General features: G+C 41.9%; 2 protein-coding genes across 2 annotated transcripts; both read left to right on the forward strand.

Annotated features, from left to right (window-relative positions):
• Positions 1 to 43,356: 43,356 nt before the first annotated feature.
• Positions 43,357 to 98,087, forward strand: LOC148015242 (Amino acid kinase family protein). Its single transcript, XM_087665559.1, has 13 exons — positions 43,357 to 43,487; positions 43,586 to 43,804; positions 49,082 to 49,179; positions 49,292 to 49,334; positions 49,460 to 49,521; positions 50,878 to 50,949; positions 81,264 to 81,320; positions 96,595 to 96,630; positions 96,718 to 96,795; positions 96,992 to 97,058; positions 97,232 to 97,291; positions 97,614 to 97,720; positions 97,850 to 98,087. The coding sequence occupies exons 1-13, from the start codon at positions 43,439 to 43,441 to the stop codon at positions 97,946 to 97,948; spliced, it is 1,047 nt and encodes a 348-aa protein (XP_087521685.1). The 5' UTR covers positions 43,357 to 43,438; the 3' UTR covers positions 97,949 to 98,087.
• Positions 93,360 to 95,910, forward strand: LOC148015243 (uncharacterized). Its single transcript, XM_087665560.1, has 2 exons — positions 93,360 to 95,572; positions 95,708 to 95,910. The coding sequence occupies exons 1-2, from the start codon at positions 95,457 to 95,459 to the stop codon at positions 95,907 to 95,909; spliced, it is 318 nt and encodes a 105-aa protein (XP_087521686.1). The 5' UTR covers positions 93,360 to 95,456; the 3' UTR covers position 95,910.
• Positions 98,088 to 144,179: the final 46,092 nt, after the last annotated feature.

Below are 144,179 nucleotides of genomic sequence, written 5' to 3' on the forward strand. Positions count from 1 at the left end.
TTTTTCCTTATTTTTAGTGGTTTTTCTCTATTTTCTTTGTATTTTTTGCAATATTAAATAATTGAAAATACAAAATGAGTTGTGGGTTGTGGCCCTTAGGTTCATTTGCAGCAAAAACACAAATTTAGTTGGTGTGTCTTATTATATTTTTCATTTATATATCAAAAACACAAATTTTTTCATATTTCGCGTGTTTTACGGGTTTTACACCATTAATTTTAGTCACAACACTTATGATTTTCTGATTTTCTGAGCATAAATTGATCGAACTCATAGCAAACAATATTATGATGCATAATCATCCCATGGGAACAAGTATTCATGAAGCAAATTATATAAAACATCAATTTCCTTTGTAAAAATGAGATTACCGTTCTTTGCGGGTTGCGTGTTTTTATTTGCCATGTCTCGGGACTGATTTCCAACAACCATTAATGCTCATGACAACCCACAATCAGCAATCTTCATTCCTCTTGAACCACGAAGCAATCCGGTCTTCATTGGACAAGCATCCGTCATCCATTCTTCTTCTTCTTCTTCACCACATGAATCTGCCCTTAGGGGAGAGAGAGGGAGGAGAGAGAAAGACTAGATTTCCATCTCTTCATTCCCACGGCCATTTCACGGGCGAAGATAGGCGATAAGACCAGCCAAGAGAGGGAAGATCTGCCCCGTGATCGGTTGTATGGGTTGCTTTCAGCCTGCATACTCCATCTCCATCATGAGAGGGCGCAAAAAACGGCCGCCATGCTGCTCCAAGTTTTTCCTTCATCCCTCATTCTCTCTCCATGTTTTTTTCTTCATAAGGTGCATAAAATTTTAGAGAGGGGGTCCAAACTCAAAAGGCATGCCCAATTTTGGCCTCCCAAGTGTCCACCTTTTCACATCTTGACCATTTTGTGGCCATTTTCCCATCTTGGCTCCGATTCGAGCTCTGAAAAATCCTAGGCGTCCGTCTTGATATCCCGCATTGACCGGTAACTCTTGATAACCTGCACGGTAGTCTGAAAATTTATCAAAAATCAACAAGTGTCACTCGGGCGCCTTTAAAGCATTTTGACGCTTAAAATCTCATCCTAGGTCGAGCTGCCGCCTTCGACGTTGAATATTTTTCCCTTGATATTCGTAATTTTTAGCTATTTTTAAGCATTTCTCAGCACCAAAATTCCTCTCTCAACACCGGATTTACCAGCATTAGGAGCACCGTTGCCCATTTTTCATGGGTTAGCAGAAGAAGACGGAGAACTTCACATTAAGGAGTTTCGAACGCTCATGTTCAACTATTGAATCCAAGACGAAGGATACCTAATGATGTTCTTCAACATGACATTAAAAGGAAGACCGACAGTGTGGTATCACGGTCTAGAACCCGGAACCATAACTAGTAGTGCCCAATTCTTTACGGCTTTCCATAGAGAGTTTGCCCCTGAGAAGGGTGGGCAATATTGGTTGCGTGTTCTGAATGTAACACGCCACAAGCCAAATGAGAATGTCCAGGCATATCCCAAGAAACTAAAGCAAGTTCTTCACAAACTTAATGCTTATATTCCCATTCGAGCGGCTGCACAGTTGCAATATTTCCTACATGGATTGGATTTTAATATCCAAGTGCATCTGAGTAGTGTTGCTTTGGCCGATATCGACACTGCCACTACCCAAGTAGAAGGAGTAGAGTCACGCTTGCAAGCGGCTTATGCAGCACAGATCAATTGGAATGGTAATAATTTTGCCTTGGCCAATGGGAGTCAAGGGGACCCCATGTTAAATACAAGTGGCAGAGGGAGTATCATGTCGAATTTGCCTATGTTACCAGCTCCTCCTAGCATGACTATGCCTATGGGCTAGTCAGGTGGCCTCACTAAATAGCAGTGGAAACCAAACAATGAATCCTAATGTTGTCCCAATTGGTCAGCGGCTAATTCCTAATCAAGTGGTTAGGCCCATGGGGCGATAGACTAACGATCACGGCTATGAGTCAAGTGCTTCTAATGTCCTTGGTGAAGTTAAGGACATGATGAAGCACTACACCGATATGATCTCTGAACAATATCAACAAATAGCTGTGGATGTCAATTTTCTTAAGAAGCAACAGAATTTGATAGGGATCCGACACCCTGAAGAGGGTGGCCCCTCAAGATTCAGTTGTAAGTGGTGTGGGGGCCAACATTTCCCTAGGAATTGCCCGAATGTCAAATGTGATATTTGCAGGAAGTCTGGCCACTTAGCTACTACCTATTGGAGTAAGATCAGTTCTCTCCAACAAGGGAGTAAACAACCAGGTCCAGTTAACCATCACGCACAAGGGAATAATCTCTAGCAAGACGATGGACCAAGGCAAATATTGCAAAGAGGAAAGGCTGTTGTAAAGGAGTTATCTCATGGCAGTGGAGTCAGCCTTATTGAGGTTGTACGCGTCAATGATGCTGAAACTTCTAATCTATGAGCCGTAACAAGAGGTCAAAAGATTAAAGAGAGTGACAAAGGAATTGTAAAACATGTTGAGGGAAGCCCTAAGCAAGATGCTAGGGAAAAGCGAGTCCTGAATCCCGATAAGGAAGGTGGACCGTTAAGACCTGTTGGCAGTAAAGTCGATCCCGAGGAGGATAAAGTATTGCCAAGAAAGAAGGTAAAGGCTAAAAAAGAGGCACCAAAGATGATGGAAAGACCAAAGGAGAGAATGGTTTGGCGTGAGAAGAGAACTTTGGCTAATTACCACAACTTTGATCTAGCAAGTTCCCTTTGCGAAGTCAAACCAGACGTAAATCTCCTGCAATTGATTAAACTTTCTCTAGGAGTACGCAAGGAATTCAAGAAAATCCTGCATATAGGGTATATAGTAGAACCTTTGGGCATAGCTAGAGTGGGGGAAGATTGGTTCGATCATGGTGAAAAGCATTGCCCTAGGATTCCAGCATATGTAGAGTGGGGGAAGATTGGTTCGATCATGCTGAAAAGCATTTCCCTAGGATTCCAGCATATGTGGATGGAATATTAGTGGAGCACGCTATCGTGGACACTGGATCCTCCGTCAATATCATAAGTTTGGACTTGATGGAGAGATTAGGTCTAGAGATCCAAAAAGATGGCTCCACACTTCTTAGGATGGCTAATGATAGTCTAAGACAACCAGAAGGTTGCATTACTAAGGTCCACGTTATAGTTGCGAGCATGGAATGCTATCTGGACGTTAGGGTGACAAGGTTTGCAAGACGTCCTAGCTATCGAGTTTTGCTAGTAGACATGCCATGGATTCTATGGACAGGCTATCAAGTCCATATACCCGCTGGTTGAGTGATTCTAGGTCGAGGTGCCCATCGTGTAATAGTGGATGCTTACCATGAGTCTCCTCAAAGTGAGAGCGCTCCACTATCCTCCACTAAACTAGAAACAGTAGATGATCCATCTGGTAGTGAGACGTCATCGAGTGATGGATCTAAGAAAAGGTCCACTACAGAGGATATTTATCAGATAACCTTGAATGAGCCAATAGAGCCTCATGATCAAATAAGAGACGCAGACGTTATTGAGCTAGATCTTGGTACGCTAAATGATTCGTGGCCAATTAAATTAGGGTCCATGCTCAGTTCAGAAGAACGAGAGGATTATGTGTCCTTAATTTGAGAGTTCGGCGATATCTTTTCTTGGAGCTATGACGAACTTCGGGGTAACTTCGGGGTATTTCTCCCAGTCTAGTTGTGCATATTATTCATGTAAAGAAAGGTACATGCCCTATACGTCAGAAAGTAAGGCGTATGCCTTTTGAATTAAGGGACAGGTTGTACGAGGAACTACAGAAGTTGCAGAAAGCGGGTTTGATCTTCCCTGTTCAGCATACTGAATGGTGCTCACCAGTTGTGATCAAGAAGAATAATAATAATCAAATCCATGTTTATGTAGATTTTAGAGAGCTGAATAAGCAGACTATTAAAGATTACTACCCATTGCTGTTTATTGACCAAATTTTGGATCAACTAGCGGGTAGGGAAATCTATTCATTTATGGACTGCTTGGTAAGGTATAACCAAATGGTGATTGTTGAGCAAGACAAGCTAAAAACGACGTTTATTACACTCTTCGATACCTTTTCGTACCATGTGATGGCATTTGGGTTGTGTAATGCACCTAGTTTGTGGTAAAGAACAGCTGACAAGACCTTTGGAGACATCTCCCTAGAGGAGCTGAAAGTATTCATTGATGATCTGGGGGCAACCGCCGTAAGGAATAGATAGTTGATCATTTTGCGCAAGTGTTTTGAGCGTTGTAGACAATTTTGCATAGCTCTTAACCCACGGAAGTGCATCTTTGGAGTCCCTTATGGGCTCTTGTTAGGCCATGTGGTCAGTTCCGTAGGGATTGCAACTGATCCTAAAAAGATCAAGGTCATAGTCGCCATGAGTCAGCCACATACTCCAAAGGAAGTGCATAGCTTTCTATCATCAATAGGGTATTATCAGAGGTTTATCAATGCCTTGGCAGAAAGAATGTTCCCTCTGACGAACCTATTGTCCTTTAACTGTTAGTTTACATGGAGCGGAGCTTGCCAAAGCACCTATTTTAAAAGCATCAAAAAGGGGTGAAAATGTTCTATATATTTTCAATAGCAACCATGTATAGTATCAACTGCTGTTTGGCCCAAATTTGGGAGGAAAAGTGGTACCATCCGATAGCTTGTGCTAGTCAAAAGTTGGGCATATCGGAAATTAACTACCTATATGGAGAAGTTGTGCTTTGCAATGGTATTTGCAACCAAAAAGTTCAGGCACTATATTCTTTATGAGAGGATGGTTTTTTATACGAAGGTGAAAAGGGCTTTGATTGTTGTTGAATAAGTTACAGCTGCCTGACCATTTAGCAAAGTGGTTAATCACTTTGCAGGAATTTGATTATGAGATTAAGAGCAAGCCGCCAAAGCTTCAGGGCATTGTAGAGTGTCTTGTGGATTCCAAAGAGCTAAAAGAGATCTTGGTTGAAGGAAGTGACATGGAAACTTTATTCAAGATTGATACGGCATCCATTCCCTCCTGGTATTCTGCTATAGCACACTATCGCCGATGTGTGATGCCTGACGAGGTTCCCTTTATTTTGGAAGAGTGCCATGACTCCACGTGTGGAGAGCACTTCGCTGGGCGGTTGACTACACAGAAAGCTTTAAGAGTTGGATATTGGTGGCCATCCATCTTCCAAGATTCCTTTGAGTACGTTAAGAGATGTGATACCTGTCAAAGGCATGATGGGGCATTGACTTTGTGGGTCCTATCACCCTGTCGTCTACTACTCAGAAGAGGTACATCATAGTAGCAAACTGATTATTTTACAAAATGGTCAGAAGCACGGGTGATGAGGCAGGACAATGCAAAAGAGACTGCTAGTTTCCTACTTGAACAAATCATTTGCCATTTTGGTCTGCCAAAAGAAATAGTATCAAACTGTGGAACTCAATTTTTAAATAATGTGAATAAAAGTCTCTGACTAAAGCTTGGAAAATCAAGCATAACAAGATGACACCCTATAATCCGCAAGCAAATGGACAAGTCAAAAGTACCAATAAGCAACTTGTGGGTATCCTATCCAAGATAGTCTCCGAAAAGAAGCGGGACTGGGATACAAAATTATATGTGGCAGTTTTGGCGTATAATACGATGTTTAAACGAGCCACTGGCCACACCCCATTCAAATCACTTTACGGAGAGGAGTGTGTCTTGCCCTTAGAAATTGAGTTGCCGACCATTAGATTCAAAATCAATCATTCTTTGGGTGATGAAGATGCCCTATTTGAGTGGTTTACAACTATAGCCCACTTGGACGAGCTCAAATTGCAGAGTTTGTTGCACCAGGAGGTAGCTAAACGTCAGATGAAATGGTTGCATGATCTAAAAGCGAAGAAATATACTTTTAAAAAGGGGCAGTTAGTTCTATATTACGATGCACGTAGGGAGCTATTTCCAGGAAAGTTGGAACCTCGATGGAATGGCCCTTACAAGATAGTTCGGATATGTAAAAATAAGTCCACAGTTCTATTAGCTGATCTACAAGGGGTGGAATTTAAGAATAAGTTTAATCTTAATAAGATTAAACCTTATTATTTCTAAATATGCTAACATGCTAAATGCATTGCAGGTTTATGCTGGGCATGATTTGAGACCTGTAGGAGAGCTTAAATTGATTGATGGGGCGGTTAATCCCTTATTTGGAGTGACGATATCTCGAGCAAAGATATCATTAGGGGAGGCTTATCTGGTGGAGCAAGGGATATTAAGTGATTGAGCAAGAAGACGGTACCTTTGTGTGGGAAATTAAAGTTTTTTGCCATCACTATTTACAAATCTTGACAAGAATACCTGTTGAGTTTAATGAAGAAGGTGCGATGGAGCCGTCAGTCCATCCTCTAATTATGTTGAACTTTGACTATCATAATTACAAATAGGGAAGTTCTTGATGACTGGCTGTGTAAACCCATTATGGACGTATACATTATACTTTGATGGAGCGTCCCAGGGGCCCTAGTAGAAAAGGGAGTGTTGGAGTAGTTATCCGAGATCCCCGACGTAGAGTTACAATGAAATTAGCTGCTTCTCTCGAGGTAGGATTTACTAACAACATGGCCGAGTATAAAGCTCTGATTATGGGATTGAATATTGCTAAGAAAGGTGGTATTAGGCGGTTGTTAATAAAAGGGGATTCCCAGCTGATCTTAAATCAACTCAATGGGACATATACAGTCCGGAATCCTCTCCTTCGTATGTATCATCGAACTGCTATAACCCTACTTGATGAATTTGAGAGCATATCTCTTTAGCTCATTCCACGTTATTGGAATCAATTTGTGGATTCCTTAGCTAATTTTGCTTATGAAGAGGACCTCTTTTTCAACTGTGGTCCTAGTCCGAATGTTGCTATTGATACTGAGACGACAGGACCTGGTCGCTTGTGGGGGATGTTATCAAACCACGCGTTATATGGCAAGCAATGGTTGATATGGGTGATGCAAAGAGTAACCGAGACCCATCTACCACTATTATCTTGGACCCATAGGTTGATCAGATGACATGTTATGTGTACGCCTCTTGTGTGAGAATGAGATGCATGATACACTTGTTGAAATGCATGGTGGAATTGCAAGAGGACACTTCAGCAGAGACACCACACTATGCAAGGTGTTGCAATCTCAATTGTGGTGGCCACCCTATTCCGCAATGTGGCTAAGTTTGTGAAACATTACAACCAGTGCCAAAGAACAAAAATCCCCATCCGAAAGGACAAAATGGAGTTGACCCCGATGATAGCACGACAACCCTTTGAATAGTAGGGAATTAGCTTCATTGGGTTGATTAGTCCTGCAATGTAGTACTCACAAGGCAAAGTACATAATTGTGGCCATGGATTATCTCACAAAATGGGCTGAAGCTCGAGCCACTAGAAAAAATGATGCTAGAACCGCAGCTAAGTTCCTTTGGGAGAAGGTGATCTCACGATTGGGTTGCCCCATCAAACTTGTTAGTGACCAAGGCACACACTTTATCAATGAAGTGATTGCCCATTTGCTATCCACCTTCTTGATCATCCATAGGAAATCCTCACCATATTACCCTCAAGCTAATGGTCAGGTAGAATCCATGAATAAGATCCTAGTAAATGTCTTGACTAAGGTAGTCTCTACCTCGTGCACTAACTAGGACAATAAACTCATGGTAGCTCTATGGGCCTATAGGACGGCTCACAAGATGAGACACCACTCAAGCTAACCTATGGGACCAAAGTAATCCTGCCAGTGGAGTTCTTCATTCCAAGCTTAAGAGTGGCAATGCAAGAGGGATGGGATGGAAAGGAAGCATGGATGGAATGTCTGCTAATGGAGTTAGAATGCCTCTGTGAAATCCAACTCCTAGCAACACACCAATATGTGAAAAGCTGACATAAGAGTTGGTTTGACAAGCATGTCAAACAACATAACTTCAAATAGGGCAACTTAGTTCTCCTATACTCAGTGAAGGTCCATAAGCAAAAGATGAAGTTCAGGGGTTTGGGACCAAGGTTCGCAATGTTAGTTGAACCGTAATCTAGAGCTTAAGACTCTACAGCAAGAGAGCATAGGCTTCTTTAATGGCAGTTGTCTCGAGAAGTACTACCCTTCCAGTGCACCCATTATACGAGCCTCCAATGCTAGACCCGTGTGTAAATGTAAGAGTAGAAACCATCATTAAGATAGAGGATAAGGATGCAGAAGCAGTGGCACCTGCATACTTGCGCATATTGCTCACTTGCCACAAGCCATGTGGTTTTGATGCATTCATCGACAAGCGAGCTGACTCTAATATCCTTAAACCTAGTCATTGGACCCTCATTAGTCAGTCTTAGTTATAACCTACTAATGCAAAACTCTGCTCATTTGGGAGATAGTCTTATTGACTACTAGGAAAGTGCAAGTTAGTGGTCTCTGTCGAGAGTAAAGTCCTATCAATGATATTCTACTAAGTGATTCCTAACACCAAGACCATTGGTAAGGAATCATTACTAGGACATGTATTCAAGAAACAAGTACAATGCAATGTCAACTATGATTCACGGTGTATTCACCTTACCATTGGAAATGTTCAGATAGTGACGGCTTTCAACAAGGGCAACGTAGCTCCATCTAAGACCACAGTGCCACCAATAGAGCAAGTTAGTGCTAAGCCTAAGTAGGGAGGTTGTGACCTACCCCAACCCACAACAACAAGCCAGTCACATAACCACTAGCAAACGCACCCAAATCCATTGAGCAACAGCTCAAACAGGTACCCAAATGACAATTGCAGTTGTCTACAAGCCAATCCACATGAACTCATAATCCCAGAACCTCGTGCCCTAGGCCTACGAGACATAGCTAGTGCTACATGAGCTGTTGAATAGTCAAGGCACAATGGATGCTCAAAGCCCTATTGTGCACTCATGGCTACTACAAAGGCAATACTTGGATTTTAGACAATGATCGGCATGCATATCCCTCAACTACCACCACCTTCCAACCCAACTCCATGAGGCTGTAAGCTAGCTAGGTATGAGAAACAAACTGATCCAAAAGGAACTAAACCTATTGAGCCTCAATAGGTCTATCAACCAAAACCGTGGCCCACTACATCCAAACCAACTCAACTTAGCACTTCTATGAGCAACATGTCAACTGAGCCACAAGACCAATCCATTGCATAAGTGGCTGATAGACACCCCACTGAATAACCCATGAGACAAGCCTTTGTAGCTAAGCTTTATAGTCCACCAACCAAGCCCCTGCCTCCCGCAGGCCTTAGACCCTCCTATAAAAGTGGAGATCTATCCTTATTTTGGCCTCAAACCTAATTGCAAATACGGGGGACAACCTGGTCACTTGCATCAAATGCTTGGATGCCACCTTTACCACCTTTGGTAAAAGCTACAAATTGTTGGAGTAGGCCTCCTCGACAAGCCATTAGCAATGGAAGTATGTTCCTTGCCATGCACTTGGGAGAATATATGATTTCATGTTTGTCAAGATTCCTGAGGTGGCTAAGGACTTGATTACCAATAGGAGTTCTCAAGAGCAAGCTCTCAAACAGTGGTTGCTCACCTCCTATAGCAAGAGCAAAGTCTCTACAACAACCTAAGAACTAAAAGAGTTGAAATAGTTAGTCGACTTTGACTCTTCCTTTCTACGAAAATTATATGCTCTACATTGCCGATGGGAACAAGAGTGTTGCCAAATTATGACCAACATCGAGTAGAGATGCACAATCAAAACCTTTGAGTACAATCCAACCTATGTGGCTCCTACCTCATTCAGAGTATCGGCCATCACCTGCAATCGACCTTTAAAAGAGCATGTTATGGCCTATCCCTCTTTGGATTGACTCCTAACTGAGGAAGTACTACACATCACTTTTAGGATAAACTTTGGTGACTTTCTAACTGATGTCTTGACCTACATTACACTCATAGGCACTAGGCCTCAAAACATGAATCATAAACCCATTTAGAGTATCCAATCCTAAGAAGGATCTTCACCAGGGGTAAGGTGGAAAAGAACTTGAACTTCAGAGCTTCAAACCAAACTTCAAAAGCAAAAAAGGACAAATAAAGGGAAATTGTACTTACATAGAGCTTTTTCATGGAATTCGTGCTTAGAATGTTTGGATTTCTTGAAGTTTTAAAAAATCCATTCCGTAGTGGAACATCGTACTATTCCATAGTGTTTGTCTTAGTATTTTTCCTTTTTTTTTAATAAGATACTCTCAAATGAGCTAATTGTAAGTTGTTCTGCCATTACAAGAACTCGAGATGGCATGACAACTTCTGTTTTCAAAGGAGGAGCACAATATGTATTGATTGGTTGCACTAAGACACAAGTCTACAACCAACTAAAGTACTGCAACATCAATAAATTGGGAGAGCTGATGAACAAGGAAGGCATGGTGAAGCAATTGGACGATCAGCGTAGTCTCCACAAATATGTAGAGAAGGTTGGCTAGAAAATCAACCGTGGAAGATGCAAAGAGCTCTTAAGAACTTTCGGTGCAAGAAAGAACAGTGGTATGGTGCCCGTCAAGTAAGGAGGCTCACACCCAAAGGGATAGAAGTTGTGCTTAGCCCTAAAATAGTGGAGAAGCCTTTAGGGTTCAAAAATACACAAGGAAAGAGACCAAAGAGGGATGTATATAGCATGTTGAAGATGTTGAAGACTAAGGTGCACACCAATTATGGGATCAATCTAACAGACATCCCTGACCCCGCAGTGTTCTTTAGTCATTGATACAATACCCTCATGGCCCGGATTCTAATGTCCATGCTTGAAAGCATCATATAGCAGGGGCCCTAAATGAAATAAATCTAAATGCCTACGTCTGCAAAACAATTAAATCATTAGCCAAAGCATTTTCATCAAGTCAAAGACCTGCAAGAGGTGAGACACCTACCACCACCACTAATTAGGACACAAAAACATCTACATCAAAAGCATCCATGATAAGACTTAGAGGGGTTATGATGGCCATCATCCAAGAAGCCATGGGAGAGATGGAACAGAAAGAGAAAGTAGGGGAAACTCCAAAGAGATCTCTTATTCAAGAGCAACACCTCTCCCTAGACAAATAGCATGCTAATGTCTCCAAACCTAAGAAATATGGAAGACGAAGAAGCTAGCAAGCCACAGAAAGAAAAGGCAGAGCAGGTTGCAAGAAAGAAAGGAGCTCAACTCCAAGGACAACAATGACAGAAGGGTTTAAGTGCAAGGAGCATTGGTGAGCAAGGCAGGGAGGGTTTGGTCCCATCAAGCTAGGGAGAGTAGGGGAAAATCATGCTAAAAATCTCAGCCAGGAAGAAGGAAACCACAACAGGCCACCCACATGCTAATATGTGAAAAGGCAAGACGCAAACGTTGGTTTGACGAGCATGTCAAGCAGCGTAACTTTGAACACAATGACTTAGTATTGTTGTACTCAGTCAAAGGACATAAGCAAAAGCTAAAGTTTGGGGGCTATGACCTTTTAAGGTTTGAACCATCAACAGAACTGGCAATGTAGAGCTCGAAAGCCTAGAAGGTGAGGGCATAGATTTCTTCAATGGAAGCCGCATAAAGAAGTACTTTTCCCCCTCACACCCCTTGCATAAGCCTCCAATGCTGGCACCCCTTGTCCACGTATGAGTAGCCACTATCACTGAGGTGGATGGTGAGGATGAGGAAGCAGTACTACCAGCTTACCTAAGCATGACAATCACTGCTAAGCACACATGCACCCTCAACGCATTGATCGATGAGGGAGCTGATTTTAATGTCCTAACCCATGACCATTGGACCCAAATCGGCAAACCGCAGTTGCAGCCCACTAATTCTAAGCTCACCCCTTATGGGGCCAACCCTACACACTTTTGGGAAAGTTCAAGGTTGCGGTTTCTATCAAGTCCGAAAACATGCTAATAATCTTCTATGTGTTGTCCAACACTAAAGATGCAGGCACAAAGTCAGTGTTAGGACAAACCTTTAAGAAGCAAGCTCATTGCAATGTCGACTACATGTCGTAGCACATCCACCTAACCATGGGTAATGTCCACATAGTCATAGCTTTCAACAAGGGCGGTGGGACTCCTCCCAAGTCCGTAAAGCCACCGGTAGAAAGACCCACCTTCAAGAGTAAGGAGGGGGGTCATGACTCATCACAACCTACCAAGCCTCAATGACAACAACCCATTAAACCCAACGCTAAAGCCCATGAAACCCAGTTCAAATGGGTACCTAAGTAGCAGGGACCGCCACCTAGGAACAGAAACCCACGGCCTTGCAAGGCTAATGACCCACACTCAAACCTAGAAAGCTAAGACATCACCATAAACATCGACGTACGGTCAAAGCCGCGATGGGTCCCTAAGAACTTATTGCAAGCGCAAGGCTACTATGCAGGTAACACCTGGATTTGGCTACCTAAAGCCCAAAAAACCAAAGTCCCTACTCAAATGCCACCCTCAAGCTTGAGCACATTAAACATCCCATCAGAGATACTCAAACCACAAGAGAATTGGGCCACTAAGTCTATGGAACCTCCAAAGCCTAGCTCAGCAAAGCATAAACCAATCTATCACCCAAAACCGCAGCCTACTACTAATGAGCCGACCACATCTAGTCCAGATGATGCCCCTCAGATCTTCGAAGTGCCTAGTGGCTTGTCAACCGCAACTACAATCAAGCTCATTGAACATAAGGCCAAGCTACAACCTCAAGAGCAAACCAAGCAACAAACATTAGTTGATGTTGACCTCTCTAACGCTGTCAAACCTCAACCACGTTCTAGGCTTAGACCCTCTTATGAGCGACGATCAATTCTAACCTTGGTAGTAGCAGACTTAGCTGAAAATACAAGAGATGACTTGGTTGCTTGCCTCCAATGCTTGGATACTACTTTCATGACATTGGCTACAAGCTATGATCGACTAGACTTAGGCCTCTTGGAAGAACCTACAGCAACAGAAGTATGAACACTCCCTTGCCCTCAAGAGGAGTTAGAATTTGTATTCGTAAAGGCTTTCAAAGCAGCTGATGCAGAGTTAATTGCAATTGAGATATCCAAGGAACGAGCAATCAAATAGTGTCTCATTACATCGTATAGCAAGAACATGATCATGGCCACAAACTAGGAAATCGAGAAGTTGAGACGGCTTGTTGACAACAACTCCTCCTTTTGTGAAACTGGTATACTCTACACATGCAATGGGAGCTAGAGGGATGCCAAATAATGACCCATGCTAAACAATGATGAGTAATCAAGGCATCAAAATATGACCCAACCCATGTAGCTCCAACTTCTTATAGGGTGTTGACTACCATTCGTAACCAACCCCTGGAAGAACACATTAAGAGACATCCTTATTTAGATCACATCCTCATTGAGGAGGAGTTGCATGTGGCTAGGCAAGTGGACTCCGGTGACTTTCTGATTGATGTTCTCACTTACATTACACATATAGGCATATGCCCTTTAGACATGGATAGCTATGCTACTTTGGAATACAACCCTAGCTTCTATGCTTGGCTCATGCGACAATATACATTAAGATTATGTGATGCATGCCCTTCATCCACTAAATATTCAATCCTAGGAAGAATTCTTCTCAATTTAAAAAGCGGGGGATAAGGTAAATCAAACCAAACACACAAGGAAAACAATAAAGGAATGGCACACATTAGTAGGACAGAACAACTTGTGAGTGCGGAAAAGGTCAATAAAATTTGAAATCAATAAACTAATTGGATGAAAAGTCAATTCTTGCACTCGAGCAATTCAATTCAGCAAATATGTAATTGCCCCTTTTGGATGTGATTATCCTAAATAACACTAATGGTGAATATGGTTTCATGATAGGCACCCATCATGGTAGGCCAAGAAAAGGCTGGCAAATTGCCCTTTTTAGAAGAAGAATAGGCAAAATATGGCCTTTAATTGAAGACATGCGCCTTCAACCAGTTCAAGTTCTGGCATATCTTCAACCTAGAAGACGAGGCCATTGAAGAACCATGCTATGAGGCAAATCATTGAGTAATCCAATCTATAGAAATACATGGAAACAGTAGGCCAGGGGTGGACTACTTCTACTGTGCAGAATTTTTGAGGACCTCCACAGGAACCGTAGCACAATAACTGTGCATGAGGGAGAGGAAATTCATCGAGTGCAAATTAAAGTGACCCTGGAGTTGGTGGAAAAGGCCTTGGGCTTGGTCAACAAAGTAGAGAGGATTCCAAAGAGAGATGTATGTGCATTGCTAGGAATGGACAAGGTAAAGGCCCACACCAATGACAACATCAGCTTGGCGGATATCCCTGACCCCGAAATCCAACTCCAAGCCAAGATGGTGCACGCATTGTTTCCTAGTCAAAGATACAACTCCATCATGAGCTGCATCAACGTCCCCCTATTAGAGAGCATCACAGCAAGGTTGCTAGATGAGGTGAACCTCAATGGTTTTGTGAAGAAGACCATTGAAACCTCGGCAAAAGCTCTGGCAACAGGAGGACAACTTTCTCGAGGAGAATCTTCTCCCGCCAAGGCTAAAAGGAAGGCTTCGTCTTCAAAGGCCGCAACCATTGGATTCGATGGGGTCCTCATTGCAATCATCAAGAAAGCCTTGGGACAAGGGTAGGAAGAAGCAGGAGAAGGAGTAGATGAAATGCCAAGTCGATCGCCACCTCACCAGGAGTAGGAGGCACAATCGAGTGAAAGGACGCTGAGTGAGGAAGAAGAAAGCAAGGGGCAGGAAGAATAAACTAGCGGGGAAACACTAAGAAGTCTAAGAAGAAAATTGCACAAGAACAGAGGAAGAGGAGAAGAGGAAACAAGAAAAGGTAGACTTACAGAAGGCTCGCAGGGAGTCCAAAAAAGCCGAGGAGGAAAGAAGGAGAAAGTACAAAGAGAAGGAGAAGGAGTTGAGAAAAAAGGAGAAGGAAGACATGGCCATTACTACGTGCAAGTCCATCAGGTAGTAGTCCAGGCATGACAAGCTGAAATCCATGAACCCAATCAAAGACAAAGGGCCAAGCTCAAGCACCCATGTGCCAGAGTTTGTGCCACCGGTAGTGCAAGAAAGCAAGGGCAAGGCCCCAATTACCCCCATTCCCACTCTCCTAACGCCCACCACCACAATTGCTCTCTCCACTCCTAGTTCTACGACCTAGGTGGACACTAGCAACTTAATGGCTTGGGTCCAATACTTCGTGAATAAAGAAGTGGGCCAAGGAGCAAGAGAAGGAACCCCCTGGTAGGAACCAAAAGGCTGATTGTGGCAGACGTCGAGTCGAGGCAAGACCCTAAGAGGCAAAAGGTGGTAGGCTCCACAACCTCCGTTCCCACAACAGAGAGGCTATCCAAAGCATATGACAAGTATGTTAAGGAGCTCCTCTCTCAATTAGAGAAAGCCAAGGAGGAGAAGAAAATTGGAGTAGCAAAACTTGAAGTAGAAAAAGATGCCATGGCTGCATCCCAGTTGGAGAGAACACGCCAAATAGCCATGGCCCAAAGGGAAGTTCACGAGCTCAAGGAACAGCTACAAGCTAAGAAAGATATAGAAGTGGAATGGGAGCGTGAGTGAATGAAGAAACCAAAGCCATACGACACTTGCAATAGCACAATGGAGAGATTGTGGCATGCTATGAATATCTACAAGCTGAAATGGGAAAAATCAGTAAAGCCATAGAAGAGCTGGAGGAGCTCAGGGAGGAAAGAGCTCACAGGTACGAAAGAGAGGTGGAGAAACTAACCCAAGAGGCTGCCTCATCACATGAAGAGCAGCAAAAGTTAAGGGCAAAAATGGAAGATCAAGAATGAAGGCTGACAATGCTAGCCCAGAGGCAGGGAAAAGCCTCAAAGATATGAACAAGAGAGCGGAAGAATGGGATAATCAAAATGAAAAAAGGGTCAAAGCCTTGGCACGCCGTCTCGCTCAAGTCAAAAAAGAAAGATAATTGTTGAAAGTAGAGCGGAAGCCGCCCAAGTGAGCTTCCATACCCAACAATGCGCATTCCTGGACACCCTATTAGATGTCACCCAGGCAGAGGAGGGAGAGTCCATAGAGGCAATTAAAAAGAAATTGGGAATGGCTCGTAGGGCACTAAAGGTAGGATTGCAGATGCCACCACAACCTAGTGGAGTCGTGGAAGAGCAACGCCATTATCTCCTATTGGCAAGCCTAACCTCACAAGAAGTGGATGCACTTGGATTCCTTGAAGAGGAGTAGCAAGAGCCAAGGCAAGAGAGGGAGGTGGATGTGAGCTTTGAAGTGGGATCACACGAAGAAGAGCTTGTCCCACCGCCTCCTTCCTTGCAGACTAAAGAGCAGCAACATGTAGACACCTTCGTAGAAAGAAAGGCAGCACTGAGGGAAAGAAGAAAACGAATGGTGGAGGACACAATGAGAAAATGTAATGCCAAGGGAGTGAGGGCACCCTAGGCACCTATCCCACCATGCGAGGATGATGTCCAAGTGAGCTTCCATGCTGACCTTGTAATTTGGGAAAGGCAAGAAATGTCCAAGAGCCCCTTCAATTTTAACTTCCAGTTCCCCATTACCTTGCGTAGGGTCTTGCCCATCAAGATGGTGGAGGAGGCAATTAACATTGGAAGTAGGCTTGGACAGAAATGGCTAGAGGAGAGAGAGCATAATCCCACCTTATGGGCCACTAAAGATTCCAAGTTCTGGTAGAATAAGGTTTTTGAAGTGCCCAGGTTAGTGGCCGACTAAGAATGTCAGCCTAAATGGAGAAGAAGGGTCTATGACTCCAAGAAGCCGAACACTTGGATTGCCTTTTGCAACGCTCAACCCATTGAGTGGAATGACCCAACCTTTATGCCTTACCCTCAAAGGGTGGGAGTGGATTTTGACTCCAGTGTCCATGGCCGCTATGACTTCCCTATAATCTATAATCCTCATTGTACTACATATGAAGAGGCCCTCGTCTTCACATCAGAGAACTTGTATGATACTCTGATCCGATTCACTAACAAATTCTCTTCATACCTTGACCTTGCCTTCATTACTACTTGTAATTACCTTAGACTGCTTAGGATACTCCTTTGGCAAAACCCCACCCCGTAGGAGCGTGGCCTTCTAGTGCTCCATTTTGATCCTGACGCTATAGATAGTTGCACGATTGCCTGACTAATGATGCAAGCTGCTCTATTACCTTCATTTTTCTTAGCCCTTCTAGAGGACATGAATGATAGCTACTTCACCTGCTGCAATCATCCATTCCTCTCCACTACCATACTTCAAATCCGCCTAAACCTCAAGGGGTATCTCCAAAGCCGCTAGTTTCTTCTCCACCTCACTCCGATGACAAAGATTAAACTTCTGTCACGACTTTGTAACTTTATTTTTATTTTTTTTAAGAGAGAAGAAGAAAAAAAGAAAGAAAGAAAGAACAAGGAAAAAAAAAAGGAAAATATATCACACGTAGACTCCGCAAGTTGCACATCGATCACAGTCACTGCACCTAGGGGTCCTCAAGTTAGGTATGTTCGACACCCTCGATCAGCCAGCTCCGTCCCTAACCCCCCAGTCTCATTTTGATTCCCCGCTTCATGCTTAGGGCACATCAAGGGCAAGACACACCTAGGGAGGTAACACTCGCCTATGGGTACATTTGTCACCCTAAGGCCCCTACACTACACCTCCCTTATGCACAAACTGGGTCCTCAAGTGTGGGACACCACCATAGGCTTGCCCAAGGTTAGTAGACCCATCTCTAAGATCCACAAGCATGGGCACCATGCACTCCACGGTAAGGAAGAAATTCCCCCGATGTAGTGCACCTTTCTTTTCTTTCCAGGTACAAACAAAGGCTCTAACCACCAGCTCTAGAGACCCCATCATCCATGCAATGCACTCCCCATCATATGCAACATGCCACCAGGAAAGCACAACAAAGCATTTGAAACAACGCAAGAGACGACAAGTGTAAAGGGCCAGCAAAGGGATCCATCCAACGTAAGGACCTTTCAGTTCCATAAATCCATCCAACACTATAGGGCTCATTGCAAACTCAAGGATCTTTTGGTTCCATAAATCCCTCCAACACCAAGGCTCATTCCAAACTCAAGGACCTTTCAGTTCCACGAATCCCTCCAGCATGTCCATAAATCTCTCCAACACCAGGGCTCATTCCAAAATCAAGGACCTTTCAATTCCATAAATCCCTCCAGCATGTTCATAAATCCCTCCAGCACTAGGGCTCATTCCAAACTCAAGGACGTTTCAGTTCCATAGATCCCTCCAACAAGTTCATAAATCCCTCTAACACCAGGGCTCATTCCAAACTCAAGGACCTTTCAGTTCCATAAATCCCTCAAAAAGGTCCATAAATCCCTCTAACACTAGGGCTCGTTCCCAACATAAGGACCTTTCAGTTCCATAAATCCCTCCAGCAAGTCCATAAATCCCTCTAACACCAAGGCTCATTCCAACTACAAAGGGCCTTTTAGTTCCATAAATCCCTCCAACACACTTCCAAACAGGGCTTGTATACACACTCAAAAAGCTGCCTAGCTACCCCAGCAACACCATCCAACTGTGCAATGGGACTAGCACTCAACTAGGAGGGGGTAATGTTTACTACAAAGTGAAGGAAGTGAAAAATGAGGCATCAAGAGGAAAAGCGCAAGGCGAAAAAAAAGGAAAAGGCACCCTACAAGAGAATAGGTCCAGAAGAAATCTAAAAGCATGGGAACAACCACTAGGAGTACAAGACGCAACCATGGAAGCCGCAAGAAGCCAAAAGCAAGAAGGGCACCTTTAAATATAAAGATGTAGCCAAAACCTATGTAAAAGAGCATCGACAGGCGACAGGGCTCTCACCCATGCAAATTGTAAAGGTAGATGGGCGGTAGGAAGGAAGCTAGGAAGATAGGAGAACAATGGAAAAAAGGGCCTAGGCCATGGCCGGCCATGTAAAAAGGGGATGACCGCCTAAGGGAAAGAGGGTTTTCTATATAAAGTTCAGAAATGAATGAGAGCTCATTCTTTGGTGTGTGGCAAAGTGGACTATTCTTCTTCTCTTATCTTCTCTTGCTTGCTTATGAGTGCTTGAGGGAGGGAGTGAGAGTGTGTGAGGGTGAGAGATCTTGGAGATGAAGCCCTCCACCATCTCTTCTTCTTCTCTTCTTCTCTTCTCTTCTCTCGTCTCGCACATGGCTATGGAGGATGGAGCTTGAAGGAAGAGGCTTCAGGATGCTTGAGTGTGCATCACGAATCGTGAAGCTATCAGAGTGCTTGAGAGAGGAAGTAACTCAATTGGGCACTAAGGTAAGCTCGCTACACTCGTAGAGAGGGATAGCGTGTCAGCTACATGAGAGGTAGCCATTAGTGCTTGCTTGAAACGCTTGACCAAAAAGCGGTCCGTGGGTCTTGGCAGTTGAACTCGCCTCCACAGCCTCCTCGTAGTGTAGCTCTTGAAGAGTATCAAGATGATGTCTAGAGTAATCCCTTCCAATGTACTAAATGTTTTTATAAAACAAGTGAAAAAGAGAAGAGAAAAAGAAAGAATGAATGAATGCAAAGAAAGGACAAAAGATGAAGCACAAGAAAAGGGCAAAACGGAATTCTCATATACCACCTGAGTGCCACAAACACTACACATAAGGACAATTACATCCTAGCCTCTCCCCCACTTCACACCTAGGATACATCAAGGGCAGAACATACCTAGGGAGTTTACACTCACCTAGGGTTAGACCTGTCCCCCTAAGTCACACCCATGGCACCTCCTCTCCTACACAAACTAGGTTCTCAAGTGCGAGACAACACCATAGGCTTACCTAGCTCCTAGTTCCACTCGCATGGACACCATGCACTATATGGTGAGGTAGACACCCCCCAGGTAGTGCACTTCCTTTTCCTTTATAGGTTCATTCAACAACTCGTGATCAACCCCCACTGACATCCGAGGCTCCATCGCCCACTCAATCTATCCTTGGATCTTGCAACCTCTTGTCCATTTTGTTATGCTTTTTCTCTAGGGATAATCTTTCCAAAGCCCTATCATTGACCCACATAGCAAACCTTCAACCACCCAAGCCCTCACCAACAAGTGCCATGGGAGTGGCACTTGGCTAGGCGGGGTGTAATGTTAACCCGGGTTCCAAGGAAGCACAGAAAATCAAAAAGACGTAGAACAAAGCAGAAAAAGGTGGGCCAACAAAAAAGCAAAAGGGAAAGGGCCAAAAGTGCAAGAAGCAAAATTAAAATTCCAAGGGAAGTGCAAAAGGAGAAAGGTGCTTTTTAAATATAAAAGTGCTTCCTAAATCCTTGTAAAAGAGCACCAATCTCCCTCCTATGCAATTTGTAAATGTAGATGGGCATGGGTGAAACAACAATGTAGATAGAAAGGAAAAAGGGAAAGAGAACCTAGGCTAAAATAGCCAGTCATGTAAAAAAGAGGCTGGGTGTCCAAGAGGAGTAGGGCATATATAAAAAGCAAAAAGTGAATGAAGAAGCTCATTCTTGTGTGTGGCCAAAACTAGCTCTCCTCCTCCTCCTCCTCCTCCTCCTCCTCCTCCTCCTCCTCCTCCTTCTTACTTGTACTTGTGCTTGAGAGAGGGAGTGTGAGGGAGTGAGGGAGTGACTGTGTAAGTGTGAGGGACCGTGGTGGAGAAGCCTTCCATCTTCTCTTCTCTTCTTTTCTCTTCTCTTCTCTTCTCTTCTCTTCTCTTCTCTTCTCTTCTCTTCTCCTCTTCTCTTCTCTTCTCTTCTCTTCTCTCTCTTCTCTTCTCTTGCTTTCGCCAATGGAGCTTGGAGATTGAAGCTTAAGTATTGAGCTTCCTTGAGCTTGTACCTTAGATTATGGAGATACACTACACTTATAGGTGTGAGAGTGCACTCGGCTATGTGAGAGGTAGCTATTGCACTTGGTTGGAAATGCTTGAAATAAGCGGTCTGTGGATCTTGGTGGTTGAGCAAGAGCTAGCATAGAGGGATTGTGAGAGAGGAATCACAAGCCAATTGAGGTGAAGCTCTTCTTCTCCTTCTCCTTCTCTATCTTCTTCTCTTGTTGATGAAGCTCCTTGATCTAGACGTGGAATTAAAGCAATGGCTTGAGGAGTGTACCACTCAAATTTTGAGACTACCTCTATGAGCCTTCAAGCTTTTTAAAAAGTAGGAAAGTCTACTACGATCTAAATCTATTTGAGAGTTATTTTAGTAGTGAGAGAGTGTTGCCCAATCTTCTATCATTGAGCTCTTGTTGAGGCCAACATTTTGGTTATGCTATTGGAATAAAGGACATAATCAGCTCACTCAAGGTGCTCATATTCTCATTGTGTGGCAAAATAGGAAGCTTATGAGAACAAAAAAGAGGGGAGAGAGTTGAAGAACCCAAGATCACACACACAAAAGCAATGGAGACTTGAAAATACAAAGAGATAGAGCTAAAATCTTCTTCTTCTTCTTCTTCTTCCATGCAAAAAGAACTAAGTTTATAAAATGATCAAAGACTAATATGAAAGTACCATAACATATGCACACGTAGTCACTAAGTGTAAATCCACTAAAGAAAAGAAGCAATGACACAATTAATGTGCCATAACCAAGAATGGACTACGTAGATATAGTCCAGTTGTAGAATCACTGGTGTATCCTCATGCCAATCACCTAACACACTAATGAATAATATCCTCCCACATCACCAAGGCACATAGTGGATGCCAACTCATGTGAGATTGACATCTCAACAACTTGTGCATTTGAATGCGATGGAATAGTGAGAAATTGTCATGGTTGCATACCTTGCTTACTTTGAAACGCACACAACTAGATTAAGATATCAAATCAATGAGGAATCGATTTGAGGTTTGACTAGGAGTTAATAGGATAGATTAGGAAAATTGAATAAGAGGAAACTTAGAAATAAAAAATGATTTCTTTTGCCTCATTAATCATATATTAAAAATGTTGTGTTTGAAAATTCATTTGATGCTTGCATTAGATTAGTTGTGCTTCATGAATCATCTACTTGAAGGGTTTGTTCTTGTTTGAGAAAAAGGATAAGATAACAAAATAATCAAACTAGTTTGCACGCAATTGGATATGTCTATCTACATTGGATTACTTGTGATAAATATAAATAAGCTTGGCCCATGGTTAAACTAGTTTGCTTGCATCACGTGGACTGGTCTACTTGTAGTTGGCTTGTCTACATGAAATCAAGCTTGCTTGTTTGCATTAGATAAACACACAAACTTTGGCTTGGATAGTTTGATTGATTATCATGCTTTCTTGCATAAGATAAGGTTGGGATAGCTTGATCGATTAACTACTTGGACACCATTGAACCCAAGATTGGTAATCCTAGTTTGATTGATCATGCCATAATCCATTATAGACGGAGGAGATGAAGACCTACAAAAGTAAAGGTAGGGATAAGCATTCTACACTAGTAGATAAAAGGGCCATTGGGGCTAACCATTGAGCATCATCATTGGGTTGGGTCAAACTAATTACACCCAATCTTGTATTCATTATTGCTACTTGGTTGACCCTAGTTAAGCTTGTTACGACCTTAGCTAGATTCATTTTAAGGTGCCCCAACCTACCACGTGACCAAACTAACATGCAAATGCTTTTCTCCCAATTAAGACATGTGATTAGATTTTTAAAAAGAAGAAGAAAAAGCAAGCATGATATGTAAAATTCCTTATGTCAATGAGGCTGCTAATTTCTAAAGGGTACCACACTTGCTGATTACTAAAGGTAGTCACGCTCGCTAATTATTAAAAGTAACTACACTCACTTGCTTCTCCTCTCACGAGCATACTGTGACTAGCCATACTACAAGCATAGGCCACCCTAGTAGGTTCACCACGCTAGCCTCTTGGCCCTTATAAGCCACCATCACCTAGTTGGCCATCTCCTAGCTCACTATCATTTACCTCATTTATTGGGGGGAAACCTAGTTGATTCAACTCCCCTATCCCCTCTCTAGTGAGTGGTCCTCATCTTACTTGCATCATGATGTATAGCCAACCCTAGCAAGCTACCTTCCCATAGCAAGTTATTGCTTCCTCTAGCGAGACCATCCTATGCGGCACACAATTGCCTCTCCCACCAATGGCTTGGTTTTCCCAACATTGGATTGATTTCTTTTTTCTCCTAACCTATGAATCCAAAAAAACAACATGCAATCTACATCTTAACAAAGCAAATCATTGCTATAAATAGTAGCATGTAGCATGTAGTATGTTAGCCTAATGTTGCAGGGTAAGCAACCAATTCACAATTGGATAAGCAATTCACAACTAGAAGTGCTAACTCAAGATGTAGTATGTTGTTGTTGTTGAGATATCGAGCTTCACTCATGATATGCCAGGGTGACCGTTGTGCATGTATGTCACCAACTTGTTAGCTGCAAATGCGGTTGGTACACCGCCCATGAATAATAGCTAGATGACAGCTATCCTTATCTACTCTAGTTCGTGGCTCAGTTAGTATGCCACCTTAGTTAGTTGAGTTTGGTTTGAGACCCATATATAGAGTTCTTCTATTTCTTTGTACTAGAGTTCTTTTGGCTTACACAACTAAGAAGAGGAAAACTGTTTTCAACCTCCACCTGTGTGTGTATTCCCCCATTGTGCAAGCAAGAAAGCTACAAGTGAGACTCCTTCCTTCTCTCCCACAATCTTGACATGGTATCAGAGCCTTGTTCGTGGTAAGGAGCTCAAGAAAGCAAACCAAGTTTGCGGTGTTCTGGTAAGGGGACCAGTGTTGCTTTCATTTTTCTATTTTGGGAGCAAGTCTCTGCACGTAGCACAGCCAGAAAGTGCAAGAGTGCATTGTCTCAGATTGAGACGCCCTTCGCGGTGTAGCAAGAGGGCAGTATATGCTGCGGGTGAGGGCTTTAGCGACGGTTGCTCTGTTTTTTTTATTTGAGGCCATTTTGGGGCCTATTTTGGAGGCAGAAGTTTTCTACACGCACTCATGAAAAGGTCCTGTTTTATGCTGTGCGACCACTGTTCTACAGGTCGGTGAAAAGTTACTGTAGAAATTGCATCGTATGACTGTGCGCAAAGACATTGGGAGTTACAGACTCATCCTTGTTGCCTGTTGATGCAAAATCGTCACTAGGAAGTGACTGTGTGGTCAAATACCACATTCGTCAGTTTTGCAGATTTGCCCTTGTGAGGCTGAAGCTGTTTTCTTTGCAGTGACAGAATTTTTTGTAGTATTCTATAATGGCGTCTGATTCTCTTTCACAGATTGTCACTGAAAAGCTTGACAAGAACAACTTCCAAGCATGGAAGTTTAGAATGACGAATTTCCTTATGGGAAAAGGATATTGGGAATTCGTTGCAGGAAATGAAGAAGAACCAGTTCTTCCTGATGTTCCCAATCAACAGCAAATGCAGGCATTTAAAGGATGGCATGAGAGAGCCAGAAAAGTTATGTACTGACTATCTATCAGTATTTCAGACTATGATTGTGCATATTCAGGATGCAAGTATGCCAAAGGAGGCATGGGATACTTTGTCAAAAATGTATAGCACAAATACGCAAGTCAGGAAAATGCAGCTCAAGCAAGAGTTGCACAATGTGCAAAGAGAAAGTATGAACATCAATGACTACCACATGAAGGTGAAGAAGATTGCAGATGTACTTGCTTCCATTGGGTCGCCAGTGGAAGATGATGATTTAGTTTCCGTGACCTTGAACGGTCTAGGAAAGGATTATGCACAGTTCCGAACATCCATTTCTGTCCATGAAAGATTTTCTGATTTTGAGGCATTGATTGCTCTTCTAATTTCTGAAGAGCAAAGAAATGGTGGTGCATCTTCTTCAGGAGGAACTTCAAAAGAAGTTGTCTTCTACTCAAATGCTGGAAGAGGTAGAGGCAGAGGTAGAGGAGGCCGATCTAGAGGCCGTGGTAGAAATCAAAATATGCAACAAACTCAAGAAAACCAGTCCTATGGAGGAGAACATGGTAATTCTAGAGGCAGGGGGAGCCAAAGAGGTCGTGGTGGATGGCAAAGAGACCAAAATGCAAACAGCAATGTTGAATGCTACTACTGTGGTAAAATGGGTCATATGGCTAAAGAGTGCTATAAAAAGCAGAATGACATCATGAATGGAAAATTGCAACAAGGGAATTATGCATCTTCTAATAGACAGGGTGATGACAGAAATGAGCATTTGTTTATGGTGCAGCACATGAACAATTCTGTGACAAGTGCAGAAGAAAGTAATGAAGTGTGGTATGTTGACTCAGGTGTGTCAAACCACATGACAGGTCATGCAGAATGGATACAGGATGCAAAGAAAATGGAAAAACTAGGATTTGTGGAGACTGGTGACGATACTGCACATCCTATTGTGCAAATTGGAAAAATTCATTTGTCTATGCAGGATGGGAAAAAGAAATACCTGTCAGATGTATTTCATGTCCCGAATATCACCAAGAATCTGGTTTCTGTTGGTCAAATGGTTGAGCAGGGCTTGCAGGTCAGATTTAATTTTCATGGATACTTTGTTGAGGATATGAAAAATAAAGGTCGCTTGATAGCAAAAGAAAAAAAGAAGGGCAGAATGTTTACGTTGGATGCAGACATGCCTAAATTGAGTGCAGCAATGTTTGCACATGGGACCGATGTAGTTGCAGATATTGATATTTGGCATAAACGCATTGGTCATGTTAATGTACAGCGACTTAAATCAATGCAAGCCCAAAATATTGTTGCAGGATTGCCTAAATTCAAGATTGCAGAAATGCATAAGGTATGTGAAGCCTGTCAGTTTGGAAAATAGGCACTGATTCGTGAGTTGCTGAGTATGAACTGCCTTTATGATAGTTGTTGAAGATGACTTGTAGAACTTTAGTAACTTAGAGAACTTGGAGTTTTAAGTCTTTATGACTTAGCTTGGATTTAAAGGACCTGAATATGTCCCCGCCCGATTCGGTGATGGCCAGTTCATGCTGCCGCCACGGATGGATAAAAACGGGGTATAAAGCTTTTAATAAGCTTCTTTTTGAAGCTTTATAACTTATCCTTAAAGCTTTGAAAGCTATGGAGGAGAATTTTTTATCTGAGAAGAAAGAACCAACGACTTCTTCAAGGATCTTTCCGCTTGGTCCTCCGCCTGTGCAGAGGCTGGTCCCTCGCGATCTGAATGTACAGCAAGGGGTTCTTGACTGCCAGGAACACGTTGGTATCGACCGTTTGCCACGAGACTAACTATGGAGCTCGATCGTTCCAGTAGCTCCACCTTCGTGCGAGATGGTAAGTGATTGGAAGCTCTCGATCTTAGCTTCGCTCTGATACCATTGGTGCACAGATCGGACGCTGTATGCGTGCGTAGTGAGCATTAGAAGGTCCCCAAGAACAAAAGAACTCTACTTTTTGCACAAAAAACAATGAAGAAAGCTTGCATGACATGAACAAGAGACCAATTGGGTGCAATCTCCCCCCATGCCTTGTGTGAGCACTCCACAAAGCGTGTATTTTATATATTATTCATCTTCAAGCTCAAAAAATAGCCCAATTTACAATTAGCACGCTTTAGCTTTTGTGTTTTCTTTTGTGCCACTAAAGAATTAAAGCTATTGGGCGCCCAAGGAGTCAGGCAATACCCAAATACAATGTCCAATACAAATATTTAAATCATGCGTCCATGCGCATACAAAAATAATAAATAAATATCAAACGCTTTAATAAATAACCATGTCAAAATATGGACGCCATGCCTAAGATACGTGCCCATTAAAAATTGATGATAATTTGAATACACACTATCCTCCAATGCTTCCCAATGCCACCGCTACTTGCTCTACACATCAACTGAAGCATTCACAATTGTTAGAAAAATAATACAATTAAACTCATAATTTATCACCTTAATTTATTACGAGTGCGCACTATAAACTCATAAACGTTTATTAATTTAAATATGTATTTTGCAGAATCACCCGCTATGGAATTACCCACTTACACATTAAATTAACAAAACCCCGAAAAGGATAGGCGTCCCCATCGACTTTTCGCACAAAGAATCCACCTTGTGTATGAGTCCCGGTAATAAAATTTTACGGAATCCACCGCAAAACCTCACGAAATCCACCGTGGAATATGCCTCCTGGCATCAAAGTACTACAAACCAGAAAGCATTTTCATTCCCTTCAAGGACATATGGCCCAAACAGGCATGCCAAAGAGATACATGTGGGATGGAGCTGGCTAACAAAACATGGTCAACAGAGGACCCATAAACTACAAGAGGATAGAGGCTGCTAGCCTTGGCACCTCTAGGAAGCACAAGTTTACCACGTGTAATCTTTCAGGCAGAATCTCCAAATGAAACATGAAATCCACCATCATCAAAAGCTGTATGTAGGCATAAGACTGTGTGTAAGCGCAGGTATATGACGTACATCCTGTAACAGAAAAGTACTACTAGTAGAGAACTACATCCATACATCCCCAATGCCAACAATAGCAAGTGACCTGTCATAACCCAAGTGAACTAAACTAGAGACAGTGCGATAGGAATGGAACCACTCATGGCATGATGTAACATGAAATGAAGCACCAGAATCCAAAAGCCAGCACTACACATACATAGAGTGAACCTCGGTCAATGGCACAGCATCACAAGAACTGGCTACAAGGATGTATTCCCCATCGGAGTAATCAATCAGCATGACATTTATCTCCTTAATTTTCACATTGGATTTCGCAAGTACCATGCTACGATCAGAGGACTTTTCATGTACTTTGTCTTTCCCCTTCTCTTTGCGCTTCTCATTGTGCAACTCATGACACTGTGGCGTATATAACCCTTCTTGCTGCAATGATGACATGTCACATTAGTATTTCTCCCATGAGACTTGCTACATAACTTACCACACAACTAAGACCTAGACTTCTGGGAGTCTCTGCCACGGCCATTCCCACGGTCATTCTTTCCATTACCATTTCTACCTCTAACAATCAAAGCATGAGACACACGAAAGGCATCCAAGTTCTTACAGTTCATCTCTTCCTACAAAAGAGCAGTCTCTACATCATGCAAGTTCAGAATAGTAGCAGGAGACATAAGGTAGTGTGGAATATATCCCATGACTCACTCAAAGTCCCAAGCAAAAACAAAGGAGTAACCTCATCATTGAAGGTAATGCCCTGCGAAGTCAAGTTCTTGAGAATAGCATGGAATTGACTCAAATGAGTAGACATTATCATATTCTCCTTCATGTGCATGCCCATAAGCTGCTTCAGCCAATACATCCGACTTGCTGGACTTTTCTTATCCTAGAGGTTCTTAATTTTATCCTAAATCTACCAAGCGCTCTGTGCTTCCTCAACCACATTGTGATGCACTTGTTCAGTGAGAGACAAGGTGAGGATGGACTTGTAAAGATAGTGGGAGAGAAGGAAGGAGTCTCACTTGTAGCTTTCTCACTTACACAATGGGGGAATACACCCAAAGGTGGAGGCTGACAACAGTTTTCCTCTTCTCTGTTGTGTAAGCCAAAAGAACTCTTACACAAAAGAAATAGAAGAACCCTATATATGGGTCTCAAACCAAACTCAACTAACTAAGGTGACATACTAACTGAGTCACAAACTAGAGTACTTAAGGATAGCTATCATCTAGCTATTATTCATGGGTGGTGTACCAACCTCATCTGCAGCTAACAAGTCGATGACATAAATGCACAACGCTCACCCTGGCATATCACGAGTGGAGCTCGATATCTCAATACTCCCCCTTGAGCTCAATCCCAATTCCTGCACACCAAGCAGGTCTCTGAACTTGCGCAGCTTCTCTACGCCCAATGCCTTCGTGAATATGTCAGCTACCTAATCCTCTGTGCTGACATAAACTAGATCAATAAGACCTAGTAAAACCCTCTCCCACACATAGTGATAATGTACCTCAATGTGCTTTGTTCTAGCATGATAGACTGGGTTATTTTCCAAGTGTATACTGCTCATGTTGTCACAATAAATAACAACTGGCCCATCTGTAGACTGATGCATATCATAAAGTAGCTTATGCAACCAAGCTACCTCACATGCAGCCATTGCTGCACCCCTGTACTCAGCCTCTGTGCTCGAAAGGCAACTGTAGGTTGTTTCTAATTGCTCCAATTGACTGCATCACTCCCAAAAGAGAACACATATCCATTGGTAGATCGTCTATCAGAAATACTACCAGCCCAATCAGCATCAGTGTATCCATGCAACTGTATCTGAATCCCAGTCTCATAAAATAGTCCATACTGCAATGTGGACTTCACATACCTGAGTATGCGTCTAGCCGCATCCAAATGCGGTTTCCTTGGAGCCTGCATAAATTGACTTACCAATCCAATAGCATAGCTCAAATCTAGCCTGGTAATAGTCGTATAAATCAAACTTCCTACTATGCATCTGTACATAGTAGGATCTTTGAGAAGCTCACCTGCATCTACGCTCAGCTTCACATTCTGCTCCAAAGGAACTGAAATAGGCTTATAGCCTGTCATCCCATATTTGGATAGCATGTCCAATCCATACTTCCTCTGCAAGAGCCATATCCCACTTGGTGATCTAATCACCTCAATGCCCAAGAAATAATGTAGCTCTCCCAAATCCTTCATCTCAAACTTCTGCTTCAATAGCATTTTCACATGAAGGATATCTTCATCACTATCACCTGTGATAATCAAATCATCAACATAAATGACAAGCAGCATAATACCTTTCTCTATTTTTCTCACATAAAGTGATAAATCTGCCTTGGAAATCTGAAAGCCAATAGTGACAAGATACTATCCTATCTTGTCAGACCATGCTCTAGGTGCTTGCTTCAAGCCATACAAGGCTTTCTTCAACCTACAAACAAACTTAGGATGAACAGCATGCACATAACTTGGTGGTTGCTCCATATAGACCTCTTCTTGCAAATCACCATGCAAGAAGGCATTCTTTACATCCATCTGATGTAAAGACCATCCCTTTGATGCAGCCATAGCAATGGCTGCTCTTACAATTGCCATCCTTGCAACCGAACTGAATGTTTCTTCATAATCAATGCCATATGTTTGTGCATACCCCTTGACTACTAATCTTGCCTTGTATCTGTTCACAGAACCATCTGCATTGTGCTTCACCTTATAAACCCACTTACAACCAATTGCATTCTTATCTTTAGGCAAAGGTACCGATTCCCATGTAGCATTTGCTTCCAAGGCGTCCATTTCTTCATCCATGGCTTTCTCCCATTTTTCTTTTCCCATGGCTTGCTCAAAAGAAGTGGGTTCTAGTTCCTGTATCACTTTGACTATATAGGCATAGTGAATGGTTGTAAATCCATCATATTTCAGCCCATCCATAGGATACCTAGCTCTGGTAGACCTGCGCAAAGTAGACTCACTTCCAGGTGCTCTCAAAACATCCCTGGTCTTCCTTACCCCAGGTGTAACAACAGAAGGAATACCCAACTCATCATCAATGCTTTGTTCTGAGCCACTGGATTCACCATCCACATAAGAGTGATCTGCATTCACATCAAACATGGGCTGATCTACCTTCTCTATTCCTTTTCGTGATACCTGCATACCACTATCTGCATTGCTTTGAGGAGATTCTCCTAATCTCAATCTTCCTGTCTATGGCGAAGAATGTGAACCACTGCTAGAGGACACTCCAGGTCCACTAATATCTTGTGACTGCTGCTATGAATTCTGTGCAGCATTACCATTTTGTGCATCTACATTGTCAATCACATTTACTGGTTTATACCAGCTACTCATCTCATCAAAAACAATATCTCTGCTCACTGTAAACTTATGAGTAGAAGGGTTATAACATCTATACACTTTCTGCTGCAGAGAGTAACCAATAAAGATGCACTTCTCAGCTTTTGGATCCAACTTGGATCTCAACTCATCTGGCACATGAACATAGGCAATGCAACAAAAAATTTTCAAATGAGAAATATCTGATTTCCTACCAGTATACCTCTCCTCTGGAGTCATGCCATGTATTGCTACAGTGGGAGTCCTGTTCATTATGTAGACTGCTGTAGCAACTACCTCAGCCCAGTAGGCAGGTCTTTTTCATTGAGCATGGCGAGAGATACCTCTCCAATATGCCTGGTTTTTTCTTTCTACAATTCCATTTTGTTGTGGGGTATGACTACATGAATATTGCTACTTTATGCCATGCTCCTGCAAAAACCTTGCAAACTCATTTGAGAGGTACTCTCCCCCCTCCATCTGACCTTAGGCATTTTATTTGCAGGCATGCTTCTTTTTCAACCATAGCTTTAAGAGTTTTGAAATGCCCAAAAACTTCACTTTTCTTTTTCATAAAATACACCCAAACTTTTCTGCTATAGTCATAAATAAAAGTGACAAAATAATGATAGCCTTTAATAGATGCAGCTTTAGTAGTCCACATATCAGAGTGGATTAATTCTAATGGCTTCTTACTCTCTTGAACATGTCTAGGAAACGGTTTCCTTGCCTATTTTCCAAATTGATAGGCTTCACATACCTTATGCATTTTTGCAACCTTGAATTTAGGCAATCCTGCAACAATATTTTGGGCTTGCATTGATTTAAGTCGCTGTACATTAACATGACCAATGTGTTTATGCCAGATATCAATATCTGCAACTACACTGGTCCCATGTGCAAACATTGCTGCACTCAATTCAGGCATGTCTGCATCCAACATAAACATTCTACCCTTCTTCTTTCCTTTTGCTATCAAGCGACCTTTATTTTTCATATCCTCAATAAAGCATCCATGAGAATTAAATCTGACTTGCAAGCCCTGCTCAACCATTTGACCAACAGAAACCAGGTTCTTGGTGATATTTGGGACATGAAATATATCCGGCATGTATTTCTTTTTCGCATCCTACATAGACAAAGGAATTTTTCCAATCTGCACAATAGGATGTGCAGTATCATCACCAGTCTCCACAAATCCTGGTTTTTCCATTTTCCTTGCATCTTGCATCCATTCTGCATGACCTGTCATGTGGTTTGATGCACCTGAGTCAACATACCACACATCATTGCTTTCTTTTGCGCTTGTCACAGAATTGTTCATGTGCTGCACCATAAACAAATGCTCATTTCTGTCATCACCCTATCTACTAGAAGATGCATAATTCCCTTGTTGCAATTTTCCATTCATGATGTCATTCTGCTTTTTATAGCAATCTTTAGCCATATGACCCATTTTACCACAGTAGTAGCATTCAACATTGTTGTTTGCAAATTGGCATCTTTGCCATCCACCATGACCTCTTTGGCTCCCCCTGCCTCTAGAGTTACCACGTCCTCCTCCATAGGACTGGTTTTCTTGAGTTTGCTGCATATTCTGATTTCTACCACGACCTCCAGATCGGCCTCCTCTACCTCTGCCTCTACCTCTTCCAACATTTGAGTAGAAGACAGCTTCTTTTGAAGTTCCTCCTGAAGAAGATGCACCACCATTTCTCTGCTCCTCAGAAATTAAAAGAGCAATCAACTCCTCAAAATCAGGAAATCTTTCACGGACGGAAATGGATGTTTGGAACTATGCATAATCCTTTCCTAGACCGCCGTTCAAGGTCATATAAACTAAATCATCATCTTCCACTAGCGACCCAATGGAAGCAAGTGCATCTGCAATCTTCTTCACCTTCATGTGGTAGTCATTGATGCTCATACTTTCTCTTTGCACATTGTGCAACTCTTGCTTGAGCTGCATTTTCTTGGCTTACGTATTTGTGCTATACATTTTTGACAAAGTATCCCATGCCTCCTTTGGCGTACTTGTATCCTAAATATGCACAATCATAGAGTCTAAAATACTGATAGACAGCCAATACATAACTTTTCTGGCTCTCTCATGCCATCATTTAAATGCCTGCATTTGCTGTTGATTGGGAACATTAGGAAGAACTAGTTCTTCTTCATTTCCCGCAACGAATTCCCAATATCCTTTTCCCATAAGGAAATTCGTCATTCTAAACTTCCATGCTTGGAAGTTGTTCTTGTCAAGCTTTTCAGTGACAATCTGTGAAAGAGAATAAGACGCCATTACAGAACACTGTAAAAAATTCTGTCACTACAAAAAACACAGCTTTAGCCTCACAAGGGCAAATCTGCAAAATTGACGAAAGTGGTATTTGACCACATCGTCACTTCCTAGTGACGATTTTGCATCAACAGGCAACAAGGATGATTCTGTAACTCCCAATGTCTCTGCGCACAAGCATATGACGCAATTTCTACGGTAACTTTTCACCGACCTGTAGAACAGTGGTCGCACAGCAAAAAACAGGGCCTTTTCCTGAGTGCGTGCGGAAAACTTCCGCCTCCAAAACGGGCCCTGAAATGGCCTCGAATCAAACCAGGCTCTGATACCATGTAAAGATAGTGGGAGAGAAGGAAGGAGCCTCACTTGTAGCTTTCTCACTTACACAATGGGGGAATACACCCAAAGGTGGAGGCTGAAAATAGTTTTCCTCTTCTCTGTTATGTAAGCCAAAAGAACTCTTGTACAAAAGAAATAGAAGAACCATGTACGTGGGTCTCAAACCAAACTCAACTAACTAAGGTGGCATACTAACTGAGCCACAAACTAGAGTACTTAAGGATAGCTGTCATCTATCTATTATTCATGGGCGACCTCATCTGCAGCTAACAAGTCGGTGACATAAATGCACAACGGTCACCCTGGCATATCACGAGTGGAGCTCGATATCTCAACAGGACTTGCATAACTCATCAAGCTCATCCCATTCATCATCAGTCATAGTTTCAGGCTACTCGTCATGCATCCTTAGTGGCTTTATCTGCGATTTCTACACCAATACCTACCAAACTTGGCTCTTCCAATAGGCATGATTCGTACCATCAAGCTTAGTGATGTTGAAGATAGCACTGTCAGTGGAAGAAGATGCCATACTGTAGTCCAAAATGGTACAGACAGTTCAAAACTGCTTGCTATTTTCTACTATAAATAGCCAAAATACCACCAAAACCAAGGCAAAATGACCACGAACTAATACCTAATGATGCTATCCACCAGGTACAATCAAAAGTACATAAAATCAGAATGATTTAGCATGAAAATTCCACATCAATCCATACATAACTACTTGTTGTAATAAATTACAACCAGGTACAATGAGAGCAAATTGTAGGCAAAATGAATGCACCAAGTCAGCCACTAAGCATAACCAGCATCAAGCGGGCATAAATCAACATGTGGCAGTCATACGGACATTGGGTAAACACCCAAGCATGTCAAATGAATCTGTTAGTAAGCCAGCACACCCCTTGTGTAATAGGGCAAAGTGTACACAATACTAGCAAGACCTAACATAAAGAGGTGTATGCTCATGGAGTGCAAAGCCCAATCAGCCCAAGTACATCTGTGAGGACCATGGCATATCAACCATGCAACATTCAAGTGAAGATCCAAGTCTCAAGTATTCAAATGCTCAAGTAGCATAAACTGCCTGCTCAATGTTGTCAAGCATATCAAGATGCTCCCACTGGCACAAAATCTGAAAATATCAAGCAAAGAAGCTCAACAAGGGCATATGATAGCACCAGTGCCAGAAGATTCCAGATCAAGCATCAATAAGACCTCATGAGCATATAGGTTGTATAGCATCTGTACATAGCATCCATAGACATCAAGTACATCTAAATTGTAACTCTGGCAAGCCGAGAAATAGCCAAAGTAAGCTTTGAGCAATCAAATGTCAAGCCAAAGCAAGGCTCAGTAGCATTCGACTCCAAACAATGTAACAGGCATGTAGTAGTGGCATAGGTCAAGCATGTCAAGACTAGTCAGACATAAGCAAAGTACATTCCATAAGTACATCAGAGATGAAGATCCAAATGCTATGTGAAGTGATCTCAAGCTCAACTAATGATTCAAGAGCAAATCCAAGCTCTATGTCAATCCTTGAGAGTCATTATATCAATGTATACATCCAAGACATAGCCCGAATGCAATAGGCATATCCAAACATAAGAAAATGAGCTTTAGCCTGAATATTCTAGCAGCAAATAAATGTCCAAAAATGAGTAAACAATGGCTCAATCCAAGCTCAAAACCATAAACAAACCATAGGCATACTTTCCCATATGTATAGGCACCAATTGGGCATAATCATGTATCAAATGACTATGTAGCATGAGCATAAGTGTAATGACAGAGGGCTGCCCTGTTTTGGGCTACCTGTGGACTATGCAAAATAGTCAATGATGAAGCAAATTCAGCCCCAAAATCATCTCACATCATAGGCATACATTCCCATAGCATTCGGGGTGCATTCGGGACCCACCGCGCAACCAATGTCAATGCCAAACTGGTCCAAACATAAAATACTAATGTAGCACTACTGTGGGCTCCCTGTAAACTATGTATAATAGTCCCAAACCTGAATTAAGTCACATCAATTCTCAATGCCAAGGCTCGGGATCAAATGCCAAGCATAAACCAAGTGTATAGTGCCCAAATGAGGCTACCAATGACTGGAATGAGCTGGAGGAGATCAAACAATTGATCATGTGCTGTAAATGCACGTGGAAAAATGGTTCAAATCTGCTTGGGTTTGCTGTTCGCATTTTTGAGCTGGGAGAGTGGTAGGAAGCTCAAGTGGGTGCCAAAGAAGGCACACAACAAGCCTAAGGTGCCCCAGTAAAGCCTCTGTCAAGATATGGAGCACCGGAGCTTCAATGGTGTTGCCCTCTTTCTCTTCTCAAACTTGGAGACCTGTAAGCAGTAAGAAATCCTGAAGCAAATAAATAAATACCTTTGTTGGAATGCCCTAACGATGCCCAAAGGGGCCGGGTAGGTGCTTGAGAAGCTACGGGAGCTCGGGAGAGTCGGCTATGGCTACTGAGAAGGAGACCCAATGAGTGTAGGTAATCAATAGGAAGCTGAAGATGCCACGAACCAAGCTCAAGTAATCATGAATCCATGCTCTGATACCAGTTGAAAGGTGAGAAGGATTGAAGCTTGCTTGAAAGAGCTATGATAGGAGAGCAAAAGCAAGAAAGAGAGAGAGAGAGAGCTCAAATGGGAACTCTGACAGTCACAATGTGTAATCGGGCCTTCCTTTATTCAAACCATCACTAAAAGAATAAAGAATAAAGTGATGGTGACGGGCACTCGTCACCTGCAATGTGCAGTGGCATGTATTGTCAGTGTAGTGATACACCAACGGCTAGGTACAGGCACCTTTACCCCCAACACCAAACTTCAACAAGATATCACAAATATCAACTATCTACAATGCCAAGTCATTCCCCAAATGGACAGATCCAGTCATACTGCGATAGGAGTGGAACCACTCTCTATGAGAGGTCACATGAAAGGAAGCCCCTAAATCCATCAACCAACACTGAGTAAAACCAGGCAAGGCATCAATCAACTGTGATTCATCCAAAGAAGCAGCAGCAAGTATGTAATCATCATTTGAGTTAGGTTGTTGCACTACATTGATCTCTTCGATCTTAACAGTGGACTTAGCAGCAGGGACAATGTTGTGATCATCAAACTTGTCCTGTGCTTTCCCTTTGCCCTTTTCCTTGTGCTTGTCATCACCTATTTTATGGCACTGCATCGTAATATGTCTTGCTTTTCCACAATAATGGAATGTCAAATCGGACTTATATTCACTGGACTTATTGCAAGACTATCCATGGGACTTAGAATGAGACTCGTGCAAGTCTCTACCATGGGGGTCATTCCCGCTCTTGCCATCATGGCAACCTCAAATAGTCAAAGCATGAGAAGTACGAGAAGAATCCACATTCTTCCTATTTATCTCCTCTGTCAAGAGTGTACCCTCTACATCAAACAATTTTAGCCCATTCTTGAGCATATTTGCACACATAGTAGTACCAAATGTGTCCCAAGACTTAGGCAGTGTAATCAATAAGAACAAAGGTGAAATATTGTCCTTAAAGTCAATACCATGCAATGAAAGTTGGCCATGAAACTCACTCAAATGTTGAGAAAGACTAGTACCTTCCTTCATATGAAGATCCATAAGTTGCTTTAGCCAATACATCTAGGAAGTGGGATTTTGCTTATCATAGAGATTACAGATTTTCTCCCAAAGATCCCATGCAGACTGCCCATCTATGACAACATTATAATTAAGCTGCCTATTGAGGAATAGGATAATTGTGGAATTGCAAAGCTCATCTAAGTCATCCCATATGTCCTAAGCTTGACTTTCAGGCTTAATGCTCTTGCATTTGATCGGCCTAATTTGATATTTCTGCAACAAAACCTACCAAATTTGGGTCTTCCAATAGCCATAATTGCTACTGTTCAATTTTTCAATGCTGAAGATGGCACTATCATTTGAATGACTAGCATACTGGAGGAAAAAGAAGCAAAGTATAAACCAAACAAGCTATTGTAACACATGCAAATAGCCCCAAAACCACTACCAAAATAAGCTAAAAACAAGAGATATAGACCGAATAATGAGTTGTCCACAAAATTAGACCAAAATAGCATAAAAAATAAATAATACAACAGTCTACAATTATAGCATGTTGAAAATGAAATACACTAGTAAGAAATCAATGCCAAATAAGGGCAATCACTAATACAAAACAACCTATAGCACACGAGCAAAAGTTGAAGTAGCTCAAGCTCAACTGCAAACAAAATCCAAAGCTTAATATAACATCCAAGTGTTAAGTAAGTAGCTCCCATTGGAATAAAATCAAATGCCAAACGAGCAAACAAAGCTCAAATCCTCATGTGAGTGGCATCCAAGCATCAAAGATAGATCAAGTACATAGCCAGGAGCACAAGACCCAATAAAAGCTTCAAGCCCACAAGGTCATAGACCTCTAAAACATCCAATGAAGTAATTGACAACCAATATCAAATGTCATAAGCTCAAATGCATTCAATAGGGTAACCAAGTACATCTTCAATGTCATGCACCAATACATACGATAGAATGCCCGGATAGCATGAAAGAGCATTAGGCATAGACTCCCTATTAAAATCTTACTATCCATTTTATGTATAACAGTAAAATGACAATCAAGACTAAGCAAAAGTGAGCTCAATAGCCCAAAAGCATTCCAGAAGCATGGCCAAGCATGTGGCATCAACCATAGACATCAATGTATCATCCCAAGTAGCTAGGAAGTATCAACAAGTAATAGGCATATACTTTCACTGGATAGAATAGCCTTCAGCCCTACTTATTATAGCAGTTAAAATGATAGTAAAATTGAGCCAAATATGGCTCAAATTAGTCCAAAATCATTCCAATACATTGGCCAAATATCAAAGCCTCAATGGAATCAAGGGTATATGTGCACTTAAACTATGTCAATATATGCCATATTGTGTTCCCTTTCCTATAATAGCATTTATCATATGCTGCCATGAAAACGATGGATAGTTTCCTTGTTGCAATTTACAACTGCAGACATCATTTTTCTTAGCATAACAATGGGCTACAATATGACCTATTTTGCCACAATAATGAGACAAAACAATACCAGAATTGCTATAACCTCTATTCTGACACCCACCTCTTCCTCTAGAGCTCTTCCTATCTCTAAAGTAGCCACAATCTCCTGAAACTTGCATATCACCAAACTGTTGATTGAACTTGTTTTGCTGGTTATCACCAACATGTTCCATGCCAAGACCTCTTGAAGAGGACTTGTCACATCCCTTTCTTGAATTTGAGTGGAATGCTTGGACCTATTCACCACCTTTTTTTATGATTCACCTTGCATATTAATCTTTTTACTAATCACGAGAGAGACCAACTCATCAAAATTTAAAAATGGTTTTCGTGCATGCACAAAAGTAACAAATGATTTCCAAGCCTTTTCATTATTAAGACTACCCAAAGTAGATGATACCAAATCATCATCATCACACATTGCATCAATCACTGTCAAAGCATTTGCAATACTCCTCACCTTCAAAATATATTCATTGACATATATTTTCCCTTCATTAAAAGTATTTAGCTTTTGCTTAAGCTGAATCTTTCGTGCCTTTATATTCACCAAAAAAATATTTTCAAAGGTTGTCCATGCTACATGTGAACTTTCTACATTTCCGATATGCCCTAGCATAGTGTTATTAATGACTGTAGATAGCCAATACATCACATTTTTGTCTTTTGCATTCCATTCTTTCCATGCCTTTAATTCATCTGCAACAATCATAGGGCCACTCAGCTCTCAAACTCATTTTCTTTACCTAAAACAAACTTAAAGAAGCCTTTTCCAATAAGGATGTTTGCCAAATGGAACTTCCATGATGACAAGTAGTTGTTCTTATCTAGCTTCTCAATGATGGAGTTTTCACCGCTCTCTATCATTATCACAAAATTGATACAAAATAGTATGCAAGTCTTTTGCAACCTTTCACAACAAGTGTACAACAACACACTAAGCAATCGTTTTCACCAAATGCTCAATAGTATATGTAATTTGCAACTTATTTGTTGATAAAACTTGTGTTTGCTTCTTGTTAAACACCTCAAAACTTATAGATTTGAAAGTTGTAATTTGTGCACCCACTTTCGGTTGACACAATTGAAATTGCAACATACCCTATAATTGTTGTCCGCAACCTTGCAATTCTAAAACAGGACTTGAAACGGCCTTAGATGGCCAAAAAGTAGCAAGAAGGACCAATAAGCTTATATATAGAACATACAATTCTCTACTCACAAACCAAAATCTCACAACAATTTGAGATTTTTACTCTATCTTACTTCCAATGTCTTCACAAGCACAATCCAAGAGAAAAGTGGGAGAATGGGAGAGTTTCTTGCCCATTGCTTGCTTGCTCGAATCCTTTCTTCTTCTCCTTCACTTCAGCCTCCAAAAACTAGCCTCTATCAATTGTGCAGCTCTGATACCATGTCACAAATCACATGGTGGGAAACTTGCTTGAGCTATAGTGCCAAGTATACACCATATATATAAGAGGAACGTCACTCAAGAACATAAGAAGAGCAATGGAGACCAAAACATTTTCTTACTGGTTTCTTCTTCTTCTTCTTCTTTCACACACTTTTCAATGCACACAAAGTATAGATAAGATACAACACAAAGAAAAAGTGGCCTATTAAGTCAAACAATTCATAACAGACTATGCTAATCGACTTGCACTATAACTATGCCAGATGTAGATAGGTGTAACAACCCAAATGTATTAAAAGTGACAAGTCAATGGTAGCCATGTAAGAGTCATAACCATCACTAATGTGCTAAGTATAGACGTGCAGACCCATCTAACCAAGTGGTCTACCATCAATGTTCTCACATGTTGAGCTTGCTATCTCAACACTCCACATACTTACTCATTTCAAAGGTCTACTTGATAGTTGATAAGGTACTTTCATCTCTAGACTTGTGATACTGTAGTAATAATATTTTGAACCCCTTTCAAATTATCTTACTATTCAAAATAACTATGAGCCATTCTATTCAAGCTAGCGACCAACCCCCATTATCATTTTTCAAAATCTTTGCAAAATATATGAATGCATCTCAAGTGCCACTCATGCATTTGCAAGAGTTACAAATCACATTTCAATCAAGGTGATGAACTTAGAATGAAAACAACATTCATACAAATACATTCAAAAAGACTAACATTAGCTTTGCTTGTGCCTACTACCCCTTTGTTTCTTACACCTTCTTAGGTATTGACTTCTTTAAAGAGAAACACATCATGAGAAAGGGCATTGAAAGTTGCCTAATATGCTTCAACATCCCATCTATTGTGGCCTCAAGATTGCAACATTGAGGGCCTTGCCTCCACATCCTCCTCCCCTTCATCAAGGTCCTTGGCTTCCATATCTCAATCAACCTCTCCTACCATAACACCTTTCTTCCCTACATAGATGACCTTTGTTTGTGTTTGGGGGCTATATAACTAATGTCCTTAATATCATTCTTACTCACAAGCATATTCTACCAAAATATACATAGTGATATAAAACTTGTTAAGGGTTTCATGGTTGTGATGGTCTCTTTATGGATGATGTGGCTATATAACTTTGCTAGAGGCCTTCCCCACACTAACTTTCCAATATGCATGGCTTGCACGAGTTGCACAAGAGAGAGAAAGAGTGAGAGGTGGATTAGGAAAATGGAGTTGTGGTGGGTAGTTTGAGGACATAGTTATCCTAAGGTTATAGGATGATTATGCTTTCCTTTGCCAAGAATGATTGGAGCATTTGACCCTTTCTCCCTTAGTCCTTGGCACAACTGAATGCTTAGATGACTACAATGAACAAGGAAGGCATGGCCTTGTGTGTTATGGTGTCCCCTCCAAAACCTATATCTTCTCTCTCTCTCTCTCTCTCTCTCTCTCTCTCTCTCTCTCTCTCTCTCTCTCTCTCTCTCTCTCTCTCTCTCTCTCTCGTTTCTCCTACTCTTGTTTTTTATTTTTCTTTTATTCTCTCTCTCTCTCTCTCTTGTTTCTCCTACTCTCGTTTTTTATTTTTCTTTTATTCTCTCTCTCTCTCTCTCTCTCTCTCTCTCACTACTCGAGTTTACACACACGCACACACGCATGCACGCACCACGCACCACGCACACACGCACGCACACACACACACACACACACACACACACACACACACACACACACACACACACACACACACACACACACACACACACACACACACACACACACACACACACACACACACACACACACACACACACACACACACACACACACAAAGAATGCATTTTTTGGCAGAGAGAGACAAAAGAATTAAAATGTTGTGAAAGAGGAAAAAATAAAAGTTTTTAAAATTCAAAACTTTAGAGGTTTAGAGAGAGGTTCTAGGTTTAGGAGGCCTTTTAGAGATCTAGGACCTTTTGAACCTATAATTAAAATAATATATAATAGATTTAATGATAATACCTCACACATACAATACTTGTTGTGACCATTATATTAGAATACTAAAAAAAGAAGAACAAGACAAATACCATGCTCTTTAAGTTAGTCTTTTTCTTTTTCCCTTTAAAACACAATAAATTTCCCCAAATGAGCCCAATACTAGAAAAAAAATTCAAATAATTTTTAATAAAAAGTTTAAATAGCTTATTTTAGTCCAACCAAAACTTGCCATACTATCACTTCAAAAGTTTAAATAGTATATTTTAGTCCAACTAAAACTTGGCATACTATCACTTGAAAAGAACTTGAAAAGAAACCAGAGGGAAGGGAGATGAAGCAACCACGAGCACACACATACAAAATGGAGACTCCAGCACATAGAGTAGTAGGGCTAAAATCTTCTTCCTCTCATGTCGACAACATGAATTTGCCTTACAAAAAGACATAGTCAATGACATGATAAAAGACTAATATGAAAATACTAAAACATATGCACATGTGGTCTCTAAGTGTGAATGTACTAAGTATAGATTATGTAACACAATGATGTGCCATAACCATGAGTAGATGAATGATGTGGGTGTAGCCTAACTATAGAATCACTAGTATGTGCTCCATGTTAGTAATGTAACATGCTTGTGAGTAAAATCCTACTGCATTGCCAAGGCATGTAGTGGATTCTAGCTCATGTGGACCTTGACCCCTCAACATTGCTTCACTCTTAGTCATATTTAATTCCTTTGTATCTTCAAAAACTAAATATTTTCTTCTAGATCAATCAAACTTGCCACATTATTATATAACTCTTAATCACACTTACTGACTTTGGCTCACTAAGGGTTGTTTTTTTGCTTGCCTCGCACCTTTTGGACTAAAATTTGAAAAATTAAACAACAAATGCCTAAGAGGAAGGCTTGAAAAGTCTTTGAAGTATTTGATATTTATCTCACAACTAACCTAATACTAACATGTAGGTATAGGTAACGAAAGACAATTAACCTTAGTGACTTTGGCTCAAAACATTTTCTCTTTACCTTACTATTGCCCTTAATACTAAGGCAAAATAATAAAAAGGATTTATGACACACCTGACCCAATTCTACTATATGTAGTCTAGGTAATAAGAAAATAGTTTCTATTGACCTTAATGACTTTGGCTAAATGGAAAACCTTTTTATTAATCTTCCTATTACCCTTAATCCTATCGCTAAAGTTTTATATTAACCTTCTTATTACCCTTAATACTATCACTAAATCTTTCAATTAACCTTATTACTACACAATACTATAGCTAAATCTTTCCAATAACCTTAATATTGCCTTCATACTATAGTCTATACCTAAACAATGAAAAACACTATAAATGTCAATGAGTAATTTTTTGTTCTTTATTTTTTATGTGAATAAATTTTTAAAAGGAAGACTTGAAGTTTGAAAGAGCCTGACACGAAAGGGTCACGATCTCATGCACTGTTATTGTGGATCTTAACATTATTAACTGTCATTTTTTCTTCGGTTTTTGCTGGTCGGTAGTGATGGATTCACCTCGTCAGGACAAACCCATCAGATGTATCGTCAAGCTGGGTACGCACGCAGGTTCCCATAGTCATCTGACATTGATGGGTCTAGAATCTTTGCTCAGTTTTCTTCCTCGGCTGCTGCTGTTGTTGGCGTTGTGATAGGAGGAGCTGCAATCACAAACAAAGATGAGCTGGAGACCATCGATGCCGACAAGCTTGCCTTGACCTGCAGGCAGCTGAGGCAGGCCATGATGCACCCTTCGTGTATCCCTATCAACATGGATTGGAGCCGGCGCGAGGCCGACTTGGAGTTGCCTGAGCCATCTGAGCTGCAGGGGAAGTCCATTGATATGGATCTGTTTATAGTGATCCATGGAGCAGGTTACTTAGCATCTGACTTAGCAGACTCTTTGTGTGAATTTTGAGCATCCATTCAGACGTGTGTGTGTTGGGGCCCCCCGGCGGGGTGGGGGGCGCTTTGTTTGTTGCTTAGCCACGCCAGCCTTTGCATTAATTTCTCTGTTTTTTCCTTATGAAGAAATAACATTGTATTCATTTTCGGAACAAGAACGGTGATTTGTTTGTCTTGTTTTTCCTTATGGAAGAGGAAGCTTTTGTTCATTTTGTAGCCGCTAAGAGTGGTGATATGTTTGTTAGTCTGCCATTCTTTGTGCTATATGCATAACTTGTACTAATGAACATGTTATGGCCCTTGTGATGGCATCACCCTGCTTGCGGTTCATTTCAGCTCCATTTAGCATGTTTTCTTCCTAGTTCTTATGTCATATGCTTAATCTATGTTATGAACACGCTATGGCCCTTATGATTATAGCGCCTTGTCTGGAGTTCACTTCCGCTCCAGTTAGCATGCTCTCTTCTTGGTTTTTGTGCCGTATGCTTAATGATAGTTCAGCATGAGATACTTCAGTTGCACAAGCCTCAAGGACACTTGCTAAGTCTTTGTGAGGCCATTTTGGTGCTAGTTGGGGCGTTCACACTCATGGAGGACATCTTGTTTGTGGATGACATTCCATACCTTCTCCTAGACTATCTTTTTCGGGTCTATTGTAGATTATGGACGATTGTTACTTCAACTTTTCAAATGATGTAACAGAACAGAGAAGAGACTCATGGGTTAGAGAGATTTAGGTCTTTGAGAGACCATGCATGACGCCTACCACACTTTTGAGAGGGGGTGCTTTCTCCTTCATACTCCAACCCTAGAGCAACTTCACAGTGTTCTTTAGAGACATCCTAAAAGTTCCCCTATGACCTGATCTTCATTGGATCATTGGGTAGGGGATACTTGTTTCCTTTGTTGAGCCACTAATTTTTGGGTTTATGCTTAATCTTAATTATCACGCATTAACCCCTAATTTAAGCTCCTTACAACAGCCCCAAAGAGCAATTAATGCCACATTATTATTATTTAATGGCTTATTTTTGGTACTAAGTCAAGCGCACTCCAAATCCTTTGTAAGTAGGAGTCTATGTGAGTACATCCCTTAATCCCACACATTCCAAGCAGCTATCTTCAGCTCTCACATCACCCATTGCTGCCCATGTTGAGAAACCAAGTCATTCAGTACATTTCTTCTCCTTCATTCCTATTTTGGTTTCCATTTACAGCCCCAAAAAGGCTTTATTTGGATCATTAGTTAGTGTGTGGGCGCCGCTCGAGAGAGCCGGGGCGCCACTTGTAAGGACGGTCATACCACCCAAGATTGTTGTCATCGATCTTTGCTTCCTACCCTGTTGGAGTATATGCATCTTCTCTCTGGCACTCTTTATACCACCTCACCCTTTTGGGCCACACAGATCATTTTGCATCAACTATCAGATTTTTATGCTCAAGGCAATAAGAAGCAGATGATGCGCACTAAGCCCTTGTGATCAAAAGGAGGCTCTAAGACCCCACGAGGTGATAAGCCCTCTTGGAGACTGCCACAATGCGCTATAGAGGTTTCCCCCACTCATTTTTGGGTGCAGTGGCTTTCCCAACCACTGGTTCTTTAGTCCACCCCACTGAGAGATAGTGGGGGTTGTTGGCTACATCTCCTCATCAGTCCACTCCATTGAGAGACAGAGGAGTTGAGAAACCAAGTCATTTAGTACATTTCTTTTCCTTCATCCCTATTTTGGTTTCCATTTATAGCCCCAAAAATGTTTTATTTGGATCATTAATTAGTGTTTGAGCGCTACCCAAGAGAGCTGAGGCGCCACATGAGAGACTCAATGGGTGCCACTCGAGACATTCTGTGCCTATCAATAAGGCATGGACTCTAGCCATTTGCTAACCACATTCATTTCTTCCGACACTGTCACTCTCTTCCATATTCTTCTCTCCTTTCTCCATCCTCTCCTCTATCATTCACACCCTGTGTGGAGGAAATTACGGTTCGTGGCTTCTACATCCATCTCCACATGGCGTTTCACAGCCTATATCATTTGGTGTCAGCCCTCCTTACCTGGTGTCATTATCGAGCTTGTGTTTGCAGCATTCTTCCATCTCCACCTGGTGTTTTTACAGCCTATATCATTTGGTGTCAGCGCTCCTTACCTGGTGTCATTATCGAGCTTGTGTTTGCAGCATTCTTCCATATGGGGTTAGTCTCCCAGCATTTGATGTCACCTACTGGGCTGTGTTTGCTTGGCTCCTTCATCAGGTGACCTTTCTTTCCATTAGGCATCAGCATCTGGGCTGTGTTTAGCAGTCTGGCATCCTTCTCAGCATCAGCTACAGTTCCGGCAGGCACCTATTAGTCTCTACAGGTTGCATTTTGCAGCATCTGGCCCCTCTGAGGCTGCGTTTGAGCATCTAGTAAGCTGTTGTGTGCTTCTTCAACCTCCAGAGGTCACATCGGTATAGCTGATGACATTCTTTCTCGACTCTGACGCCCTCAGAGGACTGTGGTTCACTCCCTCAACAGCTATCTCTTATCTTCAGCATTTAGTTTGATATCCTATTGCTGGAGGACTGCATTTTCCTTCTTTCACTGTGTAGGTTTCCTTCAGGGGCTGCCGCCTGATCAGAGAGGATAGTGCAGCCATCTTCAAGGCTTCAGCTCCAGTGCATTAGCTTGATTCATGTAGCATGATTTAGTTATTCATCATTCATCATCATCTTCTTCTGCCTTTTCTTTGAGTTTCTTCCTCTCTTAGTGTTTGTCGTACACTGTTTCTCCCCACAAACCCTACTCTCTCTGATATGGTATGAGTGCATACTGTTTTGTCACACTATTTTGACAGCCCACACCCCTTCTTGGAGGAAATCTTAGTTTGTGGAGCTCCTTTTGAGTGCTGCTCTTGCTCTCTATAGAGTCATCCAGCCAGGCAACCTGATTTGGAGAGCTTTTACAGCATTGCCTTCATCAAATACACCTTGGTCAGCTGCCTACAGTCTGTCCTCACCTTGACAACCTGATTCTTACCAGCTGAGATTCATCATCTATCAGGCCGCCCAGCTAATTGGCAACATCTATAGAAGGGCTGTCCTTGCATTTGCTGTCCACATGCCACCCAGCATCTGTTCAGCATCCAGCGGCTGTTGACACCATCTTCAACCCTTGCGTTTGCTGTTCAATGGATCTGATCAGCTGCCACCACCTGCATTTTGCTGCCAGGCAGGCTGCCCTGCTGGTCGCACAGATCCAACCTGTTCCAGACCGCTGATGTCATCCTACACCCAGACAGATCTGCATTTACAGCATTCTGGGCTGCCTACACTGCTGCCACCCTCACTTAGACATCATCAGACATATCCAGGCTTCTGCTGCTGCTGTGTTTCAAGGTCCATTCAGAGTATGAGGACATTCTTGGAGCTGATATCAGTGTCTCCGACTCCTCCTTCAGCTCACCTTATCCCCGGTCCCCCAAGACATAGAAGTTTCAGGCCCATTGTAACATATTCAGCATACAGCCTGATGCATACATACATTCATTCATCACTATCAGTCATCTTCATCTCGAGTTCTATTGTTCACTGTGTTTGTTGTACATTCTGGGTTCTCTAACTTTTTTCAAACATTTCTTTCTGTCTGTCCGCTATGCTGTTTCTTTTGAAATGGTTGGATTTTCTCTTTCTCTATTTTGTGTCCAAAATTAAGCTGAAGACATGGTGTTGAGAGTTCACTCTTTGAGTTCTTTCACACAATTAGAGAACTTCTATCATTTCATCTCCAAAATGAAATTTTAGAAATCGTATTGAGAATTCACACTCTGAGTTCTTTCATGGTATTAGTTATAACAGCTTCATTATAGAGTATGATTACAAGGGGCATTGGAGACATACATGTTCAGCTTTTCAATTGAAAATAATAGATGTTAATGCAATGAAATAAGGGCAACATAACTTTTGCTTATAGGTAACAGGTTATAGAAAAGGTGATGAGGTTGAACTTGCTGATCTTGTTCCTGCCTAGAGATTTCTATTCTTCTTTTTGCCTTTGGTATCTATTACTTGTTGTCTATGCAGAGCCTATAGATAAGCTGCAGCATTAGTTTCTATTCTTTACAACTTGTATTCTTTGGATTGATGAAGATTGCTACTTTGTGGTAGGACATCCTGTTATGTTTGTAAAATCAGGTTATTTGTGGTAGGACATCCTAGTGTGGTTTGTAAAATCAGGTCACAAATAGTCAGGCTACATTGGTCAGATGATTGAACCAAAAGAGATGATTACTGTGAGGGAGAGGTAGGTGACCACTTCATCATTCACTGTAGGCTGTTGCAAAACCTAAAACACTAGCAAAATAACCCGTAACATCATATACATAAAAAATCTGAGCCAATTAGTAAAGCCAATGCATGCATTAACAAAACTGTACATAAGTTACGTGCTTGGAAGTTGTGTCAGACTGTTTGCAGGCAAGAAGGGACATAATCCTACTATATTATGTACATTGGAAGTTAGGTGAGACTGCTTGTGCTAACAAAAAGGAGATTCAGCAAGGACAGGTGAAAAATCATTATGCCCTTTGCCATTATTTCCATACTTGTCATCTTCACATCCCTCACTGTGAGAGACTATTTGTTTCACAAATGGTAAATCTTAGCATCAAGTGGGAAAAGCATAATGCATAACTGCCTCACATGACACCATAGACTTCTCATCTTTTCCTTTTCAGCTCTCCAACATCTTGGATATTGCATACAGCACATGCACAATCCTTAGGTTAAATCCACATTGGATCATGGAGGGGCCTATGATCCCGAGAACAGGTTGTAACAATATGACTGGGCCATGAAGTGGATCTTCTCCAATGGGAGCCCTTCAAAAGGAAAGATCCAGAACACCAGCACGGGAAAGGTAGGTGTCTCTGAGGAACTTGAACCCACACTTAAATAGTTATGACTCCAAGCCCTAATCAGTAGGCTATTACTTCAAGGGCGGAGGTTGCTCGTGTCAAATCCCAAATCAAAGGGATTCTTGCAAAGAGTGATTGTTGTTAGTGTTTTGATTGTGTGAAATGCACTTTCATTCTGTCAACAGCAAGAAGTTCGACGTTGTGAAAAAAGTTGTGGTTCTGGCTTGATAGGAGAGTGACAATAGGGGACTGCCTTTTCTGAAAATTACCTTTGATTTGCTGCCATATTATTTCCTTTACATTTGCCAATCACGCACCTTTTTCTCAATCTGAAGGCTGAGTTTTTCATAGGATCTTTTGGGCACTTCCAAGCGAGTAGATCAGGTGTACACAAAGGAGGCTTAGATACAACACTTGGGAAGGCTGGCTTTGTAGCAACGAGGATATCTGTAAGATCTGATCTTGGCAGATGTGGACAAGATTTTTTGTTTGTTCATTTTACCTCCTTTCAGATTCAGAAGAAGCTTGTATGCCACTGATTGTTTCCAAGTTTTCTTCTAGGTCACAAAATTGAACTTGGAGATTGTTAGGGCATTGGCCTTTGGTGCGTATGCCTGATGATGCATCTGTCCACCAGCATATCAAACAGCCATTAAGCTGTTATTTGCTATTTGCCATAACTTCCTCATTCCAAATGTAATGTCATACTTATTGATATATTATGTGCAGAGGGAATTCCAGCCGTTGGCATATCTCCTTTTTCAGCCGGTTGGTCAACTTGTAGCCGCTCCGTAAGTACCTCAAGCTCCAGCAATTTCACATTTTACTGGGGTGGAGGTGAACTGGGGTGATGGAGCTAGAACATTGTTATCGTTCTCATGATGTAATATATCATAACTTTCATCTTGTTTACACGGTGTAAAAAGTTATTGCTAGACTTATTTTCTTACAAGTCTTCTAAGGTATTGGATGAGATTGTGGTCGAGGCTTACTTTGATTCTTCTCAATATTGCTATAGCCATGGAGTAGTGTGAATTTTGTGTATTTAGAACTCAGGTTTTCACTTTGCTACTCGATTTAAAGACAAAGGATTGTCAGTTTGAAACTAGTAGTAATAAGCCTTCTTTCAGTTTAAAGTGTTCTCTTCATTGGATACAAATCTATGAAACATAAAATTCTCAGAATAAAAAGGGTGAATAAGAGCATACGATTGAAGAAACAGCAAAATAGAAAGGGTGTAAGAGCACATGATTGAAGAAACTGCAACATGTTTCAGAGGTCATGTATTTCATAAGGAGGTGAATCAATAAACTTCTATGGCAGCATGCCCCCTATGTAATATTGGAATGTAATGCATTGACTAAGCAGACAAGATGTGTGTATCTCACACAAATGACTTTAGGCAGTGGAATTCTACCTAACAAGTGTGCATGAAAGATTAGAGTGTCTAACAAAACTTTGCTAGCTAGCAGTGGAGTTGTTGTATAAGTAGCAAGGGGATTGCCATCTTGCAAATCTCATAGTCCCAATAAAGGTATCATGAAAAATAACAAGCCACAAAACTGGTTCTTTCCCAAACAGATACCTTTCAAGGGCGGAAAAGCATATTTGGCGTCGGTTATAAGTGGTCCTCTTAGGTGGAAAACCACAGAGAGAATAGGTCAGTGCAGGAAGAAAACAGGGCAGCATAGGTGGAGCAGATAGTGGAGATAGAATGCCATAGGTGATGCAAGCAGAGCAGGTGTCAATCCAAGGAGGTTTGACTGGTGCCTTGAGTGGAGGGAGATCAAGCACCACGTCTTTGCTTCTAAGACTAAGCAAGCTATCATGGTTGAGATGACCAAACAGAGCATGCTAGAACGGAATGCCATCCATAGCATCAATGGCTAGTGCATCCTCTGATGCTCTCTCATAAGAATCTAGCCTATAGAGTTCATTGTACAATGTGCCCATGGCAACGAGGTCATCCCCATCACTTTAATCATGCACATTGCATTTGTCTATATGGTTTCTAATCATGAAACTAGCACATGCAATAGTTGAAACTAAAAGCAACTTTTTGTTAATGTTAGGTATATACAAAACATCTTTGAGCATGACACTTTACTACAACAATAGGAATCTCACCAATGCCTTTGATTGCACAGGAAGCATTGTTAGCACAAATGATAGATCCCTCCTTTGGTGCATCCTCAAAGAGAAACAAACCACAAAAAGAGGTAACATGCTTAAACCACCACTATCAAAATACTATATATCCTTGGCTTCTGTCCGAACATAACGTGTATCTCCACATCCTTCACATTTGCTGAATTCTCAGCCAAAGCCATGTTTGGTTGCCTCCTTTTCTCACTAGCAATATGTTTCTGCATTCTTCAATGACATGTCCATTTTTCCTATAATACTTGCATATTTTTACCCTCATCTTTAGTGACATGAGTGTCATAGGGACATGAAATTTTGAGATGCTTTAACCTTGTCGATAACATTTAATTAAGTTACTAATTAAATGTGCAAGGTTATTCAACACATGTGATTCACATGGCAGTTATATCATGGTAGTAGGCCAAGGACCCTGAGGATACAGTGGGTGTCAAAGGTAAAAGTTGTGATAAGTTATGCAACTGGGTTTTGGTAGTCATGATGTTAGTTTTGACCCTAGGATAGTTGTTTGGCCAATAAATGTTAGTGGTGACACTAGGGACTAGAATTAATTAATTAATTAATGCCAATCTAAGTATCAATAGAGGTTGGGGACCACTCCAGGTTGCAAATGGCCTAGCCAATTTAATTATGGATGGGCATAATTAATTTTGGGTAGGGTCAGAAGAGTTAAAATTAATTTCAAGATTATTTAATTTTGAAAATTAATTAAATGGCTGGATAATGTTGAAAAATGGATTTAGAGGGCTGCCACTTGGCAAAAATGCCCATGCAAACTTAGAAAACGTTTTTGGAAGCTGGGTCTGAGTCATTCAGCTAGTTTTACAACTTGGAGAGAGAGAGAGAGAGGCGGGGGGGAGTTGCTAGTCCATTTTCTGATCAAAGAACAACAATTTGCTGCAGAAGATCGTCATTTTGGGGCCTTAGTAGTAGGGAGACACACTCTAGGGGCTAGCAAGAGCATTGCTGATCAGGTGATAGCATTTTGGAGGTGCTTGGTAGTAGGTGATTGCATTAAATGTAGGTTGGAGCACGCAACAGGCAGATTTTAGGGTTTCTTGAGAAGAAAATTAGATTTCTCTCTCATCTTGGCTTCCTTTCACCTTCTTCAATCCATTCTCAGGAGATCTTAGCATTTCTCATCTATTTTGAGCAGATCTTAGCCAAATTTGGTGGATAGCAGAGGGATCTCGGATCTTTGCTCTAAGCCCTAAATTTTTGTAAAAATTAGGATTTGGCAGCCACCTTGGGACCCATGTCAATAGAATAAGGCATTGTATACTGAAATCAACCCTTGTAATTTGTTGTATTGACAAGGATTTCAGATGCCTAGCCATCTATTGTGAATTGGGGCAGCCATTTGGCTAGTTGGTGGTTCCATTTGTGTAATTTCTACGTGAAAATCAAGGGGCAATTGGCCCAAATTGCTTGCTGATTATTTGTACAGCAAGGGGCTTATGGATTAGCTAAGGAGATTAGAGAATCTCACCTTGTAATTGATCCATTGGCAATTTAAGTTAGAGAAATATTGAAAGGGGCATTAGTTTTAGGGCCAACATGGTGTCCAATGTCCAAGATTACAATGGTAAAGTGTGCATTTTAATTTATGTGAAATTTATACTTGCTGTAATTAGTTCTTCATTAGGTTATTTACCGCCCTATGCGGGGAGGATGCTGGTTTCGTGAGGGTCAAAAAGTGGGGCTGTCTTGCCTTTCGTTTTAGAATGAAATCTCAGCCATCTTTACCCTTATGTATGTCTATAAATGCATGCTCTCCCATAACCATACTCAAGCAAATTGAGTCAAGACTTCTCTTTTTGCAACATGGATACCAACTCATCAAATGAGTGTATATTTGCAATACCCTTTGCCAACAATCGAAGAGTAGTGTCAAAATTGAAGTAGGTTTTGACAAATCAACCAAGACAATAGACAAAAGAGATGCATTTGTGATGATCTCGGTGTTTGCATATTGGACAACACCTGATTTCTAGCCTATTGATTAAGCACCTATTTATGATCTAGTGGTTGATAAGAGGACTGCTATTTGGGAAGAAAAACTAGTCCTTGGATGGCTGTTAGGCACTTTATGGGACAGGCACAACAAAACAACCCACTTCAATTCTAGTAGAACCAGAGCAGCCACTTGCTAGGCACAATGTCACTTTGTTGCGGATACACTTGTAGCTATTGCTTGCAATGGAGAACCTCTCTCTTTCAAGGTTGCTTCATGGAGCGAGCATTGGATGGAAGCTATGTAGTCGGAGTTGTAGAATGGCACTTGCCGTTTGCCTAGCAAGTGTCATAGGGACATGAATTGTCGCCTAGCAAGTGCCATTTATGTGACTTGTCGCCTAGCAAGTGTCATAGGGACATGAATTTTTAATTAATTGTGGATGGCCAGTGGCCAACATGTGGACAAGATCAAGTAATTTTTCAATTTCCACATTTAATTGTCACTGAAAATTCATTTCTAGAGGCTGCTTTATGCATGGTTAAATGTGCCACTTGGTAGGAGAGAGAACATGCCATGCAAGGCTGGTACAACCTATGAGGAGTCATTTTGGGCTGGCTGAGGGTCAGAGAAGGTGTACTCAAGACGACCCAATTTGTGCTCAAATGCATGTGGTATCAAGGGGCAATTTAGGGATTTGTGATGTTCAAGACCTCTAGTGATGGAGAAGCCCGAAAAGATACTACGGGATCCCAAGAAGAAGATGTCTGAGACATAGTGAATTGGTTACATGTCATTCATGTGTCTCGCACAAACCAAGCCTCCATGATAGCGACATGATACTCTTTACAAGAGCACAGGCTCTAATATCATGTGAAGATATGCTAGGTTTTGGCTTACGGCTTTTATTATCAAGATAACAGAGCTCCAACCTCAATATTCAAATCATAGTCCATGCCTCTAGTGAAAACTAAGAACTCCTCCTATAAATATCCATGGATCGAGAAAAAAAGTCTGCTAGTCATGGGAGAAGATGTCACAAGTCTTTCCTACCAAAATACAAGAAAACTAGTTGTTAAAGCTATAAAAAACATTCTACTAAAAAGGACAAATTCGTAAGAAGAACCATTTGGTAGTGACAAGTGTATATCCCTAATGCCAACAATACTGCATGCATAGTTTTTTTGGAGACGGACGAATCCTGTCTTTCTAGCATCATAAGTAGAGAACCACTCCCTACATGGGGAAACATGAAATGATGCTCTTGAATCCAACAACCAATTTTGAGACATGCCACTATCCATGCAACCAAGAATGTATCGCCCAAAGAGGGTACATACAAAACATTACCATCATAATTGTTGCATGGATTTATCTGCTCTTTCTTTGCCTTGTTTTTCTCTTTCTTTTTGCCATCATCCTCATTTGTCTTTGTGTTGTTTTGCTTGTTCTTCCACTTGTAGTAGTCATTTTCAATGTGTCTCTTCTTGTTACAAAAGGAGCATTCCATATTCTTTTTGCTACATATCTACTTTGCCCGTGTACATATCTGCTTCCTTATATAGCATTCTTCATTGCAGATTTTTTGTGTTCCACTCTCTCTCTCTCTCTCTCTCTCTCTCTCTCTTTCTTCTCTCTCTTTTCACTCTCAGTTTTGGTCATATGCTTTTTCACCTCTTCACTTTGACAAAAATAGATGCCCTATAGCTTTCAGAACATAAAAAAAAGGTGGGAAAATCACATGAGCAGCCTGAATCACCAAAAGACATCAACAGAGGTTCTTTTCATCATAAAAAGCCTCTTCGTGCATTTGGATCAAGAGCACAGTCCATAGATATTGCGATCTTAATAAATCATCAAGTCTCCCTCTCTTTCCTTTTCTTTGTTACAGGCACATGTAGAGCCTTTGCTTAAGGCCCCATCTTGAGCCCTCTGCTTAAACCATCTACTTGCAAGCAAGCCCCTTGCTTCCAAGATACAAGCTGCCCTTCTTCTTAAGCAAACCCTGTGCTTGTATACATTAGAACTATATACCAATATCTTATCCCAAGTATCCAAAGCTAGGCTATTTTACTTCAATCCTAGCTACTAATGGGTGCCCAAATCAATGCCAAAATGGGCTATTGTTGCCACTAATTGAGCCTCAATGGCTCAAGCATGTGCTTGACTTCAATCTAGATTTTGGTGATGAGAATAGTACCTCCATCAACATGCAGGCATCAAAGCATCAATGTCAAAGAAGAAGCTCGAATCCTCAACCTTTGTGACAAAGCTTCACTTCACTCCTCGTTCCAAGCACGAGCTCTCATGAACACCCAATGCCACTTTGATACAAGTTGAGAGGGAAGCAATGGAGGTACTTGAGGGAGCAAAATGAAGTACCTAGGAGCTGTTAGGGATGAAGGATATGCTGAAGTCTCTCTAAGATGATTGTTTCTATGCTGTAGATAGGCGATTGCGTCTTCTTTATCTATCACAGCAAGGTATGTATCCAAGATTTTGTAGTGTTTCAATATGGAGGGGGGGAAAGCAATTAGCGTCCCATTGCCTCCATATGCGAAACTCAATGCAGAGGACAACCCTACATCTGATGATGAAAAGGCTGAAATGGCCAAGATTCCATATGCTTCAGCTATGGGTAGCTTGATGTATGCTATGGTTGCTACACTTCCTAACATAGCATTTGCGGTGGGAATGGTTAGCAGATACATGACATCTCCTGGTAGAAAGCATCAGGTATCATGAGATATCTTAAGGGCACAAAGGATTTGTGCATTTGCTTTGGAAAGTAGAAGGCATCTGTCGTTGGCTTTACGGATGCAGACTATGCTGGTAATCTTGACTACAAGAAGTCTACGTTAGGGTATATATTTACCTTCACAAGTGGAGCAGTTTCTTAGATTTCAAGGCTACAAAAGTGTATTGCATTGTCTACTACAGAAGTAGAGTATGTGGCTGCCACTGAGGCATGCAAGGAGGCTTTAAGACTTTCACATTTCGTGGGAGAGCTTGGAATTACTGAGACCCCTGTCTTCCATTGTGATAGTCAAAGTGCTATCATGCTAACATGGAACCTTGTCTTTCATGCAAAGACGAAGCATATATAGGTGAAATATCACTTTACTAGGGATGTACTTCACAGTAAAAGCATTGAGTTTGTCAAGGTATATACAGATGATAACCCTGCAGATTTTCTCATGAAGGGTCTTTTAGCAAAGAGGTTTGCTTATTGTCAACAGATGATGGGAGTTGGATAGTATATGCATTTTAGCTTTGTAAGGTATAATACGGTACGGTACGATAAAATACAGTACTAAATGGTATCTTATGATTTTATAAGGTATAGTATGATATTAGTATGAAAGAAAATTAAGATGATTTTTAAAACAACAAAAACCATAAATCATTAAATGATAGATCATAGAATACATGCTTAAAGTGAAAATAGCCATTTCATTATAGAATAAGATGAATACATAAGGGTGATCATCGTAGTTGCATGGGCTGCGCAAAATATGCGATACAAATACAGTCTAGCATATCTGATACAAAAAAGAGAGAGACCTATGAATCTATGATGAGGCATCACTATCATCATCATCATCATCACTATCATCAGAACCATCTGAGTGCTCATTAAGAGAGTTTGAAGATGACTTCTTGACATCGGATGATGAGACACACTCATATGCATCCTCACTGATGAGGTTACCATCATCATCAAATGATGGCTCCCTAGGTGGCGGCTGTGTAGGCAAGGGGGGGATGTCATCATGAGGCACAGGATATGAGCTACTAGAGCTCTGCCTTACATATGTTTGCAAGCCACTCAAACTATCCCTCCTCGATGATGGAGGGCGTCGAATGACCATGCCCCTGCTACCACCTACTCGAACTCCTCACCCACGAGCACGTAGACTACGAGTGCCACGAGTATCTGTTGCTATGACCTCTCCATCGACCTCCTGATGTATACTCGGAAGAGTGTCGCCCATCAACTTGAATGTATCAACATTCACCCACACAATGCAATGATGCACGTAAGATTGTAAATGCTAAAGTCTAAATTGTAAAGTATAAAGTTCAAAGTTCAAAGTTTAAAACAACAAAATTTAAATGTTATGATTAAGTGTTTAAACTTTACCTGCTTCGGATTACCCATGCTCATCATAGCCCTTATCATGTGTAAGTTAGTGCGGCAATAGACTAGCCGCTCTAACTGTTGTGTGCTAAGCCGATTGTGAATCTTTGTGTGAATGAGAGAATAGACACTCAAGTTTCTCTCACATGCACTCGAAGAGCAATCCTAGGTAAGGACCCTCATGGCTAAGGGCTGAAGGGTCTCTAATGCATATCCAAAGTTTTGCCACCAAAATAAAGCCTTCATAGGGAGAAGCAAAAACCACATGCTCTCTCTGATTTGCATAGCATCCTAGCTCCTCCAGCACTGCGTTGTGGTCATCCACAGGGACCACACGAGTCAAATAAGCAAGCTGTTCCGAACGGAACTCTCTATTATCCATGACCGCTGGTGGCTTGTAGGCCAGATGTACCAATGCGGCAAAACCATGGATGCGCTTATGCATCCATGCCCATCTCCTCTTTGCTATCTCTAAAACATGTGCATGCTGTGTCTTTGTGATCACTGTACAAGCACGTGTCTCCACCAATGCTACTCTAAAGAAGTGAATGAGAAGGCCCATGGTGGACCTCTCGTAATCACTCATACGTAACACCCTATAAAAGGGAGTCACGACAATGACAACAGCAGGGACTTTTTGCCAAAACTGCTCATTAAGGCACAAATGTTGCATGGCTTTGGCCTCATCTGTCTCATGCTCATCCCACTCATTCCATAGAGTGGACACCACTATCTGGTGCAAGACGGACCGCACCTCATAAAGGTGCTCCGGCAATAACCACATGTAAGCAAAGCAAGTTGAAGAAGGCTTATTCAACTCCACTATGCTATGCTCACGATACATCACAAGCACCTTTACCTTTACCGTGAAGAATATGACAATTGATGTAGCTTTGCAGATCACCCCTCTTCACCCACTTGAACTTCCCAATGTTCGCCATGAGCAAGTCCAAACAATGACTTGCACATGGAGTCCACACAATCGTGGGAAACTTAGCCTTAAGCAAACGGCCCATGCACCAACAATTCGATGCATTGTCTGTAACAACTTGCACTACATTTGAGGGGCCCACCTACAACTACAGTTTAGAAATTAAAGTAAGTATACTAACAATACTTGGAGGTTAGAGAGAGAAAGAGAGAGTTGAGCCTTTCAAGTACAGATGTTTCAAAAACTCTAGGATACCTATAGGTAGGAAATGGTGGACATGATGAACACAATGCATAAGTCTAGCTGTATGATTAGAGAGGCAAATTAAGGATTAATAACATTAATTCCAAAGTCTCCACTTAAGAATAAAATGGCAAAGTGGCGCCCATTAACAATGCTCAATTTCAGCCAAGACCTTGGTGCTTTGGATCAAATACCTAATGGGTAAGATAGTGCATAAGGCAATACATGCTTGTAAATGGAAGGTAGATCTAGGATACAATGCTGAATTTCAATTGATCTTACTCTAACTCACAAGTCAAAATATGGACTTAGACAAGGCATATGTGAAGAGAAATGGGGGTTGGGGGCCTTGGGGCCCGGGGGGAAAGAGAGGATTGAGATAGATATTAGAGAGAAATAAGAATAGGGAGATAGATAGTTATGCATAAATCAATTATCATAATGAAAGAAAGTGAAACAAATTTAAAAGGCAATGTATATCTCAATGATAGCTTGTCGAATGTGGCGGTAGATGAATGCGCCCGTCATTTTCCTTCCCCTCTTGCTGGTATCTATGGCCCGTAAAAAGTAAGTGCTAAGTGGACATGAGACGAGTATGTTGACGATGCCCCGTTTCTTACGATCACTCCATCCGTGGGTGAGAATGGAGCAACCATACTTTATCCATGCTGCTCGAATAGGATCAAGGGCTCTATCAATCCTCTCATTCTCTTCATTAATCTTTTTCGTCCTTATGCCGTTGTATATAACACCGGTCTATCCTTCACATGGATCCACATTGGCAATGGCTTTTACCATCTTCTTCCATTGCTCTTGCTTTAGGACATTGAATTTAAGATTGCACTCAATCACGGTACATGCAATTTCAATGTCCGCAAGTCGTTGCCTTTCTCTAAGAAAGGAAACCGATGCATGCGCATAATCGGGAGCTTGAGAGAGAGAGGATTGTCTCTACGGCACTGCATGAGCCTCCACTCTTTGTCTTTTATTGGGACCGGATGCGGATGTGGAGCCCCCTCCACCAATGGTAGAGGCCTCTCCTGCATCGGTTGAAGATACATCCACATTCGATACTTCCTCGTTAGTAGGCATAGGAGTTGGTGCCGATAAACCACTTCCTCCTCCTCTTGTGGATCCCTCTCTCATCTTGGTGACAATCTCCTCCGCGATGTTTTAAGGGATCTCCTTGCATGGAACAACTTGCCTCCCTGTCTTGGAAAGATGTTGGAGAAGTGGAGTTGCACCACTTGTATAGCGCTTCCCACAATACTTGCATGTCCAATGATGGGAGTTAGACTTCTTTGTGCTTCTCTCCATATGGATCGCATGCATTGAAGGTCTTGTGCTTCTTAGCAGTCATGGTACCGATGACGGATAAAGAGGCGAGAGAAAGAAAGAAAGAAAGAAAGTTATATTAACGTCTTCTAAAGACCAAAACTGGCCTATGAGACAAACTGTGATACAACTGATGAGGTCCAGCTATCCAAAATAAAAGTGCTGAATGAAAAGCTAAAAACTGGAAATTGAAAATACGGTGCTGTGAGTGTGATAAGTGTCGTGTATGTGTATGTGCGTATGTAGCTCTGATATAGATCTGCATATATCTCGGAATCTCTATGAATCCCTGCTCTGATATGCTCAAGAACTGTGTATAATAATGTGCCATCTTCGATGGCAGTGGCTGTGCAGGGCTGACCCATGTCCTCTGTATATAAATATGCCATATCTCCTGTCTGATGACTCTGTTCCTCTCAGAGAGAGAGAGGGTGTAAGTGGGAGCCTAAGTATCATATAGAAGAGGTGGGAGTCTATCAATGTCTAGCCCATGTCTGTCAAACCAAGCTCTAGTTTGTGCATACCATGATGCGGTATCCCCCGCTCGAGCCATCTCCTAAGATGCCATATATGCTCTGTATGCAATGCGATCTCTGCCCATATCCTGAAATCTGTGTGGGAAGCAGACTGTCTGAAATAATGCCTCGACTAGCATGGGCGGTGTGGCAAGCTCTGCTCGCACAATGTCATGTGGGACTGAGGCCTTGCTGCGAATCAATCTAGATATCATGATCACCTGAGGTCTCTCCATCAATGTCTATACATAATCGGCAAGGCCTGGCTCCCATATAGCTGCTCCATACATCAGTGCTGGAGTGACTAGAGTATCAAAGAGCCACCCTTTGGTGTAGGGCTCTTGGAAATGTGCCTGATGATAGTGTCGCTCCATAAGAGCCAATGCTGAGTATCCTCTAGTGAGGCGGTCACGAGCTGCCTGTGTCATCGAGAAAGTCCCTGAAGCTGCTGTAAAGGTGACTCCCAAATATACATATGATCCAGTGACCTCAATACTCCCTCCTGCTGCCATGAAAATACTCTGTCTGCGTATCTGAGCTGATGTATGGAATATAAGAACCTTGGTTTTACCAAGGTTCACTGTCATGCTTCTCTGTATGCAAAAATCATCCAATGCTAATAAATGCTGCTGTAATCCCTGAGCTGAATCTAAGACCAACACAATGTCATCTGCATATAGTAAGATATGAACTGTGGCTCCACTGAGATCTATACCTCCACCGGCTCGCTGTTGAATAAACTCTGCTATCTCATCAATGTATAGCCCAAATAGAGTTGGTGAGAGTGGGCATCCTTGTTTCACACCAATGGTGCTTACAAGGGGAGAGAGAGAGAGAGAGAGAGAGAGAGAGAGAGAGAGAGAGAGACATACACACACAGATGCTTGAGTCTCGACTCTTGAAACTTGAGTCTTGAAAGTTGAAAGGGAGGGAAACTTGAGAGGCTCAAGGGTTGGGGTAAAGTTAAAAGAGCAAGAGTGAGAAAGAGGGGATGGGAGATGAGAATTGCAAATGCTTTGATAGGGTGCGAGATAGAGGGGATGGTGTTAGAAGACATGGATCTAGAGCATGGCATGAGCTATGGAGGATGGAAGATGTAGACATGACTCATGTAGACATAGACACATACAAGATTAACTGTCATACAAGTGAATTAGGTTTTAAGATTGAGACTTTGACTTATAAACACAATCTTGTGTGTTTGACAATGACATAGACACTTGATTGAAGGACAAAAGTACTGTGACATTGCATTGAAAAGTGAAGCAAGTACATCATTATATAGTCTCTGACCTTTCTCCACTCTCCTCACTATGCATGTGGGATTTAGGACATCTCTTCTTGGAGCATACATCATTTGTCATTTCTCAACAACCCCCCTCAAATGATGAGTTCCTACTCTTGCTGGCTTTTGCCCCCCCCACAAGATGACATGGCCCGGGAGACTAGCTCATAGGCAGCCTAGTCAAGTTAAAGCTTGAAACTTTACATATTTGATAAGGGTTTTATTTTACAAAGCAAATCCACTAATGGGAACAAATTCCACTATGGGAAAACATAAGATCCACTATATGGGAAAGATAATTTCTTCAAAACAATCTGTTAGAGTTGTTGTTGATGGTAGAAGTATCTTCTTCTTCTTCTCTTTCATTCACGAACTGATTCTGATGGTTACCATTTTGCACTTGTTGTGCTCTTTTATGATGGAAACATTCACTGGCTATATGGCCATTCTTACCACAATAATGACATGTTATCCGATCTTTGTTGTCGGAGTTGAATCCTCGGTCTCCGCCTTTAGCTCCAGCAGCTCCTTTGTGCATAAGAGATTTTTCCTAGATTATGGGACATTATCTTTTGCATTCTTGTTCTTCTATTTATTCTCTTCATCAAGAAGAGAGTGCTCAATATCTTTCTGTGACAAATTAGATACATTGTTGAGAGTAGAGACAAGATTTTCATAAGGATCTTGGTTTACACTAGCAAGGAGTACAACAATGGCTTTATCTTCATCTATTTTTTTTTCCAGAGTGGCAAGTTGAGTTTTTAGACTTTTGAATTTGTTAATATACATAGTCATTGAAGTGTTGTTTTTTATTTCAAGCTTATAGAACTGCATTAACAACTTGACCTTAGAGTTTTTGACTTGAATTCCAAAGATCTTGTCAAGCTCATCCCAAGCCTTTTTAGCATCTCTGATGCTAGAGATATGATGCAATACATCATCAGATAGTCCCCAGGCAATGAGGCCTAGAGCCTTGTTGTTCATCTTTTTTCACTCCTTTAGGCTTTGTCCTGATGTGGTCTTCTTCAACGAACCCGTATTCATCATCTTCCTTCTTGCTATCTGCATCTCCTACATCATCCACAAACAGGTCCCGCAAGTCCTTCCACATAAGGTGGTACATGGTCTTCTCCTTCCAAGCATGAAAGCCTTCTCCATTGAACTTGGCTATTTGCTCAAGTTCTGCCATGTGGATCAGCTTCAAATAGCTGAGATAATATTAGAAAGTGTTGCCCAAGAACACACGTAGATTAGTGCCAAATAGCACTAGTTGAGTATCAATGAATACTATGCTTGAAGATTTAAAGATTTTTATATTGAGCTTGATGTTGTTGGTGATTTCTCTCCTTTTTTCTGATTGATGGGAAAGAACTTACTCAAAAATTGAGTGAATCACCAAATCACAGTTGCAGGAACTTCCTTGAGCTAAGAGAGGTGTGAAAATGAAGTGAAAAGAAAGTTTGAGGTGAAATGGGTATGGAGTCTTGGTCTTCTCTTGAATCTTTATGGATGACTTCTAAGCTTACTCGGGTACTTCCAGATCTATATTGAGCTCCAAAGAGTGTAGCCGAGTGATTAAAATCACTATTGATAGCTTCAGTGAGAAGAAATAGTGAAAATGTCAAGCTTTGAAGCTTTGGCTATGGCTGCCCATAGAGATGACAGTTAGGGTTTCACAGATTGTGACAGATAGAGAGAGAATTTCGGGGAGCCCTTTTAGCGTGAGATTGTCCCCTTGGGGGTCTTCAAATGCCCCATAAAGATCTGGAGAATCGTGCCTTGTGTTGGATGTTGGACTAGATCGAATCTCTGCCTGTGAAATATGCACCAGATTGACTTTTTTCTGCAATGCCGGGTCTTGTAGGGCACAATGTCGACGTCTGATGTAACAAGCAGGAGCGCCTCAAGTTGGGGAACAATTGTCTTGGAGAGAGCATGAAGAGAGATGCTTTGGTTTGAAAGATCTAAGTGCTTAAATAGAGGTGGGTGCAGGCCGGCTATGGTAGACACAAGGTCAAGATGAAGGTGAAGTTGAAAATGGAGTCATGAGCTGTGGATGTGAGTTGGACAGAGATAACTAGAGGTGAAGAAAGACTGGAGAAGCAGTGTATGGAGCTATGCCATGCTCAGCTGGGCTCTGATACCATGTCAGAAGATGTGGATCTAGAGCATGGCATGAGCTATGGAAGATGGAAGATATAGATAGGATTCATGTAGACATAGACACAGACAAGATCAACTGTCACACAAGTGAATTAGGTTCCAAGATTGAGACTTGGACTCATAAACGCAATCTTGTGTGTTTGACAATGACATAGACACTTGATTGAAGGACAAAAGTACTATGACATTGCATTGAAAAGTGAACCAAGTACATCATTATATAGTCTCTGACATTTCTCCACTCTCCTCACTATGCATGTGGGATTCAGGACATCTCTTCTTGGAGCATACATCATTTGTCATTTCTCAATAGATGGGAGATGAGATTTGAGAATGCCAAATGCTTCGATAGGGCGCGGGAAAGACGGGATGGAAGATGAGAATGACAAATCACAAGTCCATTCAAGATCCAAGAGAGGAAGATGAGAATGGTAAGTGCTTGCTGAATTGGTGTGGAAGCATGGAGGAGAGGAGCACCTTCTGTAGATGAGAGAAGGGTCAAAGTTCAAACAGTCAAAGAGGGGTCAATGGTCAAAGAGAGGGTTTCCAGCTGGAAGGAATCCAAAGAGGGTTTGGGGGGGGGGGGGGGCATGGCTAGAAAAGGGGGTGGGATGAGGTATCCAAGGCTTCCCACCCCCCAAAAAGTGCCTCGCAAGCAGGTGAAATGCACAAGAGTAAAGGCGGGGCTGCAGGGAACAGGGGATGTGGGACGCAAGATGCGCAGGCGAGGCGGCCAAAAATGGCCCAAAATAACGTTAGAAAATGTACGGATTGTATGGAACGAACAGTACCGTACGTTGTACGGAAACAACTATCGGCACATTGCCTTTAGGTGGGAGGTTGTTGGGAATAAAGGGCCACATGCACCCTTAACATATATCTATCACAAAAACCTAAAAGAGGTACAATTCATTGTACCCACACATCGTACATCTCTCACTCTCTACTCTCTAGTGCTGCTCACGTTCTCTCTCTCTCTCTCTCTCTCTCTCTCTCCCCCTCAATCTCTCAGCCATTATCATTGCTGACCATCACATCTCCATTGTGGATTTGTCACGGGGACGTGAAATTTTGAGATGCTTTAATCTTGCTAGTAACATTTGATTAAGTTACCAATCAAATGTGCAAGGTTTTTTAGCACATGTGATGCACACGGCAGTTATTTCATGGGAACGGGCCAAGGACCTCGAGGATGCAGTGGGTATTAAAGGCAAAAGTTGTGTTTAGTTATGCCAACTAGGTTTTGGTGGTCAGTTGGTGCCAGGTTGGACCCTAGGATAATTGTTTGGCCATTAAGTGTCAGTGGTTACACTAGGGACTAGCATTAATTAATTAATTAATGCCAGTCTAAGGGTCAACAGAGGTTGGGAACCACTCCAAGTTGCAAATGGCGTAGCCAATTTCATTCCAGATGGCCATGTTTAATTTTGGGTAGGGTCAAAAGGGCTGAAATTAATTTTCAGAATTAATTAATTTTGAAAAATTAATTTAATGGTTGAAAATGCATTAGGAAGGCTGCCATTTGGCAAAACTTTCCCATGCAACTAGGGAGAAGGTTGTTGGAGGGTGGTGGAAGCTGAATGGTAGCCATTCGGAGCTTGGTGGGGGGAGAGGAGGTGATCAAATTTGGCTCTGAGAGGTGACGACGACTGATCGCGTGCCGCGACAGGACAGGGGGCAGCAGGTTTTCTCTTCCGCCTCAAGAGAGGCGGCGGTAGGAGAGGAGGGCTCGCAAGCTGAGCTGGTGTTTTACCCCCTTTTGAAGCTGTTGGTGCCATCAGATTTGTCATTAGAGCTAGGAATCAGGAAATACATTTCAGTTGATTTTCTCTCTTTCTACAGCATTCTCTCATCTCCTCTAGTCTATGCTCAAGTATTCTCAGCAATTCTCAGCCATTGGTAGCAAAGTACAGCCAAATTTGGTGGACAGCAGAGAGTCTACTGCTGTAAACCCTAAATTACAGCAGTAATTAGGGTTTAGCAGCCACTTTGGGACCCGTGCCATCAATCAAAGGCATTGTACACTGAAACCAGCACCGGAAATTCGTGGAATTGTGAGGATTTCAGATGACAGCCCATCTATTGTGAATTTGGGGCAGCATTTGACCAGTTGGGGTTCCATTAGAGCAAGTCCTGGGTGAAAATCAAGGGGCAATTTGCCCGAATGCTTTGTTGATTATTGGAACAGCAAGGGGCTTTTGAATCAGCCAAGGAGATTGTGAAATCTCGGCTTGTAATTTATCCAGCAATTGAAATTAAAGAAATACCAAAAGTGGTGCCAGTTTTGGGGCCAACAAGGTGTCCACTATCCAAGTTTATGAAGGTAAAGTGAGCATTTTAGTTTATGTTTATTTGCTAATTGCTGTAATTAAGTGCTTAATCAGGTTAAACCACCCTATTCGAGAAGGAAGGCTGGTTTCATGGTTCCATTGCCGGGATAATCACTCAATCTCTTGATTTGGTGAGCCCAAGGCACCTGATTGCAAGCCAAAGCTTTGTGCTAGTGCTGATTTTTGTGCTCAGCTGAGAAATTACAGCACAATGTCTTCATATAGTGAGATGGAATCAAGCAGTGATGATGCCTCTCAGTATTGATATTCTCATGGGAATGAAGGAAATGCAATGCCTAATCTTGGACAAGGCTCTCATGATGGACAACAAGCTGAAAATGTTGCTGTTGGGCAAGATGCAAGGCCTTCTAGCCGTCATGAGGTAGATGACCAGCAAAGTGAAGAGGAATTTGATGACCAGTTCAAGAATCGGATGAGGACAGTAGCAAATCTCTCTGCTGAATTGGCAAAGGATCCTCAGTTCACCTGATTTTTGAATGCTCCGAAGAAGGACAGCAAGGGCAAGAAGAAGAAGTCAACTTCTACACCTTCGGGACAGCAAGGTGCACCGAAGGTAGTGCCAAATTGTTCACTTGAAGCTCCTAAAGAGGCCAATGAAGCTAAACAGTTGGTACCTATGGGGCAAGGAATGCAAATGCAAGGCCATTATGGAAGTGCCAATCCAATGGATTTTGGACAGCCGGGCATGCATGCTATGATGGGGCAGCGAGGATACTTTGGTGATAACACGATTTTTCATGCAATGGTTGGCCAAGGGCCGCATACAGGAATGCATGGCACAAATCCCTATGGTATGCAGCAGCCAATGCATGGTGTGCAAGGCCCATTGTTTTCGGGTATGGCTGGAAATGTGCAAAACCCTATGTATGGTAGCATTGGCTTGATGTCTAGGGTACAAAGTGGAATGTTTGGCAATGCATCTACAACCCCCGAATGCTTATGGGGCTGAAGGAATGATTGTTGGTCATCCAAATGCTTCATTTGGGCTTGGTCATGATGTAAATACAACAAATGCACTCTTTTTGCAGCAGCCAGTGTATGACAACTTGACTCCCAAAGGGGAAGCAAAAGACTATGATGAAGGTGGAAAAGCAGTGAAGTTTGAGTCCTTCAATGGTGCACAAGATAGGCTGAAAGCTTTGACCTTCATTCAGCAGTTTGATGTAGCCTTTTCAGGGGGAAACTTCACCGAATCCTCTAAGATTCGAAAGGCAGCCACTTTCTTGAAGGGGAATGCATTGCAGTGGTGGTCCACGCTCCTGATGCAAGGTAGAGCACCGTCAACATGGGTACAATTCAAGCAAATGTTTGCATCGAATTGGTTGACTAGTACCTTTGAGGTGGATATCATGACAGCTTGGAACAAGCTTGATGCTAAGGAATGCAAGAATTTAGAGCAATACAATAAGAAGTTTTGGGATGCATTGCTGCCCGTCACTTCTTATAATGCTGTACCCCTTCATGAGCAAGTGGAAAAATATGTATGTGGGCTGCCCAAAGGAATCAGGGATTTTTGCATAAAATCCATCGTGTCTAGCGTGTCTCAGCTCATAGAGACTGCTGCTACAGCCGATGCTTTGCTGCGTGGAAAGGATTCAGGCTTCCAAGAGAGCGGGGAGAAGCCGAATAAAGAGTTGTTTAAGGCTGAGAAAAGGGGCATATCTGAAAACCAGCTTGAAAAGAGGCCAAAACAACAAAGAAAGGGCTCGAAAACATTGGCACAACGTAGGAAATTGATGGCTACAAATAAATGCTTTATTTGTGAACACAAGGGTCATATTGCAAAGAACTGTCCCAATAGGCAGCAAGCTGCAAAATCAGAAAATTAGGGAGATCCTAAGGGTAAAAGGCCCAAAACATCAGTGGGATTGGTGCCCGATGTTGTTAGTGATCAGCCCAATGATGATGCTACTGAGTTGTGCAGAGCATGGGGCAAAATTAGGGATCAGCATGCATTGGTATTCTTTCATAAAAAACAACATCCCTGCTGACAAAAACCTTCTTTGTAACGGGATCATAGAGTCTGTAGCCTTTGCTCTCACTGCTATATCCCATAAAAATGCACTTAACAGCCTTGTTGTCCAACTTTTTTCTAAGTACCTGTGGAATATGGGCATAGGCAAGACACCCAAAGGTACGGAAGTGGCCAACAGAAGGTTTACGGCTGTTCCAAGCCTCAAAAGGTGTGATGGTCTTCAAGGCTTTGGTAGGGCATCTGTTCAAAATATGGCAAGCACACATGACTGCTTCCATCCAAAAACTATGAGGCAAGCTCTTTGCCTTCAGCATATATCTGGCCATCTCCATGAGTGACCGATTCTTCCTCTCTGCTACCCCATTTTGCTATGGAGTATAGGCAGTAGTGTACTGATGGACTATGCCTTTCTGCTTCAAAAAAGAATTCAGCATAGAGGACATGTATTTCCCCCCTCGGTCCGAACGGAGAGTCTTAATGTTGCATCTAGATTGATTTTCAACAAGTGCACTGAAAGCCAAAAATGCATCATACACTTCTGACATCTTTTTCAAATAGTAGACCCAACAAAAACGTGTAAAGTCATCAATGAATGTCACAAAATAGTAACAACCGCCCAATGACATTGTTTGCATAGGCCCACAAACATCTGAATGCACCAACTGCAATTTGGTTGTTGCTCTGAAAGCAACATCACGGGGAAATGAGAAACGATGCATTTTCCCCAAAATGCATCCCTCGCATAAGTGCTCAGGAGGTCTCTCCAAGAGAGGTAAGCCATCCAACATCTGAGTACGCTGCAAAAGCATCAAGCTGCCAAAGTTTACATGCCCCAAACGAGCATGCCATAACTCCGCTTGTATCATAGCAGGAGTAAGAGTGGATGTCAAGTATGCTGACTGATCTACTGAAAGAGCATCCAACTCATATAAACCATGACACAAAGATCCTATCAAGACCAAAGTTATGCGTTCTTTATCTCTAACCATGCAACGGTCATCATCAAATGTGACCTGCAAACCACAACGTGCCAAAGAAGAAATAGATAGCAAATTCTTCTTGATCCTAGGCACAAGCAAAGCATCCTGCAGGCGGAGAATAGAGCCATCAATGGCTGTGAGCTGAATCTCCCCAATACCACGAACATGGTATAATGCATTATTGGCACACTGTACAGATTTCTTAACGGGAGGTGCACTAACTGAAGCAAACAAATCTCTGCGAGATGTAATATGTCTAGAAGTACCACTGTCAAAGAACCAAGTGTCAGTATCCTCTGTAGAGCTAAGTGCTCTATCAGCCCAAGAGATGTCATAACTGCAAGTGTAAAAACAATAGTCCCTGTCTACAACAAAGGACGCGGACTCACTAGCAGTGGAAGGAGTAGTAGAAACAGACATTCCTGACTCCTCCTTCTCTTTGGCAATGCGCTTCCTGCACTCAGTGATATAGTGGCCTGGCTTCTTACAATAATGACATTTTCCCTTTTTAGCTTGCGTCCCCCCTTGTGTCTGATTCTGTGATGTGCCAGAAGTACCAGAACTTTGTGGAGCATTTTTCACCTTGCTGTTTTTGCCTTTCTGTCTTGCCACAAAAGCCTACTTAGAGATTGTAGCATCCACAATACTATTTTTTCTTGTTTGCTCCTCCTCTAGAAGCAAACTAACCAGCTTAATAAAAGTGAGTGGGTGCTCGGCAATCCTCATGGTTAGGTTCAATGCAGTATAAAAAGACAAGTACGAAGGAGGTAAGGAATTCAAGGTGGTGGATATCAACTGTGCATCCGAAAAGTACTCATCTACATTCATGAGCTGCTCCCGCAAGTCTTGAATCTTATTCAAGTGATCCTGCATAGAATCACCCTCATTCATCTTCAAAGTCTCTAACTCTTTCTTCAAGAAAGAGATTCGAGTCTCATTCTTTCCTGCAAACATATGCTCCAAAGTCAGCCATGCATCTTGTGAAGAAGATGCTGAACGAATATGAGGGATGATGGACCGCTGAACTGCCAAAGCAATCAACGACAAAGCCTGTGCATCACGTGTATCCCAAGATTTTTGAGCTGCAATTCTTGGAGGAAGTGGCTGAGGTGGAGCGGGCTGAGGTCCCCGTTGTCCATGTGCCCCTTGAGGAGGAGGAGTAACGGGAGCTACAACTCTTGGTTGAGTTTCCTCTCCACTGACATAATCCCATAAATTCTTAGCCACTAATACATTCTTCATCATGAATGACCATAGCGAATAATTGTTTCCGTCCAATCTGTCTTCCTTGGATACATACGTAAATACATCACCTTCCTGATTTGCCATGATGACAAATTTCCAAAGACAAATGAGCAATGTCAAAGCAGTAAGGATTGGAAATCTGAAAATTTCCAGAAATTGCAGCAAGCACACTTTTGCAATTAATGTGCAAGGGTGTACTTTGTCAAAAACTGTCTTTAATGCACGCTTCCCAAGGTGCAAACAGTGCTCTGCAACACTGTAATATCAAAATCCCCAAAATTTCTGCCTCAAATGTGTTCAAAACAGTCTTTCTGTGACTGTAACTACAGTTCATATGCAAATATCCTCAAAATACATAAAAGCCCCAAAAATTTTTATGAATGTGTCTAGAAATTTGCATTCAATTTGTCCCACACATGTATCCTATATGTTGTGCTTGCTGCGTAGGAACCCCCTCTTCCAGAACTTTGTTCTGGAATAAAATGATTTAAAAAAATAAAATAAAATAAAAAATACCTTAGTGATAACAGGTTGTCGTTGACGACAAGCGGGTGTCAAGGGGTGACGTGAGGACAGTTAGGCGGGTAGGACGTCGCAGGCGAGCGGGCGTTTGAGCTGCTGCGAGTTGGCGCAGTGGCGAATCGATGGCGTAGAAGACCAGTCTGTAGAGGCGTCGCAGCTGGCAAGGTTGCTGACGGGTGGCACAGGATGTATGACAGACGACGCTTCTGGACGTGATGACTACAAGCAGGCGGCACTAGCAATTGTTGACGGGCAGTACTGGCGAGCTGGATACTGGCGGACTTGACGTTTGGCAGGTGGCGTGGCAGACTAGACTGGCAGGACAGCAGCTAACGTTTGGCACTTCAGACTGACTGACGGGCGTGTTATCAGGACGTGGCCAGTACAACAGACTGGCGTGTGGCACAAGAAGCAATCGAGCTACTGCAGGTTGTGGCGAATCTGACGGGCAGAGTTAAGCAGAGCCAGAAGCCCCCAAAGGCTGAGTGGAGCTGAGAAGAACCTGAGCTTCAGCTGAACAGAGCCAATGCTGCTCTGATACCAAATGCGAGGGAGTGATAGGATCGAGGTGCAGCTGAGAGTGCAGTAGACAGTGTGAGAGTGAGAGAGACAGAGTGAAGCATGACACCCAAGAGAATAGGCTGAAAGAGTGTAACATGAAAGTACAAAGTACAACCCTTAAACCTTAGGGTTGTAGGGGGTGTTCACACCCGACACACGGTAAGTGCCCATAAGTGTGTAACATAAGCACATATGAAAATAAGACTATAAGTCTGGGGGAAAAAACACCTCCTACCGAGAGTAAAAAGTGCCCCAGTGTCCTACTGATCACCGACACTCCCATATGAGCGTAGGCGTAAGTGAGGCGTGAGTCAAATACCCAACACCAATGTCCAACATTGATTGGTAAATGTTTGTGTTTCAAAATTTCATTAATTATTACTTGTTGTAATTAAGTTATAATCAGGTTGTTACCACCCCTCCACGAAAGGAAGGCTGGTGTCATGCCATGCTATTTTAACATTCACTAGTAGAGATCGGAGTATGTGCTAAAAGACACGAAGCAGCCAATGCCATTTCTTTCCCGAAGTGTGCTACAGATTTCGGCAACAATTGGGTCAGTATGTTGGCAACTGTCTTAACACTCCCATGCTGGCTACTCAAGGTTCCTGTCTTTCGCCAAAATGATAGGCCTTGGCAAACTAAGAAAATAATTGCAAAGAGTGATATAAATACAATTGTCTACATCAGTTTAATATTGAACCCATTCTTGGTTCTTTCATATCATAGGACACCTACTCAGCGGTTGTCACCTACTAAGCAGTTGTCGCCTGTGATCATTTTATCATCTGCACTGCTGATCCTCCTCCTTTGCTGAAACCAGCCTTCCTTCTTGGATAGGGTGGTTTAACCTGATTAAGCACTTAATTACAGCAATCAGCAAATAAACATTAGCTGAAATGCTCACTTTACCTTCATAAACTTGGATAGTGGACACCCTGTTGGCCCCAAAACTGGCGCTCCTTTCGGTATTTCTTTAATTTCAATTGCTGATGGATAAATTACAAGCCAAGATTTCACGATCTCCTTGGCTGATTCAAAAGCCCCTTGCTGTCCCAATAATCAGCAAAGCATTCGGGCAAATTGCCCCTTGATTTTCACCCAAGATTTGCTCTAATGGAATCCCAATCGGTCAAATGCTGCCCCAAATTCACAATAGATGGGCTGGCATATGAATTCCTCACAATTCCACGAATTTTCGGTGCTGATTTCAGTGTACAATGTCTTTGACTGATGGCACGAGTCCCAAGGTGGCTGCTAAACCCTAATTACTGCTGTAATTTAGGGTTTACAGTAGTAAACTCTCTGTTGTCCACCAAATTTGGCTGTACTCTGCTACCAATGGCTGAGAATTGCTGAGAATGCTTGAGCATAGATTGGAGGAGATGAGAGAATGCTGTAGAAAGAGAGAGAATCAGCTGAAATGTATCTTTTGATTGGTAGCTCTGATGACAAATCTGATGGCACCAATAGCTTCTAAGGGGGGGGAAAACATCAGCTCGGCTGACGAGCCCTCCTTTTCTACTGCCGCCTCTCTTGAGGCAGAAGAGAAATCCTGTTGCCCCCTGTCCTGTCGCGGCGCGTGATCAGTCATCGTCGCCTCTCAAAGCCAAATCTGATCACCTCCTCTCCCTCTAACAAGCTCCGAATGGTTGCAATTCAGCTTCCACCACCCTCCAACAGCCTTCTCCCTAGTTTCATGGGAAAGTTTTGCCAAGTGGCAGCCTTCCTAATGCATTTTCAGCCATTAAATTAAATTTTCAGAATTAATTAATTCTGAAAATTAATTTCAGCCCTTTTGACCCTGCCCAAAATTAAACATGCCCTTTTGTAATGAAATTGGCTATGCCATTTGCAACTTGGAGTGGTTCCCAACCTCTGTTGACCCTTAGACTAACATTAATTAATTAATTAATGCTAGTCCCTAGTGTCACCACTGACACCTAATGGCCAAACAATTGTTCGAGTGTCAACTTGGCACCAACTGACCACCAAAACCCAGTTGGCATAACTTAACAAAACTTTTGCCTTTAACACCGACTGCATCCTCGGGGTCCTTGGCCCGTTCCCATGAAATAACTGCCATGTGCATCACATGTGCCAAACAACCTTGCACATTTGATTAATAACTTAATCAAATGTTACTAGCAAGATTAAAGCATCTCAAAATTTCACGTCCCTGTGATAGACCTCCCCCCTTGAAAACCTTGCGATCTTCCTCGATTGCATTGCATTGGGCCAAAGCAAAAGTATATTGCACTGGAATTTCTGTTTGGTATGACATTCATCACAACATTGGCCACTGTTGTCAAACCGTTGCATATGTGCAAAACTTATTGAAAATTTCCAGCCAGCAAAACATAATAGAAAACTGAAAAACAGTCGAAAATTGTTGCTAGAAACCATTGGATGCATCCATAACTCATGTTTCTCAACTGTTCTGACTTCAAAACCACAGTAAAGCATATTCTCAGCATAAACCATGGCTGAAACTGTCAGTGACATTCATTTACATGCGGCTGTCCATGGAATCAGCTGTAAACCATTAAAAACTGAGCATGACCTGATCATAAACTGATCATGGACTGATATGAGAACTGATCACAGATGGCTGCAAATGTGACTTGAAACTAATCACAAGATGATGGTAAAAAAAAACTGATCAGAAACTGATGCAAAAACTAATGCAAAACTGATTACAAAGTGATCATAAACGGTTCTCAAACTGATCAAAAATTGAGCTGAAACTAATAAGAAATTGATCTCAAAACTGAGGCAAAAACTCATGCCAAACTGGTCCAAAAACTCATGCATAAGTATAGTCTCAGAGCTGCGGTGACAACCATACTCATATACATGTATCTCACAATGACTAGTACATGGAGTAGTGACCTCATGGCAGACATACTGTCAGCACAGTACCTTGGATGCATGCTGAATACATCCGAGATCCACTACATACGAGAGTTGTCCAAAGCCGGTGGAGTGGAAGTGTACCTTCCCCTTGAGCATCAGGCAATGCTCCGGACCCCCGCTCTGCTGAACGTGAGTAAGCCCGATCCAAAGTCAGCTCTAACTGAAAGGCATCGAGATAAAGTTGCAATAACGGAGGATGGTCTACTAAGTCATCCTTTTCAATCCATTTTGCATCCATTGGTGAATAGTTTTGAAACTTCACTAAATATCTTGTGGAAACTTTACCTCTGACCTTCCTTTCCTTATGTGCCAAAATCTGCTCGGGTACCAAAATCTCATCTAGTTCCTTAACCTTTGGCTGAATTTTAGTAGATACATCTTCTGGCACATCACCACGAAAATGTCTCAACAAACTGACATGAAAGGCATTGTGTATCCGCCAATGTGGAGGTAATTTCAGCCGATATGCAACATCAGTGACCTTTTCCAACACTTGAAAGAGCCCATAGTATGTCATGCTTAACTTTGGATACAACATCTCTATTCCCTTCATCTTTTTCACCCTTGCCTTTTCGAAACGCAGCAATACATAATCGCCCTCTGCAAACTGCAAAGCATGTCTATGGCGATCAGCTGCCCGCTTTTGTTTGTCGTGTGATCTCTGAAGTGCATACTTTATCTTTGCATAGGCTGCATCCAAGCTTTCCACAAAGTGATCAACCTCAAAGATCTTATCCTTAGTGTGTAAAATAGGTGGAACCTTCTTGCCACCCTCAACCACCTCAAATGGAGCCTTGCCAGTGGAACTATGTACTGTATTGTTGTATGCAAACTCAACCAATGGCAAATACTGCTGCCACTGTCTTGTGGTCTTAAACATAGTATCTCAAAAGATCCAACACTGTGGAATTTTCTTTCTCAGACTGACCAAAGGATGATCAGAATTTCATCGTGGTACCCATATTCTCAAACAATTCCTTCCGCAGATAGAAGGATGATGAGAATTTCAGCGTGGTACCCATATTCTCAAACAATCCCTTCCAGAATAGACCGGTCATTTGAGGGTCTCGATCACTGATGATGGACTCAGGCATACCATGATACTTGAAAATCTGCTGCATAAATAATCGTGCCATATGATTAGCCTTTATCTTCTTCCTCACTGGAATGAAATGGGCTTGTTTGCTAAACCTGCAAATAATAGTCCATATCCCATCATTCCCTGTAGGTGTCCTAGGAAGCTCAAAGATAAAGTCCATAGCAATACTCTGCCAAGGCCTATCTGGAATAGGCAAGGGTTGCAACAAGTCCGATATCTTTTGCCTATCATGCTTTACCTTTTGACATATGATGCATGCCCTAACATACTGCTCTACATCCTGCCTCAAAGCTGGCTAATAAAAGAAATGCTCCACTGCCTTGACTGTGGCATCAATACCTCTGTGTCTTGCATACGGAGGAGCATGACTTTCAATGATCACTTTAGGCCTCAACTGCTTTGTGACACACAGTCGTCCATGCATCATTAGAAATCCATCTCTTAGCATAAAATGCTCATGCCTTTGGCCATTGCAAAGCTGATCATAAACATTAGCAAAGTCCGAATCAGCAGCATATTGCTCTTTCATGGCATCCAACTCAGTGTGATAAACCATAGTGATGGCTGAAATTTGTGGCTTATGGGACAGTGCATCAGTCACAACATTCATTTTACCATCAATGTGTACAATTTGAAAATGAAACATAGAGAGAAAATTTGCCCATCTCATATGCTTCTCTGACAACTTTGTTTGCGTCAGAAAGTACCTCAAAGTCTGATGGTCTGTCTGGACTGTAAAATCAGTCCCCCAACAAATAATGTTTCCACGTAGACAGTGCATGAATTACAACCAAGAGCTCTTTCTCTTAAACCTATAAATTCCTCTTAAATTTCCACTGCTGTCCATCTAAATGGCACATCTTTTTTTTGCAAAGCATGTAATGGAGATGCAATTTCAGCGAACCCGCGTGCATACTTTCTATAGTAAGAACATAAACCCAAGAAGTTGCAGATCTCATGAACATTCTTCAAAGCTGGCCATGAACGTATTGCTTCAACCTTAGCGGGGTCCATACGAATACCATCAGCCGATACAATGTCCCAAGAAGTGGATTGTATGCAAAAAGAATTCACTCTTCTTGTCATTGATAACCAGCCTATGCTTACGTAGCTCATTGAAAACAATGTCCAAGTGCTTTCTATGCTCTGTCTCATTCTTTGAATAGACAATCATGTCATCAAAGAAAGTACCCACAAATGCTCTATGTGGCTGAAAGATGCGATCCATCATTCGATTAAAAGTGGTAGGAGCATTCGTAAGTCCAAAAGGCATGACAAGAAATTCATATAACCCAAAAAATGTCTTGAAAGCTGTCTTAGGTACATCCTCCGGTCTAATGCGTGTTTGATGATATCCACTTTTCAAATCTATATGGTTGAATATTGCTGTCCCCTGTAATCTATCCATAACATCATCGATCCAAGGGATCGGAAAGCGGTTCTTTATCGTGATCTTGTTCAGAACGATAATCAATGTACATACGCTATGAACCATCCTTTTTCTGCACCAAAAGCACTGGAAAACAGAAAGGAGATGAGTTGGGCTGAATCTTCCCTTTTTCTAACAGCTCATTTACTTGACTCATAATTTCCTCCTATTGGGCTGCATTGACTCTATAGGGTGGTTTATTAGGAGGGCTATTTCCAGGGATAAGGTCTATGCCATGATCTTCGGGTCTTTCAAGTGGTAGCTGCCCTAGAAGTGACTGAGAGAAGCAATCAGCATACATTTTTTCAGAAATGACATGCGATCCTTCTCTAATTTAGATGTATTCCCAACATTCTCACTATCATCCTTATCCTTAGGAAAAACTAAATACGCTAAAAGATGATTTTTCATTACTTTAGAAATAGCAGCTGTAGATACAACAGGGATAGATTCCCCTTTCAACTTTACATCAAGGGTGTGAGTGTCTTTTCCCTTATGTTGAATAGTGATCTCTTTTGCATATGAATCAATCACTGCATGCATACGGTGGCACCATGGCATACCAAGCGACACATCACAACCCTCAAGTGGAGCAATGTAAAACTCTTCATTGTCCACATATCTCTGTATGCGCAACCAAAGCTTTCCAATGAGTGGTGTGATAGGTTCTGCATGACCCTTACATACCATTCCAACTTCCCCCATGGCTCCTATCTCATCCTCTTTGATGCCTAGATGGGATGCCATGTCACTAGAGATGAAGTTGGCTCGTGCGCCATTATCAAAGAAGATCAATGCATGCTGATCCCTAATTTTTCCCCATGCTCTGCACAACTTAGTAGCATCACCATTGGGCTGATCACTAACAACATCGGCACCAATCCCACTGATGTTTTGGGCCCTTTACCCTTAGGATCTCCCTGATTTTCTGATTTTGCAGCTTGTTGCCTATTGGGACAGCTCTTGGCAATATGACCCTCGTGTTCACAAATAAAGCATTTATTTGCAGCCATCAATTCCCTACGTTGTGCCAATGTTTTCGAGCCCTTTCTTTGTTATTTTGGCCTCTTTTCAGGCTGGATTTCAGATATGCCCCTTTTCTCAGCCTTAAACAACTTTTTATTAGGCTTCTCCTTGCTCTCTTGGAAGCCCGAATCTTTTCCACGCAGCAAAGCATCGGCTGTAGCAACAGTCTCTAAGAGCTGAGACATGCTAGACACGGTGGATTTTATGCAAAAATCCCTAATTCCTTTGGGCAGCCCACATACATATTTTTCCACTTGCTCATGAAGGGGTACGGCACAATAAGAAGTGACGGGCGGCAATGCATCCCTAAACTTCTTATTGTATTGCTCTAAATTCTTGCATTCCTTAGCATCAAGCTTGTTCCAAGCTGTCATGATGTTCACCTCAAAGGTACTAGTTAACCCATTCGATGCAAATATTTGCTTGAATTGTACCCATGTTGATGGTGCTCTACCTTGCATCAAGAGCGTGGACCACCACTGCAATGGATTCCCCTTCAAGAAAGTGGCTGCCTTTGGAATCTTAAAGGATTCGGTGAAGTTTCCCCCTGAATAGGCTGCATCAAACTCCTAAATGAAGGTCAAAGCTTTCAGGCTATCTTGTGCACCACTGAAGGACTCAAACTTCACTGCTTTTCCACCCTCATCATAGTCTTTTGCTTTCCCTTTAGGAGTCAAGTTGTCATACATTGGCTGTTGCAAAAAGGGTGCATTTGCTGTATTTACATCATGACCAAGCCCAAATGAAGCATTTGGATGACCAACAGTCATTCCTTGAGCCCCATAAGCATTCGGAGGTTGTAGATGCATTGCCAAACATTCCACTTTGTGCCCCAAGCATCAAGCCAATGCTACCATACATAGGGTTTTGCACATTTCCAGCCATATCCGAAAACAATGGGCCTTGCACACCATGTATTGGCTGTTGCATACCATAGGGATTTGTGCCATGCATTCCCGTATGTGGCCCTTGGCCAACCATTGCATGAAAAATCGTATTATCACCAAAGTATCCTCGCTGCCCCATCATAGCATGCATGCCCGGCTGTCCAAAATCCATTGGATTGGCACTTCCATAATGGCCTTGCATTTGCATTCCTTGCCCCATAGGTACCAACTGTTTAGCTTCATTGGCCTCTTTAGGAGCTTTAAGTGAACGATTTAGCACTACCTTCGGTGCACCTTGCTGTCCCGAAGGTGTAGAAGTCGACTTCTTCTTCTTGCCCTTGCTGTCCTTCTTTGGAGCATTCAAAAATTGGGTGAACTAAGCATCCTTTGCCAATTCAGCAAAGAGATTTGTTGTTGTCCTCATCTGATTCTTGAACTGGTCATCAAATTCCTCTTCACTTTGCTGGTCATCCACCTCATGATGGCTCGAAGACCCTGCATCTTGCCCAACAACAATATTTTTTTCTTGTTGTCCATCATGAGAGCCTTGTCTAAGATTAGGCATTGCATTTCCTTCATTCCCATGAGAATGTCCATATTGAGAGGCATCATTACTGCTTGATTCCATCTCATTGTATGAAGACATGTTGCTGTAATTTCTCAGCTGAGCACAAAAATCATCACTAGAACAAAGCTTTGGCTTGCAATTAGGTGCCTCGGGCTTACCAAATCAAGAGATTGAGTGATTATCCTGGCAATGGAACCATGAAACCAGCCTTCCTTCTCGGATAGGGTGGTTTAACCTGATTAAGCACTTAATTACAGCAATCAGCAAATGAACATAAACTGAAATGCTCACTTTACCTTCATAAACTTTGATAGTGGACACCCTGTTGGCCCCAAAATTGGCGCCCCTTTTGGTATTTCTTTAATTTCAATTGTTGATGGATAAATTACAAGCCGAGATTTCACAATCTCCTTGGTTGATTCAAAAGCCCCTCAAATTCACAACAGATGGGCTAGCATATGAAATCCTCACAATTCCACAAATTTCCGGTACTGATTTCAGTGTACAATGCCTTTGACAGATGGCACGGGTCCCAAGGTGGCTGCTAAACCCTAATTACTGCTGTAATTTAGGGATTACAGCAATAAACTCTTTGTTGTCCACCAAATTTGGCTGTACTCTGCTACCAATGGCTGAGAATGCTTGAGCATAGATTGGAGGAGATGAGAGAATGCTGTAGAAAGAGAGAAAATCAGCTGAAATGTATCTTTTGATTGGTAGCTCTGATGACAAATCTAATGGCACCAACAGCTTCAAAACAGGGGGGGGGGGGGGGGGGGGGAGGGTAAAACACCAGCTCGGCTGGCGAGCCCTCCTCTTCTATCGCCGCCTCTCTTCAGGTGGAAGAGAAATCTTGCTGTCCCCTGTCCTATCGCGGTGCTCGATCAGTTGTCGCTGCCTCTCAAAGCCAAATCTGATCACCTCCTCTCCCTCTACCAAGCTTCGAATGGCTGCAATTTAGCTTCCACCACCCTCCAACACCCTTCTCCCTAGTTGCATGGGAAAGTTTTGCCAAGTGGTAGTCTGCCTAATGCATTTTCAGCCATTAAATTAATTTTTCCGAATTAATTAATTCTGAAAATTAATTTCAGCCCTTTTGACCTTGCCCAAAATTAAACATGCCCATCTATAATGAAATTGGCTAGGCCATTTGCAACTTGGAGTGGTTCCCAATCTCTGTTGACCCTTAGACTAGCATTAATTAATTAATTAATGCTAGTCCCTAGTGTCACCACTGACACTTAATGGCCAAACAATTGTCCGAGGGTCCAACCTGGGACCAACTGACCACCAAAACCCAGTTGGCATAACTTAACAAAACTTTTGCCTTTAACACCCACTGCATCCTCGGGGTCCTTGGCCTGTTCCCATGAAATAACTGCTATGTGCATCACATGTGCTAAACAACCTTGCACATTTGATTAATAACTTTATCGAATGTTACTAGCAAGATTAAAGCATCTCAAAATTTCATGTCCCCGTGACATCTGCTATGGATATGGCTGATCCACAGGAGCCTGGTTCAATTCAGTAGATCTCTATGGTTCTGCCTAGACTCATCTATCCCTCTGTTCCTGAGTTGCAGCAAGCTGTGGCTATTCACCTGCTAGCATGCTGTCGGCGACTGTGTTACTGATGTGACCTTTATACATTGACAAGTCACTGAACAGTGGTTTAATTTAAAGGTATAAGGGTGTGTGTGTGGTGTGTGCATGGTGGATTGGCGATCTCTCCAAATCACTTCTTTGCCCTTGAGTCTGCACCTTTTAGTTGATTCTCTCTCCTTATGAAGGAGTTCCTTTGCACTGTGCAAGTTCACCTGTTTCTCTTTCTGTTACTGGTTTGTGCTCAATTTTGCTCTTTGTCCAGCTATGAAATATTTTTAGCTTTAATGGTCTAGGTAGGTAAAATGTCCAAAATAAATACGAGATCAACACAAACAGTATAACTGAGTGAGAATACAAGATGCCTTACCCTGAACTCCCTTCAAGTTGATTATTTGGAACTTAAATAAGAGAGATGATCATGCAATTGTTTTGATACATATGCATGTGATTTAGCAGCGTGAACTTGTCATAGCAGTATTGCAGGCTAATGTAACTTTTCATTCTGTGGGTGTTTTATTGCATGTCTCAAGTAGTACATAGGTCTGGGTTCTTGGGGCATAAGCATTCAGGTATAAATTCCATGAAGGCGTATGACATTCAAATGTTTAGCTTGTTTTTACTTGCTTTCCTTTTTCAGCTGGAGAAATGTGATGTGCTGAAGCTGAGGAGCACACTCGATGAAGGTTTGATACCAGTATGTCTTCCTTTTCTAACACTAACATCTGGCTATAATTATTTAGGTCAATTAAGCAAATACCATTTTAGTCTGGGAAACTGTAAGACATGCATATTCCTTACCCTTGTTTAAGACACTGATTTGTGCTGTTCAGACTATGCTTAAAGGTTAACATGCAAAGGTGAGAATCCGCCTGCCATTTATTGTATTATTACAACAGGAAACACATAAGAATTATGTTTATGGCTACAGTTAGAATAGAATTTGTGCTGTAGACTGTAGTGACAGATCAGGGCCTCAATGTTGTAACAAAATCTACCCTGATAACAGGGACGCCTATAATCACTGGGCAGAGAGTGATCAGCCCAATGTTGGTTTCATTTTTCATTTCTATTCTCTACTTTGATGATCTTTATGTGCAAACAGCATGATAGAAAAGCACGAGGTGGAAAGCATGTAGGCTATGTGTGATACTGATAGATATGAATGATGAAATACAGTGGAAACATTATGAGGGTGACAAGAAGCTGAGCAATTGATCTGAAAAATGGGCTGTTGGAGTTGCCTAGGCCAGTGAGCACTGCCAACCATGGCACAACATAAGTCAAATGAGCACTGTGCCAGAGCCCATCTTGAAAGACTCTGTCACACAAACTGGATTTATGAGCACACTTAGCCTAGTTGAATGTTTCTCTGTGATTACAAAGCAATTGTTGCCATCAGATATTAGAACTCACTGTATCCCAGCCCATGCCTGTAGCTGCAACTGATCAAGAATATGCCCTATAGAATAAAGGCAGATGCCTAGATCATCGTTCAGTACTCATTTGTTTCTTCATGCCCAAACCTTGGCTGTTAATTTGTGTCATGACATTACAAAGCTAAACTCACGAGCCAGAATCTTCATGCTTGACTGACTAAAACTATATGTTTGTAGGTGAAAGAGCTTAACCCCAACCTGGAGATTTGAGATGGAAAGGAACATTGGGGAGAAGGGGGAAAGATGGAGAAGATGGGAACAAAGGCTGTATGTGCTCCTCTTTGATTTGGAGGAGGTGGCCATGTTAGTAACATTTGTGTACTTAAAAGTTGACATACCACTAGTGTAACACGGCATGATGGTTGTGAGAATTGAGGAAGGTTGGACAAGGTAGGCTATTTCGTGGAAGGACCCTTGAGATGTATAGACGTGGCGAAAGCATCAAGCTGGACAAAGGCCATGCTGTGCATGAGACAGAGACTTTGATTTGGCCAAATCAATTTCCAACCTTGCAGCCATAGCAAATATATTTAGAGATGTTATGAGATTGCATCCATTTTGCTCTTCATTTATGAGCATGAGAAACAAGTCATCATGTGTGCACTTGTGCCAAGAGATATGAAGTAAAGGACATCACAGTTAGAGCTTCCTCTAACCACGTGCTACCACTTGGCGCTTGATTCCAGCCTGCCTTCGCTTTCACTCTATAGCTGTCGCTTGGTACCTTGGAGTTGTCACCTACAATCAAATTACTGCGTTTGATGCTTACATCATCATCAGGTGTTGTCACCAATAGTCTGGAGCTTTCGCCTTGAATTTCTCTCTCCTTTGTTTGTTGCGTTTGCATTTAACAACTGTTGCCCGGTTTTTCTCTCTCCTTAAATACGTGTGTTCTTAGTCTCTCTCATGCATTGCCGTTTGCATCAGATCCAACCTTCCTTGGCTGTGTTTGCTGTGTTCGACACACAGAGGCTACTTTGCTGTGATTCAGGATAGTTTGGAGTATAATATGCTCTACAGCTCATAACCCTTGCCTTGATCCTAGAGATACGAGAGTTCTAGGTTTAGTATTCATTGCATAGTGTGACATGAGTACTGTATATTCAATATTCATTCACTTCATTATTCATTGTGTTCACCGTCTCTGACTTACCCTAACCCTAACCCTAACCCTAATTGTGTTTTGTATTTATCAGTTAGTGCTTTGTCGTAAGATTGGTTTTGTGTTTTCTGCGTTTAGAGCATTTCTTTACATGGTATCAGAGCTAGGTACTCTTTGAGAAACCTTGGCTTTTGATTGGAAAGATCATTTGCAAAAGCATGAACAATAGAAGGGTTAGATGACTTTGAACACATGCACAACACTGTTGTAGTCTCCACAACCAAACATGAACAGAAACGATTAGGAGAGGGTCTCTTAGCTTACTACTACCCGATTTGACATGGGCAGAGAATCATCAGACTACCGTGGAGTCGATAGACCATATCAATTTTCTACCGCTGAGTGTGATCTTATCCTTATGCATAGGGCTCAACAGGAGCTTGAAGGTAAGCTTGAGTTTTCTTCTTTAGATTCGATGCACAGAACGAATGATCTTGCAAGACCTTCGAAATTTCCACTATGGACAAGCCATACGCAAGTGGAACCGCGCTTCGATTATACATCACTTCCACAATACTTGTTTTCTTCAATGCCACGTACGAATCCTATTATTTCAGATTCTATGCCAATTGATTCTGTATTTTGTGTTGGATCACGAGATGCTCATCAAGAAGAGACTCTTCATCAAAACAGGCTTCGGTTTCATATGGACCTATGTCCATTTTGGTACCTTTGCAGTAATCGGCACTCATTGGACATTTGCAGTCTATTTTTGCCTATCCATCTTTACCCTCTTCTCCTTCTTATTCACCAACACTACCACTATCTTATCCTCCATCTTATCCCATCTATTCATTTTTCTAGACGTCTCATGGGTCAAGCTACACCACTTGGTCAAATTTGATGAGACATGACTCTCAAAACCTATGGAATTTAGTATAGGGGTTGGAACCCCAACTAGATTCTGCCCGTGTTGCATCGGAGGCCGTCTACTCATAGAAGACTCGTAATGCCTCTGCTATTGTTGAGCTTATGTAGGGCTTGTTGCTTGAGTTTCACTCTCAGCTTCAGCATTTCGACATAGCATTTGAGCGTTGGGCATAGTTGATTGATTGCTATGCAGCTCGGGATAGGACCCGAGCGTCGTATCAATTTGGATCATGAGCTCCAAAATTTCAAAATCACAGACAAGGATGACTTGAAAGTCAAGTTGATGGACTATCGGCGTCTTCTCGCCGAGCTCTCAACCATTGGGGATTCTGAGTCCTTTGATGATCAAGTTATCCTATTTCTTAACAAGTTGCCAAGAAAATATTTCCATCTTGTGTCGTTGGTGATTTCACAGCCTCAGATGCCCACCTTTTATGAGTTCGAGTATTAGGTGTTGCGTTACGCACAATTGTTCGATCAGTTTTATAACACGTCCTCAATAGAGGAGACTCTAGTTGCATCTTCTCAAAGGGGGCAACAGGGGAAGGGCAAACAATACTCAAATTAAAATCAAAATCAAAATAGGGCTAGTGAATCGCAAGGAACCACTCAATCTTCACTTAAACTTGGATGACAGAATGTATCTAAGAAGAAAAAGTATTGTCAACATTGTCAAAAGGCTGGCCATTATGATGACGAGTGTTGATCTAAGGCAAGAGGCACACAACCAAAATCTAAGAATTAGACCTCTGTACCCTAGTTGGGTAACTCCCAACAGGAAAAGCAGGGTGGTGGCAATGTCAGAGTGCAGCGGTGCGGAAGCGTAGGACTGAGAGAGAGAGAACGCAGAGGGAGAAGAGAGAGAAAGAGACAGTGGACGATGAAGATCTGCTGTATAAAGAATGCTGAATACAAAGATATGCAGATATATATACGGGCGCAGTGCGCTGGACTGCGTGTCTCCACCTCGACGATGCAACCTGCTGTTCACCTCGAAGTCCGCTGCAGTCTGCACTGTTTGCTGTCTGAAATCTGCGAATAGAGACGGAATCTGCGCATGTCACCGGTCTGTAATCTGCGAGCAGAGAAGTGTACCAGACTGCTGAGAATGTCGGGTATAAATAGCTAAGAAACGGGGCAAAAGAGGGCGCCAGAAATAGCCAGGCGGCCGACTGGCTGCTGCAAGTCGGACTGCCACGTGGCAGTCCGATTGTGCAGTCCGACTGCATGCAATCCGACTGCACCAGGCCTGCCCTGCTGACCTGATCTGATCTCTAACACCCCCTCTCAGAGCCTGGGTAGGGCAGAAGCCTGAGGGATCTAGAATGTCTCCGAAGTAGAGTCTGAGGAAGTTCCTTCGTAAACAAATCCGCAAGATTGTCCTCCGTCTTGCAATACTCCACAGTGATGGTCTCATCCAGAAGCTTTTCTCGGATGAAGTGGTACTGGATCTCAATGTGCTTCGTCCGGGCATGAAAAACAGGGTTCCTTGCCAAGGCAATGCAACTCTCATTGTCACATCGCAGCAATGTAGGACGAGTCTGGGGGCACCCAAGCTCCTCCAATAATCTCCGAAGCCACACAACCTCGCATGTGGTGGAAGACGCGGCCCGATACTCCGCCTCAGTAGACGAAAGGGCTACCGTGGGCTGCTTCTTACTACTCCATGAAATAACACCTGCACCCAAAGTAAAACAGTAACCTGTAGTAGACCGCCTGTGGTCCACGTCACCGGCCCAATCTGAGTCGCTCCAACCTGCAAGTACAAGATTTGACCCATCTGTCCCTGCGGGGTAATGAATCCCTAAATCAGACGTCCCCCTCAAATACCGAAGTATCCTTTGAGCAGCCTGCCAATGCACCGTCTTAGGTTCACTCATGAACCCTGCCAAGAGCCCAACAGCAAAACAGAGATCAACCCTAGTGTTGAGAAGCCAAATCAAAGACCCAATCAACTGTCGATAGCGGGACGCATCCGCCAAAGGAGAAGCTGAATGGGAAGTGGCCTTCCAATTCGGATCCATAGGAGTAGATAGGGCTCGACAATCCTCCATCTCAAAAGACACCAAGAGCTCCTGTACATATCTCTGTTAAGAGATAAAGATCCCCCTCTAAGACTGATAAATCTCATGGCCCAAAAAGAAATGGAGTAGACCCAAGCCCGTCATCTCGAACGTCCGATGTAAAGCTGACTTCGTCTCTTGGACCTGCTGTGCATCATCACCTGTGACAATCAAATCATCAACATATAAGACAAACAGCACACAACCATCCTCGGAAGTGTGAACATACAGCTGCGGATCGGCCTTGGACCGCCGATATCCCAACTGAGACTGGAGGAACGAATCAATCTTCTCGTTCCATGCACGCGGAGCCTGCTTGAGGCCATACAAGGCCTTCTTCAACCTGTAGACGTTCCCATCTGAAGATCCAAAGCCAGGAGGCTGCTCAACATAGATCTCCTCCTTCAAATCACCATTGAGGAAGGCCGACTTCACATCCAACTGATAAACAGGCCATCTCTTATGGCCAGCCAAAGCAGCTCTAATGGTCGCCATACGAGCTGTGGGGGAAAAAGTGTCATGACAGTCAATCCCGGGGCGCTGTGCAAAACCTTTAGCAACAAGGCGAGCCTTGTGCTTATCCAAAGTACCATCGCTTAGGTATTTGGTCTTGAAGACCCACTTGACTCCAATCACCTTCTTCTTCGGGGGGCAGGGCACGAGTGACCAAGTGCCATTCCTCTCAATAGCCTCCAACTCGGCTTCCATAGCTTTCTTCCATGGTGCGGACTGTAAAGCCTCCTTCACGGAGGTGGGCTCTCGATCCTGCATAACACGGGTCATCAAACAATAGTTGGAGCAAACAAGCTCTGTAGAATATCCTTGGTGCCTCCGTGACCGTCGCGGACCATCGTGCGGTCCCCACTCCTCAGGAACCCCCTCGATCCCTGAATCACGGAGTGTGTCATGGGCCCAGCGAGGAGGAGGCCGAACCTCCCCTCGACGTTCTCCATCAGCAGAAGACTCTGGAATATCCACCGGCGGTAACTCCGTAGAGGTGTCCGGTGGAACAGTAGACTCTGTGTCAGAAACAGAATCATAATCAAAAGGCATGGGCTCCAGTGGAACTGTAGAAGAAGCCCAACTCTCCCCTGGATCTCCAAGAACGGGATGCTCCTCACCCGTTGAAGTAGCCGGAACCTCCATAAACCGCACATCACGTCTAGTGTACACATCCCGCTTGACGGGATCATACAGTCGGTAGCCTTGGGACTGGGAGCTATAGCCAACAAATACCTGTTTTCGGGAAGCTACTTCAAATTTATCACGGTGAGCCTTGGGAATGTGAACATAGGCATCACACCCAAAGACTCGAAAGTAAGAAACATCTGGCTTCGTCCCAAAATAAGCCTCAAATGGGGTCATCCCTTCCACGGCCGAAGTAGGGGATTGATTAAGGATGTGGACTGCAGTAGCCACAGCCTCGGCCCACAGAACCTGAGGGGTCTGTCGGTGCTCCATCATGGTGTGCGCCATCTCGATCACACTGCGGTTATTCCGTTCAAGAATACCATTTTCTTGAGGAGTGTTGGTATTGGCAAACTCCTGGTGAATTCCTCTATCTGCACAAAACCGAGCAAACTCATTAGAAACAAATTCACCTCCCTTGTCGGATCGCAAGGTCTTCAACGTCCGGCCCGATCGGTTCTCCTCAAAGAGAAGCCAATCCTTGAAGTGCGAGAAAGCTTCTGACTTTAGTGCCAAAAAGTAGACCCATGTCATCCTGCTGTAGTCATCCACGATCAGCATGAAGTACGAGCTCCCACGCAGGGACTCATTCCTCATAGGGCCACATAGATCCGTAGATACTAGCTCCATCGGTGAAGTAGACCGCCGCGAAGCTGTGTGGGGAATGGCATCCCTATGCTGCTTCCCCCGAATGCAGGAGACACATGGCTGCTGGCTCACCACTATATCCGGCAACCCTCGAACAAGCTGTCCACGTGACGCCCTCCGAAGATAGTCATAGTTCAGGTGACCAAACCGAGCATGCCATAACTCTGACTGTGACTGTGAGGTAAGAAGAAGAGTAGAGAGGGCGGTGGAAGACTTCAGTTTGTAAATGCCGTTCTCCTCATATCCGGATGAGAGAACCTTCCTCGATCCACGATCAAGGACTCGCACCGTAGAACTGTCAAACTCCACCAAAAGACCAAGGGAGCAAATCTTATGAACTGAAAGGAGATGGTACCCTAATCCTGGTACATGCAAAACCTCTGAGGTATGGGTACCACCTCGTCCATCCGGAATAAGCTGCATCTTATCCCGACCTGCAATAGAAACTGAAGAGCTGTCTCCAATGAGAATCTGCCCACGCGAGGGTCACAGCTGGGCAATACCATCTGATGAAGGAGTCATGTGTCGTGAGGCACCACTATCAACAATCCACTCTCGAGCCTGGGGAGTCGTCATCGCAGCATCAGAAGCATTCGGTGAAGCGTCCTCAATGACAACTAGATGAAGAAATGCAGCTGATGAGGGTGCAGCCACAGCTCCAGAATCCTTGGTGTCCTTCGTGTCTTTGTCAGGGCAATCCTTCTTCCAATGGCCAGTGTTTCCACAAATATGGCATGTGGAGTCTTTGTCCTTGTCCTTCTGGGACTTGTTATCCCTCTTCTTCTTCTTTTGGTCCTTCCCCTTCTTCTGAGAGGCTTGACCTGTCAACGCCTCCGACTTGGAAGCATTCTGTCCCTTTAACTGTTCCTCTTGGTCCAAAACCATAGGAACCAACTCTTCCCACCGAAGAGTAGACTCTCGCCCCGAAGCTATAAGGGCAGAGTAAAATGTACCGAATCGTGGCGGCAACTGGGACAAGAGTGTGATCGCCATGTCTTCGGAGGAAATCGGCTTCCCCGCATTCTGAACCTGCATCTGAAGCTGCCGTAGCTTGTTAATGTGCTCCTAGAGCGAAGAAGACTTATTTACGGACAAGGTCCGCATCTGTACCTCCAAAGAAACCCGCTTCATTAGGGTCATCCGATTGTACATCTGATCAAGCTCCAGCCATATCTCCCGAGCCACCGTCAAGTGCTTGATGTGAGCGATCACGGCTGTAGTGCATGATAGAAAGAGAAAGGATCGAATCCTAGCATTCAGTTTGTCCCAATGAGACTGGGCCTTGGCCAACTCCGCACGAGCATCGGAAGAGAGTTTGGACTCATCTCTTACCGAGGGCCGGTCAATCTCCTCCTGTACCAACTCCGCCAAATCATAGGACTCAAGGATGGCCAACATCATGATGCGCCAAATGCGGTAGTTGTCGCTGTCGAGCTTCTGATCTGCAGGAAGAGCCGGTAAGATAGGCATCTTCCCGTCCATAATCGCCTGGAACTCCAAGTCAATCTCTATAGACATCTTCACCTGCAATGCCTTCACAAACGCAAAAGCAGCCCCCTCTGACTGGGAAAACTCAGCCTGCTAAGGCTCTTCCACGTCCTGAAGCTTCTTCACCCCGCCGGAGGCGATGAAAAAGCAAAACCTGCACTTGTAGGCTGAAAACTCAAACTTCCTCCGCGTCAAACAGCAGCAAATCCACCACCTGTACTCCTTTCCTGTGTGCCCACACTCGTTTCAGCCTTGTTCCAAGGCGCAGCCCTCCTGTCTGCCCTTAAACGCAAAAAACGCAAATTTGTGTCGCGATGGAAACTCCTCTTCAGGTTGATTCTGCGCTCAATCAGCCCTCAAACACTGCTCTGATACCATGTCAGAGTGCAGCGGTGCGGAAGCGTAGGACTGAGAGAGAGAGAACGCAGAGGGAGAAGAGAGAGAAAGAGACAGTGGACGATGAAGATCTGCTGTATAAAGAATGCTGAATACAAAGATATGCAGATATATACACGGGCGCAGTGCGCTGGACTGCGTGTCTCCACCTCGACGATGCAACCTGCTGTTCACCTCGAAGTCCGCTGCAGTCTGCACTGTCTGCTGTCTGAAATCTGCAAACAGAGACGGAATCTGCGCGTGTCACCGGTCTGTAATCTGCGAGCAGAGAAGTGTACCAGACTACTGAGAATGTCGGGTATAAATAGCCGAGAAACGGGGCAAAAGGGGGTGCCAGAAATAGCCAGGCGGCTGCATTAAATGCAGCCGACTGGCTGCTGCAGGTCGGACTGCCACGTGGCAGTCCGACTGTGCAGTCCGACTGTGCAGTCCGACTGCATGCAGTCCGACTGCATGCAGTCCGACTGCACCAGGCCTGCCCTGCTGACCTGATCTGATCTCTAACAGGCAATACCTAGTAGGGGCAGTGGCGAGGCTAGATCCACATTGCTACCGGTCAGCTATCACAGTCGGCCAAACTACTCAACTCTAGAGGGTTTGTTTGATTGGTTTATAGAGGCCCACATCGTCTCCTTAGAGACATTGAATGTGAGTTTCATTTACATTTGCGAGTTACTAGTTGATGAGGTACTTCCAGAGGCCCACTCCTCACAAGTGAGCACGTTAGCACCTATTTGACTTGTGGATAGTGGAGCTAGCCATCACATGACTTAGAGTGGACATTTTCATTTCTCGACCCCTTGTAGCCAAGAGTGTTCATGTAGGAAACAACTTCTCGGTTAAGATTCAAGCCCAGGGTCTTGTCAGTTTGCCACTGACTTGGGCTCGGATCTAGCTTCGCTAGATGATGTCTATTATGTCCTTCAGCTTGAGGTAAACTTGTCGTCTGTTTAGTAGCTTTGCCAATTGGGGTGAGCAATTTTCTTCACAGTAATCACAGTTGAGGCCCTCGATTGTTAGACTGGTTTAGTGATTGCTTGAGACAAGGCATAACCTAATGGCCTTTACCACATGACACACTTTCTTACCGAGCCGATTGTCGATGATTCGGACTCCGGAGTTTCATTGCTTCGGGAAGGCTTTGGCTACTACCGGAGAGCCCATGGACTCTGAGCGTCTTTGACATTTTCGCTTAGGACATTTGGGCTATGACTTTCTTTATGACTTTGAGGTCTATAAAGCATGTCACCTTGGTAAGCAAAATTGCATGTTTTTTCCTCAGTAGTCTATTACTTGTCTTGCAGAATCCCTTAGGCTCATTCATGTAGATCTTTGTGGTCCCACATTCACTGCTTCCTTGAATGGCCCACTGTATCTCTTTTTGATAGTGTATGATTTCTCTAGATACATGTGAGTGTACTTCCTAAAGCACAAGTCCGATGCCTTTACTTATTTTAGTGCTTGGGTACTGTTGGTTCATAACTAGGCTGGTCATCGTGTGGATAGTATGAGGAGTGATTTTGGTGGCGAGTTTACATCCCACGAGTTCTCTGAGTTTCTATAAGAGCAGGACATTGCACGCCAGTTCATCTCTACCAACTTCCTTGCACAGAATGGAGTTGTAGAGTGTAGGAATTGGACTATCCTGAATATGGCATGCTCTATGTTAGTTGTAGCAAAGCTCCTTGAGCACCTTTGGGTTGAGGTTGTTAACACTTTAGTGTACATCTTTAACCGATGTCTAACTATGGTGGTCCCTAAAAAAACTCCGTATGAGGCATTTTTTGGCTCTCGGCTATTATTTCTCATTCAGAGTTTTCGATAGCTGTGCTTATATGCACACTCCTGATGACAAGATAGAAAAGCTCACCCCTCGACTTGATCTCTTGATCTTTGTGGACTATTCTTTCGAAGCGAAAGCCTATTGTTTGTTCGATCCTTGGATGAACAAGGTAATCGTTACGAGGGATGTTGTCTTTGATGAGAGGGACATAGTGCAGTTCTTTGCACACTGGATTCTTCATCCTCACCTCTGCTCACATAATTTGAGATCGTGTCTATTGAGCTAGATCTATTGCCCGCTATTGACCTTCCTACAAATACTTTAGCTCCTAGGTCTCTACGAGACTCGTTACCTCGAGGGTATTAGCAGACCATGCAAGATTCGAGGATCCTTTCATCGGATTCCAATTTGGAGAGCCTTAAAAGGTTTGCTCAGCTTGCCCCCTAGGCTTCATATGCATTGCTTTTGCCAGCTGATTACATTGCATATTTGAGTCGTGGCAGAAGGCTCTCTAGGACCCTTTGTGGTGTGAGGCTATGGAGAACGAAGTGGATAGTACTCATCGAAATGGGACTTGGACATTGGTGGATCGTGCTCGTGTCATATGCTGGTCATCGGGACGAAGTGGAGTTTTAGTACTAAGCTAAAGACTGATGGTACTTTAGATAAATACAAGCCTTGCCTTATAGTGCAAGGTTGTAGGCAAAAGCATGGCATTGATAATGAGGAAACCTTCACACCTACTGTTGAGTTGACATCATTTCGTCTGTTGGCTATGCTCACCGCTCACCACAGTTGACGGATCTATTAGATTGATGTTAAAAGTGCATTTTTTAACGGTTATTTGGATTGGAGGAGGAATTCTATGTGGTGTAGCCTCTTGGCTTTTCTTTTGTTGACTAGCTTGACAATATATTTCGCTTGAAGAAAGCTCTTTATGGGCTCAAGCAAGTGCCGAGGTCTTGGTACCACAAGATGGATGAGTTCTTGACTCATAGATATCATTCTACCCTGTATGTTCCAAATCTATATATATACACCACTAGCGTGAGGGTTAGCTATACCCTGCTATATGTTGATGATATATTACTCATTGGGTCATATTCCGCGGCAATCATAGAAATCAAGGCACAACTTTGCTTCACATTCGAGATGACAAACTTAGGATTCTTAGGATTGTTATCTTATTTCTTGGGGATGAAGATTAATAGATCCGAGGGAAGTATCTTTCTGTCACAACAGAAGTACGCCCTATAATTGGTGGAATAGTATTGCACTGATTAGATATGGCTAGTCGCCATGCCCCTAGATTCCACTGCCCATCTGCACAAGGATGCCTTGGGTCAGCCTTTTGATGCTCATATCTATTGTTCTATTGTAGAGAAACTACTTTAGTTGATTCATATTAGGCCAAATCTTGCATACTCAGTTAGTTTGCTTAGTCGGTATTTTAATGCACCTAGAATGTCTCATTGGATTGCTCATCCTTGTGTGTCAAGATATTAAAGGTGTACTTATAATTATGGACTAACTTATGGTTATGGTTTATGCTTGCAGAGGTATACTGGTTTTGATTGGGCAGGAGATCTTGACCCCTGGCGTTCCCGTGGAGGCTACCTCTACATCTTGGATATGGCACCCATCTCTTGGGCTAGCCGAAAGTAGGAGATAGTGGTTGCTTCCACGTCTGAGGTAGAGTATCGGGCTCTCTTCAATAGTACTACGGAGGCCATCTATTTGAGAAACTTTCTAGCTGCATTATAGTTTACTTGTGAGTTGCCTACAATTGTTTATTACAACAACTAGAGTACCATTGCCCTTGTGGACAATTCTATCATCACCTCTCAGATACGACATGTGGTGGTTCACTACCACTTATTCGCCTAGAGTTTGTGCCATCTAGTGACAATTTTATAGATATTTTGAGCAAGGTGGTTAACAGGATGGTTCTACAATATCTTCTACTATGAATTGGATTGGATACACCCTGCTCTACTTCTACAGATTGACGGGGAGAGGGTGCTTTCCTCTTACTTTTAGTTTGAGAGGGGGCGGTTTCCTTCTCTTGATAGTGAGTAATGATGTTTATAATTTTCTTAGTTTCAGACTTTTATTTATTTTGTATTGTACATTATGAACATTTGTAACTTTATCCACACTGTCAGTATGACGTGATTTTAAAAGGGTGCTTGCGCAAGTGAACAATTCTCCTGTGAGGGCACTATCCAAGTGACACTGTTACATCGCATTCTGCATAAGCATGGATACTTGCATCTTCCTTTGCATTGCTTTATGCATCGGTATTCTGTTCTTGTAAACATGCATCTGTACGCATTTATCCCTTTTTGGTTACCCTTGGAGTGGTCGAATCCGGATTCACCATACTTGTAGCATTGCACATGGCAGTCTCCCAAGGCAGTTTTTCCCTATACTTGCATGTTGGCTTTGCTTGTTTTGCTTGCTTAATTGTGGTATTGCCCCTCTCTTCACATATTCTCCATAAAATTGATAGACACACACACACACACACACACACATTGGAATGCCTAGGCACTTATCCTAGTAGTGTATGAGATTGTTTTACTTGTTTTATAAAGGTAGTGGAGCTATCCATTATTCTTTTCTCGTACTTCGGGACATAGTGACTCAATGGGACAAACACTTATTTGAAACTCTTACTTAATGCTAAATCTTTTGAACAAATTACACCAAAAGTCTTTAAAATAATTTAATTTGAAAATAATAAAAATAAAAAATAAAATAAAAACGAATAGTCCATTGTTGATTCCATCTGCCTTTGTAGGACTAGGTAGACCCTAGGCAGTTGAGGCACCCTTGGTCCGATGCTGTGGCCTCTCTGGGGTGATCACTTAGGCTCCCTTGGTAAGATAACCATTGCCTTTGTAGTCTTGGTAGATCATTGGGCAGTCGACATGCACCCTTTTCCCGATACCTTGGCTACTTTAGGGTGGGATGCCTTGGGGTAAAATCAAAATCCATATCAAGATGTCAAAGTTGAAGTTTGTCAATATCACTTTCTTAAGAGTTTCAATAGGTGGAGATTCCCCCTTTGGAGGTGACAATTGCTTTGATGATGAGAAACACAATACACTTTGATGAAGCAAAAGACTAAGATGTGAGATCATAATTTATGTGCTCTTGAAAGGTCTAATACTCATGGTAATTCAGATGTCAAGAGCATCCAGCTTTGATACCATGTGAGGATCTGATACCGTTTGTGAACAAGAAGGAAAATGGAATGCACAAATACAAACACCACAACTAACAAATTATTTTCAGATGAATGGAATGAAAATGACTAAATGTAAAAGCAAGGTACAATGAAAGCTCAAGTAGTGGTGATGAAGGGGGGGACCAACTTCAACGAAGATGGAGTGGTAGTGAAGGCTTGATGTAGAAGGCGATAGAAAACCACACAGGCCTCTGAGACTCAGGTTCAGGCCGTGGGCTGCAAAGGGCAGAGCTGAAGATGCCAAGAATCAATTGGATAGAGATGTCACTCATGAAGCAAATCTGCATTTTGTTGCTATAATAAGCAATCTGCAGCCAGCAAACCTGCATTTGGAGGGGTAAATGCTGTGTTCCTAATGGAGAAGGCTGCATAGCAGGTTTGCAACAGCAGTGTAGCTGTCTGGAACATAGGGTGGCAGTCTGGAGCAGTCACAAAGCAGCAAAACCTGCATTTTGACCTGGTACAGCAGCATGCAGATCTGGTGCAGCAATTTTGGCTAGGCAGTCCACAGCAGTGGTAGCAGTTGATGATCATGTGGCAGCTATGAAAGGGTTTATGACAGTATGGGCAGGAGATGGTGGCACTGGAAGGCTGATGCTGGTGCTGGTGAGGGATGAAAGTGACAGTCCCCCTCTGGCCCTATTTAAGCAGTTGGGCAGGTATATTAACTCCCGCAATGATAACTTTTTAATGTTCATATAATTTACTTTTGGGGGTGCATGATAGCTGAATGAAGTGTCCAATAATTGAGCAATTAATTAAGGCATAATTTTTCATTTCTGGACACCCCCCAGGGTTAGGAGGAATTATCAGGCAAATCCTTTGTGGTGGGGGATGTATGGTGGCTTGCTGCCGAGACTACAGCTTCTTCCTGCTGCTATACATGTCCAGTGCTGCTTCTACAATGGTCTCCTTGTCCTGGACGGGGCCAGTCCTTTTCAAGGAGCAGTATGTAGTAACATTGGAAACTGGAACCCTCAATATACAGATATCTGAAACCCCTGTTTTTTTTTTGGGGGGGTGGGGGGGGGGGGGGGGTTTGGGGGGACAGGATGAAGCTACAGGACTGTAGGGTGGAGGGGGATGAGGCAGGTAGTTGCCTTCCACACCTCAAATTTTGCCACCCCAGCCTCCAAAGGCCCCTCACCTTCATGGAGCAGTATGTAATTTAACTAAAACCCTAAAGGCTTACAAGGGTCATCTATCAACCCAAACTAGATTGAAAACCTGATTACATGTTCTGAACAGCAATGAGAGTCATTCTACTAAGATATGCTGGGAAGGACTATCCGTTTCAAAAGAAATGCAATTGTTGAGCTTGTTCATACTGTGTTTACCTCAAACAATTATGTCTACTTGTCTAACTTACCAAAAGAGATGTTATGCAGCTTGGGTATTGGGATGATTGTCAGTTCTAGCCTTTGAAATGAGGTTCTTACTGTTTTTGCTTGAAAGAACCTATTATCTATTCTGTCTAGCTCCTAATTCATCTATTTAACTCGGGGGTTCAACTCATTTTGTAACTAAAGAAGGTTTTAATGCATGGCTGTGGGTTACTCAGTCTATAGCTAGGTTTTGCTTCACGATTCAAGGCCAAGTTACTTTATTCTGTTGAGTCTTTGTTTCCGCCTGCTAGGCAGTTGAAAATTAGATGGACTGAGTGATCAATGTTCTGTTTCAGGTCTTACATGGTGATGCAGTATTGGATGCTGATTTGGTCAGTGAAGTTCAAGCTCTCTTAAGTTGTTCTGTTTCTTTTAGCCAGTGAGGACGTACTAAAATTGACATAGTTTGAGGTATGCAGGGGTGCACAATTTTAAGTGGAGATGTTGTGTTACGCAAACTGGCTCAAGAACTCAGGCCAGCACATGCTGTGTTTCTGGTATTTTTCCATCATCACCCAGAGAAGAACTCGATTATTAAGAAAATATAATGGCCTTTGTTACTAGTTTGAAGGAAAAGCTTTTGTTTTGGGAGAGATTCAGTCGAGCACAGGTATAAGAGTTTCAGTCTAGTAACTTGAGGGCATTTCAATTCCTGTGACTTAGTTGTTGGAAAAGTTGTTAATGCTTGAGCAGACAAATGTTCCAGGGGTTTTTGACCGCCCACCATCTGAGCCAGGAGCAGTTCTTCTAGAGGAAATAGGTATTGTTTCTCTCACCTAGAGACTCAGTTCAACCAATTTTTATTGGATTAATGAGAAGTTCAATTTATAGAGTGTTCATAAAGCACATGTTACAACATCTAGGGAAGCTTCATACTCTGTCTAGCCTCATTGCAGTTACAGTTTGATGGTTAATATATTTTATGTTAAGCAGTCGTGCAGAATGATGGTAGCTGGGAAATTGTCAAGCCAGACACGCTTCGCTCAAAGTCAGGTGCTTTATTTTCCCCGAGTCTTTTAAGAAGTATTTGCATCTGTGCAGGCTGAAGTTGATGAGACAAGGTCCTCTTATGCTGAACTATACAAGGCTCAAAGCAATTAGATAAAATCTAAGACAGAAAGCAATGAACTACATTGTGTCACACTCGTCCAAATGAAGCCAAGAGTCGGATTTATTTAGTTATTTGTTATCCATGTGCACAGATGAAATATTGTATACCTTTTAATGAATTTTTATGCTTGGTCACAACATGATGTCTTTCCCAAACTAGGTGCTGCAAATACACATCAGTAACATCTATAAATATATTACACAGGAGTCCAAACAACTGCTTCAGCACATGATACTACGGGTGGGATGGCTACTAAAATTGCAGAAGCAGCGAGTGTTGCCATTTCAGGAGTCCAAGTTTTTATTGTTCAGGTCTGCTATGTATGGATTACTAGAAGCACAGAGGACAAAGACAAGCTTTGAGAACTGTAATGCAAAAATCTGAAGTGGTTTTGCCAGAAAATCCACTTTTTCTTGCTAACTCTATCTTTTGGGATGTAGGTGGGCACTGACCATGCATTTGAGGCTATGCGAAGTGGCTCAAAATTAAAATTAAGTCCAAACTGGGTGGGAACAGTTGTTCGAGCTGCCTCCAGCTAGTTACTTCAACATCATGAAAGCATACATCACAACCTATTGTCAAGGTTGCAGGGCAAATTATTCTATTCTACCTGTTTACTGCCAGTGGTTTTTTCTCTGGCAAAATCATGTGGTGACTTCTTGGGGTTTTTCTCTTCAAGTTCTTATCTCATTTCTTTCAGTTTTTCAGTCCTCCTTTCCTGGTGCAGTAACCTTAAGGGGAGGGTGATGTGAAGATATGTAGGATTTGCACAGAAAATACTGAGAGTGTATCAACATGACTAACGCAGTGTATCAACTTAGATGAGAACGCAAAAGAAGAGGAAGAGACTGAAGAATGAATGAACAATGAAGGGAAGAGATACAACTGAGGGAGCTCAAGGAGTGGAGGCTGTCCAACAGCCAACATCTCCTGTGGGAGCGGGCCGAGGGAGAGTGCTGTCCTTCGAGAAAGGATCCTGTGTGCAGCAAACACCTTCAGGTTGCTGCATTTTCAGACCAGCTGTCCTCCCCTAGAGTTGCCAGGCAGTACATTGGTGTGTTTTTACTTGCTCAACACCTCTCAAGCTGAAAAAGGTGCCCGGAGAGAGAGAGAGAGAGAGAGAGAGAGAGTATATTAACGTCTCTAAAAGGCCAATGTGGCCTATGAGACCAAAGCAGTACATACAATGATGGTGTGTTTCTCATCTGGAACGAGAAAAAGATGAAAAACATGCCTATAAGACTGAAAAAGAATGAAATAGTGTCCTATAAAAGGGAAACATGTCAGTGATCTGAAAGTGAGAGTAGAGAAAGGAAAACTCTCCATCAATGATATGTCTGTTCTCTAGGGAGGTGTATCTCTGCATGGCTGAGGCGTCTCGGCATTTGTCTCCTGTGGCGCTCAATGATGGCTTTAATTTGTTTGTGGTGTGGATGTCTAGGCCTTCGTCCGGGTGGACGTGGGTGCCTAGACCGGCTAAGTGCCACTGCTCTATCCAAAGGGACACCTACAGAAGATGAGGTCCAACGATGATGTACTCGTGTAGGCTGTGTGGCAGTAGTAGTGGTATCTGCCATACTCTGTCGTGTATCAGTGAAAAAGTCAGTGATTGCTCTCTGAGCCGAGCTGTGGGGGCCTCCTATTCCGTAGAATTGTTGCTCTGCGCCTCTGGAGCTCCAAGACGAAAAATCCCAAGCATCTCTGATCCTCAAACTGCATGATCCGTCTCAGGGGTCCAAAACCCTCTCAAAATAGACAGTGGTATCTACCTCATATGTCATAATATACAGTGCATCGGCAAATGTAGTGTTCCTTTGTCTCTGGCTCTCTGTCGCATAGTGGGCATATGCGTTCTTCTGTTTGTATACCCTCCCATTTACTTGTCTCAATCCTTAGGTGGTGGGATGAGGTGCAGATCTGACCAATAACTGTGTGTAGTCCATGAGGCAGCTGTGTGTCCATGTAATTGGGTCGGGTGATGAAACCATCCTCAGATACCTAAAGGAAGTGGGTCTGGTAGTGTGCCATCCTTGTGCCATGGGGGGAGGGGGGTCGGATCCAAGTCTTCTCCGTATCTAACGTCAGTATGTCTGCTCTGATCACATGGTTTAGCTATGATCGGCTTAGGTCAAGTGTAGGGCAATCCATGCTATAGTCAAAGGGGGGTAGTCTGTCAATCTGCAGCCCATGTAGACTCATCCATGTACTCATCTGAGCATACCAACAGTGTCTGTCACCGTCTGCTGCTAGTTGTCTAGAAGAGGCCAGGGCTAGCCGTGGGTATCTATCTTGGGGGAGCTCCCATAGTCTATGTATGAAAGTCACTGCCTGGACCAAGGCCTCAGCCACCATGGCTGATGCTCCCAACTCAGCTCTGATAATCTCATGTGGGGTCGAGCTTCTCGCTCGTATCATGCATGAGATCATCATGACCAGTGGTCTTTCCATATGCTCCCATCTGTCATAGTATTCCTTCTGTGGTCCATCATGGTCTCCCAAAGGCTGTCTCCTCATGTGAAAGAGACTTGGACCCCAAATAGCTGCCCCATATAGGAGTGTGGGTGTAACCAAGGTGTCAAAAAGCCACAGTTTGGTGCGCGGCTCATGAAATTGTATGTGAGCACATTGCCTCTCCAATGCACCTAAGGCTACATATGCTTTTGCCAAACGAGCCTCTGATGTCTCTGTCCAAGAGAATTGTGGTCCCTTCAATGTGACCCCCAAATAGACATACTGCCTAACCATCTCCATTGGCTCTCCATCAAAAGTAAACTGGTGCTCAGCTCTTGTCACCCAAATAGACATATTGCCTAACCATCTCCAGTGGCTCTCCATCAAAAGAGAGAGAGAGAGAGAGAGAGAGAGAGAGAGAGAGAGAGAGAGAGAGAGATGAAATGAAATGATATATTAACGTCTACAAAAGGCCAAAATGACCTATGAGACCATGAGTTACAATCATGTGTATGATGGTACAACTGTCTAGGCAAAATATGTAGCACAAGCAAAATAAGAAAGGAAACTAACTATGGCTATGTGTAAAACATAGATTGTTGGGAATAAAGGGCCATCGTGCCTTTTATATGTGCACAGGTGTGAACACACCCTTAGCACATTGTACTTTGATATATATATATATATCTATCTAAAACCTAAAGTGGTACACTCGTCATTGTACCAAAAACGTGCTCAGACTCTACACTGCTTGCTTTCGCTCTCTCTCTCTCTCTCTCTCTCTCTCTCTCTCTATCTCTCACTGCGCATACGACAATCTGCCTCGATCTCCGTGCCTAATCGATTCCCACAAACTGGTATCAAAGCTGCGGTTGAGGCATTTTGTACTTCTCGAAGTTCGTGCAGGTCAACAGGTCATGTCTCTGCCAAGTGACAATTCCAGGATGCAGGCGCAGGACAAGAACGTCATCTCTAGACAAATGACAGGTCGTTTCGTGATCTGGCAAGTAGGCGTGAACCAAGCGACAACTTTCAGGCTCATGGCAGGACAGCGACTGGCAGACGATAGGTGACAGGTGAGACTGGCAGGAGACAGCTCCTGTGGCGATTGGCAAGCGTCAGACAAGCTGACGACACGCACCACGGTGGGACAGGGTAGCGGGCAGCTGCCGTCGCATGGTAGGTTGCGGAATGACGGCGGCTACACGATTGACCTGCGACAGGTGTCGTGTCCAGTGGGGCGACCAGCATGAACAGCGCACAACTGACGGGTCAACGGACCCGTCATCAAATTGTTTTTTTTTTCTCTTCAAAATCCTGTGAAACTCCCCCCCTCTAACCAAGGTATTCGCACGTGCACGCACAGTGTGCAAATCTGTGAAGATTTAAGGCCCAGAATTGGGGCTTTTCCCAGATTTGGGAAATTTGATGCAAGACAAGCAAATCCATTTCGGAAATTGCAGGAATTTGTGACACTCTGTCCCCAAGATTTGGGGCTTTTCATGTACATGCACAAATTGGGCTGAAATTAACCCAATTTCTCAACATTGAGGCACATTGGACCTCGTGCAATTTGGGGCTTTTGCAATTTGGGCAAAATTTGTGTAGCATTTGGTCATTTTATGTACATGCAGGTTGAATTCCGTGTAATCTGGACATCAACACTTGGTAAAATTTGGGGGTTTTGCTGAAGTTACTTTATTTTGGCAAAATTGGACAGTCCTATGCATGACAAAGGAAATGCAGATGTGTGTTTGACGCTTTTGAGCACAAAATTTTGGGGCTTTTGACCATTCGTGTCAAATTTTATGCTCGTGAGTACATGTACAACAGAAATTGCATCTAAAATTTTGGGATTTCTCATGTAATGTGATGCACATACCCTTGGAACAGCTGTAATCAGTTGGATAATGCTGTAGCACTTGGTTTGGTGCTTCTGAAAACTTAATTGCAGATTTGAAATCTGTATTTCTGCGTGGTCATTTATTGCTGATTGGTACTTGTTTGTACCTTGGTCACTTGGGTGACAGTTTGGGCCTGCATTTGCTGGTTTTTTGGTCACATTTGGGCTGAAAATCATGGCTGGCAGCAATGACATCAATAATTTGATGCACATAAAGAAGCTTGAAGGTGCACATTATTTTGCAGTGTGGCAAAAACAGTGCTACAATATCGTGTTACAAAAGAAGCAGGCAAAGCCGATCAAAACCAAAGGGGCAAAGCCTTGGGACATGGATCAGGACGATTGGGATGAGTTGAATGAGCTTGCATGCTCAACCATAGAGCTATCGATTTCTGATGCCTTGCTCTTCAACATTGAAGGTTTGGATTCTGCATATGCTATATGGACTAGACTGGAAGAACTGTATGCACAGAAGAGTGCTGCAAGCAAAGTGTATTGGTTGAAAAAGCTTATGGATTTGCGTATGAAAGAGGGTACAGCAACGTCTACTCACTTGAGTGAGTTTAACTCCATTTTCAGCCAGCTGGTTGCCTTGAAGTTCATGATTGATGAGGAATTTAAGGCTACTTTCTTGCTTTGCACTCTACCAGAGAGTTGAGATACATTGAGGACTGCTATGAGCAATTCTAATGTGATCCTTTTGTATGCTGACGTAGAGAGTCCTCTACTTATGGAAGAGATGAATTGGCAGAACAATGCATCTAGTAAGTCTTTCAATGCTTTGCATACTAGGGACAAATCACAGCAAAAGGGCAAATATGATGCCAAGGGATACAGTAAATCACCTGGCAAAGATGTTGAATGCCATCATTGTGGCAAGAAGGGTCACTTTAAACGTGATTGGTACAAATGGAAGAAAGAGAAAGGAAAAGGCAAGAAGACAGATGATAGCAAGGAAGAGAAGAAGGACAGTCAGCCTAAGAAGAGCAATGTAAAAATTGAAGAGGTGAATATAGTCACTCATGATAGTGACAGTGGAAGTGATGTACTCTTTATCTCTTCACACTTTGGTGCACATGCTTTACTTGCAGATACAGATGATGACATGCATACCTGGATTCTCGATTCAGGTGCTTCCTTTCATGTCACCCCTGATCATGAGTGGTTCTTCGCCTATACAGAGAATCGACATGGTGTTGTTCATCTTGGGGGACAACTATGCATGCGTGATTGCAGGTATTGGCAGTGTGCAGTTACACTTCCAGCATAGCTCTGTTTTTACACTTCAACATGTACACCATGTACCTCAGCTCAAGAAGAGCTTGATTAGCACATGACAGCTAGGTGATGATGGTTTTCATACCACCTTTGGTGATGGAAAATGGAAGATTTGTAAGGGATTTAGAATTATTGCCAGAGGTTGTAAGAGTGATACTTTCTATCCACTTCATATATCTAGTGTGCGTGACCATGTTGTTGCCGTGACCAAGCAGCCAAGCGTTTCTTTGTGGCATGGCTAGTTGGGACACATGAGCCAAACAGGAATGAAAGTGCTTTCTCATTTGGGTTGCTTGCCTTGTCTTCGTTATGCTGATTTTGAGCATTGTGATCATTGCATTTATGGCAAAAATGCACAGACATCACATAAAAAGTCTCTTTCTTTGAAATCTTTTCCTCTAGAGTTAGTACATTCGGATGTATGTCAAATGCCAAGATTATCTTTAGGGGGAATGAAATATTTTGTCACCTTTGTCGATGATGCTCCACGGAAAGTATGGGTTTACCCTATTCGTAGCAAGGATGAAGTGCTTGATCAATTTAAAAAATTCTTGGTATTGGCTGAAAATCAGATAGATAAGACACTTAAGTGTCTTTGCTCTGACAATGGTGGGGAATATGTGTCCAAGGCCTTTCAGGCATTTTGTGACAGCAAATGGATAAAGAGGGAGCTCACTGTCTCTCATAATCCGCCCCAAAATGGAGTTGCAGAGCGTATGAATCGGACCATATAGGATAAGGTCCGTAAGATGTTGTTTCATGCTGCATTATCCCATGGTTTTTGGATAGAGGCTGTTATGACAGCTGTTCACTTAAATAATCGGTCACCAAACATGTCTTTGGGTGGGGGAATTCCCCAAGAAGCGTAGTTGGGAAAGCCACTTTCATATGCTCATCTGAAAGTGTTTGGCTGCGAGGCTTTTGTGCACATTCGTAAAGAAAAACACAGCAAACTTGAGCCAAGTCTTGTAAATGCATTTTTCTAGGATATGGTAACGAGGGTGAAATGGAGTATAAATTGTGGGATTCCGAGAAAAGGAAAGTAGTACGCAACAATGACGTTATCTTCCGGGAAGATTGTATGCACAAACAGCTCGAAAAGACTGAGGAGGTCCGTAGGGTTGTATTCCGGGAAGAAATACCTTTTGGACAGCAAAATGCGCCCGCTGTACAGCAGCAAATACTTGCTGTAAATGAACCTGTACATGCAAGAAATGATCAAGCAGCTATTGCCCATGAAAATGAGCCATTACATGTGCAGGAACAACTAGGACAGCAATCTGTTAATGTTGATTTGTAGGCTGAAATGCCAGGACAACATGCTGAAAATGGAAATTTGCAGGAACAGCCAGCAAACAATGACCATTGGGTTAGGAGATCGTCTAGAGCTACTAGACATCTTGATAGGTTTGTTCCTGGTGCAATTAATGTGGTTGATTATGTCATGTTGACAAACCATGGTGAACCGACTTGCTTCAAGGAAGCAATGGACAGACAGGACAACAAGAAATGGAATAAAGCCATGCTGTCAGAGATGGAATCTCTTGAAAAAAATGGCACTTGGGACTTGGTGCAGTTGCCTAAAGGGCAGAAAACCCTTCCATGCAATGGGTTTACAAGATGAAGGTTACTTCTGGTTCCTCACCAAAGTACAAAGCAAGATTGGTTGCAAAAGGGTACAAGCAGGAGCATGGAATTGACTTTGATAAATTTTCTCTCATGTAGTCAAGATGACTACATTGAGAACCATTTTGGGTTTGGTTGCAGTTGAGGATATGGAGCTCATACAGATGGATGTAAAGGCTGCGTTTTTACATGGTGATCTGCATAAATATATATATATATGCAGCAGCCTGAAGGGTTTGTTGAACAAGGGAAGAAAAAAATGGTATGTAAACTTAAAAGGAGTTTGTATGGGTTGAAACAAGCACCAAGAGAATGGTATCATAAATTTGATACATTTATGCAGTCCCAAGGCTTTCATAGAAGTCAAGTGGATCATTGCTTGTACACCAAGAAGGCAACAAATGGAAGCCTGATTATCTTGGTTTTGTATGTTGATGACATGCCGATTGCTGGTAGGGATACTTATGCCTTGGACTCAGTGAAGCAAAGTCTTCATGGCAGCTTTGACATGAAGGATCTTGGTGATGCAAATCACATTTTTGGCATGCAAATACTCAGAGAAAGACGGAAGGCTTACTCTATCTATCTCAGTTGGAGTATATCTCCAAAGTTTGCAGTGTTTCAATATGGAGGGGGGGAAAACAATTGGGGTTCCATTGCCTCCATATGTGAAACTTACTTCAGAGGACATCCCTACATCTGATGATGAGAAGGCTAAAATGGCTAAGATACCATACGCTTAAGCTGTTGGTAGTTTGATGTATGCTATGGTTGCTACACGTCCTAACATTGCCTTTGTAGTGGGAGTGGTTAGCAGATACATGACAATCCCTAGCAAGAAGCGTTGGGATGCAGTGAAAGGTATTATGAGATATCTCAAAGGCACAAAGGAGTTGTGCATCTGCTTTGGAAAGAAGAAGGCATATGTTGTTGGCTTTACGGATGCAGACTATGCTGGTCATGCGGACTGTAGGAAGTCTACTTCTGGGTATGTGTTTACTTTTGTAGGAGTAGTCTCTTGGATCTCCAGGCTATAAAAGTGTGTTGCATTGTCTACTACAGAGATAGAGTATGTGACTGCTACTGAGGCATGCAAGGAGGCTTTATGGCTTTTACGTCTGGTGGGAAAGCTTGGCATCACAGAGTTACCTGTTCTCCATTGTGATAGTCAGAGTGCTATCATGCTAGCACAGAATCCTATCTTTCATGCAAAGACAAAGCACATACAGGTAAAGTATCACTTCATTAGAGATGTACTTGACAACAAGAGCATTGAGCTTGTCAAAGTGCATACAGATGATAATCCTGCAGACCTTCTCACCAAGGGTCTTCCAACAGAGCGGTTTGCTCATTGCTGACAGATGATGGGAGTTGGATAGATATATTTATTTTAGCTTTGTACATACCTAGACTTAGTTGATTCTTTTCTCCTCTTAAGGCACATTGTCTATAGGTGGGAGGTTGTTGGGAATAAAGGGCCATCGTGCCTTTTATATGTGCACATGTGTGAACACACCCTTAACACATTGTACTTTCATATATATATCTATCTAAAACCTAAAGTAATACACTCGTCATTGTACCAAATACGTGCTCACACTCTATATTGCTTGCTTTCGCGCGCGCTCTCTCTCTCTCTCTGTGTCTCTCACCGCGCATATGACAGTCTGTCTCGATCTCCGTGCCTAATCGATTCCTACATAGATCACTATCTAGTAACAATGAGCTCTAGATGGTACAATCTCATGTGGGTATGGAGGGCCTAGCTCTAGCCCGAGCAATAATCCAATGTATCCACCTATGAAGGTGTTGTCGGTGTCTGTGTTGAGGCCTAGGATGTCTGGATTGGCTAAGTTGAACAACTTGATCGATCAATACTCCTTGTTTGTGTGTGGAATGTGGCGGTGAGAGAGTCTCTCGTGTGGATTGGGGCTATAACTGTATTGAAGTCTCCTGAGTCTCCTTTGCAAAGAAATCTGAGCTGCCTATGTGAAGGGCCTCGATATCTTGGAGCAGATACACTCCTCAGGCGCATGGCAGATATAATGCTCCTTTGTCTTTGGCTTTAACTGACATATGTGGCATATGTGCTCCTTTGGCGGGATGGATCTATATCTTCCAATCTCAATCTCTAGCTGATGTGAGGAGGTGTGCAGCTAGCCAATACTGCATCTAATCCCATGGGAAAGGTGGGTGTCCGTGTATCTCGGGTGAACAATAAATTCATCATTTGTAATACAAAGGAAATGCTTGTGATAGAAAGCCATCTTTGTCCCTAGCTCCTGCCTTGGCATCAACCACATCCGCCTAATATCCAACTAGGTAAGATTCATCTTGATGATCTTGCGAATCTCTAACCTTCTCAAATCAAGAGATGGTGCATCAAGGGAGTATTGGAAGGGGGGTAACTTGTCCATGCTAAAGCCATGTAGCTCAAGTAACATCTGTGCATACTAACATGAAGTATCACCCTCCTTGGCAAGCTGCCTGGAGGACTCAAGGGCTAACTACTGTGCATATTTGTGTCTGGGTAAGTCCCATAGAGTATGTATGTAAGCAACCGATTAGGCGAGGGCCTCCATCACAATTGATGTAGTTGCTAGCTCAGCTCTGATGATCTCATGTGGAATTGAGGTCTTACATCTGATCATCCTAGATATCATGGACACTAGGGGTTTCTCTATCAACGTCCATCCGTCATAAGTGCGCCCTGACTTGCAACGGTGGTCAAGACTGGGCCCTTGTATTTGTACTCCATAGAGTAGTGTGGATGTGACCAGTGTATCGAAGAGCCATAGCTTGGTGTGGGGTTCTTGGAATTGCACCTGTGAGCACATCCTCTCCAAACTGCCTAGTGTTGTGTATTCACAAGTCAGTCTAGTGTCTGCTACCTCTTGCATAAAAAAGGTGGGCCTTGTGAATAAGACTCCCAAGTATGTATAATAGTCCACATACTCTAGAGCTCCTCAGGTCCATATGGGAATGTAGGTGCTAATCTCGTGACCCATTGTGGTATAGTATTAAATACCATCACCTTGGTTTTACCAAGGTTCATGGAAAGCCCATTGTCCATAGTATAGGAGTGTAGTGCATCCAAGTGTCTCTGTAGATCCTTTGGAGAGTCAACTATCAATACAATGTCATTTGCATACAATAGGAGAGGTATCCAGGTGCTAGCTATAGTGGAGCTCCTTTATCTCCTTCCTATGAAATATAATCAGCAATCCCATCAATGTACAGGCCAAAATAGTATCGGAGACAGGGGGCATCCTTGCTTCACCCCAATGGTGGAGTAAATAGGTGTCAAAAGGCCTTCAAGTGTTTGTAATCTGCCCACAACCCTCTCATATACTGCCAAAATATCCCAACTGAGCTCTTTTGGTACTCCCATGGCATGCAGTATGTGTAACAACTTTTCTCTCGGTATTGTGGAGAAGGCTTTGTGGAAGTCCACAAAGCAGCAGTAAGGTTGTTGGCCATGGGACCTTCCCTCCTTAATCATTGCTCTGAGTGTGAGGATGTGATCCAATGTGGAGAAGCCTCTCCTAAAGCCAACTTGTCCCTATGCTCTAAGACCCCACATCTCTGCCCACCTTCTTAACCCATGCTCAAGGATGGAAGTATATATCTTAGTCAATGTATGCCCAATCATGATAGTCCGATAGTTATTGGGTAAAGTAGAGTCCCCTGACTTGAGGATAGGCACAATAGTGTTCATGCTCCAACTCTCTGGTAGGTCTTCACACATGGCTTTGTTAAACATGTAAGCTAGGAATCCTACAACCAAATCTCTAGCATGGATCAGGTGTTCAATTGCTAATCCATCATGATCTTGAGCCTTTCCTCTGCCAAGTCTATCAATGGCCTCTCGGACCCTACTTTCTATAAAGAAAGTGGTGGTCTTTGGACAAGGCATAGGTGGGTCAGAAAGAGGTGGCTAACCCTCCATAGTATAAAGACTAGCTACATACTCCCCATGTAGCAGTGGACGTAATAGGTGTGGTCGGGCAATGCTCTTTGAAAAGCCTCTAACCCTCTCTAGAATCTTGGCTCAAGAATAGCTGATATTGGTTTCACTCCAGCTGGGCCAAGAATGTTCTCTTCTTTCGTTGTGTGATGTGTCTAAAGAGTATCTGTGCCTGTCTGTGTGAGTAGTGGAACCCAATGCTATCTCTCTCTGTAGCCATGCTTTGGTCTCATAGCACTCATCATCATACCAGCTGTTTTGAGGTGTCACCCTGGTGGAGGCTCTCTGTGTGGGTCGTGAGTGTGGGAAGGCTACACTCGCAGTGATGTGTAGAGCCTCATTGGACTACTGAGTCAACTCTTGTAATGGAAGGTTGGGGTTTGCATCATGTAACAATCTAAGGATCTTTGCCTCATAGATATCCTCTGTCTCTCTGGAAAAGAGGTATCTCGGGTGTTGGTGAGTTGTATGGTCTATGTATTAGTGAATTGGAGGTTGATGGTGAATGATAGATAGGCACGATCCATTGCAACTTCGAGAAGGCATGGTGATACTGAGAGGTCTTGGATGTGAGATATCAGCATCGGTGGAGCAAGTATATAGTCTACTATGCTGGCACCGTGTCGATGAGAATAACATGTGAAGGTGTTGGATAGGGGGTGTGTAGCCAAGCCATTGAGAATGGCCAACTTGTGTGCTATGCCCATCTCCACGAGGTATCTCCCATATTCAGTGACTTCACCCATATCCTGAGATGTCCTCTCCAGTTGTAGCTCTGACACATCCTGCTCCTGTAGTATCTTCTTAGAAGCATAAAAGAAAGACACTTGATGGGAGGTTGTCTTAAGATAACATCCCTCTCCTTCAAGAAATCCCAAATATTCTCATCCAAAGCCACATATGGTGTTTGCCCCTTGGGTGGGGTGTATTGGGACATCATGGGGGGAAATAGCATATGGCAATATACAAATTGTGTTTCTCACCACGCACTCTCACCCACATGTATCTGATTGGCTCATCTGTGTGGACTACCTAGGTCATCTACTATAGCTCCTCTCTGAATAACATTGCCACTTCTCCCGATCCACGTTTAGTGTGGTCAGTGCATGTCTCCTTCCTGCAAGTTGACTCCCACCTATAGCCTGTCACCGTGGAAGTGTAGTATGTGGTCCTTGATGTGTCTCTGAGGAGAACACTATATCTCTCCCTCTGAATGTCTCCTCAAAAGCTCCTACATCTAGTCGGAGAGCTCTGTTACAGTTCCAAATTGCCATTGCAAGACTGGTGCCATAGGTCTCACACCATCATTTGTGGTGCCTCTCCATGACTACCACTCTTTTTTCTTTGTAGAAGGTGAGTTTGCCGCCCTCCCTAGCTGCCTTAATTTTTGGCATGCACTCCCTCATGTGGGCTAGTTGGGTTGGTGTGAGGTCATCACCCAAGAACACATTGGTCCCCTTCAATGTACATCGTTGAGCTAGGAAGTCTTTCCTAGCCTCCATGGTGGGGAAGTGGAGAATGAGTGCATGCTCTTTTGAGCTCTCCCCTTCTATAATCTCTTGCCCACTCTCCAAGTGGAGACATGTGTCTTTCTTAATATTCATTAATGTGTATAGCTCCTTGGTGTCCTCATCCACTTTTTCATGCATCTTCAGCCCTATCACCCGAACATGGAGTGCTGTCATTTTCCTTTTTTGTTCCTCCTTCAATGTGTCGTTGATTATGGTTGTTGTAGGTGCGTGTGCTAGGTGTTTCCCCTTTGTTGCAATTTGAATCCATTGCTCTACCTCTTCTACTTTGCTGTTGGGTTTTCTTGAGCATCTTTGCCCAAGAAATAGCCTCCTTCGTCGTCTCCTCCTTTTTTTTGGAGCCGTTCTACTTTCTCTTTGATGCGAGTGAGCTCCTCGGTCATGCTAGGTTAAATTTCTACTTCCTCTAGCTTGGGGTTGAGCTGAATTTGAGTCAGTTGTTGGCTAAGTGATTGAAGCTCCCCGTCTTGGGCTTCTATCTTCAATTCCAACTTTTTAATCTTATCGTTCAACTGCCTGTTCACTATGCTCAGTCTGTTGTCATACTCCTTGACTTTGTCCATGGCATTGGTAATCATTTGCTCTATTTAGACCTTCTCCATTTTGGGGGTAAACTCTGTTTTGTTGTGTTGGGCTTGTAGGGGAGCTCAATTCAGAGTCTAGAATAGAAGAGAACCATTTCAGTGTATGTGAGGAACATCCATTTTCATGACATGTTTACTGTTTGTAACGATGGCAGCAGGGAATTGGGGGCTGTAGAGGTGGTGGGTGGGGAGTTGGTGGATGGTGGGTGATGTTGGCATTGCAGGCCAAGAGGTGGTGCAGGTAAAGCAGGCAACAAGGGGTTGGGGTGGCGTAGGTGACGAGGGGTTGCAGGATGGCGAGGGAGCTGATGATGGGAGGCGATGAGTTGACGAGAGTCTACTGTGACGGGGGATTGAGGTGGCGCACGTGGGGAGGAGTTCACGAGATGATGATGAGTTGACGAGAGAGAGAGAGTGTGAGTATTAGCTGACCTGATGGTGTGATGTAAATATTGCCCTTTAATTCAATTATCTTCACGAAAAAAGAAAGAAAGAAAGAAAGAGTATATTAACGTCTCTAAAAGGCCAATGTGGTATATAAGACCAAAGCAATACATACAATGATGGTGTGTTTCTCATTTGGAATGAGAAAAGATGAAAAACGTGCCTATAAGATTGAAAAGTGAAATAGTGTCCTATAAAAAGAAAACATGTCGATGATCTAAAAGTAAAAGTAGAAAAAGGAAACTCTCCATCAATGAGATGATTGCCCTCTAAGGGCGCCTAGATCGGCTGAGTGCCATTGCTCTATCCAAAGGGACACATACAGGAGATGAGGTCCAATGATGATGTACTCCTGTAGGCTGTGTGGCAATAGTAGTGGTATGTACCATGCTCAGTTGTATAGCAATGGAAAAGTCAGTGCTGCTCTTTGTCTATGTGAGCTGAGTTGTGGGGGCCTTCGTAGAATAGCTGCTTTGCGCCTCTGGAGCTCCAAGAGGAAGAAACCCAAGCATCTCTGATCCTCAAACTGCATTATTTGTTTGAAGGGTCCAAAACCCTCTTGAAACAGATAGTGATATCTGCCTCATAATATACAGTCCATTAGCAGATGTAGTGTTCCTTTGTCTTTGGCTTGCTGTCACATAGTTGGCATATACATTCCTCTATTTGTATGCCCTTCCATTTGCCTGTCTCAATCCTTAGGTGGTGGGATAAGGTGCGGATCTGACCAATAACTGTGCACAATCCATGAGGTAGCTGTGTATCCATGTAATTGGGTTGGGTGATGAAACCATCCTAAGATACCTAAAGGAAGTGGGTTTGGTAGTATGCCATCCTCGTGCCATGGGGGGAGGGGGGTTAGATCTAAGTCTTTTCTGTATCTAACCTAAGTATGCCTGCTTTGATCACATGGATGAGCTTTGATTGGCTTAGGTCAAGTGTAGGGAAATCTAGGTTACAGTCAAAGGGGGGTAGTTTGTCAATCTGTAGCCCATGTAAACTTGTCCATGTACTCATTTGAGCATAACAACAATGTTTGTCACCATCTACTACGAGCTATCTATAAGAGGTGAGGGCTAGCCCTGGGTATCTATCTTGGGGGAGCTCCCATAGTCTATGTATGAAAGTCACTGCTTGGACCAAGGCCTTAACCACCAAGGCTGATACTCCCAACTCAGGTCTGATAATCTCATGTGGGGTTGAGCTCTTCGCTCGTATCATATGTGAGATCATCATGACTAGTGGTCTTTCCATATGCTCCCACTTGTCATAGTGTTCCTTCTCTGGTCTATCTTGGTCTCCCAAAGGCTATCTCCTCGTGTGAAAGAGACTCAGGCCCCAACTAGGGTGTAACCAAGGTGTCAAAAAGCCACAATTTGGTGTGCGGTTCATGAGACTGTATATGAGCACATTGCCTCTCCAATACACCTAAGGCTGCATATGCTTTTGTCAAACGAGCATTTGATGTCTCTTTTCAAGAGAAGTGTGGTCCCTTCAGTGTCACCCCCAAATAAACATACTGCTTGACTATCTCCACTGGCTCTCCGTCAAAAGTAAATTTGTGCTCAGCTCTTGTTACCTAAGCAGCTAAAGTGTTAAATAGCATAATTTTAGTTTTCTCAACGTTCACCTTAAGGTCTCTATCTCTGCAAAAAGATGATAATGCATCCAAGTGTCTATTTAGTCCCTCAGGTGAGTTAGATATAAGTACAATATCGCCCGCATAAAGCAGTTATGGTATCAGCACTCCAGCTATGTTGGCTCCGTTCCTACTAGTTCTGTCCACATTCTGAAATGTTATCCATGTACACCCCAAACAGTGTCGGTGAAAGTGGGCAGCCTTGTTTCACCCCAATAGTGCTATTGACTGTATTTGAGATGCCCTCAGGTGTCCGTACTATGCCCGTCACTGCCTCATACAAGGCATAAATACTCCACTGTATCTCTACGGGCACATCGATGTCTTGCATTCTTCTCATGAGTCTAGCACATGGCACTGTGTCAAAGGCCTTGCGAAAGTCCACAAAACAGCAGTAGATTGTTTTCTTGAATGCCTTGCCTTCTTCGATGATCACCCTCAATGTAAAAATATGGTCTAGAGTTGTATATCCCCTCGTAAAGCTTGGCATTTTGATCTCAAGCCATGCATCTCAGCCCATTCACTCAATGCTTGTTCCACAATAGAGCCATATATTTTGGCTAGCATGTGTCCAATCATGATAGTTTGATGGTTACTAAGTAGCACGGGGTCTCCACTATTAAAGAGTAGCAAAATAGTATGGTTTGACCAACTGGTCGGAAATCCCTCACAGACTGCCCTATTAAAGATGTGAGCCGGCGTTGGTGCCAAGATATCACAAGCATGCGTGAAGTATTCTGCTGCTAAGCCATCATGATCTTGGGATTTTCCATCTTTCAGTTTCCATATGGCATTCCTCACTTTTCCGTGAAAAATCTGCAATTTGCTGGTCTTGAGATTGAGGGGGGTGGCATAGGCTCTTGGCTAAGAACATCATAAAGTGTGCAAGCACATTCATGCCAATCATCCGGTCTATTAATTTGTATAGGTGGTTGCCTCTCATGCATCCTTTCCCATGCTCTCTTGCTGTCTTGTCCCAAGAACATGGAATACATTTCTGTTTCTAGTCTGCTCAGGTATTCTTGCTTCTTTTTGTGTACCAATTGTTTGAAGAGTGTACGAGCATGCTTGTGTGTACATATGCCAAGTGCCACCTCTCATTGAAAATGTGCTTGTGTCTTTGTGCACTCATCATCATACCAGCCATTTTGTGGGGCATTACCTTGTGGAGGCTTATCGGACGGTGTAGTTTGTGGGAAAGCATAGGATGCTGAAGTATGTACTATCTTGGCCAGCTCTCTTGTAAACTCATCTAGACAGGCCTGTGTGTCTAGCTCCCTCAATGCATCTTGCACAACAGTGCTGTATATGTGTGAAGTTGCTTCCACAAAATCATAGCGTGGTAATTTTGGTATGTGTGATTGTGCCTCATGTATTTGCCCATATTGCATTGTGAAAGCTAGAATAGCATGGTTTGCTACTAATCCAATTGGTTTGTCTTAGATTTCAAAGCTTTTTATGTCAAGTAGCAAGTTGGGTGATCCAATCAAGTAGTCCACTGTGCTTGACCCTTTCTTATTATTCCAACATGTGAAACCATTAGATCCTGACCACTGTGGCAGCCCATTAAGGATGGGCAAACCATGTGCACTTCCCAATGCTAGTAGGTGTGTTCCATATTCTGTTCTCTCTCTATCTTGGGCTGATCTGACTAATCCCACTTTATCTAATGCAACATCCCTAAACAGCTCATGGCTAGTGTCAAAGAAAGCAGATTGGTTGCTTACTGCACATGCATCAAAGTCTCCTGCTAGTAAAACATCCCCAATGCTCATAAATCTCATTATGTCCTCATATAGTGGTGTATACGGGGATGCCGCTTTAGGGGCAAGCTTAGAGTATGCAAGGGGAAAGTAGCATATGACAATATATATGTATCGAGTTCTATTTGTACGTAACGTGATCCAGATGTATCTCGCCTGTGCATCTTTGTGTACCACTTGGATTGTATCTTGGAGCTCTTCTCTAAATAGAATTGCTACACTTCCTAATCTCCTCCTCCCTCCAGGCTCCCTAGGTTGAGGGTGATATGTACTTTCCCATCTATATTTATATACATCAGGTAGATAGTTGTCTTTACACTGGTGTATTCTCAAAATAACTTACATGTATTAAGGGAGCCATTGCAGTTGCATAATGTGAACCTTAGGGTCTCATAGGCCATGCACTGTCATGCTGTCTTTTTCTCTGTGATGATGGTTCTTTTATCTTTGTAGATAGCCCATTTACATGCTTTTGTGCCTCTAGAACATGTTGCATGTTTTTCCTCCTGTGGGCTTTTGGGTTGGGGTAAGGTCTTCGTCTAGGTGGATTTTTTCTCCTTTGAGAGCGATCCTTTTGGAGAGGAAGGCTCTCTTCTTTTCCAAGTCTCTAAACTTCAGGATGAGGACTTTTGTTCACGTGTCATCTTTCCCGACTCGCTAGGTCCAAATGATGGGTACATTTGTAGCCCCAATTTTGGTGGCAAGAGTTGTAGCATCTTCAATAGGGGAGTTTTTGTGATCCAATTCAACCACTTAGAGTGCATGTGCTTGCCAAGGTAGTATTCATAACTTCCACTTTGTTGCCATGCATTCCTTTGTTCTTTTTTGTCACATCTATCCTTCTGCACTTTCTTTGATAGCATTCTGAAAATTTTCAATTTTCTTTTGGGTGTCTTCCACCACACTTGCATAGGTGTGCATATCCTTTTCTAAAACATCAATTTCTTTTTGCAGCTGTGGTGCGATTTGTGGTTGCTTTTGTGCGTCCAATTTCTTTTTGCATTCCTCTAGTTCTTTTTTTAGGTTAGAGATCATCGAGTCTTTCTCTGCCATGTGTGCATCCACTGTTTGTTTCATCTCTTTTTTTAGTTCCTCCATCATTTCAACTCGTATCTGCTCTTGTATATCACTTTTCATCTCCCTTTCATGATATGCATTTCAGCACGGAGCATGGTCAGCATCTCCTCATATAGTGTTTCATCAATTCCTTCATTGTTGATTTCTTCCATCATTATTATAGCGTATGCTGTAGCATAAACTGTTTACAGTTTGACTAGAGCAGTAAACCAGTAACATAAATTGTCACTATAGCATAAATTGTCAGTATCATAAATTGTCAATGTGACTGCAACATAAAATGTGATTGTAGTATAAATTGTCAGTGTAGCATAAAACTCTATCTCCCCTAAACTGTCTCTATAACACAAAATGTCAATGTGTCTGCAACATAAAATGTGACTGTAGCATAAAGTGTCAGTTGGCAAATGTCGGGCTTCTGAGCACATTTACGTCAGTATGCACAACGCAATAGTCAGTACATTGCTGTATCAGTACATTACTACACACAATACTCCTGCGTCAATGCATTCGATACTCATTCATGTTAGGAGAGCATAATAGGTACATTCATGTCAGGTGTCTCACGATAGGTACATTTACATCAAGTTTACTCTGCCTCACGACAGGTACATTCCTCAGGACATGTTTGTCTCACAATAGGTACGCCCCAGAGTACTTGTCGTGAGGAGTACCTGTTGTGAGGCAGACTTGATGTGAATGTACTTATCATGATGAGTATCTGTTGTGAGGAATGTACCTGTCGTGAAGTAGACTTGACGTGAATGTACTTCTTGTGAAGCACCTGACATGATGGTACCTGTCATGCTCTCTTGATGTGAATGAGTACTGAATGCATTGATAAAGGAGTATTGTATATAGTAATGTACTGACACAGCAATGTACTGATTGTTGTGCTGTGCATACTGACATAAATGTGCTCAAAAGCCTGACATGCTGTGCCAATTGACAGCTAATGCTATAGTCACATTGACATTTTATGCTACAGTGACAGTTTATGCTATAGTCACATTTTATATTGCACACAATGACATTTTATGCTACAGTAACAGTTTAGGGGGAGATTGACAGTTTATTCTATAGTCACATTTTATGTTGCAATGAATGAATCACAAAACCAACCATGGAAACAATGTTTCATACATTGCCAAAGAACCTGAGATACAAAACCTATGGGTGTAAAACCCAAGATTGGAATGTCTCTCCAAGGTCAAGTAGATATGGGAAGACATCCGCAAAATCAATGAAACACTATATGAGGAGATGTTGACCATGCTGTGTGCTGAAATGCATATCATGAGAAAGGAAATGAGGAGCTCTGAGATATAGTTCAAGTGGTACAGAGAGATGCACAAGGGAGATACACGTGGATCACGTTACGTACAAATAGAACTTGATACATATATATTGCCATATGCTACTTTTTCCTTGCATACTCTAAGTTGGTTCCTGGAGTGGTATCCTCGTATACACCACTCTATGAGGACATAATGAGATTTATGAGCATTGGGGATGTTTTACTAGTAGGAGACTTTGATGCATGCACAAGAAGCAACCAATCTGCTTTCTTTGACACTAGCAATGAGATGTTTAGAGATATTGCATTAGATGAAGTGTGATTAGCAAGATCAGCCCAAGATAGAGAGAGAACATAATATGGAACACACCTACTAGCATTGGAAAGTGCACATGGTTTACCCATCCTTAATGGGCTGCGATAGTGGTCAGGATCTAATGGTTTCACATGTTGGAATAACAAGAAAGGGTCAAGCATAGTGGACTACTTGATTGGATCACCCAACTTGCTACTTGACACAAAAAGCTTTGAAATCTTAGACATACCAATTGAATTAACGACAGACCATGCTATTCTAGCTTTCACAATGCAATATGGACAAATGTACGAGGCACAGCCACACATACCAAAATTACCATGCTATGATTTTGTGAGAACAACTTGACACATATATAGCACCTCTCTACGAGATGCATTGAGGGAGCTAGACACACAGACCTCTGTGGATGAGTTTATATGACAACTGGCCGAGATAATATATACTTCAACAGCCTATGCTTTTGCCCACACTACATCGTTAGATAAGCCTCCAAGAGGTAACGCCCCATAGAATAGTTGGTGTGATGATGAGTGTAGAGTGTCGAGACCTAAAATGGGCCCGACATTGGCTCTAAGGCACTAGCCGGGCCTCTACTACACACCTCAAACCACCCCTCACAGCCTCGCTGTCAGGAGTGTCTAAGGGGTATATTTCCCTAACCTCTAATACAGAACTTTGTGTTTGTATGGATTATAATACAACGTACAACTCTTTCCACATTCCTCAAAGGGAGTCTCTACACATATCGATGTTATATACCACGTAAGCACAAACAAAGGGAGCGCCCCTTGGTTGATTGCCACGGCCCCACTATAGCTCTCCTAAAGCACATTTGATAGATAATCCACTCTTTTAGTGAATCAATTCAGGAGATAATAGATAGTCTTTACTGAATATTTCCCAAGGAAACGAACCACTAACCCTACAGCTTAGGATACCTCATACTCAACGTAGGTCATCGTTCATGAAAACAATTGCTATGCATCTAGCATGATACCATGTTTTGTGTGCAATGCAATTGTGTATGATTTATAGTGCTCAAACAATTCTTTCATCAATCAACATTGTGAAGGTGCAACTGTTCTTTCCACTCCTTTCTTCTAATCGAGATTGCTGCATTGCATAGGGCTAGCATGAGTATTCTCATGCTACTGGACTTTTAATTTTAAACCACATGTGTTCTATATACCATGTATTAAAAAAACATCAAAATGTAGCATATTATCAATACTTAACAATCCCCTTCTCCCTATCGCTTAAGATTGTGCATTCGGTGATAGGTTTAAAGAGCAAATTTTTATGTATTTTTCCTTCATGAAAGTAATAAAACCCCACTTTGATATAGAGATAGGGTTGAACTGAGGCTAAAACTCATGCCTCAGCTTTACATACATTCACAAACATAAATATTGTTTTTCTCTATTTTTCAGATACAAAAAATCTATTTTTATATTTTTATAATTTTTTGCTATTTATTTATTGATAATTACTAATATTTATTGATTTATTGATTTAGACAGATTGATCTTATCAAGAATTATTTTTATATTATATTTCATCCATTACGAATATTAGATGCACAACAAAATTCAAAAATCACATGATTTTTCTTAAATCGCAATGTTACGGGTTTTGCGTATTTACAAAGAAATTATTAGATGATTAATTTTTCTTGATTTCTCTAATATTTTTGATTGATCATAGCATTGACAACCAAATGGAACCATTTTCAACCATAATTTATCATAAACCAATAAAATCTACGACTTACTCATAAAATCGTGCCTTATGACATATGTATCTTGTGATTGGAGGTCCGCTAACACTTCTCAACAATCGTTGACGTCCCTTTCAACCTCGATCTACGCTCCTTTATGCTCTAGCATCATTCCACGATTAAAACTTGTGAAATACGCGGGATCTAGAGCATGGCAGATGTGGAAGCTATGGAGGTTGAAAGAGGAAAAAGAAACTCATGGATATTGACCATGACTAGGACAAATTGTTACACAAGTGAATTAGGTTCCAAGATTGAGACTTGGACTCATAAACACAATCTTGTGTATTGACAATGACATGATACTTTACTAGAAAGAAAAGAGTACTATCATTGTATTAGAAAAAGAGTGCAAGTACAATGCTGTATAGGAATTGAGTGGTGGTACTTTCTCCTACTGTGCATATGGGATTCTAGTCCTGAGCTCTTACTGCTTTTCACAAAGAAACTAAAGTAGGTGTGATTGAAAATATCTAAACACCCCTCCTCAATCACAACCAAAAGTACAAAGTGTGTAGAGGCTTTAGTGAAAGCAATACATGCAAAGTGTGGGTACACTATAAACATGGTAAAAACACCAGAGGTTGTCGCAAAAAAGGCTAAGTGTGGGTACCACAAATATGATGGACATCCAGAGGCTGTAGCATGAACCTCATAAAGTATACAGAGGCTGTAGTACAAGGATAATTGAGGAGTTTACAAGTTTATGTTTGAGGCATTAGGGCTAGGAAATACAAAACTAAAAAAGTCTATCTGAATAGAAGGACTGATGAGGTTTGTCCTTCTCTTGGTGGTCTTCTTCTTCTTCTTCTTCCTCCTTTGCTCCATTTTCTTCTTGTTCTTTGACTGCAACTAGATAGGCCTTTTGGGATCTCTTTCTGGCGTGGCAGAACTTCTCGGTGTGTCTGGTCCTTTTGCAGAAGTCACAAAAGAGCTGATCCTTCTTGCCTTTATACCTGTTGTCAATATATAATGCATGCTCATCTTTAGAGGTACTTGGTTTTTCCTTAGTTTTTAGCTTCTTTTCCTGCTCTAATAGTGATGCTTGCATATCAACAAGTTCAGGATTTGGCATGCTGATTAAAGTTGATACATTATTATATTCAGGAGGCAAACTCTTAAGTAGAACATTGATGTGAACATCTTCTTCCATTTTAATGTTGATTTCTGCAAGTTGGGTTAGAAGTCCTTCCATGTAATTTAGATGTGTGGCAAGTGATGTGTTGGACTTCATTTCAAGCCTGAAAAACTCAATTAGGAGACCATACTTTGATGATTTAGACTGTGCACCGAACAAGGTGTCAAGTCTCTTCCATGTATCCTGTGAGGTCTCACAGTTATCCACATGGTGGATATAGTTGTCGTCTAGCTCTAGTTTGATAATGGCCTAAGCCTTATCATCGTTCTTTTGCCAAGTGACAGCAAGATCCGCATCACGAGGCTTGTTTTCTTTTCCAGTGGTAATGGCCTAGAGGCCCTTTTTCATCAGGATCAATTTGATGTAGGTCTGCCAGGTATGAAACCCGACTCCTTTGAAACGGGCAGTTGGAGAATCTTTACCCATGTTCGACTTGAGAGACCAGCAGCAAATTAGCTTCAAATGACTGAGAATAACTAGGAATGAGTTGATCTTTGTATGTGTCAAAAGACACAAGCAATGGCAGTGAAGTATTAAAAGATACTAGTTTGAAATTTGATGTTTGTTGCTTGAGTTTGACTTGATGATCTTAAAAAAATCATCATAGATTTTCCTCCTTGCTAATTTGATGGTTGAATACTTGCTGAAAACTTCATATTAGAGTGGCCTTGGCTTGGTTTAAGTGGCAGGAGAAAGAAAATGAAGGAAAAATGAGCTTAAAGGTAAGTGGCTATGGCTGTCCTGTCAAAACAGGGACCAACAACTGGCAAATGAGCTCTCACGCGTTCCACAGGTTGAATCTGCTCAAACCCTTTGAGATGGAGGACCCTCACTAATGGGTCTAACTCCCCCTAAGAGGGTTTGTACTCATTATGCTCGAGTTGAGAGATCTAAGCCTTCAAAGTGGTCGTTGTCAAAATTGTGCCCAGATTTGGGCAAAATCTGGGCATGGTGTGCATCAATCTCCTTGATTTTTGTGCCAAGAAGTTGTGCCTTGACCTGAAGAACAACTCTTGAGAAGAAAGCTCGAGGAGATATGGCTGCTCCAACAGAGGTAGGTAGGTGTTGTTCACATACACAGTTATGGCAGTAACTTTGAAAAGAGGCAATGCTGAAGCTATAGTTGTCCAATCTCAATGATTGAGGTGCCAAGAAGGAGCTTTGGAAGTAGAGAAACACTTCTCCAAAAGGAAGTTCAGAGAGATTTGGCCTGTGGAGAGAGATATGAAAGCTTCAAACTGATAGGGTGCTACTGTCTATGGTTGCCATGGAAGCTTCATTGAAGGTAGGAATGCAAATGAAGTTGGAGATAGGGTTCAGTACTCAAACTGAGTTGAGAAGAGATGGAAAGGAGCTGAGAGGAGTGAAAGGAGAGTTGGGCCATGCTCAACTGAGCTCTGATATCATGTGAAATACGCGGGATCTAGAGCATGGCAGATGCGGAAGCTATGGAGGTTAAAAGAGGAAAAAGAAACTCATGAAGACATTGACCCTGACTAGGACAAATTATTACACAAGTGAATTAGGTTCCAAGATTGAGACTTGGACTCATAAACACAATCTTGTGTATTGACAGTTCATGACACTTTACTAGAAAGAAAAGAGTACTATCATTGCATTAGAAAAAGAGTGCAAGTACAATGCTTTATAGGAATTGAGTGGTGGTATTTTCTCCTACTGTGCATATGGGATTTTGGTCTTGAGCCCTCACTGCTTCTCACAAAGGGACTAAAGTAGGTGTGATTGCAAATATCTCAACAAAACTTTTATCTCAGTCCATCTCCTTTTCTCATAGAATCAACCATGGTAACACACAAGGGGAGAGGAGAGAAAAAGACTAAAAACTGATCTCTTGATAGAATGCATCATTTTTTGATTAGATTGAAGCATTGAAGAGCATGAATATTCAATATCTTGCTCTTTCCTTCCATTCCTCTAATGTCAGAGGACACAAAAATGATTTTTTAATTCAAGGAGGCATTAAAAAAAACAGTATCCCTCTTCGCTCCTCCCTCCATGATTCATGTTTTGTTATTTAAGCTTTTAGTTAAGCTATTAAGCTTAACTATTAAAATAGTTAATTTCAATTTTGAAGTTTTCACGTTGTGCGAAGTGATTTTTTATTGAACGGAGGTCTAAACGATCTTTGATTTGTGAACGGTCTAGACAACTGGCTTTGTGGTATTGAAATCTATAAACTTGGCCATTGCCATACACTTTTTAGCTCCCAGATCACATAGCTGCTTTATAATGCGAAACGTTGCACGGATTAAATGGGGGGGTCAAACGGACTTCGATCGACGAATTGAGACTTGCGTTGCGTTTCTAGCATCGAACTCCATCTAAGAAAACTCTAGCTCATCAATATGCAACTGTTTTATTTTCCATGAAAAATTGGTATTTTATGTCTTTCAGGTCACTTTTCCGCTTCAATAATGGGCTCCAAAAATCTGTGCTCATTGGCAAACATGGAATTGGGCAAATTAGCCCATGGAATCCCATGAACTGATTTGTACAAACAACCATAAAAAACATCAAGCTACTACAAAAAATAATACTCAATAAAGCACAGAAACAGCTCTTATCCTACCCCTTGACAAAATCAAGGCATGAAAATCTTGAAGGGATAGGCCCTCTATAATTTGACAGAAATCCAGAGTGAGGCACTAACCAACTGCTCCAATATAGACTGGCTAAAAAGAACTATCAAAGAAGTCATCCTAGTGGTGGTCTAAACTATGGACTCAACTTAGGACAACTGGACCGGGAACTCCTACTAGGTGAGGACTCCTATAGCCTGGTTATCATATATTTCCATTTAACATATTTTGCTTTCAAAGTTTTCATACTCCTGCATGTAAAAAGGAGAGAGCTGAGTGTAGTGACCCAAGGAGAATATGGCCTTAGGTCCTGACTCAGTACCCAAGAATCTACCAAGCTCTTGTAAGGCGACAGATCGATCATTTTCTTTTCCACTCACTTTTATTTTCACTTTAACATTCCTTAGTAATTCTTTTTCAGTTAGAGCCATTGCAAGATGAGGTATCGGCCCCGGGTTTGTCAACTATCCTTAAGATTTTTGTTTTCCTTAATTTTTTTCTATTTTAGGGGGTTAGAAATCATTTACACACCTCTATATGTTTATATTTTAAATATATTTAGATTTCTATTCTTTTTACTATGATAGGCTTTTCTAACTATCTCACTACTAACAGGAACTCCTAGAATTGTTGTCTAGCAGGCTAGCAAAACATGGTCATTAGGATTGCCTTCTAAAAATAGGTCTTTAATGCCTAACAATGTCTTTGTAGGACATAAGCAACTACTCGAACCTCCTCCAAATATACCTAACCTAACCCTAGGACTTCATGTCTTGATTGCTGGTCCCCCACAAAAGAACAATTCTTCCAATACATAAACACATATAGCATAAAAGAAAAGTACTCATAAAAGAAAGAACATCATCTGAACTTGGCCACCACAAGAAGCTTTTGCGCAGTAAGAGGCTCTCTCCAGGTTCCACTGAATCCATTTAGTACAATACTAAAATAAAACCATTAATTGCACTCGCACTAAACATGCACATGGTCCTTGGCCTAATGAAATGTGACATTTTACTATAGAATAATTGGCCCTCTTGGCCTAATGAGATGATCCACAAAACAACCATTCAGCAATGTACTTCTGAAACAAACCCTTGGTCATGACATAACTATACTAAAGCATAAGATTGACCAAGGATAAGGACTTCTTAGGCCCTACACTAAATGTATCAGTTTATTGGCTAAAGCCCTTGCATAAATAGCAAGGGGTGTTTGACAAATATGACGATAAACAAGCCTATGCGTCCATGATAGAATAGGAAGGTGCTCAATTGCTACCTGACTCATAATCCAAACTAGCTATCGGTGGCCAAAATGGGACGTGCCAACAAGAAGACCCTAAAGTAGTCCTGGGCTAATGTTAGAAGGTAATTGTAAGAGCTCCCCTTCACTATCGAGGAACTAACTGACAAGTCATCATCTAAAAACTATGCAACATATTCAAGGCTGCATGACGGTACATCCGTAGGATGGGATTCCGTACACTATAGATCCAATTTAACTGGTTGACCACTAGTTGCGAGTCACCTTTCACCAATAATTAGTGGATACCATCACATCGGGCTACATTCAGTCCCATAATCAAGTCATTGTATTTTGCCATATTATTAGTAAAAGAGTGTCTTAAATATACTCCCATTTTCATAACAACACTACGTCGGGGGTTTTTAATGACCACACCAACACTCGCATGCTTAGCGAGTCCTCTAGAAGCTCCGTCAAAATACAAAGTATAAACCCAATCTTTACTCATAGGCCACGCCATACTGATTAGCTCACTCATGCTGACGATAATCAAAGTTGAGCCGAGAGAGAGGATATATAACATGTACAATCCTCCTTTCTTATTGAACTCGATATGAATACTCGAAAGAATCCTTTGACAATGGTGGTAGTAGATCTTAATGTCCCACGTAAAAGATTCGTCTTGCCACTCAATAACTTGATAATCTTTACTCCACTAGATTACACGACCTTGGTGGTAACACTACTCTAAATACAGATGCTCAAGATAAGAAATTATTCTTCCCATCCGATTGTCTTGGTACCTACTGCAAGTTAAAGCTGAATCATAAAGGACTTGCACATGCACTAAATCCGATGTCAGCCCTTACATGTAGTAAGGCTTCAACTTACTAAGTTAACTTTATTTTTAAACTCTAACCCTTGCAAATCTGTTAAAAGGGCTGTAGAACCATTCTTTCCTATACGTACAATTTTATACGGCCCATCCTATTTGGGTTCTAGTTTACCAGGGAATAACTCACGACGAGTATAATAGTACAACACCAATTGACTATTCACAAATTTATATTTCTTAGTTTGAAGGTCATGAAGTGCTTTTATTCTCTTCTTCCCTTCCTCTTGATATATTAAAGCTTGCAATCAAATTTCGTCAGGATGCACAAGAGAAATAAATATTTTTTGCAATGCATCAACCTTACCTAATGAATGATTGAGAGTAAATTGCACAGTGGACAGCTCTATTTCCAATGCTAAACCACTCTTCCCCATATACCAACTTGAACGAGGTGTGGCTTATAGCTCTTTTGAATGTTGTATTATAAGCCTAAATCACCACATACAAATTTTTATCCCAATCTCATTTATGTTCAGACACTATCTTTTATAAGATCCCTACAAGCTGTTTATTCGTACTCTCAACTTGACCATTTGCAAATTATATGGGGTAGTTTTATTGTGTTTAATCTTTAGAGCCTTCATCAAGGCTACTATAATCTTATTCAAGAAGTGTGTCCCTTGATTAGACACTATCTTCATCTTAAGTGAATCAAAACGACAAACGATTTGCTTCATAATGAAACTGGCCGTCTCCTTAGCGTTATCCTTCATTGTTGCTCGAGCTTTAGAACACTTTGTAAAGTAGTCCGTCGCCACAATAATATAACGCTTCCGTGTAGTCGATGAATGATATATTGGTCCCATAAAATCGATACCTCATTTTTCGAAGGATAATATAACTAGAATAGGGTTTAGTGGCCGCTTACGATTCTCCCTAGTATCGTGTCTTTGGCAGACATTGCAGCGCTTAACATAATTGAAAGTATCTTGGAAGATCAATGGCCATCAATATCCAACATAGAGAGCTTTCTAGGCAGTAAGTCATTTAGCAAAATGTCCCCCACATGTTGAATCATGGCATTCCTCAAGAATAAATGGTATCTCATTAGGTACTATGCATCGATGATAAATCTCGTCCACACCTTTTCAATACAAGACACTGTTTCTCCTTTCAAATTTTGGCTAAATAGTAGCTAATAATATGCATTGTTGCTATTGAAGATATATAAAAGACCTCACCTCTTTTGGGTGCTTTTGCTAGTTTCTGCTTTACATCCTCAAAAGATATCTGACAACCTTTGCTCTAATTAAACAAATAGTTAAAAGATAACACGTTCGTCAATGGCAACATTCTTTCTGTCAACACATTGATAAATCTCTGATAATATCCCACTAATGACAGAAAGATGTGTATCTCTTTTGGAGTGTATGGCGAGCTCATAGCGACTATAACCTTTATCTTACTTGCTAAGCTAACCACATGGCCCAATAACAACCCATAGGGCACCCTAAAGACACACTTTCATGGATTAAGAGCAATACAAAACTCTTTGCAATGTTCAAAACATTTTCTTAAAATAAGAAGTCGTATCTCCCTTGGGGTGGTTGCCCCTAGATCATCAATGAAGACTTTTAACTCCTTTGGAGAGATGTCACCAAAAGTCTTATCAGTTGTATATTGGCAAGAACAAGGTGCATTGCATAACCCAAAGGCCATCACATGATACGCAAAGGTACTCAAGACAGTGATAAATTGGTTTAAAATCAGATCAATAAATGGTAACGGGTAGTAATCCTTAATCGTTTGCTTATTAAGCTCTCTAAAATCCACACAAAGTTGAATATTATTATTATTATTCTTTCTGATAACAACCTGTGAATATCATTTTGTGTGTTGGTATAGGAAATATAAAGCTACATTTTCGTAAATTCGTTAATATCTCGAATAGCCTGTCCCTTAGTTCAAAAGGCTTACGCTTTACTTTTTGTTGCACAGGGTAGCTACCTTCCTTTAGGAGAATGGTATGAATAGCCAAGCTTGGAGGAATACCTCGCAACTCATCATAACTCCAAGCAAAGATACTGCGGAATTCTTGAATCAAGGACACATAGTTCTTTCTTTCTTCCAAATTGAGCATTGACCTTAATTTGATTGGATGTGAATCATTCAGTGTACCAAGGTCTCTCAATTACGTCCGCATCTCTTATTTTATCTTGAGACTCTATTGGCTCATTCAAAGTTACTTGATAGATATCGTCTATAGTAGATCCCTTATTGGATTGCTCACTTGAAGATGTCTCACTACTAGCTGCATTCTCCAATGTATCTATCTCTGTAGAGGATAAATGAACTCTTTCACTTTGAGGAGATTCAAGGTAGGCATCCACTACTATATGTGTATCACCTCTACCAAAGATCAACTGACCAGCGGGTATATTGACCTAACAGTCCGCTTGTAAGATCCATGGCCTACTTAGCAATACTTGATAGCTAGGCTGCCCCACGAACCTAATCACCCTAAAGTCCAAAATGCATTCCACATTGGTAATGGTCATGTGGACTTTAGTAATGCATCCTTCAAGTTGTCTTAAATTGTCATTAGCCTTTCAAAGAATCATGGAGGCATCTTTTTTGATTTTTAACTCGAATCTCTCCATCAACATATATTGGTACCCTTGGACAATGCTCTTCAGTATGCTCAAACCAATCATCTCCCACCCATGCTATGCAAAGGAGCTCCACAATGTACCCCGTGCGCAGAATCTTATTAAATCCTTTACGCACTCTTGGAGACAACTTGATCAATTGTAGGAGGTCGCAAAGAAAACTTGCTAAATCAAATTCATGATAGCTAGCAAGACCTCTCTTTTCTTGCCATTCAGTTTAACCTTGCAAAGAAAACTCGCTAAATCAAATTCATGATAGCTAACAAGAGCTCTCTTTTCTCGCCAGACCATTCTCTAATTTGGTCTGTGAATCGGTTTGGTATCTCTTTCTTGAATCTTGTCTTCTTTTTTGGCAATTTCTTATCCTTCTTGGTATAACCTTTACCATCAACGCCTTTTAGAGGTTCGCCTTCCATGTCAGGATTAAGGACTTGCACCTCCTTATCATCTTGCTTAGGGTTTTTCTTGACGAGTTTTACCTTGTCTTTATCAACGTCTTTATCCTTTTGACCTCTCGTAACGACCTGTAGATTAAAAGCTTCAGTGTCCTTGACACAAAAAGCTTCAATAAGGATGATTCCACTGCCATTAGGCAACTTCTCTACAATAGCTTTCCCTCTTTGCAATATGTATTTCAATCCTTCGTCTTGTTGGAGATTATTTTCTTGTGCTCGATGGTTGACTTGACTTGGCTACTACCTAGAGCAATGTTTTGACAGATGCCGAGAGTATGGGATTTCTCTCAACCCCGAAAAATGTGTCTTTGGCATCTCTTTGAGAGTTGTTTGGGACCATATTGTCTCTCCACAAGGGATTGCAACAAACCTGGTGAAGATTGAGAAGATTGCCGCCTTGACAGCACCAATAAACCTCAAGCAATTGAGAGGATTTCTTGGCCATGTGGGCTACTACAGAAGATTTATTGCACATTTTGCAACCAAGGCAGCTCCTCTACACAAGCTCCTAAGGAAAGATGCGGATTTTCTTAGGACTGATGATGAATGTGAAGAAGTCTTTAATACCCTAAATTGTGCTTTATCCAAGCACCTATCTTGCAGCCTCGGGGGTAGTCTAGCGTGATCTTTTATTTTATCTTGTTTGTCAATGTTTTGAATCAAAGATCTAGATTCTAGTAAATACAAATAATATTTTTAAGCAATAACAATCACACCATTGTGCAATTCACAGCTTCCATAGCCAAGGTAGACCTTATCCTAAGGTAATCTTACATTCTAATGAGGATTCTCCTCCCCATAAAGAAGTGTTGAGTACATCTCTTACAACATGTTAAGCAAGACATAAATTTTTTGTTTGGGGCTAACTTAGCCAACATAAGAGAATTTCCTTTAGTTGGTACTTATAAAAAAATATTGCGATAATAATTTAACGAGATGATTTACAAGACACTTAAGTAGGCATTCACTTTTCATAACAAGTGTTAATCAATATTAACCTCGTCGCGTTGATAATATATCGAGTTATTTTATTAATCTCGAGTGTACATATAGTCTTTTACTAATTTCGTGCAATATCCTCTTGCAACTATTTTCATCATGATCTTAGGAATTATAATCTTAATTAATCTAACTACAAATCATAAGTAGCAGTTAATTGTTTATGCGTGTATTAATATGCTCTCTAGATGAAATTGTCAATTGGTGTAAGTATAAGATATGAAAATATTTTATGTACTTAATTTTTATATGGATACTGTCCATGCAATCTAACAAGTGGATATTGTACCATTTAATGTAAAATTTTGGTAAAAATCTTATTATTTTATGTGGCAATATGAAAATAATAGCCTAATTCTTGAAATGTGAATAACCTGGTTTGGCACGATGACATTGGGTATTTTGTCTTTGCTCGAACTTGCATTCACCACACCGGATGCTCTATTGGTAGTGGCAAATCTGGCAATCTCGGACACTCCTATATCTTACGGGTTCTTTGACTGGTTGCGATGGTTTTCATAGTCTTTTCACCTCGTAGCTTTGGAGCCATAGTTCGCAAGTGGATTCGTGAGATAAAGAATGAGAAAATAATTGGGGATGGGAGAGCATAAGAGAAGATAACTTAGTCGAAGATCGAGAGAGGGAGGGGTTGAGCTAACTCTCTCTCCCTCGCAGTCTCTCGGGATAACTCCTCTCTCTCTCTCTCTCTCTAGCTTCCTCTCGCAACCTCTTGGAGGGGTATCCTTCTATCTCCTCTTTAACTCCCTTTTGCAGCCTCTCGGGGTCTCCTTGTGTCTCCTTAATTTGAGTAGAGGGTATGCCTTTATATAGGTGGAAGGGAGTGTATGTTGTCTCTCCCTTCCTCTCTTTTTTTGCCCTCTTTGGGCAAAGTCACCTCCTCCACTCAGAGTGGGGAGCTTCTTTCTCTTTTATTTTATTATTTTATTTTGTTTTTTTGAAGAACAAGAAAGGAGGCTGTCAAGAGGCTGTCGATGTCTATTTATGGAGATAAAGAAGATTTTTTTAAATGATAAAGTAGATTTTTTAAAATGAATATGATGATGACGATGATGAGGATGTCGACGATACAGAAGATCATGATGTTGACGACGATGATGATAAGGATGATGATTGGGGGGAGAGGGACGGTGCGTGAAGATCGTTAGTTTTTTTCTAATGTTAGTTTTAGTTAGTTATTAGTTTTATTAAGGTTAGTTTTTAGACTTAGTTGGTCTTTAGTTAGTAACTAACTTACTAGTTATTAACTAACTTATCTAACTTACTTTCTAACTCTTAACTAACTTTACTAACTTACTAACTACTAATCTTACTAATATATAAGCTGACTAACTAACTAGCTAACCTTACTAACTTATTATTGGACTGACTTTTAAACTCACCAACTAACTTTTATTGCATGGAAATATTACATCGGCCTTCCCTTAGAGAAATCAAGATGTCATCTCAAGAAAAACCGCGGGTATTGTTGATAAAGAACATTCTCATCTATCCATGTAGCATCTTCTTCAGGATAATCCTTCCATTGGTGGACAATGTATTCTCTAAGGGTTCTGTTCCTCAATTTTCTCTCTCTTACATCAATTACTCTATCAAGTTGTAGTTGAAGAGCTCCTTGGCTTGGTATTACAACTTGTTCATAATCAAGGATATGATTAGGGTTAGCTACGTATGCTTTCAATAAGCTAACATGAAATACATTATGGATTTTTATATTCTCAGGAAGTTGTATCTTGTAAGCATTTGGTTCTAAGCAGTTGAGTATCTTGTAGGGTTCACAATATCTTGGGCTTAGCTTATTAAATTCTCCTAAAAACAAAGAACTCTTCTTTGGATGGACACGGACGAAGACCATATCTCATTCTTTGAAGATTTGTTCTTGCGTTTTCAGATTAACATTTGCCTTCTGTTGGTCCTTGGTAGCTTAAATATCTTGTTTGATAATCTTGATTTGATCATCTATTTCTTCTAACATTTTTCTCGAAGCTTCTACCCTTAGAGTAGGATCGAAAAAATAAGGTGGTATACGACAATCTTGATCATATAGCACTTGAAATGGAGTCATTTGAATACTTTGATGATAGGAGGCATTATAAGTAAATTCACTAAGGGTAGATATTGAATCTATCTTTTAGGTTCCTTGTTGCAATATGCACGTAGAATATCCTCAATCACTTGATTAACTTGTTTTTTCTGCCCATCAGTTTGTGGATCATAAGCAGTGTTGATGGATTCCAATGACTTCAAATAAACTCTTCCAGAAATGTGATGTGAAAAGGGAATCTTGATCACTGATGGTTCTTTTAGGTAACCCATGTAACCTAAAAATCTATTTTACAAAAATTCTTGCAATATCTGAAGCTTTGTAATTGGTTTTTGTTGGAATAAGATGAGCGGCCTTTGTTAGCTTGTCTACTATTACCATTATTGAGTTATATCCTTCTTGTACAGAAGATAATCCAACTACAAAGTCCATGCTAATAAACTTTCATTTCATTTGGGGAATGTCAAGTAGCTGGAGTTTTCATGGTAACTTGATACGCTCACATTTTACCCTTTGGCAATTTAGGCATTCAGTGATATACTTAAGTACATCACCCTTGAGTCTTTACCATTAATATCTTTTCTTGATAGCATTAAGAGTTTTTGCATACCCCGAGTGTCTTGAAAAAGAAGAGTAATGTGCTTTCCAAAGTATCCTTCTCTTGAGAGTCTGACTTGAAGGAATGCATAGTCTCATTCTGAAATAAATAAGTTCTTCGTCTTCATATGTAGAGAATTCTTGATACTTAGTCTTGAATTTAGGATCTTGTTCCTTATTTTGAACATCCTAAAACAATTGTTGATAGTATGGGTCCTTATTTGCTTCATCCTTTGTCAACTCGATGATAGGACTAATTGGCATTGATACCATTGTATCCAGAGTTTTTTCCCTAGATGATTCTTTAGCATGACGATAAGAGCATTAAGGAAGGACTTATGACTAAGAGCATCTGCTACTACATTTTCTTTACCAAGTCTGAATTTAATTTTAAAGTCATACTCCTACAGAATTTCGATCCACCGTCGTCTCATATTACGATTAGTTGAGTAAAAATTCACTTAAGACTTTTATGATCTGCGATTAAGAAAAGCTTATTTTCCAGCAAGTAATGTCTTCATAATTTGAGAGCATGAATCACAACTAATAACTCTAGGTTTTTTGAGTAGCATATTTCTTTTCATGGGCTTTCAAGTTTCTCGAAGAGTAAGCTACATGATGACCTTCCTACATTACTACGTACCCCAATGCAAGAGAGCTGGCATTTGTGACAACTTCAAATTCCTTGCTTAAGTCAGGTAGCCTTAAGATAGGAGCAGTTATCAAACTATGCTTTAGTTGCTCAAGGCTAGATTGTTCAATTGGCGTTCAGATAATGGAAACTTACTTTTTGAGTAGGTTTGTAAGAGGTGCTACAATTTGGGCATAGTTTCTGATGAATATCCTATACCATCCTATTAGACCTATAAAACTTCTCACTTCCTTGATAGTGGTTAGGGGTGGCCAATCTTGAATATCTTTGACCTTGGCAGGATCTACTAATATACATTCAACAATAGACACTATGAATCCCAAGTACTCAATCTTCGTTTTGAAGAAGGCACACTTCTTCTTGGCATACAATTTGTGTGTTCTCATTGTCTGTAGGACAATGAGAAGATGTGATTCATGTTCTTCTTCCTCAGAATAAATTAGGACGTCATCAAAGAATACAAGAACAAAATCATCGAGATGAGGCCTGAAAATGTCCTGTATTAACCTGTTGAAGGTAGTTGGGACATTTGTCAACCCAAATGACATCATGATGAATTCGAAACGGCCGTATCTTGTGTTGAAGGTGGTTTTAGGAATATCTTCATCCTTGATTCTGATTCTGATAATATCCTGATCGAAGATTGATCTTGGAAAAGATCATTGCTCCTTATGGACAATCAAGAAGCTCGTCTACCTCAAGATCAGGTACTTTTTCTTCATTGTTACTTGGTTTAGCCCCGATAGTCGATACAAAGACAGAGTCCCATCTTTCTTCTTTTGGAATAATACAGAGGCTTTCTATGGTGAAGTACTTGGCATAATATACCCTTGTTTTAGTAGTTATTTGAGTTGCTCTTTTAGTTTGATAGCTTCAAGAATAGATATTTTGTAAGGTTTTTTTGCCACAGGAGCAACTCCTGGAACAAGTTTGATCTTAGGAATCGACTTCTCTTTTCGGAGGTAACTCAGTTAGCTCTTTAGGAAATATGTCGACATATTCTTTTAACCAGGATGGTTCTTCCGTCTGACCGTCTTGATTTACCTTGTGTAGCTCACAGCTTCCGTAGCCAAGGTAGACATTATCCTAAGGTAACCTTACATTTTAATGAGGATTCTCCTCCCCATACAGAAGTGTTGAGTACATCTCTTATGATATGTTAAGAAAGACATGGATTTTTCATTTGGGGCTAACTTAGCCAACATAAGCAAATTTTCTTTAGTTAATACTTAGAAAAAAATATTGCGACAATAATTTAACGAGATGATTTACAAGACTCTTAAATAGACATTCACTTTTCATAACAAGTGTTAATCAATCTTAACCTTATCGCATTGACAATATATTGAGTTATTTTATTAATATCGAGTGTGCATATAATCTCTTAGTCATTTTGTGCAATATCCTTCTATAACTATTTTCATCATGATCTTACGAATTATAATCTTGATTACTCTAACTACAAATCATAGGTAGCAGTTAACCGTTTGTGTGTGTATTAATATACTCTCTAGATGAAATTGTCAATTCGTGTAAGTGTAAGATATGGAAATATGTTATGTACTTAATTCCTATATGGATGCTGTCCATGCAATCTAATAAGTAGATATTGTACAATGTAATGTAAAAGCTAACATTTTATGTAAAAATCTTATTATTTTATGTGGCGAAATGAAAATAATAGCCTAAAATTTGAAACGTGAATAACTTGGTTTCGCATGACGACATTGGGAATTTCGTCTTTGCTCGCACTTGCGTTCACCACACCGGATGTTCCGTTGGTAAACAACCTAGGTGATCTATTGAGTGTGAGGAGAGAAAGTATCCAAAACGTCAAGCAAATATTCTCTACACATGCACAATGGACATTAGGTCTATAACCATCGAGCCATCTACATGTTGGAGGTGTACCATATTTTCTTGTGGCATTTAGGACATTATTTGATCAATCAACAAAAAAGAATGGCATCCCTTTCCAAACATTGCAGGAATCGTAGCGATAATATTTTCATCGCGCATTTGCTCTCCCCCTTGGGATCAGTAGCGATTTTATGTAAAATTTACTTAACACACCCTTCTTTTGGCTAAGGCATATGTTAGTGGTTTTAACACTGTACGCTACATACGTTTTATAGGTCACTTACATTGTTTGATAACCTAGCCTTTTTCTCAAGAAATATAAAAGCATTAGTCTCTCATTCGACCTAGGGTTTCCTAATCCCTAGAGGTCTCCTCTTGCCTTTGAAGCTTGGAATTGTAGTTTGTACCTAGCCCAATCCCCAAGTTGGGTTAATGAAGGTAGTAGTTGCCAGACTGACCCCAAGGCATCTTAGTTTTAGCCCTTATGATTGTTGTTTGTGCTAACTATGCATAACATTAAGATTCCAATCTACTAAACATAAGCTATTAGTTTGTGTTGTTAGCAAGAGCTTGGGCAAAGCCTTGAGTTTTTGGGATGAATTTCCTTTAGGCTAGATGACTTACCATGCCATCCGTTAAGCATGCAAGTTGCATCAAATACCTTAAAGGTGATGAAAAACATCCCTACTATTACAAGGACGGGGAGTCAAAAATGCTTGAAGCCTTATATGTTGTTTATGAATTTATCCAATAGCCTCTAAATACAATTAACTTCTCTTGAAACAAGCATTTGGAAACTCAATCCTTCGAATAGTTGGGACGAAGTTTATATTTTTCAACGAACTATTCTCATGTGGTAAAGTTTGGAACCTAACGTATCACATGCATGAAATTAAGCAAGCATCTATCAAATTGGAAAGACATAACTTATGACCGGTACTATAGTTGGGTTGGAAGTGATGCCCTTGCCTGAGGTTTCGTTGCTTATTTTGGGGTTGCCATCTGCGCGTGACACTTTCCGCCTGGGGGCCATCCTTGGTCTTTTCTCTTGTAGACGCAACTTGCACAGGACTTCAGCAGCACTCGCTCTCTCGAGAAGGGGCCGATTGGGGAAAGTTCAACTTGCGGGATGGAGGACAATCTCGCAAGAGGTATGGGGAATAGATTTGTGGCCAAAGGGGAAAAAAGAGCAAGAGTCTCTCTCCCCCTCTCTCTCTTTCCCTCTTCTTCTCTCTCTCTCCCTCTTCTTCGTCTTCTTCTTCTCTCTTCTCACCTCTCTTCTTTCTCTCCCTCCTTCTCCCTCTGTCTTTCTCTCTCTCTCTCTCTCTTTCTTACACCCTCCCTCTTTGTCACACCCTCTCTCTCTCTTTCTTGCTGCCCGTGCAAAGCAGCAGGTCGAGGCTGCCTCCTTTTTTATGATGGGGGGGGGGGGGAATGTGAGGTAGTGGTGGTGGCGGTGACCACCACATATTTTGCACGGTGGCGGGGGACTTGCAGCCTCCTAGCTACCCATGATGTGACTGTTATCATCGTGAGGGAGGGGGTGATAGGCCACGTGGCCTCCCCCATCTCCGTTGTCATTATCACATCCTTCCTTGCCTCGGCATCGTTGACGTCCCCCTTGTTCCTCGATATCGTCAGCCGCTTCCCCCTCCACGTCGATTGATTACTGCAGCTCCCCCTCCCTCCACCAGTTCTATTAAGGGGAGGTTCTATAAGGGGGCGGGCGGGGGACATTACGTTAAAGGTATAATCATTGCATTTCATTACTACTTCAAGCACATGTTTAGTGTGTTTAACGGGGGGTTGAACATCACCGACAGCCTTGACATTAGAACGAGGTGTAGTCATCTCCATACAAGGAACCAATTCTTCCCGCTCTTCATCATCCAAATAAAGCCCCAAAGAATCCATCACTTGTTCTATGAAGACAGTGTTGAGCTTTGACATGATGCAAGATCTCGATATTTAGATATTGTTGACCGTCCTCTTTCAACTGTTGAAAATCTCTCTCACGACACAGTTTGGGTTGATGTTGAATCACTAATACAATCCTGTAAGCGAGTCTTCTGCAAATCATAGTATGATCGAAGGAGGCAATTTAAGTGAGGTTCCAAGCCAAGCAAGCTATAGTCAACAAATGAGCAGCTCCAAGAACAAGGCAAACACAGAAAAGCACAACAAGGTGGCAATTGGGACAGAGAAACAAGTTGTTCCTGCAGAGTGGTGGATATGGCAGCCTAATGAAGTCGCATGGAGGGCGTCAGGCCCTAGTTCCACGAATTGAAGCAACCAGTGCGCAAGAGGCTAGGGTCGTAATGCATAGGCTTGCTAGCGCATTGTAGTCTACCTCTCTCTCTCTCTCTCTCTCTCTCTCGTATCATACATGAGATCATCATGACCAGTGGTCTTTCCATATGCTCCCACCCGTCATAGTATTCCTTCTTTGGTCCATCTTGGTCTCCCAAAGGCTATCTCCTCATGTGGAAGAGACTCAAACTCCAAATAGTTGCCCCATATAGGAGTGTCGGTGTAACCAGGGTGTCAAAAAGTCACACTTTCGTGTGTGGTTCATGAAACAATATGTGACTACATTGCCTCTCTAATGCACCTAAGGCTACATATGCTTTTGCCAAACAAGCCTCTAATGTCTCTCTCCAAAAGAGCTATGGTCCCTTTAATGTGACCCCCAAATAAATATATTGTCTGACCATCTCCACTCACTCTCCGTCAAAAGTAAATGGGTACTCAACTCTCATCACCCAAGCAATTGAAGTATTAAACTCATACCCTTAGTTTTCCCAAGGTTCACCTTAAGGTCTCTATCTTTGCAAAAAGTTGCCAAGTGTCTATTTAGTCCCTTAGGTGAGTTAGATATAAGTACAATATTGTCTGCATAAAGTAGTAATGGTATCAACACTCTAGCTAGGTTGTACTCCAACCAGTTCTATCCACATATTCTGAAATGAGATATGTAGGATGATTTGGATAAAGATACCTTAGAGGGAGAGGTCATGGACATTTTTTTGCGTCTACCCAAAGATAGAAGTCTAGGATGGGATGCCTTGACTAATGAGTTTTTTGAATTTGATGTTGCTACTCTTACCAATAGCCATGTATCAATAGATTTGGGAGATTGGAATCATGCCTGCCTCATGGAAGCTGGGGGTCATTTTAAGTTGATTCTGAAAGTACCCTCACCCTTGATGCTGAAGCATTAGTGGCCAATTTATTTGATGGGATATTTATACAAGATTTTCCCTAAAGTAACGGCTAATTGCCTCCACAAGCACCTCACTACCTTTCTGCATCCGAATCCAATCAACACAAATGCCTCATTGTGCGTCATGCTAAATGGTGGGATCACTAAACCATTCACTCTAGTGTGATAAGTCATATTGGATTGCCCTTTGAGCCCCTTGTTCTTTTCCTTGGTGACCCATCATGTCATTTCCATGCTTTCTCACTTGGTGACCACAAGATAGTTAACTGGTCTCTCTCTTCCCTTTGGAGAACATTTTGTGGGCCAATTGCTGGCAGATGACACATTTATGATTCTTGAAGCAAAACAAGAGAACCTCCACAAGGCTTTGGATGTGTGGAAACTTTTTGGCCAAGCCTTTGTTATTCGTATTAACGCAGCTAGATCCTCGCTCATCATCTATATTGAACTGGATATGTAGCCCTTGTAATGGTAAGGCATAGTCATCCCTTGTGGGAATGTCATGGGCACTTGGGTTACCCCCTTTGTGTTGATGTTCAGCCCAAGCAGTTGTTGCAATGGATTTCTTGGAAATTGAAGGTGAAGTTTATGTATTGGATATCCTAGGCTTGGCCTTTCTATGTCCGCATTAAAGTGTCATAGTCTGTTATGCTTCCTACACATACATATTTTTTGCCGATTTTGCCTTGGATTTCCTCCACCTTGAGGTTTCTTACTAGTCCCATTCGCTTCAAGCTATGGAAAAAGGACACTTTGCATGTACCTCTTATGGATATCTTGGAGCCATGCTGCACCCTAACGCAGCTAGATCCTCCCTCATCAACTATATTGAATTGGATATGTAGCCCTTGTAATGGTAAGGCATAGTCATCCCTTGTGGGAATGTCATGAGCACTTGGGTTACCCCCTTCGTGTTGATGTTCAGCCCAAGCAGTTGTTGCAATGGATTTCTTGGAAATTGAAGGTGAAGTTTATGTATTGGATATCCTAGGCTTGGCCTTTCTATGTCCACATTAAAGTGTCATAGTCTGTTATGCTTCCTACACATACATATTTTTTGCTGATTTTGCCTTGGATTTCCTCCACCTTGAGGTTTCTTACTAGTCCCATTCGCTTCAAGCTATGGAAAAAGGACACTTTGTATGTACCTCTTATGGATATCTTGGAGCCATGCTGCACCCCTAAAAGTATGGGTGGTGGGGCTATTTTGGATATGCACACTCATATGGTTTCTCTTTGGTGGCCTCTCTTTTATGCAATGTGCGTTGATCGTTAGCCTTGGGTCTTTGTCGCTCGGTTCTTTTTGGAAGATCGGCATGGTGTTCATGGTAACATTAAACATTCGTGCTTCTTGGTGGTAGGTTCTTAATGCTGATGCTCCCTTTTCCTCGTCCTCTTCCTTCTGGCTCACCCAGTTCATTTGCTTGTGGAAGTTGGTCCTTTAAAAGGCCGAGTGGCACCTTGCGAAAGATTGTTTGGCTACTAACTCCTTTTAGATGGAATTGCTAGCAGTGTCTAAGCTGACAACTAGGCTTGTCTTTGGTGTATCTAATGCCACTCTAATGACTCACTAGGGGTTGATATTCTTTTACAACACAAGGAGGCTTTTTGTCATCCCTTGAGGTTACACAAAGTTGTGGGACCACCTTTTTGACATCACTATACCATCTCATGATTAAGTATACCAATGCCGTGATTTGAACATGCCCTAGACGGTATACTTGATGAGAGAGAGAGAGAGAGAGAGAGAGAGAGAGAGAGAGAGAGAGAGAGAGAGAGAGAGAGAGAGAGAGAGAGAGAGAGAGAGAGAGAGAGAGAGAGAGTGTGTGTGTGTGTGTGTGTGTGTGTGTGGGTGTAGTCTCTCTCTCTCTCTCTCTCTATGGTTTCAATGGAATTGGTTCTTCCTGACATTATTGCTCCTTGATTGGGTATTGTTCGCTTCACTCCATTTGTCCTTTCTGTGTGATATTTGTGTGCTATGGTCTTAGGGGTCTTTTGGCTTGATTTTTGTTTGTTTTATTTTTCTTAGCTGACACAATGGTTAGTTGTAAATATTGCCATTTAAATCAACTATCTTTATGAAAAAAAAAGAGAGTGGTTGTAGCTCACTTGGTTAAGGTGAATAGGGTGGTGACCAAAAGGTTTGTTCTACATCTCGTACGGTCATTTAGTATAGATGTTATAATAGAGATAATTGAACTTGATCAGTTTGTTAATAAAAAGTGGCTTACCACTAGGATAGCAACTTGATTGCGAGAGAGAGAGAGAGAGAGAGAGAGAGAGAGAGAGAGAGAGAGAGAGAGAGAGAGAGAGAGAGAGAGAGAGAGAGAGAGAGAGAGAGAGAGAGAGAGAGAGAGGACCCAAAAGGTTAGAAAGAGACCAATACATCAAACTAAGGTGTTGTGTGGGATTGCTAAAGGCTCTGCAACAATTGTAGAGGAAACATATATATTTTTTTAGATAGCCCAAGTGAATGGGTCCTATGAAAGAACGCTATGTGACAAGGTTGTCAATGTAGTAGATAAGAGAAACTACCACAAAGAAAGTGGTACTTGCTGAGGATCTTGGGTGAGTAATTGATGTACACAATGCTAAAAAAGTGAATGGTTTTTCATTTGGAGGAATGCTTGTCATAAGGGTGTGAAATTTGTGAAATACTTTGACCTTACTGGTAACATTTTATTAATTTAATAATCAAACATGCATAGATGTAAGATATGAATATAGCGATTATTTCATGTTAACAAGCTAAGAATCCGAAGGAGCCAATGGATGTTAAAGGCAAAAGTTGTGACAAGTTGTGCTAGTTGGGATTTGGTTGTCAGTTGGTGTTAGTTTTGACCCTAAGATAGCTAATTGACCATTAAGGGTTAGTGGTGATACTAGGGACTAGGCATAATTAATTAATTAATTAATGTCAATCTAAGGGCGAATTGAGGTTGCGGACCACTCCAAGTTGCAAATAGCTTGACCAATTTAATTATGGATAGCAACATTTAATTTTAGGCAGAGTCAGAAGGATTGCAATTAATTTGTAGAATTAAATAATTTTAAAAATTAATATGATGGTTAAAACTTGCCGAAAAATAAGATTAGAAGGCTTGCAGTTGGCAAAAATACCTAGACAACTAAGAAAAACGTTTTTTGGGGCTAGTGGAGAGCCATTCAATGCATTCAGCATGTGGGAGAGAGAGGAAGGAGTAGTTGATCAATTTTCAATCCTGATTTCAGTTATTGGAGGTAGAGGACAGCAGCCAGGAGGCCAAAAGAAGTAGGAGACAGCATTTATGAGGCCATCATCTGTTTGGCGATATCATTTAGAGATAGGAGACAACATTTTAGGCCTCTCCAAGTACCAAGCAATAGTCTTTGGGTTGATCCAAGTAGAGCGGCAACCATTATTGAAGCTTCTCCGGGAAGAAATTCTAAAATTTCTCTTGCTACAATATTCTCTCATCTTCTCTAGTCTATTCTTTGAAGATCTTATTATTTCTCAAAACCAAATTTAGAGGATAGCAGGGAGAATTCTATTGTAAACCCCAAATTTTTGCAAAAATCAGGGTTTAGCAGTTACCTTATGACCCATGCCATTAGTCAAGGGCATCATACACTAAAATCAACACCTAAAATTCAAAGAATTCTCAGGGATTTTAGATGCTAGCTGTAAACGCCCCGAACAACGTAGTATGCTTAACAATTGTGATATTCACTTGTTTTCAAGATTTAATATAAAAGAGAATGAACACTTAAGCTGAAAATGAAAATTACTCACAAAATTACAGCCATGAAAATGTAAAAGTAATGGAGACAAGATTGAGGGTTGAATATGGGCAACCCCTCCCCCCCTCCGAAGGAATGTATTTCTGCTCAACCCAAGTCCCTTAGGGAAGAGCTCAGTTACAATCAACCTGAGAGTGAGGAGAAGTAATTCTCACTCTCACAAGGTTATGCAAAGATGTACAAACACACATGCATTATCTATTATGCAATGATAAGAACTGATTTCTTTACAGTTATGAGAGAAGAAAGAGGGGAAATCAGCCTTTCTCCATCGTTGAACAGTAGTACATGGATAGGGCTTGCTTCTTGTTGCTAAAATGGAAGAAAGAGCTTGAGAAGAAGGTGCTGTAATGAATTTACAGGCTTGCTATCCTGTAAAACAGCAGGGATAGAAGAGGGAATATGGAGGAATTTGATAATGGAGAAGTGGGGGATGATGATGGGGATGGATGGGGCCAGTTTCTGGCTATCTGTGGGTGCTGTACATGAGTCTACAACAAAGAAAAATGATGTTGAATGAAGAAAAACGAGCTCTTATTTATAGGAGAGGGAAGAGCTAGTACAAAAGGGGAAAGTAGAGTAGCACAAGACAAGTGTCCAGCCACATGTCATGAGATGTGACAAGTGGTGGGACACTTGGAAACTTGTGTGACAAGTGTCTTGACACTTGTCTCTTCTCTATGGCCTTCCTTTTTGGGCTGAATACTGTCAAGAATAGAAACAACCAAATTTAGTAAGCACAGTCAGAGTACAAAACTTACTATTTTTAGAATGAGATCCCTATTTTTTAGGACTAGCATTTTTAGGCTAATTCGAGGCTCCTAAAATTTAGGGACCTAAAATGTAGGGATCTCCTAAAATTTAGGGACCCCCCAATATGGGTGTCATATGAAAGCTTTTTCCGTGAACATCGCAAAAACGGTATCAGAATCTTCATGGGACTTTCCTATGCAAGGAAATGTGCATTTCAAGCTTTCAGCCCACACATGCACACAAGTATTTCATGATCATGCCATCTTGTTGATTGTAACTGTCTGTTCTGGTGGATTTAGCCCACACTTCAAGGCATCAATCTTTTCTGTGTGCGAGTCTAACCCTGATATGCGTGAGTTCTAGTCACTGGCGCCCAATCGGGCCATATAGGTGGAAGTGTGAACTATCTTTTCTCTAACCCACCGCGTGGGTCCACCATAACCTGTGACCACTCATCAGTGGCCGGCTCCAATGCACTTTTCTTTATATCTAATTAGTGCAAAGGAAACAAATTTTTAATAAATCATTATATAGACAAATTAGTGAAAAAGGATACAAATTCTATTTCTATAGAGTTGTGACAGCACTCTGGCTTTTATTCAGCTGTCCTTAGCTAAAAAGCTTCTTGATATGGCTGAAGAATGTCTAGGTAATCCTTCATGAATTTTTCATCTACCCACTGTGCATCTGTTGTGGGTAGATTCTTGAATTTTAGTAAGAATTTTCGTGTGACAAGGCCACTTCTTGTGGTTCGATCCTTGTGAAACAAAATCTGTTCAGGTTCCAAGAGTTGCTCTGTTTCTTCAACTTCTGGGGAATTTTCAGTAATGGGTTCCTTTGGTTCTGGTCCTATGTAAGGTTTTAGCAAACTTACATGAAAAGCATTGTGTATTTTCCAATGAGCAGGAAGCTCAAGTCGATAAGAAACTTCATTTATTTTCTCAATCACTTTGAAGGGTCCAAAGTATCTACTGGAGAGCTTTGGAAAAGATGAATTTTGACCGGAACCTTGTTTGAGCATGCTTTTATCAAACTTTAGCAAGACATATTGACCTTTTTCAAAAGCCAAAGGTCTTCTTCGTTTATCTGCTTGCTTCTTTTGTTGCCCTTGGGCAACTATTTGATAGTGGCTCGAACTTGATCCATTGCGGTTTTTAAATCTGAAGCAAACTCATCAGTGGCAAAAATCTTATCTTTAGTGCGAATAATTGGAGGAGGAATCACTTTACCCTGTACTATTTCATTTGGAGCTTTCCCTGTGGATGAGTGCATTGTATTGTTGTAAGCAAACTCCAATAATGGAAGATATTTCTCCCATTGTGACTTATGTTCACTAACATAAGCTTTCAACATATCCAAAAGAGTGAGATTCATCACCTCTGTTTGGCCGTCAGTTTGAGGATGAAAAGCTGAGGAGAACTTTAAAGTGGTTCCCAAATTTTCAAATAAGGCACGCCAAAAGTTCCCATGGATCTTTGGGCATTGGAAGAGGTTGCAACAATCCTGGAATCTTCTGCCTATCATACTTGGATTTTTGGCATACCAGACAAGCCTCAATGAAGTTATGTGTATCTCTTTGTAATGTTGGCCAATAAAAGTAGCGCTCAATTGCACTTAGAGTGGCTGCCCTCTCTCTATGCCCTACATAAGGGGGTTCATGACTTTCTTTAAACACCTTTTGTCAAATAGAAAGAGTGACACAAAGGCGATTGTTCATGAGAAGGTAACCGTCTTTGATGGAATAATCTGGATGAGCACCTCCTTGCTGTAAATTTTACCAAATTGCTGCAAAATCAGTATCTTCATTATAAGTATTCTTCATCGTTTGAAAATCTTCATGATGAGCCACTGTAATAGTTGCAATGTGAGGCACTCTAGAAAGTGCATCAGCAACTACATTTTGTTTCCCTGGAGTGTACATAATTTGAAAATGAAACATAGACAAGAAATTTTTCCATCTTGCATGTTTCTCTTGCAAATGCTTTTGAGTCTTGAAATACTTCAAGCTCGGATGATCAGTTTTAATAAGGAATTCATTGCCTAAAAGATAATGTTTTCATATCTTCAAAGCATGAACCACTGCTAAGAGCTCCTCTTCATAAATGTCATACCTTTTCTCCACATAATTTAGACGGCGGCTTTCAAAGGCTATGGCATGGCCTTCTTGATTTAGCACTGCACCAATACAATCACCTCAAGCATCTGCTTCCACCACAAATGGTTTTACCAAATCTGGAATTATAAG

The sequence above is a fragment of the Lygodium microphyllum genome, chromosome 24, assembly GCF_053477565.2.
Source record: "Lygodium microphyllum isolate KBCC chromosome 24, Lygodium_microphyllum_v1.1.10, whole genome shotgun sequence".
In the NCBI taxonomy this organism is placed as follows: Eukaryota; Viridiplantae; Streptophyta; class Polypodiopsida; order Schizaeales; family Lygodiaceae; genus Lygodium; species Lygodium microphyllum.

Coding starts and splice junctions, on each gene's coding strand:
- LOC148015243 (XM_087665560.1), top strand. CDS start 95,457: ATGAAAGGGTTTATGACAGTATGGGCAGGAGATGGTGGCACTGGAAGG. Junction 95,573..95,707: donor CTATTTAAGCAGTTGGGCAG/GTATATTAACTC, acceptor GACACCCCCCAG/GGTTAGGAGGAATTATCAGG.
- LOC148015242 (XM_087665559.1), top strand. CDS start 43,439: ATGGATTCACCTCGTCAGGACAAACCCATCAGATGTATCGTCAAGCTG. Junction 49,335..49,459: donor TGTTAGGGCATTGGCCTTTG/GTGCGTATGCCT, acceptor TATTATGTGCAG/AGGGAATTCCAGCCGTTGGC. Junction 96,796..96,991: donor CAGCACATGCTGTGTTTCTG/GTATTTTTCCAT, acceptor ATGCTTGAGCAG/ACAAATGTTCCAGGGGTTTT.